The sequence below is a fragment of the Pituophis catenifer genome, unplaced genomic scaffold (genome assembly GCF_029215685.1).
Source record: "Pituophis catenifer annectens isolate HBS135680 unplaced genomic scaffold, rPitCat1.0.hap2 SCAF_2, whole genome shotgun sequence".
In the NCBI taxonomy this organism is placed as follows: Eukaryota; Metazoa; Chordata; class Lepidosauria; order Squamata; family Colubridae; genus Pituophis; species Pituophis catenifer.
Window position 1 is genome coordinate 165,387,644 of NW_027256882.1, and position 125,489 is coordinate 165,513,132.

A 125,489-nucleotide genomic window follows, 5' to 3' on the forward strand; every position below is an offset into this window, starting at 1 on the left:
CCAAAGGATATTTCTCATTTTCATTGCCTCATTTCATGCTTCTTGCTCAGAAGTGAGGACGCATTGTTAATCCCAAAGCACATTCCATGCTGCTGCTGAAGACGTATTGGAAGGAGATTTCTTGGAGAAACTAGTAGCTCAGAAAGGTTATTTGCAGAAGCCATGGAATGCTCTGGTCCTTTGAGATGCTTTCTTTAAATCCTTGCTTTCTCTAACAAGTGTCTTTTCTTCCAGACATTTCTCATGCCTACCCATTAGACCAGAGGAAATATTTTTGGGAAAGTCTGAGGTTAGCTTGCAAAGTCATTTTTGACTTGCATTTCTCAAAAAGACAGCAGGGGAGAGGAGACAGTTTTGCACTTGACGAAAAGTTTAATTGTCACCTGAACTCCTTGGTTGGTCCACCTTTCAATCAAATATTATTTGTAGAATTTTTTTCCCCTTGGGTGGGGAATAGGAGAAGGGCAAGACATTGTGGAGGCTTTAAATAAAGATCTGTGTGCTTGTGTGAAAAACAGGCAAAAGAGAATAGGTGCTCACATTCCTGACTCTCCAATGGAAGTCCAATATTTCCAATAAAGATAGTCCTCAATTTACAACCACAAATGGGACCAGATTTTCCATTGCCAAGCAAGATGGTTGTTAAGAGAGTCGCATTCGATTTTATAACCTATTTTTTTGCCATGGCTATTAAGTGAATAACTTCAGTTGTTTGGTGAATCATCCTGTTGTCCCATTCTGAATCCGGCTTCTCCATTGACTTTGCTTGTTGAAGGCTGACTGGGAAAGTCACAAATAGTTATCACATGATTTTTAGAATGGATGATGTTACCTAGTTTGGGTAATTAAATGTCTGCAAGAAAATAACCCAGCTCAGAAAGCACCAAGGACCCCCTGAGTTATCACATGATTCTGAGATACCACAACTGGCATAAATACATGCTGGTGTCAAGGACCCAAATTTTGATCATATGACTACGGAAATGCTGCAATCTATTGTAAGTGTCGGGGGGGGGTGGAGGAAGGAAGTGTAAGTCACTTTTTCAGTGCTGTTGTAACTTTGAACAGTTGCTAAATAAATTGTTGTAAGTCAAGGACTTACTTCTATACAGTCTACCTGTATAGAAGAAAGGGAGGATGAAAATGCTTTGCTGCTTCATTGGTGGCAGAAGAATTGTTGGTATAGAGCAGTGGTGAAATCTGAACCAGTTTGCTACCGGTTCACCAGCCATGCATGCGTGCTGCGCACTGCGTGCATGCGCATACACAGTGCATGTCAAACACGTGTTGTGTGTGCATGTGCAATGCGCACCAAACACACATTCACGCGAGCATGCACAGTACGCACTAAAAGGAGGGTTGGGAAGGTATGTAGAACAGCAAGGGGGGGATCAGCTGTGCCATGCAATTTAGATTCACTAGAAAGCAGGATTCCCTGCTTTCTAGCTATTTTAAATCGCGCGGCACAGCTGATCGTCAGAAATACCGGTGTGGAGGAACCGGTAGTTTTTATCACTACCGGTTCACCTGAACCGGTGCGAACCGGTAGCATTTCACCACTGGTACAAAGCTATATATTTCTTGGTACATCCGTGCTAAATTTTTCAGCTTTCATCCATAAAATGCTAAATATTTATCCCAGTCTTCTGCAAGCGTCAGTGTTGTGACACCGACTCCCGAGCCTGTCCTCATGGAGGAAGAGGACTCAGAAGGTGAGGGGGAGGAACTGACAAGGCCTCCCTCTCCAGGACCCTCCTCTCTGGCAATGCCTCAGGTTCCATCCAAAGGCCAGGAGGAACAGCCTGGGATGGGCCAGGAGGAAGGCATTTCAGAGCTCCCATTGATAGAGAGTGATAATGATGAATCCTGGCTTGATCCCAGGCAGTGTCGGAGGGAGAAGCGAGCTGAGTCACTGAGCCACGCCCCACAAGGGATAAAAGGGGCGTGATTGCTCGGCAGGCTTTGTGACAGACAAAAGTTTAAACTTTAAAGAGTCACATTGTGAATCCTGCACTTTGGCTCAGATATATTTTGGACTAAACTCTTGTGGATAATTTGTCACTCTGGAAACGGACTGCAGATAAGGCCTCTCCTGCTTTTTGGGAGTGCTAATTGGACTTGGCAGGCATTTTACAGTTAGCTGCCAGAACTCTCATCTGCCAGGAATTCTGGTCTGTTTATACAATAAATTATTGGCAGGTGTGTTTGATATTACATTTGTCTGTGTGAGGACAGGAGACAGAACAGTCAGTGGCTTCAGATAGCACAAGTGATCCAGCTACATAGGGAAGAAAGTAGAACAGGAGGTTTAGTATGGTGTATTATTTATATCTTTTAAATATTAATAGTCTGCACAAATTAAGATTTAAGGAAAATTAATTCAATATATGAGGAAAATGCTGTCCAGTTATGGGTAGACCAGAATGTTTTACTTTCTCACATTTTTGAAGTTTAGGACAGGGATTCCCAACTTGAGAGCTGTGGTCCACTACCGGTTCGTGGCCTATTCACAACTGGGCTGTGTGAGTGGCGAGCCAGCGCACACGTGCACAGCCCAGCTCACACAAGCAGCAGGCGCCAGTGCTCACAGTCCCATTTGCGCAAACGGTGGGTGCCAGCGCTCACAGCCTGTCACTCCCAGAAGTGGTGGGTGAGCGCAAATGAAGATGTGGGTACCTGCTCCTTGCACAAAACCATTAGCCTTCCCCCCCTCCCCCTGTGCTGGGCTGCCAACCCAGAAAGGTTGGGGAATGCTGGTTTAGGGAAACTAGAGTTAGGGCATAATCTTTACTGACAGTTCTTGGTGGCTAATTTCCCTTGCTATGGTGTTCTTCATGTAAGATAGAGTACCAATACCCAGCAATTAAAACACACTGCTGTAGGCAGGATCTATCTATTCAGCAAAATTAAGTAGCAGAACCTTGAACACGGGAGAAAAATTATAAGTAACTCCCACACCCAGCTACTGATAGGTTCTTTTACACCTCCATTCCAGGAGTAGAAATGGCCCATGAAAACTTATAATGGCTCATGGCTCTTCCTTTGAATCACTAAGACAGGGGTGTCAAATTCAAGGCCCAGGGGCCTGATCTGGCCTGAAGGGTGCTTAGATCTGGCTCACAGGGGCGCCCTGGAAAAGTGAAAGACTGGCCCACAGTGCCTCTGCCAGTGAAAATGGAGGTTGCGAGGGCCACAGGCAGCCTTCCTGAGCTCCGTTTTCACTGGCAGAGGGTTGCAGGAGGTAAAAACAGAGCTCAGGAGCCTGTTTTCGCTGGCAGAGCGCTTGGGTCACCGCAGGTGCCCCTGACATGAGTGATGTTGAGCTTGCCATGCCCACCTTGGCCACGCCCACCCGGGCCCCCGAGGTCAAACGCAACCCTGGTGCGGTCCTCAATGAAACCGAGTTTGACACCCCTGCACTAGGATAAGAACTCATCAGGCTAAGGGAGGATCATCTGCTATGATTGCATCTTAGACCCAGTATCTAATCATACTGATTATGGCCATCTCACAATACCTTGCTTTGAGACCTGTTTAAAAAGGTCCCTATGGATTGTATTCAGCAGAGGCAGTGTCTCTAGGTAGCTGCACACTTTAGTCACAATGAAACCGCTACTTGGAATTGGCAAAGAAACGGGAACGCAGAGGGAAGTGATTTGGTCCAATTTGCCAACTTGTCTTGGTCCACCATGTGAATAATTCTTTGCCTTTCTTAAAGCGCCAATTATAAGAGGCCAGCTGAAAAGTTGGCAACTTTATTCTTAAATAACACAAATATAGTAAACACTTCTTGTTCATTCCAAATATCTTCTTGATGTCCTCTTCCTTTGAATCACTAAGAATTCCAAATCTTATTTTATTGGGATCCAGCAAGCAATTTATCAGTATTTTTGAGAGTTTTCTCCTTGTTTGAGTTTTGAGCCTGCTTTACCCACTTCTCCAAAGTAACTTTATCATTCAGAAATAGTATACACAAATGGTGGCGCTTTGCCAGAACACTCAAAGCAGTCAGACAGCTAGACGTCTGCTTCCTGTTCCTTATATGAAGGTGAACTCAACAGAAGCCTACTATCTCTCTCAGGCCTGGACTGGATTGGGGATGAAAGGAAAGAGGGGTCAAATTTCATTCTGGAAAGGTTTCATTGATAGCTTTGAGCCCTGGGTTTCCATCTCTGGTCTCATGAATGGCACCCCCCCCCACACACACCTATATTTATCTGTCTATCTATCTTTGTGTATACACACATGGGATGTTCCACTCACTCACACACATGTAATGGTGATTTAGTGGGTTTATTAATATTCCCCAACAATTCCCTTCACCAAAAACCCAGAATTGTTCCAATTAAGTCCAGTCAAATGCAGGCCAATGCTAGTCCACAGAGCAATGACCAATGAATCCACAAGGCACTTGAAAGTTTCCCAAACAAGAAAAACCCACCAGGAAAAATTAAATCCACAACACAAAAGGATTCATGAGGCAAGAAAAGTCCAGAGTTCCCAAGGCACAATCCAAAATCAAGGCACAGTGTCAATCCAAAGCAAGGGAGGAATCACAACGACCAGGAAACATGCAGCTAGGAAATGAACACTAGAGGGCTCTGTTATATCTGAGGGATGTCCTCCTGCATCTACAGTATGAGGGGAAAAAATTAAGTCATAAATTATTAGATTTAATGAACTAAGCCTTAAGGCCCTTTGCTGCTGCTGCTATTAGTATTATGGCAAAAAACGGCTACTCCTTTGACAGAGATTGTACTTTAGATGTGACAATTTCACATCTATTTCAATTATCTGCAGGGCCTACACAATGCTTTGATGTCTAAGGCCGAGGAGGCATTTGATGATCTGAGAAGATTTCATATAATGCCATGAACTATTCGTTTTGGGAAGCAAGCCAGATTTTTTTTCCCACTACCTCCCCATTTTCAAATAAGCAAGGGAATGAATGAATGAACACAGACACACAAACAAAGAGAGACACACAGAAAGAAAGACAGAGAGAGAGACACAAATATAAACACACATACACATAGAGAGAGAATCGTTTTGGAATTTTCAAACTGTAAGATTCTGAAGAAAGTTTTGTCTCCCTCTGTCAAGCAACAGAGACCAATAGCATTAAATTTTAGAAGGAAACAAGACAGATCATTTAATGGGGAAAACTCTTTCAGAAAAAGAGTTCTGTTGTTATCTAAAATTATTCCTTTTCCCTTTTTATGTATAATGGAAAGACTTTTTAATTACTTAAAATTAATATTCCAACATAAGGGTAACTTACAGACACGTGTGCACACACACAATTTGTTTATATATTATAATATAGTCAAAAATGCACTTTATGAAGTCCAACAATCCATCTCCATCAATGTAAAGGCAATGCAGACTTTTTTCCTGCTGCAGATTGGCATTCAGAATCATATTGCCCTATTTAACCTACCAAGTTAACATTATTCATTCCATTTTATTCCCTTCTCTACCAAAAGCCACAATGAGGGAGTACTTTTTCTGGGAGCAGTCAAGCATTGTAAAATTGCTAGCAAACTATTTGGACAATGAACCACATTGTAATATTTGAACAAAGGACAGGATTGCTGTTCTCATTCAAATAAACCAGCCACTTAGAAACTATTAATATTATATATATGAAAATTTATGCATGTCTACTATTACCATGATATGTAAAGTATACATTGAGATATGTGTTCCATTAAAGGGATGGTTGAATATATGCATGTCCATACTTGAGTACACAGAAGATGTTACTGTATCTGGCTATTATCAATAGCATATCAATTATTTGAAATTAAAATTATCATGTCCACTTTCCTTAACCATTCTAAATAGCCTGATAACTGAATACAAGTAATTCAATAATTTTAAAGCAATAAATATATTTCTGAAAACCAAATCAGTACTTAAAAATATTTTGTACTGCAGAAACCAGTAAAATAATTTAACAATAGTAATCTAAATAATTGTAAAGGGCATATAGCTGTTTAGGCACTAACATTTTCTGCTTTTTTTCTCCCTGTAGTTCCCTAACCGATGGATGGTCATAAAATAAGTGGGAGATGTTCCACAGTGAAAAAGAAAAAGAAAACTCTATTTAAAGGTAAATGTAATTCCAATTTTCCCATGATGTTGTCTTCTTTATCTCAAAACTGGATAGCAAAGAGTTTGCTAATACAGGTAGTCCTCGATTTACAACCACAACGATTTATAACCAAAATTTCTGTTGTTAAGTGAAACATTTGTTAAGTGAGTTTTGCCGCATTTTACAACCTTTCTTACCACAGTTGTTAAGCCAATCACTGCAGTTGATAAATTAGTAATACGGTTGTTAAGTGAATCACTTTTTCCCATTGACTTTGCTTGTCAAAAAGTTGCAAAAGGTGATTCCATGACCCTGGGACAAAGAAATGGTCATAAGTATGAATCAGATGACAAGCATCTGAATTTTAATCACATGATCATGGGCTGCTACAAAGGTCAGAAATGTAAAAAATGGTCATAAGGCACTTGTTGTAACTTTGAACCTCACTAATAATAATAATTTTATTTCTATATCGCCCTTCTCCCGAAGGACTCAGGGCGGTGTACAGCCAATTTAAAAACACAAGACACAACAATAATTAAAAATTAAAATAATTAAATAGATTTGGCCGATTTAAAACCCTAAAAATTAAAATACCCCAATTTAAAATTAGTATATTGACAGCCCTGCCTGGCGGAACAACAGGGTCTTCAGTGCGCAGCGGAACACCCGGAGGTCGGAGATCTTACGTATTTCCGGGGGCAGTTCATTCCATAGGGCTGGGGCTCCCACAGAGAAGGCCCTCCCCCTGGGTGTCGCCAGCCGACATAACTTGGCTGATGGCACCCTGAGGAGACCCTCTCTGTGGGAACAGACTGGTCGGTGGGAGGCTATTGGTGGCAGAAGACGGTCTCGAAGGTACCCGGGTCCTATGCCATGGAGCGCTTTAAAGGTGGTAACCAACACCTTGAATCGCACCCGGAAGACCACTGGGAGCCAGTGCAGCTCGTGCAGGAGGGGCGTCACGCGGGCACGAGTTGCGCTAAATGAACTGTTGTAAGTTGAGAACTACCTGTACTGACATTCAGTCAATTGATCAGTTAAATGATAGAGGAGGCATCAACTAAAATGTATTTATTTGGTTGACAGTCATATCTTAAATCAAGCAGGTTGAATCTTGCAGTCTCCTGTCAGTGTGGGGGGGGGAGCAGGAGGCTCTGAAAAATCCAACAGGTGTGCACCTGGGCCTCTGTCAAATGTGATATTCTTCCACATCTTTTCCTGACTCTGGGCTTTTAATTATTAGTGATGAGCAGATATTTCTTCTGGCATAACTCAAGCTTGTGCACCTGGGCCAAAAATTCCTGTGTTGAAGCTATAATATGTTGGCCAGGGAGGTAGAAATTAAATTAACAGCCTGAGCTGACAAATGATAATAAGAGGGGAAATTGGCCTGGTTTGCTTTAGTACCTTTAGAGCAACATGAAGTCATCAAGTGGAAGCCCCATCGACAATAAATAGATCAGGGCTGTTAAACTTGCGGCCAGATGCGTCACATGCTGCCATGCCCATGCCCAGTTTAGCGCAGGGGGAAAAAGTCCTGATATGTCACATGATGCTGCCGTGATAACGTGAGTTTGACACCCCTGATATAGATAAAGTACAGGCAGTCCTCATGTTACGACCACAATTGAGCCCAACACTTTTGTTGCTAAGTGAATTTTGCCCCATTTTACAACCTTTCTTGCCATAGTTGTTAAATGAATCACTCCAGTGAGTCGTTAAGTGAATCTGGCTTCCCTATTGACTTTGCTTGTCAGAAGGTTGCAAAAGATGATCACATGACCTTGGGAAACAGCAATGGTCACAAATATAAGTCCGTTGCCAAGTGTCAGAATTTTGATCGCATGAACATGGGGATTCTGCAATGGTTGTTAAAGTGTGAAAAATGGTCATAACTCACATTTTTTGACTTTGAACAGTCACTACATGAACTGTTGTAAGTCAAGGACTACCTGTAGTTTGTTTAGCAATGAATCACAGGGTTTCCCAGCTTGGTCTGCCAATGTAAGCTCAAGCATTTATCTCCTTCAAGGTTCTTACCCCACAGGCTGTGAATCTAGAATCTAACTTTATAGATAAAATAAATGCTGAAGAATGCAAAACGATAAATCAAAGTTAAAGGCTCTTTAAATCTTTAAAGAGAGGTCTTGATCTATGACAATGAATGGATTTGTAAATTGGTTTGATATGTGCACCCTATTTGAATTCTTTCCAGTTTAGATTGTCAGTAATGTCTGGTTTAAATGTCCTAGCGTTCCACACAATCTATACAAAATTGCATATGTATTTCTTGTTTGATATTCATGCTGAAATCTGAAACACGTCATTTGAAAAGGAAACCATGTTCAATTCAATTAAACTTTGCTTACTAAAAAGCAGTATTCTGAAATCAAATCAGCTGAGCTAAAATCAAAGCAGAACATAGTAGCAAGCACTAAACATGAAGCAGAATCACTTGCGGTTCAGATATGAACTCTAAAATGCTCTCAGTACTGGCAGATTGTTGCTTATAAAAGATTACACAACCGATTTCAACCACTTATAGACTGCAAATGGGAAACTTCTGAATTTAGGCATTTTTAATATTTCACTCCACTTATTTCACTTGTATCACGATGACCACATGGGCACCAACAATCTGAATTGTGTCTCCTCAGAGCAAATTTGGACGGAATGAAGGAATTACAAAATAAAAGCCTTTCCTTTTGCTTTTGTTTATTTTCTGTGGCAATGTACTGGAACTAGTAAAAGACTATCAAGAGTGTAGAACGCTATCTTAATGTGCCTCCATGGCCTCAATTAATGAATTATAATAACTACCGTAACTGTCTCCAGCCAGTCTAAACAATACCAGGCTAAGAAAGGTTGGGCTAGGAGCACTATTGCTATCTGATAATGAAGAGTTAAGTTTTCCGACCTGACCTCTAATGGATATCTGTGTAATCCAAAACGGACAGTTCTACTTGTGCCTCTGTTTCATTCCATTATTGTTCAGATGATAAGAGAAGGTAGGAATCAGTAAAAACTGGAATGCTTTGCGTAACACCATCATGTAGGTTTCCTCACAATTAGTCTTACTTACATACTGATGTTTATATATATGTGACAGAACCTGGGGCAGAGTCAAGAGAAATCAGACTAGAGCCATGATGGCGAACCTGTGGCACGCGTGCCACGGAGCCATATCTGTGGGCACATGAGTGTTGTCCTAGCTGAGCTCCAGTGTGCATGTGCGCGCCGGCCACCTGATTTTCATACCTTTCGGGCCCACCAGACATCGGGAAACGGGCCATTTCTAGTCTCTGGAGGGGCTCTAGGGCGGGTGGGGAAGGCCGTTTTCACCCTCCCCAGGCTCCAAGAAAGCCTCTGGATCCTGGGGAGGACAAAAAATGGGCCTACCAGGCCCAACAGTGTTTGCTGTTACGTGCCAAAAGCGGGTCGCGTGGGGGGTGGGGCGCAGGGGGCCATTGAATTATGGGTGTGGGCACGCGGGTGCATGACCCCCCCCATGCTACCCCTGCTTGTGGCACACGACGGCAAAAAGGTTAGCCATCACTGGGCTAGTCTTTCTACATAGTCACAAATGAACGAAGACTAACCCCTCTTGAATACTACTCCATTCTAGGTTAGCACTATCTTGGCATTAAACAAGAGTTAATGCCAAGATAGTGCTAACCTAGAATGGAGTAGATTCTTGTGTGTAGGCATTCTTAGTAATAAATCAATTTAATTGGAACTTCATATGTGAGCGGCTACATAAATTTAAATAAACAAACAAATAATAAAAGTAATTAATTAATTAAAAAAAAAAGGAACTTCATATGTGATCCAGATCTTTCACATCTCATAATATAGCTAAGATAACCTTGGCATTGAGGTTGTTTTCTTCTGGATCTTTAAGCTGTAAAACATTTAGCTACAAGACACCAAGGACAGCCCAAAGGATACAGATCCCCCACTCAATATAAGCCTGAGGCAGAGGTCAGAATTGTTGACCTTTAACCTCTATTAAAGGCATTCTTCCCCACTTAGCATTCTAGATATTGTACCTGATTCTCACTTGGGTTATTTGAGAAGGTCTAAAAAGGTGAAGCAAAAATCAAGGGCATTTTGAGTAGTTACTGTACACCAGATTCTAGTGGTGTGTATGGTTGAACGCATGCAATGTTGTTGACACACCTGAACATAACTTTCTACTCTAATCAACAGCCGTTTCCCATTTGACTCTTCTTAGTCTTCTAGATTAGCCAAGATCAACTAGATCAGGGCCGTCAAAGTCACGGCTGGATGTGTCACACGCTGGTCATGCCCACGCCCAGTTTAGCGAAGGAGGAAAAAGTCACAATATGTCATGTGACGCCATGACAACGCGAGTTTGACACCGCTGAACTAGATGTTGCTGTCAAGCTGGGTAGGATTGTTGCAGACTATTCTATAAAACGTTTGCCTTCTGCTTTTAACATCCTGACTTGTCTCAGACCAAGAAATAGTGAGCACAATCATCTATTTTGCACTCTGGTGTTGCTGTTAAGTAAAACTATAGTATAATAGCTAAACTGAGTTTATTATAGATTTTTGTTTTTTTGTTAGTTTGGATGATTGCTGATTGTGTCTCAGAGATCTGAAGAGGCTACTAAAAATTGCTGCAAAATGCTGCTTCTTAGTTTACAAAGTACTGCCTTGAGGGCCGATAGAAACAACATAGCAGGGCATGAGCAAGTAGAGACAGTCTTTATAGGTTCCAGCAAGGCTACCCATGTTGGTTTGGGAATATTTTTAATCTTTTGTTCTTGTAACTGTCAGAAATTAGATCTTCAGAAATGAGTAGGTGAAGGTTTTCATAGAATGCAAAATAGGACTGCCACAGAGGAAACTACATAGGAACCTATGGGGGCAATAAAAAAAGTACAAAATTTCACCCCAGGTTAAGAAAAGTCTCATACCTAAGGGTTTTGGAATTTTTAATGGTTCTTCCAAGATTTCCCTTTGTAAATAAAAATTCTAAAGCAATTGACTCTGAACAAAATCAAATAAAATTGAAGTCAAGGTATCCTAACTGCATGAGGAATTTAAACTCAGAATCCAAGGTGTAAACGCATTCTATTTCAGCTCCTTTCTTGCAGCAAAGATCAGGCAGTGAGCAGGCAATTGATGGAAGAAGTTGCTAGTTGGTTGCAAAATGTGGATCTGTCACCTCACTGCAAGGAAACAGAGGGTATTTAAAGTGGGTTTGTCTTAATGACAGGTTAAAAAGAGATAAAAATAGGATTCACAAACCACACACACACACATGCATTATCAAAATCTACTGTTGCATTCAGTGAGCACTGAGTTATTTCCAAGCCTCAGTGGAATAGCTTCCCTGTTTAAATTCAGTGGGGTGAGCAGAATCCATCCAGTTCTGAGGTAAAAGATGAGGGTTCTCTGCCATTGGTTAATTGATGGGGCACATTTTTAGCATTCACGGCCAAACAAGGGCAAAGCTCACTGGCTCTTTTTACAACCGAGAGTGTGAGTTATTTTTGGGGAAGGCTCATACCACGCTGTGGCCATCTTTCCTACAAGGACACACTGTGGCTTTTCATGAGCATTGAAAAGTTAGGAGCCTTCTTCAAAGAAATCCCTGATGCATTAACGAGCATCAGAATTACAATAGTCTTTTTTGTCTTGTGGCAACAATCATAAGAGATGATTGAAAGTTTTTGGTATGGACATATTAGAGAAGGTGTCAAGTTACTGAAGTTTATATTTGTCTGGAGTCATCTTTTATATATGTTTATTTCTTTTAATTTTTAATATTTTTTTGTACTTCTCTTTTTCTCTATCTTTTTTTATACTTTTCTTAGTTTGTGTTTGTCTTTCATCTTTGTATTTGTAAACTCAAATTATTATGAAAAAGAATATTATTAATCAAATTTATATGGCTGCCCATTGCATGGAAAATGACACCATATATACAACATTCCAATAAAATGATAAATATAAGACAATTGTTACATAAAACCATTATATTCTTTTAAAAAATGTTTATTAATCAAATTTAAACTACTTTGTGTAAATGAAGAATTGGACATAACTTCTTTAAAAGTTTTGTCTGCTCCGATAGGTTTGCATTTGCAACTTATTTCTCAGTCTCTTTTTGTTGTCTCTAGGATCACTTTGTCCAGCTGAGTGACTTTAGGACAGTCGCGTGCTCTCTCAATTTATTCCATTATTAAGATATTCATAGGCTTAAGAATCTTTTTCTAAGAACGTTGTAATATGCTTTCCTATAACTTTAATCAATTATTCTGCACGAAAAAACTTATAAATGGCATCCTTTCAATTATTCTCTAGAACCAAAGATGTTTCCTTTTATGTTGATCTCTACTACAGGAGATTTAATTAAGGAGATAAATGTATCCTGATTTGTTTTCTCTTTCTCCTTTTCCTATTCATTCATCTGTCCACACACACACGCACAAACCCTGAATTGATGGGTGCCAATTTTGTAATTGCTTATGTTTGACTGGATCAACAGGTATAACTTAAAACATTTATTTATAAAACATTTATATAACTGTCCATCTTCTAAGCAACTCTGGGCGGCTCCCAATCAAATGTTAAAACAGATTAAACTAAACAGATTAAAATATTAAAAACAACAAAGACCTAGCGTCAAGTCAAATTTCTAATGTGGAACTATCCAATCTTATCCCAGTGCTTGGGGGGAAAGCTAGGTTTTAAAGTTTACAGAAGGGTGTAGGTCTGCCCAACTTAGATAGCAATGTCTAAAGGAAGGGTCTAGGAGCTTGCCCACCTTATCTGATCTGGTAGGGTAGGTAGATGCCCTTAGGGAAAGGTGGTCCTGTGCCATTTAGGGCTTTAAAGGTGATGACTAGCACCTTGTATTGCACCAAGAATGAAACTGGAAGCCAGTGCAGCTCCATAACAAAGGTGCTATATGGGCAAACCCATTACCATGCACACTGCTGCATTTTGGGCCAGTTGACGTTTGGAGGTGCCTGGATTTGACAATTACCTTCTTTGCAGGCTTTTTTACCCCTGAACCCTTCCATAGGCACAAAATATGGAGTAAAACTATCCTTCCAGGCTTATTGTATCATTTTTTTTTGGGGGGGGGAGGAAATGAACTATTTTAACTGGTAAAACACTAAGCATAACACCGCTGAGCAAAAAACTACATTGCAAGGTAGGTAGGTTATTTCATCGTTTTCAGAGTTGAGGCAGAAAGCTTGCATTTTGGACTTAGCATTAAGCCTACCGGATCTGGCCTACAATTTTGGAATGACTATTCATAACCTATAAATTGGAACAACCTATAATTATTTCGAAGAACCCCAAAGACACAAAATCTTGCTGGCATCTAGTTGGTTCGCCCTAGCTGGCAAAGTTGCACTAAGTTCTCCGTTGGTTTGTCTAGTCCTGTTCCCGATTTCCCTCCCTCTTCGGAAATTTCCTCCATTTGGGAACTCCCCCCCCCTCCGCCGCAATCATCTGCCTAGAAAAATCGCCGCACAAACTCCCTGCCACTTGACCTCTCTCTCTCTGGGCGCCAGGCTTCGAGCCACGTGCGCCGCAAAACCAGAGCCAGGCCAGCTAAGCTGCGCGCGCAGGTGGACGCATTCTGTCCCGTCGGAGCCGGTAGCTCCGCCCTCTGCCTGCCTGCGCTCTTTTTTGCTACTGTAGATCGCTTTGGGTTTTATTTTATGTCCGAAACCGGGAATGGGTTTCTTCGGCCGGGACACGTCTCCCGGGACGTTGGAGAAGCATTTAACGCTGGAGAAGGCGGCTCTCCATCAAAGGGCTTCTGAGCTGCCGCCTAAACTTAGTTCTTCAGATATAAGCCTTGCTACCTTTAGTGGGACTCACTTAACTGTGGAGTAAGGTTCAACGCCCGAACTTCGCAGCCAACTTTTCCTCCCAAGAGAGATCTTGGGCACTTACGGTGGCATTTACGTTTGATCGTCTTTTCTCTCCCTGGAAATGGCGATGCAGTAAATGGGAAGAGGGACCAAGTAGGGGCTGGGGCAGCGAGTATCGTCGTGTGCGGCGGGGACAGGGGGGAGGGGGTTTCTCATACCTCCCTCCGAAAGGGAAAAAGGGGTCAGGAAGGGAGAAATTGAATGAAATGAGAGGGGGGAGGGGGTTTTATTCTCCCCATTTGGTCGTTTGCACCCACTAGATCATCTCAGCCATCGGGGTGTGAGGTAGTCAAAAAGAGCCTTGGTAGTACAGTGGTCTAAGGCACCCTGTTATTAAGGTGGTTATTAAGACCAGCTGCCTGCAATTACTGCAGGTTCGAATCTCGCCAAGGCTCAAGGTTGACTCAGCCTTCCATCCTTTCTAAGGTAGGTAAATTGAGGACCCAGTTGTGGGGGCAATAAGCTGACTTTGTATAAATATACAAAAGGATAAAGGCTATTGCTTAGCGTATTGTAAGCCGCCCTGAGTCTCCGGAGAAGGGCGGCATATAAATCAAATTAAAAAAAAAAAAACTCAGGCCACCTTCCCAAGCCATTTTCCCCAGCGTTCATTCAGAGTTGAGCTGGGTCATTAATGCTCTGTTGCAACCGTCCCCTTTTCGTTCCCGTTAAGCGGCGGAGAGCGTGAAAAAAAACACAACGGGAAAATACATGGGAGATTTCTTGGGCCAAGCTGTGGAAAACGATTCGCGGGCTGAGGATTTAAATGGGACATCCGTCTTAAAAGTGGCGGGGTATAACTAGTGCGCCAGGGAAGCAGTGATGCTGAAGCATCTTGAGAGGGGGAAGAAAAGGGGATGCGAGCGGACGGGTTCTTGGGAAAAGAAGGCAACAGGTGGGGAGGGCAAAGTGCTCTCCGCCCGGATCTGACTGATGCTGCGCGTGTATTGTATAGGCAAGCTTGCTTTAAGAATCCGGATAAAGGAAAGTAGTCGGTCTTAATTCCCGATTTGTAGAAAAATCGGATGCGAGGAAAGTGGGAGACTGGAGAAATGGAAGTCACTTCCAAAGACCCCGGGAGTCTTTGCCTTCTACCTCCAATTGAGCAGCTGCGCTCCCAGCCAGATTCCCAGCTCGAGGGCTCCGCGCGCTCTTTCTCCCGAAGTTGCTCCTTGGAGAGCGAGAGATGGACGGGGCTGATGATGGAGATTCGTAGGAGGTCTGCCCAGCCGCCCGAAGCGGGAGGGGGAGATGGTACGAGTGTGCATGTATAGAGCTGGGGCTGGAGAGGGAAGAGGGCCACAGACCCCTCCCTCTCGTCTGGTTGCCACCCGTTTTGGCTGCAGGAGTTGGACTTGAGAAGATCGATCAGGAGGAGGGGTCTCTAACTTGGGGACAAGGCTGAAAGCTCAGGTTACAGCTCAGCTGGGGGCCAGGGGAGGACTGAGACCTGGGCATATACACGGGCTGCTAGAAGGCAGAGGGGAGCATCAGCCGCGGTGCTTCAGCCCAGAGCCCTCGGCATTAGCCGGGTTTCTCCTGGGCCTTTTGCTACTTTGGATTCTCTTGCTGTTTTTTTTTTTTTTTAAAGACCGCGGAGGATCAACTGCATGAAGGCTCGGTAGCCACTGGGGAAACTACCACCACTTACTATCATCATCACCTCCTCCTCCTCCTTCTTTCTCATCCACACAAAGGTCCTGCTGCATGTCTAACATTTAGACATGTTCAGCTTTCTGGATTCAAGGACTCTAGTGCTCCTGGCAGCTACTCAAGTAATTTTATTAACAGTTGTCAATTGTCAGAATGATATACGTAAGTTACACCTTTCTTTCTCTTTTTCTTGTCCAGAAAGCAGGGGGAAAGCAAAGTTGATGGGGAACAATAAATTAGGAGAGGGGGTGGGAAAAAAATCAGGAGAACAAGCAAACTTTTTTTAAAAAAAAAATCACTTGTGGGTTTGTACAATTCATCTTCCTCCTTTTTTTTTTTTTTTTTTTAATTTGATTTATATGCCGCCCTTCTCCGGAGACTCAGGGCGGCTTACAGTGCGTTAAGCAATAGCCTTCATACTTTTGTATATTTATACAAAGTCAGCTTATTGCCCCCACAAATTGGGTCCTCATTTAACCTACCTTAGAAAGGATGGAAGGCTGAGTCAACCTTGAGCCTTGGAGAGATTCGAACCAGCAGTAAATTGCAGGCAGCTGTGTTAATAACAGGGTGCTTTAAACCACTGTAGTACCAAGGCTCTTTGAGTTAATCTCCCTCCATCTCGTTCTTGCACTTGGTTTCTCTTCTTTCGGCTCCTCAAATTCTTTCCTGCTGCAGAGAGATGCTGTTCCACATCCTCATAATTAGTCTGAAATCCCAATCTGTTCTTTGTAATGCTTGGTTACTCAAAAACAAGAGCTGCACTTGGCACAATCTAATTCAACTGCTGTACCATTTCTTCTCTGGGCCTTCCAAACAGTGGGGTGAGCTGGGGATAAGGTATTATTATTATTATTATTATTATTATTATTATTATTATTATTATTATTATTATTATTAGTGTTTAAAGTGTTATATGCCTTTGTCTAAAGATCTCCAGAAAACAGTATGGTAAAAAGTCATATTCTCAACTCACAGAGGATAAATGACCCCTCCAACCTCTTGTTGGTGGAATGAAAGGGTTAACTGAATGATTTGTAAAGGGGCTCATTGAGGAGGGGGGGATCCAGACAAAAGAGAACATACCAGGAAGATTTGGGGAGTGGAGGTATCACAAAGATCTTTATCCATAAGATCTAGTATCTCTCCCCTAGTTCAGTTAGGGACGTGGAGTAAGGTGCAGATGGAGTTCCTGGGGAATTTGATAGCTAACAGATTTTTTTTTTTGGTAGCTGAAGGAGCAGAAGGAAAAATTTCCCCAACTCAAAAGAGGCCACCTGAGGGGTACAAAACATTCCAGAGGCACATCAGTCCATTTATTCTACTCTCACTCTTCACCCCCTCCCCCCACACACTTAGAGGCATGGGAATCCTTCCTGTGTATTAGGGAATTGTGTATAACCATCCCCATCCCCCTTCTTCTCCCCAAAGCTTTTATCAACTTTCCCTCCCAATCATTACAAAATTAGAGCCAAATTCTCCCTTTTCTGCTGCTGACTAAGAGAGCCTTTGTTGTTCGCAGTATTTTATTCAAGAGTGGGAAACTTGAATAGATAGAAACAATTCCTCCCTTCCTATATTTTGAGCAGGTTTTCTTTTGTTTGGATGCCATCCTTTCCTCTGTAATGCTCCAGATTGTAAATCAGTTGCAGGGATTATATCATGGAAGTGGGGTGGAATTTCCTTTTTTTTTTTGCTCCTGATCTCAGGCCTTGCTTTCTCCCAGTGCAAGATTCCAAAGAAAGAGTCTAATTCTTTTTACTATTAATATGCTATAATCTCTGCAGTTGGATCTTCTGAGTTGGTAAGAGAAAGAAAGAGCCTTGCACTGGTTTGCCTCAGGGTGGTTCAAGAAAGGGAACTGACATAGGTTCCTAGCCCTGCTGATCAAAAGGTATTGAGTTAGTTAGTCTATTCTTTGTTTCTAACAACCATAACAAGCTAGGAAAATACGGGAGGGCTACTACCAGTGGAAAAGAATAGCAGAACTGTGTTAGTTTATGGTGACCAAAACAAACAAACAAACACCAGGAGTCAGAGGTTGCACTTTTTCTGACTAACACACTTTTTTAAGAGGCACAAGCTTTCAGTGAACTAAGCAAGGGAAATTGCACACTGAAAGTAGCTTGGAAACACTCTGAATCTTGGGAGACGATTTGTAATTCCCAATCACAATCAGGTGTTCTTTCTCGTATTAGTCAGCTGGTCTGCAGTGTGGTAAGTGTAGTCTTTCTAAGTTTAGCATCTTTTCTCACATCTTTTGCCATGATTAAAGCACCATGGCTTGGAGATTGAGAAACATGCAGGAGAAGCGAAGTGTTCATCGGCAAATACCATTTAATTGTTTGTTTGTTTTTTTTAAAAAAAACATATTTTCATATTCTCATGAATGGGAAAGTTTTTAATCCAGGTGCTTATTTGGAGAGTATCATTTTTTCTCTTTCCTTGCTCTATGCAGGTTTATTTGCCTTGAGCAGCAATAGCTTCCAGATGCTGAAAGGCTGCCCATGTTTATTTAAAGTAGTCCCTATTGGAGCAATGTGAATTGCACTCTGTGTGCATTTGAGAAAAGGTCCATTCATGAGTGGAGGGTCCCTTGGGCTCCAACTGGCTCTGCTGACTTGTGCACAATAGCCCCCCTGTCATATCGTTGCTGCTGTCAGGCCTTTGCTAAGAAGTTAAAGAAAAGGGGAGGAGGGGAGGGGATGCAAGTGCAAATGAGGTGCATTTTTAATGTACTTTTTTCTGATCTCTTCCCTATGAAGTACAATTTCTGTTTCACTTAGCTAAGGGGGGCGGTATCAGAGAGAGAGAGAATGAGAGTTAATCTGATGTTTAAATTAGAGTACCAAAGTCTTCCTCTGCCTTCTGGTTTGAACTCTGCCACCACTCTCCATCTGCCATATCCTTCACCGATCTGACATTAGTTTGGTCTTCTGTTGCCTAATAAACGCCCTCCCCCCCCAAAAAAACTGGATTTTTAATTAGAAAAACACGTTTTACTCTTCCTTAGAGCTATCAAGAATTAACTCAGGTCACTACTGTTTTCTTAGATGTAGGTTCAAAGGGACTGAAGCAAATTGGGTGGCTCTAATATGCTCCCTTCCCCATTATAGCCAAGAATTAGTGTCAGGGGTTGCAAGGTGAATTAGTTATGTGGTCCAATATAACTGTTATAAATCCTAAACCTCTTCCGCAGAAATGCTATCAGTTCAGCCAAGTGACTCGTCAAACTACCATGAAATGAAGCTATGTTTGATTATAAGAGATAGTTTGCTAAACGACAAGGTCTGCTGAGTGAGGACTGAGGGAACTCTAGATCAGCAGTAGAGAGAGAGGGGAGCAACTACTATAACTGGGCTAAGACTTAGAATAAACATAATTTATACACCCGTGATTAGGTCTTAAACTTGCTGGGTATTTTTTATGAAGTTGGTATCAACTGTATCCAAGAGATAATATATAGCAAGCAAAATAAGTTTGATGTGGCAGGAAGTAATAAAGACAATGCAGGAACAATCTTGGGCAAGCAATCACTGCTTTAGCGGTTACCCTGGAAGTAACTCTAGCGGTTACCCTAGAATACCCTGGAAGTAACTCTAGCAATATCTTATAGGAATCTATTACTCTAATTACCCTATAACTATCACTGGGTAATACATACTGTTGCGTACAAGTAGGCATTATCCTGCAGCCGAGGTAACTAATGCCCTAGCCTTTATCTCGCAAATACCTACTACTGGTACCCTAGTTATTACTTTGCAAGTAATTATTATCTTGGCTCTTACCTTGCAGGTAGCTATAACCCAAGCCATTACTTCACAAGTAAGCATTGTCTTGCCTCATGGGTGGCTATAGCATCCTAGCACACCTCCCATAACTGATGGTGAGGATAAATGAAAAATGTGATGTGCTAAGTGTCTTGAGCCCACACACCTGGTAGGAAGGAACCCTAGAAGTTACTATATTTATTCAGCATCGCTAAGATCACAACTGGTGTCCTAGCTAGGATTTCGAGTAATACAATTCCAGAAGGGGTTTTCAGAGGAAGACAAAAATGATGATACAAGTATTTGTAAAACATTTCCTAAGAAGATATGCCGAAGGACCTTGGGATGTTCAGGCTGGAGAAACGAAAACTGAGGAGAGACACACTAACCATGTTCAGGTACATAAAGGGAAGCTAAGGGAAAGTGATCAAGACTGTTTTCCACAGCTATAGAAACTAGAACCACAAATAATAGCCTATAAATAAACAAAATGCTGCTACCTAGATTTGTCTTAAATATTTTCTGACAGTAAAATGTTTGTATCAGTGGAACAGTTTAACTGAGGGTTCTGGATTCTCCATCTCTGGATTTTTTTAAAAGGCTGGAGAGCTACCTATCATGGATGGTTTAAATTGTTTTTCCTGCACATTGCTGACAATTGGACAGATGATCCTCGTGATCCGTTCAGGTCTACACACTCTTATGATTCTTTAATAATCCCTCCACTGGAATGTGATTTTTGGAGTTTACATAGACTCCCAAGCCATGAGTGTTATCATCATTGTCGTGAGGAACCCTGAGATAAATTTATGGATACTGTTTATGTGGAGGTGGGGGGTGGGATTGGGAGCAACTAACCGAAGGCCTTTATCCTCTATTTGTGAAGAGCAAAATGCCCTCATAACCTGTGGGAAGTTGATGAGATGTTCTTGAAGGGGGCCGGTTGGGAATAATGGAGGCCAATGTTGGATCACTGGGACAAATGCTGCTATTTCTTTTGCTCTTGGTTTCTGCTGCATTTGTCTCTTAACCTGCTTTCTCCTTTCCCTTTCCTTCTGGCACAGAGGAGGCAGGCAGCTGTGTACAGGATGGGCAGAGATATAGTGATAAAGATGTGTGGAAACCCGAACCGTGCCAGATCTGTGTTTGTGACACTGGCACTGTCCTCTGCGACGATATTCTCTGCGAAGAAATGAGAGACTGTCCCAGGCCTGAGATACCCTTCGGAGAATGTTGCCCTATATGTCCAACTGATCAGCCCACCGCCAGTGGTTGTAATTTATTTATTTCTATTTCATATAAATAAATTACTTGAGAGATGATAGCACCAAAATAGAAAGATGAATAAGAGCCATGGATGTGACTCTCAGATGTTTTCGCATCCATGAAAGGCAATGGCTGCAAAAGGCTACTTCTCACAATTCCTCAAACTGTGTTTATGATGTAGAAGAGGTGAATTAATTGAACCATGAACGTATGACAGAAGAAAATGGGCAGCGTTGTTGATCAACTATTAACTTGTCTAAGGCAGCCGACACATTTATTAACAGTGCAGGCATTTTAGTGCTAGTCACATATCTAGAAATTTCAAAAGTTTTCCTCAGCAAGTAGAAGAAGAATGGTTTTAACAACCATTGCACCAACTTTTTCTTTTGCATTTACTGTTGCTTTAAAACATTGAGGAAGTGGGAAGAAGCTTCATAATGCTAAGTATGTCTTCCACTACACAATATTGAACTGTGATTTCTGTGTCAGAATTTATAGGGTGACCTAGACAATAGGAGGGTTTTTTTAAATAGTCCTATAGAAATGGAAAAGACTAATCAGGTATTGTTATCTGGTATTATCAGATGGCAAAATCTCTTCCATGGGATTTTTGAAGGACAGGGAATCTCATTCTCAATATCTAAATTTAATGATGTGCAGAAATCACATCTTGTGGCTACCATTAAAAAAAGTGATGCTGATGCTAAATGCATACCTATATAGTGTTTTATTAAAATACAATATTTTATTAATGTAATATTGTTCAATAAAAGCAGTATATGAGCAGCTAATCTGTACATCCTATTAATGCCAATGTGTATTTGGCACACATTTTCTAAACAGTACCCATTGCCTTATGCTTTAACAGCTTTCACTTAGTATGCCAATCAAATTTCTGTAAAAAAAATGATAAGGGCCAAGTATGGCCAAAATTATAAGAGCCAAGTGTCTTTCAGCTTTCCCTCTTTGATCAGCATTCCTACTGAAGGTTAGTGTTGTTTGGAAGGATGTAAAATGCTCGAGTAATTTTGGAGTTACTGAGCACATCAACAAAGAGATAGAAGTAGATAGCAGTTCTCCTTTTGGTAAAATGTGTTTATGATCACAGCAAAAAACATGTATGGTTCAACCTCAAGAAATCTATGAGGGTAAGCTAAAAAAAGTCAAGATACTAGTTTTGATTGGATGATCACAGCTGCCATTTTTTACATTTTGCACTCAACACACACACACACACCTGCCTAGCAGATAGCTCTGGCTCCTCCCATATGTTTTATCTCTTTGGAGCCTTAAAGTCCCTTAAGGAATTCCTGGTTCATTAATTGAGGGGTGGGGGAGAGTCCTCAAGCATCAAGAGGTCAACCTTTCCCCTTGTGTGAACTTTACAAGAATGACTTAACTTTCATACCTCAAGTTTAGGAGATGATTTATTAGGCTCCCTGCTTCACCTTGTGCTGCCTTGGGGCCCTGTTTTCCAGAGCAATGTCAGGAAAACACCCACCATTTTTCAGTTTCAAAAATAGCAGGTTTTTTTAAAAAAAGTCTTAACAGTAGATGAGGAATTGTAACTAGAAGTGGCCTTTTTTAACCCTTTCCCTTCTGGCTGTCTGAGGCTCCTTTAATTAAAAGGGAAGCATCAGAAGCAAAATAACAGGGAGACTGCCAGGAGGAGTAAAAGGGTTGAGATCTGCAAAAGTTAACCCTGTTTTTTTTTCTGTGCGTTGTTTTTTGCAATTAAGCTGATTGTGGCTTTAACCTCTGTGTTTTGCTCATGCATCTGTTTAAAACAAAAAAAAAAGCCTACACTTCTCCCTCAAAGCTATTGTTTGCTTATTTGATTGATTTAACCATGTTTAATGGCGGTGAATTTCACTGATTTTTAAAAAATATTTCATTGGGAAGTTGCTTGTAAACAAGTCACATTTTGGGAATCCAACTTCCTCCAATCAGTGGGATTCTCAGTTCTCTCCTTCCATCCTATGCAAATTTATTTGGAAGAAAATCCTATTGCTTTGATAAAACTGAACTGCAATTCCTGTGGGCAAAGTGGAATTAAAGTTAGCTAGCCTGCTTTAGCATGGCTTGCAATGAATTATTCAGAAGACTATTATTCTCTCTACACTCGCTTGTTTTGTTACTTTGCAACAGCCCTTACATTCCCAGTGTAAATCAAAATAAAATCCTATGCCCGTTGTATTCCTGGGACATCAGCATCTCCCACACAGCAGTGATTTGAAACAGGGCAGGCACCGAAATAAGAAAGCTCTCATGTCTGTTTCCTTGATCTAGGTACAGGTTACCCTATGTTTGTCTCCCGTGTTGTCACGTGCTTCATGAATGAACAGACTGAGGACATTTCTGAAAATTTTCATATATAGTTCTATTTTCAAAACAGTTCTATTTTCTGATGTTTTCTTCTTTTCTCTCTCTCCTTCATTCTTAACAGGGCAACCTGGTCCCAAGGTGAGACAACTGAACGCTATTAATAACCACCATTGCTTGTTAGCATGCCAAGGTTTGCCAACTATGTTAGAGGCGCAACAGGGACTTGCATCATTGGTTGCTGTTCAGTTGGCAGCTTTATTAATTTAAAACATGTCATTCATATAACTTTTGTCGATCTGCTTAAAAAAGAAGTGTAGAAGTATTACTTATCACTAGGTCCCCTAAAAGCTAATTTCTGCAGAATGAGATGCTATAAAAAGCACTGTTGTGGCTACACGTTCTTTGGGGTTTGACTTCAGCCTAAGGGAGAAGACAGCTCTTCAGAACCAAATGATGCAATAGATAGTTATCATGAATTATGACAGAATCTGGCTATGAACATGAATGGCAATCTGACAGCCTCCTACTGAAATTGATGAAATAATTGCTTTGTTCCAACCAAATGAATATTTTACTGACTTTACTAAGTCTGTTCATGTTTTAGGTAAAGTTATGCATACCGTAGTTGCAAAATTGGAGGTTAGATACTCTCTAACACTTTGAAACCTACACTTCCCACAGGCTATCTATGGCTGTAGCGTTAGAAAGTTAAGAATGTAGATGCAGAGTTCAAGATGTGGGAATTGACTGGCTTGGGATGTTTGGTTTGGTTCCGCCCCCCCCTAATTTTACATATTTTGTATCTGGCAGGGTCAAAAGGGTGAACCTGGTGATATCAAGGATGTAAGTTTCAAATTTAATGCATTCCTTCTAATTTTTCTTAAAACCTAGCTGTACAAAATATACCTTTGACTGAACTGATTTTCTGTGTGTTTTCTTCTTTCTCTTTTGGTCTAGGTTGTAGGACCGAGAGGCCCTCCTGGACCACAGGTAGTGACGTCTTCTGCTATCTTGTTTACATGTATTGAAAAAGAGGTTTTTTAAAAATGGGTTGTGAATGCTCTCGTTACCTTCTGCAGGGACCTTCAGGAGAACAAGGACCAAGGGGAGAACGTGGAGAAAAAGGAGAAAAGGTAAAACCAACTATACCTGTGCAGTGTTTAATGAACTAAACAGGCTGCAAGTCTATTTATATTTACCTCAGAGTCAATTCTAAGCAAAGTAGAGTTTGCATCCAATTCAGGGTGTCTAGTGCTGTAGTTGTAGAATACCATTGTCTATGTCAAATTAGTAATTTTTTGGAGATGTAACTCATCAAACCCTCAAGGCAGGTCCACCAACATTAGATCTTACAGTTTGTATTAAAATCATAATCATTCCAAGAAGTGTGGAAGAAGGTCACTTAAGACATGATTGGGTGTAAGATGCGGGATTAATAACCTGACTGAATGAATTTCTAGACACCTCCCTTACCTGCGAAATTGTTGAGTTTACTGAACCAGCCCAAGGCATTTGGCTGTGTGTAGCTGAGCCTTTCCCATACATACATCATTGCGTTCAGCATCCAAGTTGAACTGACAATTGAATTCTACTTCAGTGCTCACAGTGCAATAACATTCTTTAGTGCAAACAGACTAGTTTTGGGGGCACAGGATAAGCTACCTTAGGGTTTGCAGGGAGCCTGGTATTGGGATGTTCCTTGCTCTCCAAAACTTATCACTGGAGATAATTACCTATGACTATTCTGCAATAGAACAAGACATTCAAATTAGTAGACTTGTATGGATAGTACAGTATCTGGACAATGCCATTTTCCGCTTATATCCTTCCATTCCCAATGCTTTCTTTCTCCTCACAAAATCTATTGGTATATTTATGTGAGAGAGACATGACAATATAGCCATCAAATGTTTTGACTGGTAAGGTAAGGACCAAGTTTCTGGAAGTATTTTTCTTTTGTAGCCTTTGCTACATAATAATATACAGTTTCAATAAAAAGTATTGAATAGTGTAGGCTAGAATTCAATTGTAGAGTAATGAAATGGGAAAATCTGTGCTCATAATTTTATTCCTCTATGAAACTTAACTGACTGAATTTGAGCCAGTTGCTATCTGTATACAGTTTTTTTGTAAAGAGTATGAAAGGCATTTTAAATCTAAGATCAAAATGTTTCCCAATATTATTAAGAATTAAGAGGCACAATCTAATGGCATGGTATCCTATCCCATGCCAATTAAAATTAGTATACTGAGCAAAATTACTAATAATATAGGCATAGGATTGACACACTAAAATTTAATTTAGTTATAAACAATAAACAACTTTTAATGCAATGGAATTCCCTTTTGCGTAATTTTGAGTTATAAAATACTGTATAATAATAATGAGATAAACTGCATTAGAAGTAGTGGTTTTTGAAATTAAGTATAAGTGAAATGTTAACTGGACATAAGAGTGGACAGTTTGATATTCATGGAAGATCCTTCTTTCCTTCCTTCTTTCCTTCCTTCCTTCCTTCCATCCATCCATCCATCCATCCATCCATCCATCCATCCATCCATCCATAGGGTGCTGCAGGTCCACGTGGCAGAGATGGTGAACCTGGTACGCCTGGCAATCCAGGGCCCGCTGGACCTCCAGGCCCCCCAGGCCTTACTGGAGTGAGTATTCTTAACTTTAAGGAAAGTTTTAGTCTCATAGCTTCTGCATATGAATGTTACACAAGTCATGTAAATAGCTCTTTCACTGGGTCACCTCTTGAGAATTCCTAATGGAGAAGTCTTAATTCAGAATAACATGTGTAATGTGTTGCCTACATTTCAAATACCCAAAACAGCAAGTAACACTCGTGATTATTTTTTAATCAACTAACAAGGCCTTTGACCCACTCCCGTTGCTTTGCTCTGTGAGTCTCTCTGCATGAAAGAATAACGTTCCCTTGTGTTGAAAAGCTCCCTGCATTGCTTGAAGGGCGGGAAAAAGCATCATCATAATCTATAATAATACAAACAAAATTCCTCGCAGCATAGCTAGTTCATCATTACTAAGTTTATTTTTCTGTGGGCCGCCACAAAGAAGCATTGGTTTTTATGGAAGAACGCATTCTTAATTTTTGCCGGGTCAACAGAGGGGCACAACAGGGAGGGCCATTGTTCTTTGTAAATCCAGAGTGTGCCCCATGACCCAGAATCCTTTGTAACACTAGAGTGTTCGATGGGCTTCCTCAGCAGGCTGACTAAAATGGGAGGAATTCCCTTCAAGAAGAAAACTTTAGAGACCAAATGCCTTTGTCAGTATAGTTTGGACCAATAGCCCAGCAGTGAATTAGATATGCCCTAACTGATTGATTTCAGTAGGCATAATTGCCTCTGTTTTTCATTGTGTTACTAAGGTCCAACTGATAATACAAATGGCCTCTCGCAACTGTGGGATCTGCTGACTTTGCTTACATTAACAGAGAAATTACAAAACATCTCTACTTAATCTACTAATTATCCTCTAGCTCCTTTATAGAGAAATATTTAAAAGAGTAATGTCTAATCCTTGAATAAGAAAGCAGAGAAAGATCTAATTGTTTTTAATTTGGGGGGAGGTTTTAGAGTGATCAGGTGAGTAATGGCTAGGGACAAAAACATTTCCACCATGGGGGTTTCTATAAAATCGTTCATTAGAATCACTCACATACTTTAATCTCCTTCGCTGTGAGTCATGGATTTTTATTTGCAATGCAAAAACATGACCAGTAATAGAAATGTTAAATAGTATTTCTGGAGAATATGTACCAAGTTCTTATTCTGTATCTGCAGTAACTATTTCAACTTTGGATATACCATATTTTTTGGAGTATAAGACACCCCCCCCCAAAAGAGGGTGGAAATATTGGTGCATCTTATACACCGAATACAGCCATATTTGACCTCCTGAACCCCCACCCTGCATGTCCTGTTTTCGCCAAAAATGCCTGTTTTTGGCAAAAATGGGGTACACAGAGAGTTTGGGAGGCCTGCAGAGTGCTCCTGAGGCCTGGGGAGGGCAAAAACATTTTTTTCTTGTTTACCTCTTCGAAATCTTGGTGCGTCTTATACTCCAGTGCGTCTTATAGTCCGAAAAATACGGTACTTTATTATACCACTCATAGGGTACATTCACAAGGTCATATTCTTTTAGTCCAAATTAATATACTTTAACAACTAACTTCCACTTATCAGTAACACTGACAATTCAGCACAGAAGATGCATTGGAAAGAACAGAAAACACCCACTGTAATTGTTTCCAAGCTATTCTTTTGTATAGGATATGAATAGTTCTTAGGATAAGAACTACTCATCTTGATGTTACCTCTTAGAATGTGAAATTTAGGGTTGCTTTTCTGCTCACCCTTAAATGGTGACAAGATTTTTCCTTGAAAATATACTTAGCAAAATCCATATTTAAGTTACACTTAAATTATTCTAAGCACCTTTCTATAACTTGAGATTCATTGATTTACTTTACATTACAAACACCATGACTTCAAGAGTAGTTAAAAATCTCTTGTATTTTCTAAATAACTCTTGAAAAGTTGGGTAGTATTACTTTTATTTCTGCCACTATAGAGTTTCAATTCATATCCAATAAATGTTAAACGCTTTTGTAGTAGAATAATCAATTGCCAAATAAAATCCCCTTTTTTTCTATACCTGAAATTCTTTTCAGAAATACCTCCCGATAAAATATCTGCATGAGTTGCAGGGAGAGAGAAAAATGGTAAAAGAGAGCAAGCTTACCCAATTATTTCCCCCCTCTGTAACACGACAAAGATTGCCCATCAGATATAAAAGAAAGGCCTGTGCTTTTAAAAGACCTTCTTATATTTCATATGGTACAAGTGTTCTCCATTTAATCACGTCATATTCCGCATCTCACTGCAACTATGTTCCTTTTGTCTTTTGCAGAACTTTGCTGCTCAGATGGCTGGTGGATTTGATGAGAAAGCAGGTGGTGGGGGTGCTCAGATGGGAGTGATGCAAGGACCTATGGTAAGGATTAGGAGAGTGTGTACATTCCTTGAATATTTGCAGGACTCTACTGGTTTTATATCAACTTATGGGTCTTGGCCTAATATCCTCCAAAGAATCTAGTCACAGGGATGTCAAACTGGCGGCCCATGGGCTGGATGCATCACGTGCAGGCCACACCTACCCCAGCTCCACGAAGGGGAGAAACGTCACGGTATGTCATGTGACAGCACCGTGACGCAGCGAGTTTGACACCCATGATCTATTCTAGAGAGTTGATTTTAGTGAGACTGAGAAAGTTGAGTCATGATGATGGACAAGGCAGGTTTGGTAGGCTATAGCAACCTAATTTGACCTAGAGTTCACAACAGTTTTGCATATGCAAATGCATTTGATCCAAAACTCACATTTTATATAAAACAATTAAAAAATATTTTAATGGATATTTTGGTGTGAAATACGTTATTGGCTATCTTATATGCAAAAATGGAACAAACAAAAATAAACTTTCTAGGTGGGAAGTAATCACTTTAATAAGGTGATCTACATTGATTGCAAAATAGATTTTCAAAAATTTGATTCTCAAAATAATGACTTTTCTGCAGAAAACAGATCATGCGCTTCCTACTGGGCTTAGCCTTAGCGGTATCACTTGAGCCTGTGATTTCATTGGCCAATCATACTGAAAGGTGTGGGAGGTACTTTCTCATAAATTGGGCGTAACGTTACCCAAAGATTTTTTTTTTCAGTCTGAGGTTCTTTAAGAGCTAAATATTTCTTATTTGGGTGGGGGGAGAGCTGGGAATCTAATCAAGCTTCATCTACCTTAAAAATGTGGCTGCAGCTTTTGAATTTCATAGTTAATTTTAGACCTGATCACCTAAAGAACCATCTTAATGGCTGTTTTGGAGTTATGTGGATACAGGATTTTGAGGGTCCAAAAATAGACCCAGTCTGCTTTCTTTCTGAAAGAAATAGGTTCCTTGATGAGCCAGGAATGTTTTTCTATTATGCATTATGCATTTTGACAAACTTTAAAAAGATCAGGAAAATTGGTTGGCTATTACAGTATCAGCAATGGCTGTGTTGGTCATTTTATATTTCAAATTATTTAATTAATTATTTTAATTTTAATTTTTACAATGATACAGTGTATGCAGATTTACGAAGCAGATAGATATATTAATTTCCTTCTTTTAAGAAGACATCAAGAGTACTTTATGCTTGTTTTATTATTATTTAATCTTATTATTATCCTTTTGTTTTAAGCAAAACATTTCAGAAAAATTATAAATATAGGTAATTAATGGGGTTGTGCAATTTTTACTCAATTTGACAGTAAAGATTCCAAGCAAAGTACATTAAATTAATTTTATGCTATCAAAAAATCATATTGTGGTATGAGCTTTAACCTTAAAATTTTACAAGATATTCTTCAGATGGCCTTAATTTGAGGAATTAGGTTATTATTTATACATATATGATTCCTCCATCTTCTCAGTCAGTTTGCTTTATAACACTGCTTGTGTTTCTTTTGAAAATAAGAAACGGCACACAAATGTCTGTCACATACTTTATCTAGATTGTATCAGCCATTAAGAAATGGTTGATTAACTTTCATGGTGCAATCTAATAAATCAAGAATGGTTTTTAATCTCTTGATTGAAAATAAGATTATACCTTCTTCCATTTATTTTTTTAAATCAAAAGGATCCTACAAATTAGCAAACATTTTTAAAAAGTCTATAGACCATGTTACTCAAAAGAGTTACACTTCTAGTTTAATAACCAGTCAACTAGCACAGGATCAGGGCAAAATTTGAGGTTTTGAAGTGATTCCATGAAAGTCATAGTAATACCAATTTTCCTAATACCCCCAATCCCAGCAAAAATTGGTCCATTGTCAGGGTGATATTCTATATTGCTTGGGAAGAATTGTATGGACATAGGATCAATTGGACCTATGGTTTGAAGAGCAAAGACAGAAGGGTGATCTCAGAATCTCCCCACAGTTCCCGTGGAAACCACTTCAGGCCTTCCATTTTCTGCCTTGGGAGCCTTCAGACAAAAGTGCCCTGTTGATTTTAAAAAAGATTTTCTTAGTTTGCATTATCAGATTACTCAAGAACCTGAGCAGATTGTTGTAATGTGGAAGTGGTTTTAGAAAATAGCTGTAGGTCTTTGTTGTGTTTTTGTTTTTGTTTTTGCCAAAGTTTCTTGAGAGCAGGTGCCAAAATCTTTGAAACAGATGATTATAGATAGGGAAGTAATAGAGAGGGTTGTTTCAGGAATTCCCTCAGTATTTCCGTTGGACCAAGGGCTAAGGTTATTCAAAGACAGACAGCAGCTACTGTTCTTCAGGATCCACAAAACTTCCAGCAGGAAATTTCTGCTATCCAGCATTTCTTGGCAAGCTGTAAATGAAATTCAGTCTTTGTCAACATGGACTGTTTCCAAGAGAAGCCGTGTGTGTGTCCTTGTGTGAGTGTGTGTGTGTGTGTGTGTGTGTGTGTGTGTGTGTGTGTGTGCTTCTTTTTGCCTCAGCATGCAAAATAAATAAAATAAAAAAATAAATAAAAATAGTTCTGCGTGATACAGAGGGAGAAAGAGAGAACTAAAGGAACCAACATTATAGCAATAGCCATGAGATTAGACCTACTCTCAATCAGGCTCAACTCTTCTCTTGTGCTTCAATTATAAAACATAACAATATTGATATAATTGTTTTTTCTTTTTTTTATTATTATTTAGGGACCAATGGGACCACGGGGTCCTCCAGGACCATCAGGATCTCCTGTGAGTATAGAATTCGATACTTTCCTTAGATGACCTTGTATGTCCTGAAAATAATACAGTAGAAAAATAGAAAGATTGTTCTATCTTGAGATGATCACTGACAATGCTTCTACCACCATTTTTCAGGGCCCTCAAGGATTTCAAGGCAGCCCTGGAGAACCCGGAGAACCTGGTTCTGCGGTGAGTATCCAGGAAGCAGGGTTGTCTTAACCAAAAGACAAAATGTGCACGATATATTCGGCAGAAAAAACTGACATATTGCTATATTTTAACTGCCATGTCTGCCTGCAGAGATTTCTCTTGAACCTTCAGCCAATAGGAGAACTGATTGAAATACCCAATCTAAGAATTCTTAAAAAGTGTGATCATCAGGAAAGATAAAAGCACTGTGCCTTCTTCAGTGTTACATATAGCACACTGAGAAAGTTGGGGATCTTGTTTAGGAGGAAAAAATGGTATCCCTGGTTGAATATGATGGTTGTGTGGTACAGGTAATCCTTGACTTAAGATCACAATTGAGTTCAAAACTTCTGTTGCCAAGCGAAACAGTTGTTAAATGTTGCCGCATTTTACAACCTTCCTTGCCACAGTTGTTAAATGTATCACTGCAATTGTTAAGTTAATAACATGATTGTTAAATGAATCTGGCTTCTCCATCGGATTTTCTTGTCAGAAGGTCACAAGCGGTGATCACATGACCTGGGACGTTGCAACGTTAAATGATGCATCAATTTTCAAAACAGGCATAAATATGGATCCATCGAGCGAAGGGAAGATAAGAAGTCTGCCCTTTTTAAACACAGCTCAGTAAAACCCCTTATTACCTTAAGAGTAGCACAAGGAACAATGTACACTTTCAGGAAGAAATGGTCTGCGTTTAACAATTTTTCTCCTGTGTATATTTCCTCTCAGTCCTTTCCCTCAGAGCAATCTTGTCCGATGGCACTAATTTTAATCCTGGGTTCAAAAGAGAGAAATGGGAACAATAACGGAGCATAGGGTGGTCGCGTCTTGGGGAGAGAGAATTGGAGATAACCATCCCAACTTCCTAGTTTGTTACTTTGCCTCACTTTAGCAATATGAAACCAACAATTCCATTATAGAGGGTTTGGGGAGGTGGATATGCTATTTAAAGAGCAGAGGCTTATTACAGATTTATAGGACCTTAGCCCAATCAGCCAGATATTATGAGCCTTGGGATTTTTTAATCACCTTGTCTGCATTGATCTATTTGAATATTATAACCAGCATTCTTAGCCCAATTTACATTCCTTAACTTGCTCTTCCTCTATTTCCAAATCTCAACAAAAGTTTATACATTTTAGCAATCACGTGTTCATGATTTGTACAGAATTCATTTTCAGATTTATCCCATTCTGTTCCTAGTAACTTTATATTAAACCTCTCTGCATTGTGCGTATAGGAACCATTAAAACTAAAACTATATGACTCTCTTTATATGTTAACCATTTTGTCTTTGGTTAGAGAGAAAGAACCATGTTTCATGAGCTGAGGCCAACAAAAGTATTTTGGGTATAATCTGGGTTTGTACCTGTACTATATTTGTAGTATGGAATTCACAATATGATTTTTAAAAATCTACATGTACTTTCTTTGTCATGCCATAACTAATCATGCCACCCAAGCTTCAGACAATGATCTGCCACATTTAAAAATCTTTTATTTCTTAACAAAAGCCATTCCTGCATCTAAAACAAACATCAGGCAGCAAAATACAGTTTAAAATCAAGTAATCCCAGTCCTTCTCTTTTGTTTCTATCTTGGAGAATCTCTCATTTAATCCTTGTTTTTTTCCCCTGCCATATAAATCTGGATATGTCTTTTTGTCCCTGTTTAAATGATGCATCAATTTTCAAAACAGGCATTGTCTGAAACAAGAAGAACATTCTAGATAACACATTCATTTTTACCATAAAAATTCTTCCCAACAATGGTAATTGTCATTTCCCTCATCTTGTTAAATCTTTCTTAATTTAATTCCATACTTTAAAAGAAATTATTTTCAAATAACATACAAATCTTATTAGTTATAATGATACCCAAATATTTTATTTTTCTCAATCCGAAAACCTGTTTTCACAGACAATTATTTTTGGATTTCATATCATCTCCCAACATCTTTGTTTTTTCCTTATTAATTTTAAATCCAGTCAATGCACCAAATTCTCTTAATTTTCCCATTAATATGTCTATCTCTTCTAACGGGTTTTCCAAAATTAAAACCAAATCACTGGTGAATGCCCTTAGTTTATAAACTTTATAATCTTTTTAAACTTTAATTCCAGCAACACTCTCATCTTGTCTTATATCTGTATTCAAAGTGGGTATCTCTACCCTTTTGTATCTCACAAGACTTGGTCAATTCCTCATTCACAATTATTTGTTGCTTTGTGACTTATACAGCTACAATATTTCATGTACTGTAATAAAGTTCTCTCTGAAATCCGTATCTTCCAAAATTTTAAACAGAAAATTCCAGTTGAAATTATAAAAAACTTTCTCTGCATCAAGAAATATGAAGGCAGTTTATTTTTCATTGTATTGCTCCAAGTATCTAATACATTAAGAACATTTTTAATGTTATCTTCTAATTGCCACATTGATCTTCATAGATAACATAGAATATTTTTCAATCTTTCAGCTAAAATTATGAATATCTCATAATCATCATTCAGTAATGATGATATTGGCCTATAATTTTTTTTGGCAAAGTCAAATGCCATCCTTCTTTAGGAATCAGTGCTATATATGTTCCTGTCCATCATTTTTTTTTTTGCAAAGGTAATAAAAGGTCATCTTCAAAATAATTATAATAAGAAGCATATGATCCATTTGGACCATAGGTTCTATTTATATTTGGGTTTTTTTTATAGCATCACAAATTTCCCTTATTGTTATTGGTCCCTTCATTGTTCATCTTCGGGCATTTGTTGACTTGGTAGATCTTTAAGAATACTTCTTAAAGTATTCATTTGTCCTTGCAAATGAAATTTCTTCTCTCTAAAATAGCATTGTATAATACCGCACTGATGAGATTTTCTTTCAATGCATACACTATTGATCACCATAATTTTCTCTTTCTGTGATTTTAATTTTTTCCCCTTTTCTTTTCTCAGGAATTTTGCTGAGTCAAAATTCCGTTGTGTAACAACATTCCATTTTATTTCCCTCTCTCTCACACAATTAACATAGAAAGCTGACACTGTAGGAGTTTAATTTGCTATGGGATTTTTCTCTCTCTCTCCAGAGATCTCATTAGTTTATTCTCTTTTCTCTTTATATTTAGAATTATTGTATATTTTCTTGTCTCTTTTTTGTTCAGTTGATTACTCTGTTGTATAAATTGTCCTTCCATAAATGCTTTGCAGTTTTTTATTTTTCTGAATTTAAAGTTTTATTTCATATACAGTACTTTATTATATTTTTATACCTGGATATTATTTACTGGGCACCATATTTTAAGCAGATATACTTTTTTTATTGCCCCAGTAATTAAAATAGGCATCTACAACTTTATCAATTAAACTATTGAGCTATGGGGGAGGGTCATGGCAGTATGACATACAGGTTATCTGAAAGTTGTGGGCATTTCCACACAATATATTTGCAACCCTTCTAGATTAGCTTGACATCTAGGCAATTCCATGTCTTTGGCAGTTGAGTCAATTTGTGGTTGGTTTCAACTATACTGTACAAAAGGAACTATTCTAAGGCCAGTTTCCAGATGGAAATGCTTGGTATTGAGGACAGGCCATTCCCACGTTGCAGTGTACTCTTGCCACCACCTCCATTGAGCTCTTGACTTTCAGCTAGCCCAAAATATCCTGTGAAGAGAATGTTGGCTGAACAAGTTCCTTAATCTCATAGCTTGCCCAAAATGAATAGGGTGAAAATGATGAGACTTGAGCATTCCAACTGCCTACAAAGACCTTCAGTCTGTTAGGTTCTTCTTTCCTTCCTTTAAAGAGGGGATGAATGGATTTTTAATTTTTTAGAATTGTGGTTGTTAAACCTGTAGCTGTTCGGGTAGGAGCAACTATTTTCTTTCCATATTCCCAACATTTCTAAATTGGCAGAATTCAAATACAATTTTCAAGTCATGTACAGATCATTTAGAGGGATCGGGGATGGGAAGTCGCAGCAGTATGGAAATGTCTTTTAGTCATTACCTTATCTCATCTGGCTTTTTTAAAATCACTTCCCTAGTTTGTAATTGTGGGTGTACTATTTAAAGAATGCCTGAACAAATCCAACAGATGTCAGTTCTTGAGACCTACAGTTTGCTATCAATGGTCACGTATATTCAAAGAAGTAGCAGGAAGCTTATGTATAAAGATCAGTGGGCCTATATATCTAAAATAAATTTCCCGCACGGACTGATCCAGGCTCAGATTAATGGTAGGAAAGAAATTGTTGATCCAGGTGGAAGGGGTTAAGGAGTCTTTTTTCTTTGGATCAAGGTGAGGAAGATATCAATAGAGAAGAAGCTAGGAATAGAAGATGAGGATTTGTGGTTTAAGTCTGGTATAAATACATTGGCACACAATGAAACTACATTGTCGTTCTCAGTTGCCTCTGTGAATAAGATGATTTTGAAGGTTCATGCATGATGTTGATTGAATTCTACATTAATAGCTACTGAGATGGAATTGCTTGGAAAATTATAAATGTATTCTCATTTCTTTAGAAAGAATATAAAATCCTGCAAATTACTGAGGGCAATTTAAAGTTTCGTTTTGCATAGGAAAACAATTTCAGGATATAATGAAGCTTAATATGGATCTGCTTCTGGGAATGGAAGTCCAATGTAGCATTTTTGCTGCACGCTATCAATCAGAAAGAGCTCTGGGACTTCAAAAAAAGCTTCAGAGGCCCATACCTTTGCCTTATTGATTTTATAAACATAATTTCAACTTGTATTTGTTTGCTTAAAATAACTTTTTCAGGAACATATCTGATTTGTGAGTTCTTAATCTTTAATCTTTGTAGTTATTATTTCATTGCCGAGAAATTAGAGATGTTTTATGTGTGAACAATCTTCAATAGATTTTTATTGAAGTTTGGACTTGACTTGTAACTATATAAATATTACATATACTGTACATCATTTATACTTTATACCATGCCTATTTATACTAGTTGCCTTAATATGTGATTAAATTTGCTTATTAAAACACCCCCACCAATAACTAACTGAAGGAAATACCAATTCAAAGCAGAACTAAGAAAGGTTATGAAAAGCATGCAAGCTGTAATTCTATTCCTAAAATGATCCTTATTTATTATTATGATTGATTGCACAGTCAGCCAGATGTTTAAACTGGATTTGGCATTTTTATCTATGCTGAGTTTTTCCCAAGCATCTGGTATAGGCAGATGTTGGTATGTTGGAGAGTGTTGGTAGTGTAACTGAAGAACCATTCACTAGTGGGTTCAGGAATATGACTGATCATCCTTAATCTGTTGGTGTACCTCTACAACATCACATCTTTATATCTACCATGCATTAATTGAAAATGTTGCTTTGTCTTCCATGAATTTGGCTATTCCCCTTTTAAGTTTGTGGTCATTACAACTCCTGAGCTATGCATTGTCTACATATTAATCTTTATTTTTATCTGTCCTGAATCTCCCACTGTTTGCTTTTAATGAATAATTCCAGGTCCTGTATTACAGCAAATAATATTTTTTTCCTTTTCCACACAAAGACTGGTATCCCTCTTACTAAGCAGTTGTACTGTGATAAACTAAATTGCCGGAGATCATAGAAGATTCCTTGTTAATACACATGGTAGATATCTTTTCGCTTGGTATTGAAAAGCTGTTTTCAAGGAAATTGGTGCTTAAATCCCTGAGTCAGATGTAGGAAGAAATAACATGACTTGGGTAGTCCTCAGATGAGGCAGAATTTGAACCTAGTTTATGGTGAGTTTAATATTCAAGGAACCAGGCAATGTGTCCCACTTTCTCATTTGTTGCTCAATGCCATACCAAGTCTAGGGTGTATCATTACAACCCCTTATTTCATATTTCATTCTTCTCAGGGTGCAATGGGTCCCCGTGGGCCACCTGGATTACCCGGAAAACCAGGAGAGGATGTGAGTATTATTTTCTTAAACATCCCAATATTGAGATCAGCATAGGTTAATTAGCTTAGGTGAAGGAGGAGTTTGCTAGAAACGTTACATTCAAATGTTTATTTAAAGAATATACCTTGATGTTTATATCATTTACCCTACTCCAATATATCATTTGTTCTCAGAAGGGAGATGTGGATTCTAATATAATTATGCTGAAGAGGAAGGTATTTGTAGACTTTGACAAAAGCCAAGGTCTACAGAGGTATACCATTTAAAAGAAAGAATGAATTGTTGCATCACAACCCACTGAGAACACAAATGCAGAATGACAGAACTGGAAGGGACCTTGGAGGTCTTCTGGTCCAACCCCCTACTCAAACAGGAGACTTTATACTATTCTGGACAAATGGCTGTCCAATCTTAATAACCTCCACTGTTGGAGCATCCACAACTTCTGTAACCAAGCTGTTCCACTGATTAATTGTTCTCACTGTCCGGAAATTTCCCCTTCTTTCTAGGCAGGATCTCTTTCTATCCATTACTTTTTGACCTGCCTTCAGGTGCTTTGGAGAAGAAGGTCGGCCCCTTCTTCTCCGTGACAGCCTTTCAAATATTGGAAGACTGCTATCATGCCACCCCTTGACCTTGTCTTCGTTAGACTAAACATATCCAGTTCCCCTAACAGTTCATTAACTGAGAATGTTTACTGGCTGATCAGCTGTTGAGAAGAAAAACAACAACCCAGAAAGCTAAAAAGTAGGCAAGAATTAAGTAAAAAGGGACATGACTGTCCCCTACCCCCAGCCAGGAACACCCCACATAACACTATTTTTTCCCAGATTCTGTTTGTCAGTCATATGTGTACAGTACATACACAGGTACACTCATACATTGACATTTAGAATGTCCCAATTGCGTAACCCTGAAATAGACAATTCCATGGCATTAATCTGCTTCTGAGCATACAGTATGTATATTTATATATATATATTTAGAAATGAACTGTTAAGCATATACAAAATGAAAATATCCAGTGAAAACATTGAAGCGATGAGGGCCTAAGTTTAGTTCTTTTTCATTTAAAAATGATACCTTATCTAATTTTGGGGCTCTTGAGAAGGAGGAAGAACAGTCAAGGGTTGTCTGATTCTTCTGTATTTCTCTTTGTGCAAGGAAAAACACATCCCGTACTTTTAAAAATAAAGATGACTCTCTGTGTTTGCAATATTTTGACAATAGAATGCTGGACTTTATCATAGATCAGGCCCAGCCAAGCAGAGTCTTGATGAGTCTTATCCACTTTTTTGGTGATATATTTTGTGTAAATGGGATCCTTGCTAAATAAAATTGCATCCACTTTGGTTTTTTTTCAGGGTGAAGCAGGCAAACCTGGCAAATCAGGAGAGCGTGGATTACCTGGACCTCAGGTATGGCTGTGTCCTCCGTATCAGTATAGATAGTTAGATTCAGAAACCACAATCCTCCAATTTTATCTTACGGGTTATAAGAGGCACAGTATAAAATTATAGTCTTTGGAGCCAAAGTGTCTTTCTTTTCTCTTCCTGGTGACAGGCTGAAAATTGCAACCTTCATGATGCTAAGTGGGCAGTACTAACATCCTGATTTTTGAGTACCTTTACTGCAGCACTGTAATTCTGTATATCCTAAAGTGAAAGGACTGATGTTAAATCAGGATACTGAAAGGAGGAAGTAAATAACAGGGAGCAAGCAAAATATTCCTACCTTCCCTTTAATGATGAAGATAATCAGATTGAGAAGGAAATGAAGGGTTATAAAAGCCCTTTTTTGACAGACTTTGTTTTCTTCTATTATGATAAACGTCTGTGGGTCCGATTGATCTAGGTTCTATGTAAATGACTATCGCATTAGAAACCCAGTTTTTCCTTTAGCTTTTGCAGATATTGTACTTTTATGAAGTTAGTAGCAATGTAGGAATCGTTGCATGTGTGTTTTAGAAAACGTGTCTATTTTTTTTAACTAATTAATTTCTCATTTAAATTTAGGGTGCTCGAGGTTTCCCTGGGACCCCAGGTCTTCCTGGTGTCAAAGGTCACAGAGTAAGTTTGTATTTTGCAGATGAGATTTTTAAATTTTAATTTAATTCAGAATTGATCCCTATGCTTCTTTCTCTCTCTCTCTCTCTTCTAGGGATATCCTGGTTTAGATGGCTCTAAAGGAGAAGCTGGTGCTCCAGGTGCTAAGGTAGGACTGAGAATTCCCATCCTAAGATATGATTGGTGAAAACCCTGTTATTTTTAGCATATTGTTAAGCTTACATTTATTTATGCATTTAATTCATTTCCCCTCCCCCCTCCCATATATATAAAATTATAACTTATCATTTCCTACTTTTTAAAAGGAAAGCTTCAATTATGTTGAATCCAATGGTTGCAGGCAGGAAGAGCAATATTAACCATTCCTAGATTGAAATTCATTTGATAGAAAAACAATTTCCGCTGTCATTTTGCTAGCCTAGATTTTTTTTTTCCAAGGAAGTTCCATAAAAAGGAGCAGATAGGGTTATTGTAGAAGGGAGGAACACTCCCTGTTAAAAGGATGCTGATTTCTACTGATACAGAAATCAGTTCACCAGAGATGGCAAGTTTTACAAATCAGACACTATAAACAATGAGACTGGTAATCAACCTCTACTTCTATATAAACATTTTTAAAAGGAATTTTACATTTGTTTTCACTTTTTAAACTATCCAGAAAAAACTGTTATTGGAGAACAGTTAAATCATGATTATATTAATTATGCCATATTGATACAGTGCATACTTCTACTGTAGATGTATTATTTTATGGCCACCAATTGGTGTTCCTTTTGCTAACCTCTGTGATGTCACTTACCCATTGCATTATGATATCTCTAGCCATCCTATTCATCTTAAAAACAATTGGTAGTGTATATTAAGACACTTAAGAAATATGCATGAGGATTCCCAGGACACTTACGTCCTACTTTATGCTGTGATAGACAGACAATCAATCAATCAATCAATCAATCAATCAATCAGAATAGAGCTGGAAGGGACCTTGTAGGTCTTCCAGTCCAACCCTCTGCTCAAGCGGGAGACTCTATCATTTCAGACAAGTGACTTGTCCAGTTTCTTCTTAAACACCTCCAGTGATGAAGCACTCACAACTTCTGAAGGCAAGCTGTCCCACTGATTAATATTTTTAACAGTTGACACTTTTGAACGGTTGATAGTTGATGCTCATTTAATTGCTTATACAAAATAACGTCAAGCTCTAAAAACCAAGAAAAACATGCTAAGTTTCTTCTAAGCAGTTTCCTTTATAGTTCCTCACCTACAGAAATCTCACCAAACTAAAGGAAACTATTTGCATCATTAAAAATATATTCTGAGAACTTCAAGGGAGGAGGAACTGTCTTGACCTCTGCCTCCCAACCCAACTATCTAAATTTTGCTATCTAAATTTTGCTCCTCTGGAATATAGAATCTCCCTCCAGGGAATCCAGAGCACATTCCACCTCAGTAACTTCCAGTTCTAGAAAACTGGAGTTCTTTTGCAGCAAGAGAATTCACCTCAGGTAGCCCTTGTTTAGCAACTGCCTGATTTAATTAACTACCGTTCACAGTTCTGACTGTGATGAAAAAGTAACTTTGAAACCAATGTTCACATTTATGATCTTCGCAAGTCTGTAAAGCAAAGGAAAGCTGAAGTAAGATAAGCTTTCACTTATCTTGGTTGGTTTCACTTAGCAACTGCTTTGCTTAATGACTGAGTTGCAGATCCCAATTATGATCACTAAAGAGAACTCCCTGTACTCCCTGAAGAGTGATTAAGTGTCATAAAAACATGACTAACTTGGTACCAAGCTGGAACTGACTCATCTCTTACAGAATCTAATAGCTAGCTATAGGGCAGTGATGGCTAACCTTTTTGCCATCGCGTGCCAAAAGCGGGGGGGCACGCACCCACATCCATAATTCTATGTGCTCCGCACATGCATGTGCAAACCCCCCCCCCTGTGGTCCCCCCGCTTTTGGCACTTGATCCGGCCCTCCAGAGGCCGGAAATGGCCCATTTGCTGGCTTCTGGAAGTTGGCAAATGGGCCATTTCCAGCCTCTGGAGGGCCTTTCAGGGGAGTGGGGAAGGCTGTTTTCACTCTCCCCAGGCTCCGAAAGAGGCTCTGGAGCCTGGGGAGAGCAAAAAATGGGCCTTTTGGTCCTACTGGAAGTCGGCAAATGGACCATTTCCGGCCTCCAGAGGGCCTTTTGGGGGGTGGAGAAGGCCGTTTTCGCTCTCCCCAGGCTCCAGAGCCTCTCTAGGAGCCTGGGGAGAGTGAAAACAGGCCTTCTCCACCACCCCCCAGGCCCTCCGGAGGCAGGAAACCCCCTGTTTCCCTACTTCTGGGTGGCCCAGAAGGCCTGAAAATCAGTGCACCGGAGCTGAGCTCATGTGCCCACTGATATGGCTCCGCGTGCCAGCTGTGGCACACGTACCATAGGTTTGCCATCATGGCTATAGGGCATCCTCTAATGAAGATGTGTTGAAATGGCCAGCCATCAGTTAGCTATTGATGTGAATTTCCATGCTTGTGAATTGCCCTCTAGTGTTCCCTTGATGCGAAAGGTAGTAATGATTTTGCAGCTGAGGCCAACCACGATGTCCCAATCTGTTTTATATTTTCTTGGGCTGTTTGATGACACAGATTTCTAGTTTACCATTGTTTCTTTTTTCTCTAGGGTGAAGCTGGATCTTCTGGGGAGAATGGTTCTCCTGGTCCTATGGTGAGGATCTATTGCTCAGTTATTTTTAATCATTATCACAACACCAACATTGTAAGTTGGCCATTGTCCATATCTGATTATCCATATAGAGCAGGGGTGTCAAACTCACGGCCCGTGGACCAGATGTGTCACGTGATGGCCCCACCCCCACCCAGTTTAGCGAAGGGGAAAAAAGTCCTGATGTGTCATGTGACGACGCGAGTTTGACACCCCTGATATAGAGTGTCAGCGTTCCAGGAAAACCCCAATTCCAAGTAAAGACGCGGAAGCAAGCATTTTCCAAAGTTCTCTTTACTAGAATAGGTAAACTGGCACATCTGGGAAAACCTGAATCTGAAAAGCCCGGGTTTTCCTTCAGTAAGTCAAAGCTCCCAAAACCATCCCCTTTCTCCCTAGTCAATCACATGCTCCAATTAACGTCCATTCCATCTCGACCACTCCTTCTCCAGATGCTGGATCACCCTGACCTTGACCGACAGGAAGAATGCTATTATGTCTACTAACCCCCTCTCCTAAATCCCCCCTCCTACTTTCCCACACATGAGGAGGTGGCAGCATTGAAGCTTCCGGCCTAATATGGCTTCCAAGGCTGACATAGAGCATACTTTGTCTATCTACATATCCCTTCTTTGCATCCCCAATAGGTTAATGCAAACAAACTGCATTTACATTTTGAGTTCCATGGAATCTAGATGACACAGGTAGAATTCTCATGTAAAGTAGTTTCCTACCCATGCTTCCTTAGTCACAGCATGTGTGTACTCATGCACAGTATCAATCACGGAAAATGCATACACACAAATAGTAGAGTCCTATAGTATTCAGATCTCTCTCACTGCATCTCTTGCTTGTAGGCATTTCATTGGTGAATTATTATTATTATTTATCGCATGGCCCATTCACATCATATTTTGATGAAAACAAAGCGATAAACATACAAAATATGAAATATTTCTAGATTACAGATACAATTTTTTGCATCTGTCATAGCCAGGAAATCAGCAAAGTCTCCATTATAGACTCTTTTTTGGCATTCTGCCACTATATGTTGAATAGTTTGCCTTTTGGCCCCACAGTCGCAATTCAATGATGGTATAGAGGGTGTCTCCACATCTACCATGGTCAGTGTGAATTCGGTCCAGTGTTGGGGAACTAGAAGATAAAACACACAGGGTATTAGTTTTAGACGATAACTCTCTTGAAGGACAGTAGGGCTGTAATACCTTTTTAACTTTTGCTTCTACTATTCCTTAGGGTCCCCGTGGCATTCCAGGTGAAAGAGGACGTCCTGGCCCATCTGGTGCTGCTGTAAGTATCAGCATAGTTTGAACGCTACAAATCTTGCCCCATGGGTATGTTGCTTGAGTGCTTTTTACAGCTACAGAACATATACACGCATCCATGCCTTCAGCAGAAAACCCCTCCCCTCTTTACAATTGCCATCTCATTCACTGTGGCCAATTCAATCTCCCAGACTAACGCTATATCCTCCTAATGTAAAGGATGAAGGAAAATTAATGCAGTACTATGGTGGCTGCGCAGGCAAAGCACACATACTTTTTAATATACCCTTAGGATAAAGATGGTAGCATTTACTGTGTGCCATGAATAGTGAAGCTGTACAAAAGCAGTGTTAATTAAAGAGAAGCATTTGTGTAGAAAACAGTTTTAATTATCTTGTGGTCTGGACCTCAAATATAGGATTAAATTTTGTACTAAACCTGTCTTGGGCACCTTCTAGTTGTGTGGACCTAAATTCTCAGAAATGATTGGGCTGTTTAGAAAAGGCATTGGAAGTTGCCCAGACTGAGGAAGGCTGCAATAAAAGAAAAGCCAATGCATTGAGGTCTTCCTTCCTCTTCCTTCCTTTCTTCTTTTCACCTGCCTTTCCTTAAATACCATGTAGCACAAGATTATGGAAGTAACATGTAGTGAGGGTTACCTTTTGAAGTTCAGCTTCTAGGTTAATGGTTCTAGGAGCAACTTCTGGAAGGCAGGAGAAAAAAATAGCAATGTAGCTGTAAATTTGGATGTACCTGCAATGCTTAATCTCAGATCTTATAGGATTAGTAGAGACCCAGTTTGTATAGTGGTTAAGGCATCAGGATAGAAACTGGGAGACCATGAGTTCTAGTTCCACCTTAGGCACAAAACCAATTGAGTGACCTTGGGCCAGCCGCTTTCTTTCAGCCCTAGGAAGGAGACAAGGGCAAACCACTTCCCAAAAACCTTACCAAGAAAACTGCAGGGACTTGTCCAGGCAGTCAGCAGGCATCAATACTGACTCAAAGGAACAAAAATAATGTAGTCATAGGATTAATGCATTGATTGGACAATAGAAAGGACTTCTCTGTAAAAAGTTATTGGAACAGACCTATTCCATATATTTGCTTATTTTGTTCTTGTCCAGTCCTTTCTCCAAGGAGCATAAGATGACATACATGGTCCATTCTGTTTGATCTTCTCAAAAATTTTGCATAGCCAATTAGTCTGAGAAATGGTGATTTGTCTAATGTCAGTGGATAAATTCTGCAGCGTAGTGTAAGTACAATGCAAAACAAAGCTGAGTTTCAGGTGCAGATATTTTTACAGGGCTGTAAGTCAAATAAATGGACCCCTTGGTCCATTTCACATCTCAAAAATATGTGATTCCTCATTTGCCACTGTACTAAACATTGCCTGAAATCTCTTTGGCCTTTTTTTTTTACCACATGGTAAAATTTCTCTAATGGTCATTATAAAACACAGCAGGACTGTTTTTGGCCCAGGTTCCAGACTGTTTATTTGCACAGATTTGAAATGTTGAAGAAGTTAAGGATCTGAAGTAATCAAGTTACTCAATAGCAGTAAGTCCAGATTTCCAGTAGTAGGAAACAGTAGGATTTACTGTTTCCTATGACTAAATTTAAATCCACCATATTGAAGAGCTGTAAGAGATTGAGGGAAAGTGAGGGACAAGATACTCAGAATAGGTGAGTCCCAATTGAAGAGATGTGAGGGAAAAAATTAAGAGATTTTGTTTTTATTGACTGACTGCAATACATTTGAGGGTGGGTTGAAAACCTACCCTATTTTTACCCCAGGATAGCATTAGATATAGTTTCCTAAAATCTATGTCATTCTTGTTTTCTTGGTTTTGTCACTACATGAGTCTTGGCAACAGGAAGGTAATTTCATCACTGTAGTTTTTATAAATTTCTTACCGCTCACCAAATATAAAGACAGTTTATACTTGTGATGGAGAAAAAATAAGATTTTTAATTGTAATTGTTAAAGCAACAACAAACACATCTTAAAAATAGTTCCACTTCAAAATAGGGGAATATAAACTTTTCAAGGAGAAAGCAAATAATTTTATTCGAAGTATACAGTTAGGATGTTTAAAAGGGGTTTTAACTAGGCCTAAGCAAATAATTCAATAATTGTTTGCAATTGAGTGATCCTCTAGATTTTCTCTTTGAAACCACAAACCGTCTTATCAAAAGCTCTTCTGAGTTATCTGAGTGGTTTATCGTTTAAGGAGTTATGTTTGCACAAACTTAATTTTTTACTATAATTGAAGGGAGGCATGTGAAGGAGGCATGCTTTTTGTTTTGCTTTAAGTCCTTTGATGGCATCCCTGTGAGGGCTTTGGAGAGTCATGTGACCTTCAGCCTCACCTTTCCATTTGTTTTCCTGGCCCGTTGCCTGAGATAGGAGCCACGAGGCCAAGCAATTAGTCTTTAGTTACAGGAGGGCAGGAATGTCAATCCATTAGCTGCTGAGAAGGACTCCTCACAAGAGGCCCTGCTCAGGCTCTGGAATTGTGTGAGATTAGAACTATAGTCCTGTAGAAAAGTACAATTTTTTCTAAAACCCGTTGTTCGAGGAATAGCCGTAGATATGACTCAGATGTCCTAACACTGAAAGATGATGTTGTTTGCCGTGATTTTTTTCAAGGCTAGCATGATCTTCCTTTTTCTCTTGTGAACCAAAGACATAGATGATTAAAAACCAGAATTTTTCTATAGAACTGTAGCATATCTAACTTGAAATTTAAAGAAAGCTAATTTAGACCCTTTTTATTCCAGCTATTGCATGCCTCCAAAACTGGGAAGTTGTAAGAACGAGCCTCAAGTATCTTTTCATTGCTTGCATTCTCATGAGCGTGTACCTTCTCACATACTCTATTTTGCCTCAAGAGAGAGCAGTATGTGAGCAGATTTCTCCTCATGTAACATATTTCTTCTTCCTTTTTCTCCTCCTTGGCTTCCTGGCATGCCTCCAAATCTCCAGAGAAGATGTTAGTGTGCTGATGGAGAACAAGGGAGTAGGGCAGCTATTAGATAGCTAAAGATTTGCTCGGAATTCTAAATCCATTTGGCAGCAAAACTCCAAATATAAGAATACTGTTGTATGATGAAGTACACTTTTCTGAGTCAGTATTTTGTTCACACAGGGTGCTCGTGGTAATGATGGTCTCCCTGGTCCAGCTGGTCCACCGGTAAGTAATTAAGTATTTTAATTTTTCCCTTTCTGGAAAATGACCATGCTATTTACATTTATTGTTATTATAATAATATGATCTAACTTTTCTAAAAATAGAACTCTCTCCTCGGTTATACCAGTGATATCATGAAAGACAACAACATTATATTGTAAAACCTATCCTCTATACCAAAGACTGCAATCTGATAACAAATACTCATGCTTTGTTTCAGAATTAAGATCAAAGCTTTGCAAAAAAGGGGGAAAAAACAAACCAGGTGGTATTTAAAAGATGAAAAAAATTATGGTGTTTTCATAATAACAGCAATGATAGTAATAGGTGTCTTGGGTACAATCCCAAAACAAATGAAGCAGCACTTGAACCCCATCAAAATTACAAAATTACCGTCAGTCAATTGCAAAAGGCAGCGTTAGTCAGAACAGCTTGTATCTTGCAGCAATACCTTTAATGCCATCAAATATCAACATCTGCCTATCCCAGCTCCTTGGGAAGGACTCAATAGTTGGATAAAAATGCCAGATCTGATCTGAACATCTGGCTGACTGTGTGACAAACTATAATGATTATTAAAGGAGCAGGGAGACAAATTCTGAGGCATATATCTGTCATACAAATTGTGAAAGCAGAAGGAAACAGGTGCAAAAACTATGAGATGTTTCCATATGAATATTTTTATTTAACCTGAGAGAACAAGAGATTTTGGAAACACTGATGGGTGGTATAGTTAGAGAAGGAGAAGAGCCTGCAAAAATGGGAAACAATGTAGGAAGTCAGAGTAGGTAAGGTTGAACAAGAACAGATATCTATAAGGATATCCAAATCTGTAAAATGACAGATGTGGCATTGCAATTCAAGGCCTGCCCCTTTTATATATGCATGATGTAATACTGTGCCTATTATTGTGTTACACATTTACACACATGTACACCAGTGGTCACTGCAGCTGAGAAAAACTATAATTGGGATGTGAGGAGATGGGAAACTATTCAAGGAAGATGCCAGATGGTCAAAGCAACAACAATTTGGGCATTTTCCTTTTGAACAGACACAACAGGACTGAGGAATATTAAGGAATATTAAGGCAAGCTGCAAAGAACAAGATTGCTCTAGCAAAGATTAAAGATATCTAGAAAGATACCTTCAGAGTGGTAAATGAAGGGATAAAACAGAAATATATTTTTTGTTTGTTGTGCAATGAGGAGCAGCTTGACTTGATAGTAGAAAGGGCATAGAGAAGAAATAATGAATAATGAATTTTTTCCCCAAAGTGTAAAACATTGTGCTCACGTCTTCAGAATCAAGGATGCAACTGATTTTTGGAGCAAATGTTTGATTAAATACTATTTAACATTTCGAGCAGTTAAATGGATTTATGTTTTTTACTCTAGCTAGACCTGTGTAATAGAAGCTTTTTAACTTATAGTAGTTATTTTATTGGGAAGTAGAAAGCATTATTACAGAATAAAGAACAGTTATGAAATGTAATACTGCAGTAAATTAGTATTGAAGGAATATTATTTTACAAATTACTTGGTGACCACCTTTGACTGTTCATGAGTCAGTCAAATTTGGCAAGTTATTCATATCAATTTCATTCTTTCTTTTTTCCAAATAATTTTATTAAGAATTACAAATGAAAGAAATAAAAGTAAATACAAACACAAAAGTACAAAAAGAAAATAGTGTGAAAAAGAAAGAAAGAAAAAGAACCGAAAAAGAGTAACCTCCCCCTTCATTCCAGCAAGTAAAAAACAATTTTAATAGCTTATCACCATCTCTAAATATAACATAATTTCTCTTTTCTCCACCTAGTTAATCTCTTAAGTAGAAAACATAAATCCATAAGCTTCGTCAAATGTTCCTTGTCAACAAAATATCTGGGAAGGGAAGCAGATACGACTTTTTTCCCCTTTTAGCCCTGATCAAATAAACCAACTTGATTTCCCTGAATTTTTATTGAAATATCTAATGAATAACTCATGAGAAGAAAAGAAGAAAGACTCTTTGAAGGTAGCTTATTAAAAACAAGGAACAACAATAATCTTATACATTGAAACTAGACTGGATCTTACACAGATTCCAAATTCAAATTCCAATAATATCCAACCCTTTCAGTTAATTATGATAAATATATTACGCAACTCTGGATTTGTGCTTTTCCCCCCTCCAGACAGCATCTATTACATCCACTTTTTCCATGTTTGAACCTTTCTATATTATTATAAGCACCTTTTTTTCCTGACCAAACTTCTAAATAAAAAAAAAAAATTGGAACAGATGGAGAATTGGGACAGTGAAGGGTGTTGAGTGCTCTTTTTATTAAATCTAAGAGTAACTAAACACATCAGCAACTTTATTTCTTGTCTCAGTTTGACCAAAGACTTGTTTCAGCCACAAATACATTGGGAAGCTCAGTTCAGCTATAACTGTCTACCTCTACATTTAGATAATTCCGTTATTATATTTTAGGAGTGAAATGCACAACTGCTTAAATGAGCATCAAAATTCTAAATGTTTAAAAGAATTCAGTTCTGCTTTTTGGCAAGCTCACTAAAGCCACTTGTTTTGTTTTCTTTTTTCAGGGACCTGTTGGCCCTTCTGGTGGACCAGGGTTTCCAGGAGCTCCAGGTGCAAAGGCAAGTCATGCTTCAAAGCCAAAGTAATGTTTCTGCAATTGTGCAGCATAATTGCATCCACTTCCCAGCCTTCTATATGTCACTATGCTAACTCGACACTGTCCATCTTTCATTCTTTTTATTAATTTATCCATCTGAAGAATAAGGAAAAGAAAAAAGATTTAATCTCCCTGATTTTTTTTTAAAAAAGGAAGAAAGTACAGGTAGTCATCAACTTACCTCAGTTCATTTAGTGACTGCTCAAAGTGACAACAACACTAAAAAAAAAAGTGACATGACCGTTTTTCACAGTTACCACCTTTGTAGCATCCCGATGATCATGTGATCAAACTCCAGATGCTTGGCAATTGGTTCATATTTATAATTGTAACTGTGTCCCTACAAGTCATGTGAATCCCTTTTGCGACCTGACAAGCACAGTCGATGGGGAAGCTAGATTCACTTAACAACCGGGTTACTAATTTATCCACTGCATGGATTCACTTAACAACTGTAGCAAGAAAGGTCATAAAAAGGGGCTAAACTCACTTAACCAATGTCTCATTTAACAACAGAAATTGTAAGTCAAGATCTACCTGTATAGACTGGATTTATATTAATAGATCTTTCAGGACCCATTTTTGATTTTGAGGATTATTTTAGGGGCAGACAGCGTGATAATTTTAAGGAATATGAATTATACTGAAGAATTTTGTGATTCCATCTTGTCCAGTCTTGTTCTATTTCATCTGTTTCTGTGAGTGCATAATTTGCTGCAGTGAAATGGAAAAGCAATGAGTTTAGCTAAGAAAACAGTACAAGGAGAAAGCAGGCGTGGGAATTTTTCAAGACTTTTAGAAAATGTCTTGAAATAGTGGCTAATATAAGGCTTGTGAATATCCTGTATAGGATAATATGAAGACCTTTGAGTTGGTGACAGATGAACTAATTTAGACTTCTTTTTTTAGTAATGATGATTTTGTTTATAGGGGGAATAACCTTAATAGAATTAAGGCCCATTATTGAATATGTTTAAGATGCTGAGCCTGTCGATCAGAGAGGTCGGCAGTTCAGCAGTTCGAATCCCTAGCGCTACGTAACAGAATGAGCTCCTGTTACTTGCCCCAGCTTCTGCCAACCTACCAGTTCGAAAGCATGTAAAAATGCAAGTAGAAAAATAGGGACCACCTTGGTGGGAAGGTAACAGCATTCTGTGCGCCTTCGGCATCTAGTCATGCCGGCCACATGACCATGGAATTGTCATCAGACAGCGCTAACCCTTTGGCTTAGAAACGGAGATGAGCACTGCCCCCTAGAGTCGGGAACGACTAGCATGTATGTGCGAGGAGAACCTTTATCTTTACCTTAATAATGTGTTTTAAGACCACAAATCAAAATAATTTGTTTTAAATCAAGGGAAATTCTCCCATTCACTTCCTCATCTGGAAAGTTTGTTGAAATATTTATATTGCAACGATTATCAAATGGAATAATAGTTGAGACTTGAAAAATTCGCTGGTGAAAAAAAAAATCTCATATCCATTTCCTGCTAAATTTTGCTCCTGCCGCAGGTCTTCCCGCTCACACATTCATTCACCATCCGTTAGAGAACAGACATAGAAATTGCTGACTGTGAATTTAACATTAGCTCACATGCTTGGACATTTCTGTGTTCAGATGGAATCTTGTAAAAGAATACTCTGTTTTCTGTGTACTATTGGCTCTGTTATGTGTACTACAGTACTTTTTCAACAATATCTTCATTCCTCAGTGTGTTCATATTCCTTTCAAGTATTCCTGAGTATTTGGCCCAGGCCGTCTTTTGCTCCAGGCTTGAAATCAGAATTTTGCTAAAGGGGCAAGGCAATCACAGAATCAACCCCCCCTCCCCAGGAGACCTATCATAATGTTATGGGCCTTGGCTCAGCTTCACAGATTTCCTTATTGTAAGGCTCATTAGGGCAAGGGAAAACACAGAGACAGCCGGAGAGAATGGCCTTCCCTTGGGAACTCCGAAAACCACGTGGTTTCTGATTTTAATGTGCTAATCTGCTAGTGGACTAGTTTCTAGGGTTACTAGACAGTGAAGGGGCCATGTGTATATGTGTGAGGGGAGCTGGAGATGGTAGGAAATGAGGCCCCTTGTGCAGTATCCCACAAGAACTAACAATGGGTCTTCTTCATTAACAAAGTGCCCTTGTTACAAAAGATGAAGAAAAGAATCCTTCTGAAGGGAACATCAGAGATAATAAGATGGGGTGAGGAAGGGGAAAGGAATATTAGCATTTTGCATTTTAGGGATGGTGCTTTCTTTGGGAATGGGGGGAAGAGCAAGAACGGAAAAGCCTAAAAACTTGGTACGAAATAACACGAGAGTGTGTAAGCTTTCAGATTCTCCAGAACTCTTTATGAATTGATCTAATCTGAAAAGGAGAGTGAGAAAGAAGTGGACAAACCCAAAAAGCAAGTTTCGCAATTTGGGGTTTTGCAATTTAAAGAGTAAGATTTTAATTGTCCAAGTTACTCACACAAAAAAAATCAGGGTCTTTTTCACCCCATCTCAGCCTGCCTCTTATCCGAGGCTTGTTTTAGAATTCCTTTCCTTGGTCAAAATATCAGAGATCATTGTCCAGAAACCATGGTAGTCTATTATGATTGCTTAGTTTATTTAATTTATTTTAAATAAAGAAATATTTCACATTGGGAGCATCACAGCTTATTTATTTATTTAGCATATGGCATATCATACTAGCAATATAAATATTTCACTTAAATTAGTAAAGCACAATAAATATAAATGTTAAAAAGATCTGGGTTCAAATACCAATGTATTGGCCATTAAACCACTGAAGCACAGCATCATTAATATTAAAAAAAACCCAGATACTGGACTGGTATATGCACTCAGCTTACAGCTGGTCATGATGTGATCTACAGTTTGACATAGACCCCACAGTCACACTGAGGGGAGGATACCCCCTTTATACAGAGAGTCCCGGCAGACACCGCATGAGGTGCAAATCCTATTCAGGATTATCCATTGCTGACGTGATAGTTAAAAGCTTGGTACCTTTTTTGTGGGGTCATTTATTTCTCTACCTATGTCTGGGTGTTCAGTGACCCATTTGGCTTTCCTTTGGAAATCAATGTTAAAGTTTTTTTTTTTTATTTATTTATTTATTTATTTGTCAAGCATGTATAAGATAACAGATATAAGTATAAACATGATTATGAATATATGAAATGGATACGAATAAATGGGGACAGTAGGACAGGGACGGTAGGCACGTTGGTGCACTTATGCACCAACAAAATCAAGTTGTTGAGCAGATGTTGAGCAAGTGCCAGTGGGGGCTTCCAGGATTTGAGTTTTCCTGCTAATAAATGAGGAAGATCGGCATGTACCAGTAGGAGTGAGTTGTTCATAATTTTTCTTGATTTTCTCACTTAGTGCATCTTGTCTTCATAAAGCTGGCAGTGCTATATGGCTCACAACAGGAAGCCAGCAAAAAGTTTGTAGAGATTCTCAGACATCCAGGTCATGGTTGTCCCAAAGGTGCTTTTTCAGGAGGCAACTGGACTTTCTTATTTTTTTTCTTTTGAAGACCTTTCAAGCATTTCAAAGAAGCCAGCAAGTTGGGATGATTTTAATACATCTGCTTATAATCCTCATCGTGTCGTTGAGTCTGATGTCCAATTTATTAGTGTGACAGCTGTTAAGCCATACAGAGGCACAGTATTCTGTGGAGTAGACCAACCCTAATGCTGATGACCTGGCAACTGAAGCTCCCCATTTAGTTCCACATAATTTCTGGAGTGTGTTGTTCTTGTATTGATTTTTGCCACTATATCCACTAAATGTATCTTATAGGGGAGAGTCCAGTTCAATGTTACTCAAAAGTACTTGTGGATGGGATTATAGGGGAGTAAGTTGTTGTTTCAGTAGACCTTCAGGGCTTCATGTGCTAGCTTTTTGTTAAGGTGGAAGCATGTAGTTACCGTTTTGTTGGTGCTAGGAGTGAATAATTTCCCCAAGGTTTTAAGATCTTCAGAGAGGAGGCTGTCTGTCACTTCCATGAGTTTTTCTTGTATTGCTATGGTCAAATCATCAGCGTATCCAAATTTGCGTCCCAGCTTTAGACCACTTCATCACAGCTTTATACCACTTTACAGAGGAAATGTGAGATCTGAGTGTGGTCTCTTTTAAAGAACAATGCAGCCATGTAAGTTCTGAAAATAGGGGAAAATAGAAAGGAAAACTATTGGCCCAAAGTTGCAATCACCAAGCTCTTCTTATAAGATACAGCCTGATTATTCGTACAGGTCACAAAGAATCTAGTAGTTTTTTTCCCCTGATGATATTTAAATTCTTATTAGTAGTATGACCCAGGAAAGCCTTTGATTGTCCAGCTGCAGGAAGTGTGTAACCTCCATCAGTTCCAGGGCCTATCAGTTCTATTGGACTATGCAGGCCACATGGAGTATTATACTCTAATGGTGGGTGAGTCCATTGCCCATAGGAGGGAGTTTTTAGGCGCTTTAAGAAGTGCCTTAAACATTTGCAAGACTTAAGGCAGTCCCAAAGGTGCTTTTTTCAAAAGGCAACTGGACTTCCTATGCTTTTCCTTGAAGACGTTTCTCTTCTCATCCAAGAAGTTTCATCGGTTCTTGAATTGAGACAACCTGGATGACTAAGAATCTCCCTAGGACCCTTAAGGCAGTCATTCTGCCTCTTAAACTCCTCTCAACCACCCAGTGAAAAGAACCTCAAATATTTGCCTCTTCAACCACATTGAGAAGTTCTGAGTGGCAAAATAGGAATGGTGGTGGGACATATGAATTCCATGGTCTGCCCTTTTTGCATCCTTCTCTTTATGGATATCTTTGCTGTTTGGTTGGGTTTTTTGTTTTTTGTTAATAATTCATGTTCCTTTCTTTATATCTATTCAGGGTGAAGCTGGTCCCACTGGTGCTCGTGGCCCTGAGGGTGCCCAAGGATCTAGAGGTGAATCTGGATCCCCTGGTTCTCCAGGACCTGCAGGACCTCCAGTAAGTACTCTAGTTCTTAAAATACGTTGAAGATCCAGAATCTTTAGATGATGTGAAGATGGTTTACAGTAGTTCACACATAGGCAATCTACAACCAATGGGTTGCATACAATCCTTGGCCGTTTACTATGTAAGCAGGGAGGAGACCACAATGTACATTTTTTTATCTTGCTTTCTCCCTGATTAGACATCACCTGATGATTGGGAATAATGGCTGTTCTTGTTGCTGTTAGAATAGAATAGAATAGAATTTTTATTGGCCAAGTGTGATTGGACACACAAGGAATTTGTCTTTGGTGCATATGCTCTCAGTGTACATAAAGAAAAAATAAAATATATTCATCAAGAATCATAAGGTGTATGTGAATGAGCATGCATATTGACTCAGATATAGTTTATGGGAGAAATTACCCTGGTTTGTAATTGGCAAATGCTCCCACTTTTCATGGACCTTAGTTTAGTGGACTTTGGATACAACACGAAAAAAATCTGTCCATGCACTGTATAGCTTTAGGCATGTGTAAAGTCTCACCTGTCATTTTACATTTGTGCGAAATTTATAAAATGTGCAAAATACATATGCATAAAATCCTATTCCCATGTTAAGCTTACATAAAATGTATACAAGATACACATCTAAAATTTCTTTTGGATCTAACAAACATTTCATGTTTGGATTTAACAGACCTTTCTTTGTTTCTATTAGTCTGCTAAAACTCAGGTTTACTGTATGTATCTAGAAATTTGTCCTACCATTTAAATGGCTTACGATTCTGAATTCTAAATTCATAAGCCACCAGCAGTGTGTGCACAAGATTTTAATGCTGGAATGGTGCTTTGTTTTGTTTTGTTTTTTAATCTGGTCCTTCAAAGCCAAATGTAGTATGCAGAGACTCTGCGATGTATTCCATCCAGTTTCTGCTAACATTTACCTGCAAAGGTTTGTACAAAAGCCACAGTTATGTACACATTTGCACATTATCATCTTCACTTGCCCATGTTGATCTGATTATAATAAAATAAAACATGCCTACAAATGAGAAGATTTGTTTGTCCCTTAATGAGATACAAATCATAGTATTGGCAAGAATTTTGAAATTTGAAATTTTGAAGAATTCAAGATAAGAACTGACAAGTTCACTCTTTTCATATTAGAAACTCCTTGAATCTTTGCAGGGACTGAGGTTTTAGGAACTTTGGAAACAAATTCTAATTTGTTTTATAAAACCATAATGGCAAGTTAAGATGTAATTGCAAATTAAATATCTGTCTATTTGATATTGTTTACTCCAAATTACTTTCAAAATCAGAACTTTTCTATCCATTGCTGTTTTGGGTTTCTTCTCCTTTATCAGATTATTAGTTATGGTGAGGGGGGGAACTCTAATTTGATACAATGTCCTTCATTTAACAGCATGGTTGTAAATAACCTGGGAAGGAAAAAAAAATACAGTTGTGACCAATTTTGTGGTTTAAGCCACCTGTTTATAGTTCATTAGTGTAAGAGCCATTGCTCTCCTACAATATTAATCAAACATATTCTAATCAAAAGATACGTATAAGATAATTTTGTTGGTTTCAATTAAATTGCATATTAGGAATAATTAATGTGTTTAACACATTACAACGCTTTATATTTTATAATGACCTTTTATAACTTGACTTAAGAGAAATAATAGTTTACCAATAGCTTTGCAATTTAGTAAAATTAAGCAAATTGTTTTCTTAAAAATCTCTGAAGGTATTTTGCTCACAGATTTCTTCTTGTTTTTAGGGCAACCCTGGAAATGATGGAATCCCTGGTGCCAAAGGATCAGCAGTAAGTAACACCAGAGGTGGTATTCAGCAGGTTCTGACCAGATCTGGAGAACCAGTAGTGGAAATTTTGAGTAGTTCGGAGAACCGGTAATAAAAATTCTGACTGGCCCCGCCCCCATCTATTCTCTGCTTCCTGAGTCCCAGCTGATTGGGAGGAAATGGGGATTTTGCAGTAACCTTCCCCTGGATGGGGTGGGAATGGAGATTTTACAGTATCCTTCCCCTGCCACACACACCAAGCCATGCCCACCAAGCCACGCCCACAGAACTGGTAGTAAAAAAATTTGAATCCCACCACTGAGCAGTACATTAGATGGATATAAAGGCAGAGCTAATTGGAGACTTTGGAAGACTTGACGAACACTCACAGAATTTCTGGCCTAAGCTACCTATTGAAATTCTGAACATTAGCAGTGGTCTTTCTGAATAGCTTGCTGTGTCTCAATCCACCTGCATTTCTCATTCCTAACTCTGGGCTTCTTGATTCGATTAACAGGGTGGTCCTGGCATTGCTGGTGCTCCTGGTTTTCCTGGCCCACGTGGCCCCCCTGGGCCACAAGGTGCAACAGGACCTTTGGGTCCCAAAGGTCAGGCGGTAAGAAACACATATAGGGATACCGTGAAACTTGTGATGTGCCTGGTGGTCCAGATTGATTGCTCAAGATCCTGCCTCTTGCATCTGTTCTGAGATGCCTTCATTCTGGGTGATTCATATCACAGGTGCTTCATTCTGTGCCTGTTTCTGGATGGCTTCTTCTCATACTGATCTTAACCGGGATTTGGCCATGGATGGTTAAAGAACGATGTCCACCTTTTCATCAAGTTTGCCTGCCTACAGTCACTATTATAATTGTTGCCACTGGTCTATTATCTCCATAAAGCTCTATATGTGGACTTAAAAGAAGGGAGTGCAATTTTTCCTTATTTGATTGTTTCAGGGGCATTTGAAAGTGGTGAGAAATATGTTTGAGTTTCTCCAAAACCTGGAAGGCATTATGATTGATTTTTTTGCTATCCTTAGCAAAGGAGAGGGAGGAGAGAGAGAGAGAGAGAGAGAGATTTCCCTTAATCCTCTGGATCTCTGCAATTAATGGAGAATTTGGGGGAGCAGAGGGATTTTTCACTTGGGCTGGGCATGTGGCCATCAGATAGAGAACAGAAGATTGCTTTGCTTCAGTGATCTAGTATTGTAGTGCCAAAAAATGTGTGACAATATGAAGTATTTCTAAAAGAGCATAAGGAGACTGCAGAAAATGTAATTAATTCTCACTCTACGTGATTTACATTTTGGGAAGATGACAGCTGGAAAATTCAATCCTAAACAAACATAGTAAAGAGGAAATCTTCTTGCGCTCAAAGACCGGCTTACTTCCAAGTTAACTCGCTTGGGATGGCATTGCTAGTCAATTAAATGTGATAAGAAATACAAGTCTATGCTTTTATAAACTAATAAAAAACGATAAGCTTTGGGGACCTGAATGGAAACCCACATGTTACTGAAGAATTCTCCAATATGAAATTATTGATCTTCTAGACATGCACCTTATATCTAAAACAGCCTCTTTACTGAAGAATCATGAAGTTCATGCAAATATCCAACATCATGATGGACTTAAGAAGCTTTAAAACAGGGAGGTCAAACTTGCAGCCCGCGGGCCGGATGCGTCACGTGCTGGCCCGCCCAATTTAGCAAAGGGGGGAGGGGGAAATCCTGATATGTCATGTGACGACGCCGTGAAAGTTTGACACCCCTGCTGTAAAAGATTGCAGGCATACCCTGGAAAATTCATAAAAAGTACTATTAAAAATAATTACTGGTGTGTATTATATCCAAATAGGGAAATGAAGCCTATTTAAGTAACAGTGAGTTATAGGCTGAACTGAACAGGTGCTGTTACAAAACCATGGTTTGAAACTGATTCAGAAGACATGCAAGCACAGCAACCTTCTGCTCTTCCTCAAAGACTTTTCAGCCTTCCACATGAGCCCAAGAAAAAGAAAAATTGCCAAGAGATGTTAAGTTTCCATTCATGCAAGTTCTGAAGCACTTCTGATTTTTTTTTTTTTTAAAGTACTCACAGCCCTATTTCAGAGCAGTCGTCTGCCATGAGCAAGACTTTGTGGGTCACTTCGACCACTTGAGCTTTGCTGGATTCTTTAGCCATAGCAATATTTTTTTTTTAAAAAAAACTTTCCTATTTAAAAAATGTAGCAGACGATAAGGAAAGTCAAATTGGTTCAAAATAGGCTCTTACCCATCCTTGGAACAAATCATTTGAAAACTTCCTGTCAGCAGATAATGCCTGTGGAAAATTTGCAGGGTTTTTTTTGTGGACCTAAAGGGGGTATTTTCAGGGAAATTCACCCCATTGTTGCTGAAGGAAGATCCTGTTCCTCCCAGTTCTGTATAGGAATTACGATTCTCTGTCCAAAGTCTGCTTCTTCTATAGTAGAAAATTCTAGCTTTTCTTCCATACTCTAATGTTTTCCTTGCCTCTTTGCCTCCGATTCCTGCCTTTTCATCTAAGGACTGAGCACCTTCTTTATTGTTAAAGCGTCCCTTGCATCTGATTCTGCTTTAAAGGTTTTGCTGGTTTGATCAGTAGGTAGCCTAAAGTGATACAGATGTTGTTGTATTCTCTTAACATTTTTCTTTCTATCTCTATAGGGAGAGCCTGGAATTGCAGGCTTCAAAGGTGAACAAGGCCCCAAGGGTGAACCTGTAAGTAATTGATCATGTGCATGTCATTTTACGCTAGACTTGAATGTATGCTCTCTTTTTTTACATTCTTTGTTAAAGTTTTGTTTCTACAGGAGTCCTCTGATCTGGCTGAGGGTTGTAATCCCCCTCTCATGGTTGAAGGGCAACTATGGAGAGGGGGTTAATTTCATTGTTTAACATGCAGATATTACTACAATTCTTCTGATAATTACAATACTACTATGTTCAGAAAAGGCATATCATAAATCATTGGGAATTCAGGCTCCAAACAGTATTTGGGGAAAGTTTATTTTCTTCCCTGATGATGCACTTGCAACTGTAATTGCCTTATTATTATTATTTGCACTTGCACTTGCAAGTGCAAGTCATGCACAAGATCATGCACTTGCAACTGTAATTACATTATTATTATTTTTCAAATCCAAAAGTTTGAGAAGTGTTCAATACATTTCTTCACTATTTTTTCTGTTATAAGGGGCTTTCGTGAACAGGTAGCCTGATGTTCATAAAAATTAATGTCTATATTTTCTCTGAGCTTGCTAGATTTTTATATAAGGATGTGTTGTTTTCACAGTCCCTGTGTAGAGAAAATCAGAACAGAACAGAATAACAGAGTTGGAAGGGACTTTGGAGGTCTTCTAGTCCAACCCCCTGCTTAGGCAGGAAACCCTACACCACTATCAAATCAAATAAGCTCAATTAGGACCAAATGTACAATTGAAATCTTCTACAAAATCTGGAATTAATTGTGCAGTTTAGATTTATAGTTGTTAGATTTTTCATCTGGACAAAAGAAATGTTACATTCAGCATAGGTGACTGCAATCCCATTTTCTCCACTCAGCACCAATGTATTCCTAACAAGTAGATTGGAACCAATTTATGCCTTTTTATTACTAAAAATACTTTGGGCTGCTAGAACCGCGCTACAGAAATCTAAGCAGCCACTACATGGGAGCAAAGAGGTAGCGAGATGTTTGCTATCATCTACTGGTCATCCAGATTTTCACAGCCTGGGTCTGATAGCTATCGAATGAGTGCCTGAATGAAAAGAATAATTTGTTCCTTTAAAAGCTGGATGCCAATAGGAATCTAAAGCTTTGATAGGAGAGAGGTGCTGCACACAAAGTCCCAGGTTCAGTTGTTTTATATACTCAGTTTAATTTCCAATTAAAAAGGTCTGAGGCTGCTTATAAAGATCACCATTTGGAACCCTTGTAAAATTCCTTGCTTACAGCATATAAAAAGTTTGTTTAGTAGCAGAACTGAAAAAGAACCTTGTTCTAGGAAAGCACTAACAGTATTGGCCATGCATCTGACTCCTACAAGGATATTTCGTGTGCTTCCCCTTCTTCTTTTCCCATTTGCTCACTATCTGGTTTCAATATAGGTCCTTTCTGTGTATCTGAGGGTGGTGCGGTGGCTCAGTGGTTAAGACACTGGGCTTATCAACTGGAAAACCAGCAGCCCAGGTTCAAGACCTGAGCTCCATGTGGCGATGTGAGCTCCTGTCCTCACCCCCAGTTCCTGCCAACCTAGCAAATCGAAACCATACAAATGCAAGTAGATAAATAGGTACCACTTTGGTGGGAAGGTAACAGCGTTCCATGTCGTAATGCTGGTCACATGGCCACAGAAAAGTCTTTGGACAGCGCTGGCTCAATGGCCTTGAAACGGAGATCAACCCCCCCCCCCCCATAGCTGGCAATGACTAGCGGAGTAAAATCCTCAGGGACTCCTGTGTATCTGAATCTTTCCAGATGAATAGTCTTTCTGGTTTTCAATCTTCTTAATCAGGTAGTCCTCATTTACTACTATCTCTTTGCAGTTATGACAGTGATGAACTTTGCGACCAATCCTTGCATTTACAACTTTTATAGGTCTGTAAAGCAAAGCATAGTTGCGGTTTCACTTATCTCTTCACTTAATGACCAGGTTGCCAGACCCAATTGTGGTCATTAAACAAAGATGACCTGTATAGTTTAAACACAGGATGGATCCAGGATGTCTGGATATTTGAAAATATGTTGAGAATTAAGTTGCTTTAGGCCCAATCACAGGTACATCTTTGCAAGTCTAGAGTTCCCACACAAACAGCAGCAAAGTAGGAATCCTTTGACCAATAGCTGAGCTAAGAGAAGTAACAAACTGGCACTATGTACTTATTTCCATCTTTTCAACTGGCCCACAGATCTTATCCTGCCTCCTAAGGTGTCACCTAATCAGTTGCTTAAAAAAGCATCCCTTTCATCCCTCAGCAAACATACAAGAAAATTGCTAGCATTTTTCTCCAGTGCATCATGTTTTTCTATGCATGTGTCACCTCCTTTGTTTTTTAATAAAATCTCAGAGGTATTCTGAGGTGAAACTATGGATGAAGAAGTGTATTGTTTAAAAGATACAAATAAATGAATAGAAAACCCTCAAAATCTTCCCACCCCTTCCAAAAACAACAACAACAACAAAATACCCTCAGCTGTTTGGAAACCCCTAACCTCCTGCAAGTCTAGCATTTCTGCACTTTGTTTCTTAATCAGGTCACTATGTGGGAACTGGTAGATTAGGTGAACCCAAACTCCCTTCCTCTGAGAACACAGGTCTAATAGTTAAGGCAACAGGCTAGAAAACAGGAGACTGTGAATTCTAGTTCCGTCTTAGCTATGAAAGCTGGCTGGGTGACTTAGGGCCAGTCATTCACTCTCAGGCCCACTCACCCCTCAGAGTTGCTGTTGTGAGGAAAATAGAAGGAAGATGGAGTACTAGATATAGTGCTCGCCACCTTGAGTTGATTATAAAAATAATTAAAGGATACATAGGCACACACTCACATACACACACACTGTATGTGTGTGTATATGTTTGTGAGTGTATATGTGTGAAGTAACTTTTATTGCCTTGAGATAGCATTTCTCTATCTCATGTCACTGGCATGGGAATATACCAAAATAGCTTGAATTATAACATCATGGAGCTCTATTAATGGGACTGTACTTTGGCCTACAAGGCTTTCCCTTTCCTTTACCACTCTTTCTGTCATTTTTTAAAGACAGAAATAAAGCCTAGGTTTTTTTTTGTTGTTGTTACAAAATCTCTTTTGGGGTGCATGGGGAAAACCATGGTAATTTTATTGCATTGAACTCTGCTTTTTATTTTTGATGCTGAAGGTGTGCCATGGTAAACAATGATCCATTCACCAATTTATATACTATTTTCAGATGGGTATATAAATGACCCATTGCAGGGGTGGGCTTGCTCTGTGAAGTTCTTTAGTGCCATTTATATAAAATGTTTATTATGTAGCTTATCAGCCTTCATAGATAAAATGCAGTTTTGGTATTCCAGCGACTTAAGGAATTGTCTGGGTTTCCCAGATTATACTGAACCATATTTATATATCCTTTGTTCATTTTAGATAGCATTGCTTTTTCACCTAACTACTTCCAAAGGATGGAACTTAATTTCTGTCTAAATTAAAAATGTGTCTTCTAATTTAAAAGCATCAGTGTTAACACTGTGTTCCATGTGTATACTGCCATCTGAACAGTGAGAAATGGTAAAATTTGATGAGAACTTTCAAAAGTACCAGTTTCTAGGAAAGAAATCATTGGTATTTATGATAAAGTTATGATGCAAGTTTTATTTAGATGAATAGATAGGGTGAGGTAAGATGAAGGGCTCAGAGCATTTATGTTTCTATAAATATTTATCCCCATCAGATAACTAGAGAAATTCAGAGCCACAAATTTTGTGAGAATAAAGTAGCTCTTTCCATTTTCTCATTCTAATGTAGGCTGCCTTGCTACAATATGTACACACACACACACACACACACACACACACACACACACAACACACAAATCATTCATCCCTTAGCTTTGATATTTAGGGATCAGAAGGTTGAGTAATTTCTACCCACCTAATAACTCCTCTTTCAAACATAATATCAGAAGGTTGGTGATAGCTATCACCATTATTAGGGCTTTGAAAAAAAATTACAATTATTGCCAATCCTTTGTTTAATCTTATGCAGCATTGCTTTAGAATACCCTTTGGATGTCTTTACTAAAGTTTTTCACTCAAGCAAAGGTTTTAGCCCATGATTTAGAACAAGGAAGGAATCAACTCTTGTCCTGCCCATACATAATATTTTAAAATTTTAATCCACCTGGTACCAATTTAAATGGCATTTGAAATAGTGAAAATAATAATGAAAACTGCCAGATCACCTAAATTCTGGGTGATGTTCAAATGTTTTTCTAAAAATACAGTGACTGTTGATAGGTTTTTGACATTATTGGATAAAAGATAAAGGAATACGAAAGGTGTAACTAAGCCTCTTTACTGTTTCTTATCCTCAGGGCCCTGGGGGACCACAAGGAGCCCCTGGGCCAGCCGGCGAAGAAGGGAAGAGAGGAGGTCGTGGTGAGCCAGGAGCTGCAGGACCAACTGGACCACCCGGAGAGAGGGTAAGTGATATCATTTGCAGGGAGTAGTCCTCTATGTGGAATGTCTCTAAGCCAGGTGTGTCAAACTCAACGTGTGGCCCACGGGTCGCTTAGATCTGGCCCACAGGCCTGCCCTGGAAACAGCAAAGTTTCCACGGTGCCTATGCCCATGGTGCTTCTGCCAGTGAAAATGGAGCCCAGGTGGGTTGCACGCGGTCTCCCCAACCTCCATTTTTGCTGGCAGAGGGTTGCAGGAGGCCGTTACAGCCAAAAACGGAGCCCAGGTGGGCCACGCATAGCCTCCCCAAGCTCAGTTTTCACTGGCAGAGGGCTGCAGGACGCTATCACGGTCGAAAATGAGTCTGGGCGGGCCACACACAGCCTCCCCGAGCTCCATTTTCACTAGCAGAGAGCTGCAGGAGGCCATCGCAGCTGAAAATGGAGCCTTGATGAGTGACATCAAGCTGGCCACACCCACCCTGGCCACACCCCCTAGCCTACCCCCCCCCAGGTCAAATACAACCCTGATGTGGCCCACAATGAAATTGAGTTTGACACCCGTGCTCTAAGCCATGTGGTATCTCATGCGAACAATCAGACCCATATGTGTAGAATTTAAACTAGCTACTTTATTGTTCTATGTCTATTTCACAGGAATCATTTTCAGACTAGTAGCATGTGCCTGGGAAAGACCAAATAAGGCTCAAAGGCATTCAGGGGTTCAGATCTGGCCCTCTTGTGTTTATGTAGCAAATCTAAGTTTATTCCCTGCTTGAACCCTTCTCCCAACTGGGGCAATGGCTCTCCACCATGCCGTAAATTCCAAGCAAAGGATTAATTAAACTCATGTTGGAAGTTGCTTAAGGTAGTGTCTTAACAGTTGATGGCCATTTTGATTGAAACTGTTCGAATAAAAGGCATCCCACCCAGTAGATAATACAAGATAATGTCACGTTAGTGACATATAAATTTTTGAGGCCATTGAATTCTGGACCCCAAAATAGCAGCCTCTTGATCTTTTAAAGATTGTAACGCAATAGCCCCGGTAGAGCGAACTTGTGTTTAAGTGTAAAAAATGTTTGGATCATTATGGCACAGAAGATTTAAGAGAAAATCGTATTTGGTCAGAACTCTTGGCCAGAGTATACAACCTTTTGTTGCTGTTACTTGTTACATTCATAGAAATATAATTAATGTAACTTGCTCTAAGTGGCCATGTTGCAATAGAATACACACACATCACACACTTTATACTTCCATTTCTCTTCTAAAAATCTAGGGCCATGGTGGTGCGAGAGAAGAATTTTATTGTTTCCATCCTTGTTTGCTTTGCCTGGGCTATTGAAAGGGAGAAGTATGGTTGTCAATTCAATCTTTGCTTCATAACACCTGTAGGGATATGCAGGGATTGGAAAGAGGAAAATGCCCAACGTCTTTCCAGTGGGGAAATGGCCTGCCTCACATTCTGAAGAGTACTGAATTTTCCAATTTAAACCTTTTTTCTATTGGAAAATAAGTTGGCTCTTATGACAAGGGCAGATGCCAAACTGGCATTCCAAGAATGTACATCTGGGAATAGAAGAATAGAGATGCCTTACCGGGGTGAAATCTATTTACCTTCCCTACCGGTTCGGAAGTGTGTGTGCGTCACATGCTTGCACGGACCCTCTGCACATACGCAAACCCTTCTGCGCCTATGCAGAGGGTAAAAAACAGGTTTTAACCAGGAAGTACCGACAACCGGGAGGGTGGGCGGAGCCTCACGCTGCCATCACTACCGGTTCTCTGAACCACCCGCCGCCATCGCTAACGGTTCGCCCAAACCGGTCTGAACTGGTAGCGTTTCACCCCTGTGCCCTACTATTTAAAATGATCTTAGGAGCATCAAGGCTCTTCCCCTAGAACAGGTTATATTATTTAGATCTGGAACAAGATATTTCTTGTGTATAGTAGTTATATTATTAGTGCACTCCCCAGCGATGGTAGCAGTAGTGGGTTGCTCCCGGTTTGCACCGGTTCGCAAGAACGAGTAGTAAAAATTTCTAGTAGTTCAGAGAACCGGTAATAATATTGGCTGGCCATGCCCCCGAACTGGTCCCCAGCCCGGTCACCGCTCGCTTACCCCACCCACCTCTTTTTTTTTTTTTTTTTTTACTTTTAAAAGCATTTTTTCTACAACCTCTTCAGCCGAAAAAATGCTTTTAAAAGTAAAAAAAAAAGCCTCTGATGATCGCGCGGCTCAGCTGGGATTGTCAGAGGCTTTTAAAAGTATTTTTTCTACAACCTTTTTCAGCCGAAGAGGTTGTAGGAAAAAAATGCCTTTAAAAGCCTCTGGCGATCCCAGCTGAGTTGCCTGATCATCAGAGGCTTCTAAAAGCATTTTTTTCTGCAACCTCTTAAGGTTGTAGAAAAAATGCTTTTAAAAGTAAAAAAAAAAAAAAGTTGGCCATGCCCACCCAGTCACATTACCCCCCACCAAGCCACGCCCACAAAATAAACCACGCCCACAGAACCGGTAGTAAAAAAATTTAGGACCCACCCCTGGATGATAGCCTGCTGAGGGATCTTGCTTCTGCTGTGTCCTTGTTCTAAAAGAAGTGGTCCAGAGTTCCTGCTGAATCTTTGATAATGATGATTCTGTCCTTGACTTTGACATAATTATTTTTTGCTTTCAGGGTTCCCCTGGAAATCGTGGTTTCCCAGGTCAGGATGGATTAGCTGGCCCCAAAGTGAGTGAGTCCAAAGAACTTGCTGCCTTTTCATAACAATTTTTAAAAAATAGAAAAATGGTACTGTTTTTTTTTCTTTGTGTTCTTTGACTGTTTTTTTTTTCTTTCTATCCATATTGACAAATAGCAATCTGAATTATGAAAATGGCATTCTGTGTTTCCTTTAAAAGTCTCCTAGCTCGTGCATTCTTTCATAGAAAACATAGTATGCACATTTTGGACATGCCATAAGATATCTTTCGAATCAATTGATTAACATTTTTCTTTGGAAAAGTTCACCGCCTCATCCTTTTCATAGATGTATAGTGTTTAGGATAGGGGTGAGCAATCCTGTGGAGTTTTACTTCCAAAATCCATAATTTACCAATTGGATTCGGATGCAGAAGACACGCATTTAGAAAGAAGAAATCCCAAATTCAGTATAAACTAAAGAATTAACTTCTTTCATTGTCCTTTGTTGTTTCATAAAGTTCTTTCATAAAGTTCTAAGTTCTTTCATAATCATTGTGGGAGAACTAATGTGGTGTGGTAGCTTAGCTACTGAAGTAGGATTGAATAAGACACTTAGGACCAGGCTCAGCCTTAGAGTCAGTTCATTGAGTAAATTTGGTCTGGTCACTTCCATCCTATCTCACTATTTTGTTATCTTTGGGGTGGGGGTGGGGGAATTGGAGGAGATAGTGCTGGGTATACCAAGTCAAGCTCCTGGAAAAAAGGTAGGAGAGAAATCTAATGACTGAATAAAATCCATTTGTGGTTTCTACGGTCTTTTGTAATGTAGCTTGAGGAGGAATTGTTTCACTACAGATGTAGGTAAATCATTAAGGGTTAGGATGCAGATATATTGCAAACTTAGTTTATCTTCTGCTCACCCCTTCTATTTTTTTTTAGGATGTCAGAATAATTAAATGAGTTTTAAACCTCTTTAATATATACAGGTAGCCCTTGACTTACAACAGTTCATTTAGTGACCATTCAAAGTTACAACATCACTGAAAAAAGTGACTTATGAGTCTGACTGTTTTTCACACTTACAACTGCTGCAGCATCCCTTTGGCCACGTGGTCAAAATTCAGATGCTTGGCAACTGGTTCATATTTACAACGGTTGCCGTGTCCCGGGGCCAAGTGATCCCCTTTTGCAACCTTCTTGACTAGCAAAGTCAATGGGGGAAGCCAGATTCACTTAACAACCATGTTACCAACTTAACAAAATGCAATGATTCGTTTAACAACCATGGCAAGAAAAGTCGTAAGATGGGGCAAAGCTCACTTAAGAAAAGTTTCATTTAGCAACAAATATTTTGGGCTCAGTTGTGGCCATAACTCAAGGACTACCTGTATAATGTAGGCATGTCCAGAGTGATGGTAGATTATTGGGCCAAATACTATATTTTCCTGGTATCCTTCATAAAATCTTCGGCTAATGTATTTCTTGCTTAAATCTTCTTTAAATAGGGTGCTCCTGGAGAACGTGGCCCTCCTGGCCTTGGGGGACCCAAAGGTGGCCCTGGAGATCCTGGACGACCTGGAGAACCTGGCCTCCCTGGTGCCCGGGTAAGAATGTGGAATTGAATAAGCCATATAAAGGTGATGCCCTCCAAAGGGTGAAGAACAATTAACCTAGGGATTCCCACATCACTGTGGAAGAATATCACTGAGAAGGCCTGTCTTCTTAGTATTGGTACTATTTATATAAGTGAATCAAGCCTGCTTATAAAACATGTGCAGTAATACACCTGAAACACAGATGGTGTCAAGTAGTAGAAGACATTCTTTTTGTGTAGAGAAACAAAAAGCATTCACACTGCTGTGGCTCCAGGTTGGGTTTATACAGATGGATTAAAGCATCTCTAAAGAATTGGGTACTTTTTGCTTTGAGTTTTTTTGCTTTGTTTTTTAAAGGAAGGGGTTATGCAAACACTCCTTGTTTAGCACCTGCCTCGTTTAGCAACCAATCCTCACATTTATGACCTTCCGAAGCAGGTCTGTAAAGCAAAGAAAAGCTGAAGTAAGATCAATTATAAGCATAGTTACAGTTTCACTTAGTGACTGCTTCACTTAACAACTAAGTTGCCAGACTCAATAGTTATTGTTTAATGAGGGCTGTCTGTAAGAGGCAGTGTGGAGGTGTTTTGCATTTTGTATCTGATTAAAAATATACTAGGGTATATAATGCCTGGTGCAACTTCAGAATGAAATAACGTCATGTCAACCTGTATACCTCTTCTTTGCTTTATTTCATTGCATGCTACAGTTGATGGACACTGCAGTTATGTTCACTACCATCTGAAGTTATTATTATTATTATTAGAATTAGAGGAGAGGAGAAGCCTATACATACTTGTAGTGTAGTAGAGCAATTTAGATATGAGGTGTAAGTAACCACTAGATGGCATCAAGTGGATACAGAATTTTTTTTTAATTTTCCATTTTTTGCAGCTCAAATATGCTAAGGCAGTTTTGTGGCATCCATAATTCTCAGAGCTTCCAGATTAAGTTTTGTGTCCATAAAAGTCCCTGTTTGAACAATCTTGACTCAGAAAAGTTCTGCAGGAAGGACCAGGTTTAAATGTGTGGATCTGCCCCATTTTCAGTGCCAGGTGTGAGTTAGAATGAGTGACTGCTTGAAACAGACAGAAAAAAGTTATGAGCGGTTTGACTGTAGCAATTGCAGCTGTATCTGTATTTACAGTGGTAACACAGGATCATTTTTATTTGTGATTTCTTTTGATCTGTCACTTAAAATGCTATACTCTTTTGGCTAGACAAAGATGACAAGAGTTGCTTTGGAAAGTGAGATGGGTGGCATGATAGATAGATAGATAGATAGATAGATAGATAGATAGATAGATAGATAATGGATGGATGGATGGAAAGAGAAAGAACGAAAGAAAGAAAAGAAAGAAAGAAAGAAAGAAAGAAAGAAAGAAAGAAAGAAAGAGAAAGAAAAAAAACAGGTTCTACAATCTTTCAGCCAGTTATCTTGGGTATATTGCTTCAGCTATTATTCCTAAGGCTTGAGACGATGAAAGCACTGGGTAAATTAACATCAGAATTAATTTTCTTGGCAACACTTGAAGAAGTCCGAAACTATCTTAATTTCCTTTTTTCCTCTTCTTATTAGGGTCTCACTGGTCGCCCTGGGGATGCTGGTGCTCAAGGCAAAGTTGGCCCATCTGTAAGTGAAATTCTGTACTTTTCTTCTTGTGGCATGCAGAATATTTGAGAACATGGTTAAGATAGATGAATATGATGATAAAATAAGGCAGAACTGCAAACATTTCCTTTGTGTTAACTTGTGTGGAAAATTAAAATACTGAAGTTGGATTTAAAGCTGTGACCTGCATCACATACTACAGTAAGCCGTTGTTTGCTTACACATAGTTTATTGACTAAACCACACACAGCCATATTTCCACAACGTAATAAGTCATATGACATGATTTATAAACCATATTGGGGGCTTTAAGCCAATATAGTAAGCCAATAGCCTGTAGTACGTGAACCCTGGTTGTGATTGTGATGGATGAAGAAAGGGGTAGCAACAGAAATCTATATATATTTACATGAAAATACGTGTTTCAATGCTTGATGAATCAATTGTTGTTATTCTTAATATTCTGATTAGTAAGATGTGTATTCTGCCTTGCTGCCAGGTCAGCTTATAGGGGATCTATTATTTGTTTGATCCCCACAAAAGCAGATTTGTGCGTAGGTTGGGCTAAGAAAATGTATCTAGTATAATTCCTTAGATACTGATGGCTTAAAATTTGCGACTTCCTAGCCCGTAATCCAACAATTTTACCTCTAGACCAGAGTTCCCCAAAGTTTCCAGCTTTGTGGACTGGCGGGGTGGCAGGGGGAAGGGGTGGTTTGTAAAAGCGACCAGCAAGTGTGCATGTGTGTGCACAGCTCCATTTACGCGAGCGGTGTGTCTACCTCTCACACAAATGGAGCTCAAGTAAGTATGTGCATGCGCTCACCTGCTGTTTCCATGGCCCAGTTGCAAACCCCTCACGGCCCACTAGTGGGCAGTGGTCCATAGGTTGGGGACCTCTGCTCTAGACTACAATAACTCTTTGAATACTTTCATAGGGGAATTGATCCCATCACTGTACAACAATCAGCATGAAGAGTGAATGAATATCATTATATATAGGGACCAATTTTACACTGACCTATTAAAACCGGTTAATAAAATAAACAGCCTCTTTTCCAGGCCAAGTTAACATTTCTACGGAGCTAGGTCTGTAGTGCTTGACATTTACCAGTTTTAGCAGTGGATGCCTATACCTTTCTCCCTCTCTATAGGGTACTCCGGGTGAAGATGGACGGCCTGGCCCACCTGGTCCTCAAGGTGCTCGTGGTCAGCCTGGTGTCATGGGTTTCCCAGGCCCCAAAGGTGCTAATGTAAGTGAAGCTGTATTTGACTCTTAGAAGCAGGGCCCAGGCAGGCTTGAAGGGAAATAGGGAGCAAATGTTAGCTGACATTTGGGCAGCTAACAGAAAGGTCTCTTGAGTTCTCCAACTTAGTCAACATTTCCCCTTATTTCCCATACTTTTTCTGCTCTCCCCAATTTGGGTAGTTACCATAGTCCTTTTTTAAAAATACGATTTTGTTATATTTTGAAAGCACGAATAAAAAGTAAACAAGCAAGAAAAAAGAAAGAAAGTAGAAAGGAAAGAATCAACCAAATACAAGATAAAAGTGTGGAAAAAGGAAAGGGGAAAAAAAAGAATGGCTTCTGACTTTCTTTGATACAGCTATAGATAAGAAATACAACCAAATTTTACTCTAAAATTAACAATAGCCTACATTACTTCTATAATCCCATATAATTTAATTATCAAATCCCAAAATCAAAATTATGTTTCTTTTAATTTCTCGCAAAAATTAGCTCATTAACAACTCACCACTGTTGCTTAAACGACAACCAAATAACTCTTCATTACATACCTCACCCTGTTTTCTATAAACTCATGTTTAAACTTTCAGTTCTCCTTATTAATCAGCAGAGTTTTAATATAAATGAACAAAAATACCTAATAACATAAATGTATAGCCCTCTTTTCCATTTACTCTGGGTTTTCTTTCTCTCTCTCTCTTAACAATAAAAACATTACAAAAAAGAAATGAAGGATTTAACATTACCAGAAAATAATCACTCCTTAGTTAGATAACAAAGTTTATCCCATTAGACATTTCCAAAAAAAGTGCACTATTTGGTCCAGATATTTATTCAACATCACCAGAAATAGGAATTAATTATTTAACCATAATCAGATGGTTTACCTGATTTTATATTTTTCCCCTTTTTCTCCCAACTATGCTTAAGTCCTATAAATAAAAAAATTGTCTCCTGGTTTCTTCTTATTTCCTCTTCTCCCAGGTACAGTAGTTACTGTAATCACAAATGAAGGCAAATAGTTACTGTAGTCGTATAAAACACTATATCAGTGGAGAAAAGGTAGGATAGGAGGACACAGAGTTTGAGATGTAGAGGGTCTCCAGGTGGATCTTTTATCTTTCGTAAAATGTGCTTATAAGTTATTTTGTTCATCTTTCTATTTAGGGTGAAGCTGGTAAAGCTGGTGAGAAGGGACTACCTGGTGCTCCTGGACTACGAGTGAGTTTATTCTCTGTCCCTCTACCGTTAAAAATTGTTTAAATACTTTCTCTAAAAAGTTAAAGAACACAGCCACACCTTGTAGTAAAAAATAACTCATATCATCTCAAAGAAGAACCCATCCTCTTCTTGCCTTCTTACTCCACATCTGTATAAGGCAGATGTTAGCAGAGATCCTAAGTACTGAGATGCAGTGATGAGAGGCTTTGGGAAGTAATTCTCACGACCAACTATGCAAACAAATCAGTGCTGTGGCACAGAAGCACATTAAATCTAGTTATACAAACTCAGTGTTGCGTTTTTCTCCATGTAAGTAAAACTGTTCTTTGTTCTTTTAAGTTTCCCGCAAATGTATTCACAAGGATGCTCATCAACCCAATTTCTAACAATGAAACATTAGTTTGCTAGAATTATCTGGAAAGGCATGCAGAACCTTGAACTATTTTGAAAAATAATTTTGTTTGTTCAGAGTTGCACTATTGGAAGACTTATGCACATAATAATTATGCATATGCTTTAGAAGCCTCAAAATATAGATGCATGTCTCTTTCCTTTCACTTATGTACAGAGCAGCCAATGCACACATGTACAGTGTTGAAGTGCATCTGTGCTACGCTTCTATAATTGCTAGGTGCACACACTGGAGTGCCTGCTACCTTCAGCAAGGAGGGGCAAGAAGGAACAATCCTAGATTTTTCCAAAAGTTACACATTTTACTCCATTTTGACAAACCTTGACATATTTGTCTGGCCAAACATTTTTCTCTTTGAGAATTATTAAAAGTACAGCATGTAGAAATTCCAGAAATATGTATAAAAATGCCCAAAGGACGGTCTTCTTGTTCTTGTTCCTGTTCCTGTTCCTCCTCCTCCTCCTCCTCCTCCTCCTCCTCCTCCTCCTCCTCCTCCTCCTCCTCCTCCTCCTCCTCCTCCTCCTCCTCCTCCTCCTCCTCCTCCTCTTCTTCTTCTTCTTCTTCTTCTTCTTCTTCTTCTTCTTCTTCTTCTTCCTCCCTCTTCCTCCTCCTCCTCCTCCTCCTCTTCTCAGAGCAAGGAATGTTAACTGTTTTTATTCTGGGGTAATGGAAGGAGAATTGACAGTGATCAATGATGGCTTTTTGTCTGCCCCACTTTCTCTCAGGGTCTTCCTGGTAAAGATGGTGAGACAGGAGCAGCTGGACCACCAGGACCTGCTGTGAGTATTTGTTTTCTTTTTATTTTTGAGGGGAGTATGCCATCTACATATTACCTAGATACAAGTATTACAGAAAGGAGGCAAAATCCAAATCCTATCTTTTCTTACGTTTAGGGAGACTGAGCCTTTATGAGGATTGGCGGGATTTCCTATTGGCTTGTTATGATCAGAAAGTGTTTACTCAGCAGATTATTTAAGCAAAGGTCACTGTCCTTCATTGGAGTCAATTAGTTGGGTACAATATTAGTTTCTCATTCATTCTCTTTTATTTGCAGGGCGGGTATTCTGTATGATTTCTTTATTACATTTATAGCTATTTTTTTTCCTGTAAACATCTCAAAGGGTCACATCTTGTTTTCTTCATACTCCACTTTATCCTTGCAAAAGTCTTGTGGGATAGAATAGTCTGAGAGTGACCCATGTTCTTTCAATATGCAGATGAATTTTAATCCAGTCTCCATAATTCATCAAGTGTTGAGCCCTCCGCAGTAGAACGTCCATTTCTATTGCTCATGTTTGCAAATTCTGTGGTTTTGCTATGAAAAATATAAGAGCTCTAACTTATGGATAGAATGTGAATTTTGCAGCCAAGTGGGAAATGAAGCTATGGGAGAAGATGGTGATGATCAAGCAGAACCATAGAATTCATTAGTAATGAGTAATAGAACTTGGCGTTGTACTGCTGAGGGCTCAACACAATAGTTACACAAAGAACATGTAACTAGATTGAAATTCAGGGATTTCCAATAGCTTAGTAGATACATTGATGGTGGGTGGTCCATTATGGAAAAGATTATGAACCCATTTATTAAGACATAACTATAAGTAATCTTTAGGTCATCTCTGATTTTTGCTTACATGAGTTATATCTCTCCACTTCTTGTTAGACTCACAGTGTTGTTGTTGTTATTGATGATGATATTTGCAGGGGGCTGTTGGAGAGAGAGGTGAACAGGGTGCCCCTGGACCATCTGGATTCCAAGTAAGTACAGAAATTCTATTCCAAGCCTTTACTACCATGCTGGAGAACATCCCCCACCCCACCCCACTCCAGTCCTAGCAAGTAAATCTGCTTGTGCAGGGAAGTATAAATAGACACAGGCAGAAGGAAAAGACTACCCAATTCCTGCTGAAAGCACATGAAATCTGTCTATAATATTGAGTTTTATTTGTTCCTCATAGATGTATAGATATTTTCAGGGTTGCATTTGTTGACGATAACTTCCTGCTAACATAATTTTATCAGGTACTAGGGAGGCAACAAGGAAAGTACTATTTTTATTTAGTCTGTCTATCACCTCTTTTCCTGGATTCCTGGCATATCCCAAAGGCTATTTGTCTCACAGTTTGCACAGGGGAAAAAAAACTCTGGAAGAAAGAATGAATGAATGAATGAGGCTGAATTGGGGTTATATATTAATCAGAGATGCTCAGGTAGGCAGATGTAGTTTTGTTGCAGATGTTTGAGAGCCACAACAGGAATGTATCCATAGTTGTCCCATCATCTAGGTAAGGGGATACTATTGTCCAATCTAGTTCATGTTTGATGGTTAACAAATGATTATTCCTTTGGATCTAAAAATCCTCTTCCCTGCACTGGTTCCATTTAGCTGGGGTAGGATGTTACTTCTCGAAGAGGATGAAGTGAGACTTTCTAATACCAAAATAACCTCTTGATTTCAGGGACTTCCAGGCCCCGCAGGCCCTCCAGGTGAAGGTGGAAAACCAGGTGACCAAGTAAGTAATAAATATCAATCCCCATTTAGTACATACAACATAGATACTTACCAGTCCGACATGCATTCTTTCCTACATCTTTTCTATAGGTTCAAAATAGTAGATTGAATTTTCCATTGAGCTTGAGGATAATATATGTACTGTACATCTTTCAGAACGCACTAGTTAAATAGTCTCTAATCATTGAAAGGGTAGTGGTCAGGTGCAACAAAAGAATTCTTCTGAAAAAAGCAACTTTTTGATGGGTGGGGTGGTAACTTGGTCCCTCCTGATCCCAATGGATTATAAATTATTCATTAGCAGCTAAGCCAAACAATAGAATTGCAGAATTCTGCAGTGAAGCTGAGAGGAGTTTCTTATGATATCATTTTTCTGATGAAAAAAATATACTTCATGAAGTGTATTAGTTTGCACTGGGCATTCTGTGTTTGCATGCTGAATATCCCCAGGCTGATAAACTAGTGTCTGTAAGGGATAATATCATAGAGGTTGGAATGGACTGTAGAAAGCATTTCGTTCAATCAACTGCTCAATGCAGGGTCTACTAGAAAATCTCTGCTAGATAACCATCCAACTTATGCTTGAAGCTCTCTAGAAAAGTTAACTGAGTTTGAATGTAGACGCAGTGTGGGGTTTATCTGGCAGCAATCAGAAAAAGCTTGTGGATGTTATATCAGAAATTAAGATTTATGGGTAACATTACTGATATATAATGCTTCCAGTTTTGAATGTGGTGATGGAGGAAGAGTAATAATAATAGAATAATAAAGCTCATCCTCATAATGACATCACCAGCAGAAGAATTAAACAGAATGTTGACTAAAATGTCCCCTGAAAAGCTGCTTATATTCAACCAACAGATTTTCAGTATGAAAAGTAAATTAGATGTTTCAAGGTGCCAAGGAACTTTCTGCTACTCCTAAATAGAAATTACGAATCATTGCTGATATATTCAGTAGGTATTCAGTGCAGGAAGCAATATACATCACTCCAAAATGCTGATATTTGACTTTCGGGTATTCCTAGAACCACTTAACATATTTGTAATAATAGACAGAATCATCATATTGATCAAACTTTTCAACCATGGCCGTGTGTGATCAGAAAGACAAGCAATGTCTCCAGAATATAATTCTCATTATGACTTTGCCTTGTAGAGGTTTCTTTTCCCTCAATATGACCTTAAAAGCAGTGGTGGGATTCAGCCAGTTCGCACCTGTTTGGGAGAACCGGTTGTTAATTTTCTAAGCAGTTCAGAGAACCGGTTGTTGGAAGAAATCTTATTTTGTTTTTTTTCCACTTTACAGGGCTAATCCTGTAAGGAAGGCAGGAAGGAAACATTCTAGTGTTTCTAGCCTAATCTTTATTGCCCTGCTTACAGAAACTGCCTCTCTGGTTAATCCTTATTACATTGTAACAGCTAAGGTGTTACAATGTGAGTGATGTTGAGTTGGACACGCCCACACAGTCACATTACCACCGAGCCATGCCTACTTAGCTGGTCATTAGGGCAGAGAACCAGTTGTTAAATTATTTGAATCCCAACCCTGCTTAAAAGTAATGTTTAAAAGTGAAAAAGCTGAAAAGATGTTCATCCAAATTAAAAGTTAATGTGTGAGTTGAATTATTCTTCACCTGGATCTATGGATTTTGTTTTTTTAGCTTGCCATATTTCTTAATGGCTAATAGGGAGACGTGCAAGTTTTAGGAAGGTACGTTAGTAGCTTCTTCCCCTCTCCTTCTGTTTTTAACTCTTTTGTTTTGTTTTCAGGGTGTTCCTGGAGAAGCTGGTACTCCTGGTCTCGTTGGTCCCAGAGTAAGTCACCTACAGTTCAATTTGAGCCCCTGAACTTACTCATAAGTGGAGCTGCTGAAACAGCAGCTTGGCTCACTACTTATCTGTATAGAATCTCAATGGCACTAAGGAAAATCTCTCCCTTCTAGGGTGAACGTGGCTTCCCAGGAGAACGTGGACCTGCAGGTGCCCAAGGCTTGGCTGGTGGTCGAGGACTTCCTGGTACCCCTGGTACTGATGGACCCAAGGTAGGCTGCTTCTTTGCCTTATTTTCTTACTGTGTAATGAAGCTGATACGTTTTGCTGCCTAGTGACTGCCAACCCTCCCCCCCCACACACACAAAAGGCATTGGACTCTTCCCCAGCCTGGTGCCCACCAGAAGTGTTTAATCAAATCCCACAATGCTTTGGTGGATTGGATGTTGAAATCCAGCACATCTGGAAAGCACCAGGTTGGAGAAGACCACTTCAGTTCTCTGCAATTTTTTGCCAAGTTTGCCATTGCTTCCCTTCTAGGGCTGAGAGAGAGATAGCCTGGCCCAGGGTAACCTAGCTGGCTTTATGCCTAAGGCAGGACTACAACTCCCACGTCCTAGCTTGTTGCTTTAACCACTACATCAAGCTGGCTCTCCTCTGACTATTATCTAGTGCAGTTCCATGTTGTAACCTATATTGCTTTTCTTCCCTAGGGTGCAGCTGGTCCTGCTGGGCCACCTGGAGCCCAAGGCCCCCCAGGTCTGCAGGGAATGCCTGGTGAGAGAGGAGCTGGAGGTATTCCTGGACCAAAGGGAGACAGGGTAAGTAGTAGCAATTTTCCATAAAATTTCATAGCACCATATTTTCAAGAGTTGGAGTTGCTGTTTTTTTTTTTTTAAGTGTTGGGTTTTGTTTAGTTGCTTATAATGTTTTTTTTTAATTCTCCCCAGTTTCCTGTGTTTTTTCTTCTTTAGTTTTTTTAAATTCTTTCTATAGTTTAATAAAATGTTTTTAAAATATATCTTCATTTTAAAAAAAGGTTAGGTGTTTTAATTATGGATTTTTATTTACAGTGGCATTATAGTAGAATGGAATGGAATGGAATGGAATGGAATGGAATGGAATGGAATGGAATGGAATGGAATAGAGTAGAGTAGAGTAGAGTAGAATAGAATAGAATAGAATAGAATAGAATAGAATAGAATAGAATAGAATAGAATAGAATAGAATAGAATAGAATAGAACAGAACAACAGAACAGAACTCTTTATTGGCCAAGTGTGATTGGACACACAAGGAATAGTTATATTGCTGTTTAATTTGTATGTTTTTTTAAAATAATAACACTATGTTTTTTAAATAAATGTTGTCATTTTTCTTAAAGTTTCGTAAAATTAAACAATAGACAACAGCAGAAAATCGCAATCTAAGGGATCAGAGTTCCAAGTTGATATGGGCTACTTACAGTCATTATTTCTTTGGTATTTTCCCAACAGGGTGATGCTGGTGAGAAAGGCCCAGAAGGTGCTCCTGGCAAAGATGGCAGCCGAGTATGTCCACAGCAGAAATCAGTTTCTCTTCTCTTAAGGCAGCAACATTTTTAGTTAATGAAATAAGTGGATGGCTGGTGGGGAGGGGGAATATGTAACATATTGGTCTATAATCCTAGACTTTCGTTAGCGCCAAGCTCCAGAGAACCTTGACAATAACTATTAATCTAACAGAGAGCTTAATTAAAATAGATTAAACTGCAGGATATTCTAATACTGTTAAAGCTGGGGTGTGCTTGCATGTGTGTTTATGTCTATGTTGGTGTGTGTGATGAAGCTTCTCTTACTGAGTGAGATATTCTTACTGAGCAAGTCTTCTCGCCCTTTTCAGAGTCAGCCCTCCTTACCATCCAACCGCCCTTAGATAATTTACTCCGGTGTTGTCCTGTGTTTTCTTTAGGCAAGAGGATACAGTCTGTGATGGTAGCACCTTGTTTTCTCCAATGGAGAGAAGACCCAAATCCCTAATCAAGGATCAATTTTAAAAAAAGGCTTAGTTAAGGTTTAAAGCTTTAGAATTAAGTCATAAGTGCTTAGCTTGCTAAACTGTAACCCCAAGTGTATTATGGGACAAAGGCATAAGGGGTCCATTGCCCAGTGTGTTCAATGAAGGCACATCGGCAATGGACCCAAGTATTGAATTGGGACACTAGGAAGATACAGGCTGTGGTGGTAACATCTCATCTTCTCCTTTATGGAGGAATGGCAGCAGGAGGTGGGAGCTTTTATGGACAACATCCTGGACTCCCAATCAAAGCCTTTTATTTTCATGCTGTTCTGACCTAGGCTTCCCAAGATCATGAAGCAGGCTCCTCATCCCGATAAAACCTCTTTTATATAGATTAAATGGAATTCCCCTCCAGCAAAGTCCCGGCAAACAGTCTTTCATGAGATTTCACAACTACAGACCTTTATCAGGCTTGGAGAGTGGCCAGGCCGATATCTTCCAAACGCCTGTAGCAGCAATTACTTGGCAAGAAGTCAGGAACAGATCTTCACCCTAATGAATTGAACTAATTGTCTCCTGCAAACTCCACTCCCCTTTCGCTCCTTTTTATTCCCTATGGGAGGGGCCACTCACCGTCCACCTGTGCCTTTACTCCTGAGTCGGCCCTTGTTCCTTAGCTGTTCCCTTCTCCTGGCAACTCTGTGCATGCGCACATCGGGAACAGGCTCCAGCTGTTCTTCTGCCCCACTGATATCTGACTCCGAAGGCAGCTGATAACTGTCGGACAGCCCTGGCCTCATCTCTGCCTCCGACACAGAACACTCATCAGAACCTTCCCCAGATTCCAGGACTGGCCCATGTTCCTCCCCAACCTCCTCACTGTCTGAGTCAGCCATCAGCTCCGTTGGCGGGCCACAACACATGTTTTCCAATATGCTGAACTAGATGGAGGATCGAAGTTGGCCATGAACAGGATTTAGTTCCCAAATCTTGTTCAGTATTTTACTGCCATGGTGATGTTGCAGCTGAATGGCCTCTGTTCATTCCTTAACTGTATTAGATAACGCGATATGGAAGGAAACAGAGGCAGGAAGGAACCATGGTGGACTCAGCCCGAGATCCAAACCCACATACTGTGGTTGAAATGCTAACAGTATTAAATTAGAAAAAGGCTGGGAATAACTAGCTAAGAAAAATGTTTACCATTCTATTTTCTAGTGGGCCATTAGATCAGGCGGAGGAACACTGACGGCGCTATAGAAAAATCAATATAACTTGATCGAAGCATTGTGTTTTGTGCAATTTACGTGTGTGGAATGGCTTTGAATTGTAAAATAAATGGGCAGATTCAAGGAAAAAGGGTGAAATGGATGAAGGAAGTCACTAGTTTGATTTGGACCTATTTTAATTTAATAGGTGAGGATATGAACACAAGGTTGGGATACCTTTGATCTTGCTTTGTATCAGCATATCTAACTCTTTATTTTCTCCATTGTCAGGGCTTGAGTGGTCCCATTGGTCCTACCGGTCCTGCTGGCCCTAGTGGAGAGAAGGTAAGAGGTCCTGTCTCTTGTTAGGTCATGTGGCAGGTAGACAGCTAGAGGCCACATGTAAATTCTCTAAATAGTTCTGCTTCGACAGTAATGTTTCAGGGGTGGGTTCTACTTACTTTTACTACCGGTTCGCAATTGATCGCACGTGCGTGCTTTGCTCGCACATGCGCATATCGCCTATGATGACATCCGGGGCAGTGGGCGGAGCCTCCCGCTGGTTTTACTACTGGTTCTTGCGAACTGGTCCGAACCGGGGGCAACCCACCACTGTAATGTTTCCTATCACCCGGCATTGAGAATTTGGGGTGTGACTGTGGATTAGCAATAGCACTTAGACTGATATGTAGCTTCACAGTGCTTTACAGCCCTCTCTAAGCAGTTTACAGAGTCAGCCTATTGCCCCCAACAATCTGGGTCCTCATTTTACTGACCTTGGAAGGATGGAAGGCTGAGTCAACCCTGAGCCGGTGAGAATCGAACTGCTGGCAGTTGGCAGAATTAGCCTGCAGTACTGCATTCTATCCACTGCGCCACCACAAGTCTTTTTAAAGTGCCTTAATAGCTATTTCTATGCCTTTGAGGAGCCTTAGAAACTATTCTTTATGACAAAAAGTATAAATGGAACAGTAAACACAATAAGAAGTTACATTAGCTATGCTTTAGATCCAGATCTAGATCCAGAGAGATGAGGAAAACATGGGGGAGGAAGTATCAATTTGGTTTCATAAGTTTAGAATTGTACTGATAACCCTGTCATGTTTACATTGATGGACTTATTGATTTCTTGTGCATCTGAATTTCCTCGCTTCCTGGGGTTTAGGAAGAAACCAGAATCAGAAGTTCTAGCAATGAGGACTATTCAGTAGGAAGAACACGTTGCTAATGATCTATTTACTTTGGCTCTTTTGTTGTCCTGCTCAGTGGAATCCATTTATCTTCTATCCTTAGTTAGTTTGGCTGGTCTCCACAGTGTATGCAACTCTCAGCCAGTTTCCCCCTACTATACCGGCACGGTTTACAATACAATCGTGACATGAGCAAGAATTGTCTTCTTGTTCTTAATTCCTTGTGGTGCCCAATGGTTTAGTTGCTCTGTTAAATAAATTAACTAGCAAAATATTAAAAGTGTAATTATACAGTACAGGTCGTCCTCAACTTACAACCGCAATTCAGCCCAGAATTTATGTTGAAATTTGTTAAGTGAGATTTGCCCCATTTTACCACTTTCCTTGCCACATTTCTTAAGTGAATCACTGAAGTTATTAAATTAGTCACACGGTTGTTAAGTGCCTTCCCCATTGTCTTTGCTTGTCAGAAGGTCGCAAAAGGGGATCACGTGACCCCAGGACACTGCAACCGTCATAAATATGAACCAGCTGTCAAGCATCCAAATGTAAATTACGTGACCATGGGGATGCTGCAACGGTCATAAGTGTGAAAAACAGTCATAAGTCAGTTTTTCTCAGTGCCGTTGTAACTTTGAACAGTCACTAAACAAGCTGTTGTAAGTCGAGGACTACCTGTTAATGCGTCTTCTGATCATATTAAGAAAACTCAGCACCATTCATCCTACCAGCCATTTAATCTCATATTGTGTTCTGAGCTACCGCCTTTGGCAATGGCGGAAGAGATTCTCTTTCAGCAACAAACACTCCATGATCTTATTTTCATCTTCTTTCTGTCCCTGCAGGGTGAATCAGGTCCCCCTGGCCCAAGTGGAGCTGCTGGTACTCGGGGTGCCCCTGTAAGTTTGCTCTCGTTGTGAAACCTTCCAGTGAAGTTTGTTGGGGTGAACGGGGGAAAGAGATTCAGGTTGGCCCACATCATTATAGAAATCCTAATAGGAAACTATTGAAACGCCTATGGGTAGCATAGGGACAAATGTAGATGTACTTTTATGGAATTGTTTCCCATATGAAGAGAAAATTGGCTCCCTTTCCCCCCAATTGCACTATGTAGAGATCAACTCGGAAGGCTCTGGCTGTTCTGATTAGCATCTACCAGTAGAAAAGCCCATTAGAGACTAGCTGATAATTCATGAATTTCTCCAAGCTGTAGAAAGGAAAAGCTGCTCACTCTTGTTATTAATGCAGAATAGCAACAGTGTCTAAAAAAGAACACCACAGTGCTGCAGAGCTACCCTGTGGGCTGTTCTGAAAAGATAATTTGCAAGATCTCCGAGAATATCTTAGGAAACAATGTATTCCTAAAAAATTGCTTTATAATGTCTGAGCCGTAGGAAGCATATCTGTTGGGTCACAGCAGCCTTATTACAGATCCCATTGTCTGTGGAACAGCTGGAGAGATCCTATCCCCGGACTAGTCTCTAGAAAACAGAACTGCCCCTGCAGCTAAAGAAATTGGCCAGCTATGGTGTGGTTGAGCTCTGTGACTTCGGCTCCTTTCCATTCCCGACTGCTCTTTCTGTTTTAGGGTGAGCGTGGAGAAACTGGACCTCCTGGCCCCGCTGGGTTTGCTGGCCCCCCTGTGAGTATCGCATGACAGTTCCAATCTGTCACACTTCTGTATTATTAAATGGTCCACGAAGTCTAATCATTGTGGATTCTCCCTCCCCCCCGCCTCTCCCACTTTTCTCCCCAATGCAGGGTGCCGATGGTCAGCCTGGTGCTAAAGGCGAGCAAGGTGGATCTGGCCAGAAAGGAGATGCTGGATCCCCTGGTCCACAAGGGCCATCTGGTGCTCCCGGTCCACAGGTCAGTGAAACCACTTCCTGAATTGAAAGTGTGTGTGTGTGCGCGCACACACACAGAATTTGTAAAGCAGGGATTTTCCAGTTGCTAACCCAAAAGTGCACACAGGTTTAACACATTGTCCATGAAGTCATGAAGAGGGACACGGTGGCTCAATGGCTAAGATGCTGAGCTTGTCAATCAGAAAGGTTGGCAGTTCGGCAGTTCGAATCCCTAGTGCTGTGTAACGGGGTGAGCTCCCGTTACTTGTCCCAGCTTCTGCCAACCTAGCAGTTCGAAAGCACGTAAAAATGCAAGTAGAAAAATAGGGACCACCTTTGGTGGGAAGGTAACAGCGTTCCGTGCACCTTTGGCGTTTAGTCATGCTGGCCAAATGACCATGGAGACATCTTCGGACAGTGCTGGCTCCTCAGCTTTGAAACAGAGATGAGCACTGCCCCCTAGAGTCGGGAACGACTAGCACATATATGCGAGGGAACCTTTACCTTTACCATGAAGTTAGTACTATATCCAACAGCACCACAGGCATAGCTTCTGAATGCTGGGAGATCTCTCAGAGGGGGTGGAAGAACTGGGGTAGTTGCTGCTGAACAAAATGATGATACATAGACTAGTGATGAAAGGTGCATGAAAAACATCCCGATTTCCTGTTGTCATTTTGCTTTTTAACAGGGTCCAACTGGTGTGACAGGTCCAAAAGGAGCTCGTGGTGCACAAGGACCCCCAGTGAGTATTTGGGAATCAATTGCTTTTTTTTCCCCATGCAGCCCAAAAGCATAGCGTTAATGCTCATTGTTCACAGCTTTCCTTTATGGCATCCCTACTACTAGTGTGAATGAGATGTGCTGTGACACCGTTCTTTAAAATGATGTGGGTAACGATAAGGGGAATTATCCGCTATGTAGATGAACAGTGCATATTGGAGAATTCAAGTCAATGGTTATTCCGCTTGGCTTTGTAGCTGGTATCTGAAGAATAACCTCAGGGGACACCCTTTCCACTTTTATTCTAACCTATGTCAAAACAGATGTCCGGAGATGAATGAAAATGCAGCTTCAAGACAAAAAAGGATTCCACATCCTATTGTTGACTCTTTATCTTATTGTGTACAAAAATAATGGTAGCACAAAAAGATGCTTTACCGATGTCATGTCACAGTTGCCCGCTAGATGGCAATACTGCTCAATCTGAACTGATCTAAAAAAAAAAATCTAAGCAGTGTTAGACTTGATTAAATATTTAGGACAGGGGTCAGCAACCTGCGGCTCTGGAGCCACATGTGGCTCTTTCACCCCTCTGCTACCGCTCTGTCACTCAAAATATGCGTCACAACCGCCAATGTGCGGGACCTGACGGCAAACAATTTACTGAGCTTTTCAACCCCCGGTAGGCCAACCATGGATAAATCCAAAAAAAGAAAAGTTTCAAAAGAAAACAGAATGTTTAGTTCAGCTACATATGCTAGTTTTCTGGCCACTCAAGAAATAGTCAGGCACGGGAAGGGTTTTGTGGCTCCCGGTGCTTTCTTTTCTGTGGGAAATGGGTCCAAATGGCTCTTTGAGTGTTTAAGGTTGCAGACCCCTGATTTAGGAGGAGGCTGTGGGCCTGTTAAAAACCATCCCAAAAAAAGATAATCACAAACAACCTGGATTGTGATTTAAAAATAATACCCTACCTTAATATACCATCAAGTGAGAGGTTTATCTTTAATCCTGCCTTTGGATTTTAGGTTACTGCAAGTTAATGTAAATCAGCCACCCCACTCCCAATCTTTGTATTCCCAGCATGTTGACTCATAAATTCCATCATAGTTCTGATGGCTGGAATGGGAGTAATCTTTTTCCTTCCCCTGGAGAGAGTTGTATTGGGTGTCTTTTGGTGTCATTATGCTCAGCATTTCATAGTGCATGTCTTACAGGACATGTCTTCGTTATGTTTTTCTTAAGACAATAAAGTCACTGTCCTTGCTGGTCTCCAGGCTGACCTTAGAAGATGCAAATGAGTCAAATCAATAGGAGATGCTTTTATTAATCACTCTTTCTCGGGAAGCAGCAAATTATACCTTTACCTTGTAGAAAAGAGAAGATTGCAACTCAGTCTGTACCCATCTGTGAACTAATTGTCTTGCCAGATGCTTTTAGTGAACGTGGATGTTCTGATGGGCTGCAAATTAGAGCAAAAAAATATTTCAATTTAATACCCTTGTACAGTACAGTGCCCACAAAACCTTATATTGCCTAAGGTTCTCTGCCTCATCTGACTTTCTAATGTTCTTTTTTTTTTTAAATTAAACATGAAGTGAAATGGGAAGCAGTCATGCTGCAAAGCAAACTGTCAGCATAATATTTATTTCGAAGAGTATTTGGAAATATACATCCCCATTAGCATTTTTAGGAAATAAAAATGCCTGATAGCCAAAGGCTAGTGCTTCTTTGGAAGTATGCCCACCTCCCATTCCTTCAGGACAAAGAAGACCATGTACCATGTCCCTCCAGGAGAAACATAAAGGATAGATACGGATAGCTTCCCTTCTCCTTAAAACTTATTTTGTAACTAGTCCCACCTAGCAGGGCAATCTTTGTGTGAGACCACCTATGACCTACCCAGGGTGTCCAGCAAGTAAAAAAAAAAATCTACCTGCTTCTGAATTAAAAAAATATTGGTTGGGGATTTGGGATTAGTTTTCCTAAATCTACTAGGAAATGTGTTTAGTAGACTTAGTCTGTTAATGGAATTAACACAAACAAGCAATCTGCCATTTATATCTCCTGAAAGTGCTAGTCCCCTCCATCCAAATTTGGAAGGAAGCACATCCCTTCTTCCTTATTGTAAATGCCAGCAGGGCCATATAGGTCTTCCTTAGAATATCTGCCCCAGGGGTGAAATGCTCCCGGTTTGGACCAGACCGACTGATCTGGTAGCGATGGCACTGGGTGGTTTGAAGAACCGGTAGCAAAAATCCCTGTACCACCCAGGGCCCAGCTGAGCGGTGCGATCATCAGAGGCTGTTTTTTTTTTATTTTAAAAACATTTTTTCTACAACCTCTTCCGCTGAAAAAATGCTTTTAAAAGTAAAAAAAAAAGCCTCTGATGATTGTGTGGCTCAGCTGGGATCGTAAGAGGCTTTTAAAAGCATTTTTTCTGCAACCTCTTCAGCCGAAGAGGTTGTGGGGGGGGGGGAATGCTTTTAAAAGCCTCTGGCGATCCCAGCTGAGTAGCCTGATCGTCAGAGGCTTTTAAAAGCATTTATTTACAACCTCTTTGGCAGAAGAAGTTGTAGAAAAAATGTTTTTAAAAGTAAAAAAAAAAGAGTTGGCCATGCCCACCCAGTCACATTACCCCCCCATCAAGCCATGCCTACAGAACCGGTAGTAACAAATTTTACATTTCACCACTGATCTGCCCTCTGTCTGATCCTCAGAATCCAAAAGGATTTTTTTCCTTTTAAAAAGAAAAAAAAAAGAATGTATTGCATGTCCTTATATATGAATGTCTTGCATCCTGCAGTTCCTCCAAGGACTTAAGATAACCTTTTTTGGGATGACCCCTCATTTTGTCCTCATAACAGCAACCATGTGGGATTGGTTAGACTGAGGTAATATGATTGGCTCAGAGTCACCCAGTGAACTCCGTGACTGTATGGAGATCTTCCCATCTCTATCCCAACAGGATACGCTTTCCGCCAAATTTCTGAGGCATATTACTGAAATTAAACCTTATTTCTCGAGAAATAGGCAGAAAATCAAGAGGAAGGTTCTTCACCACTTGTTTGTCAGTGTGTTAAATGCTGCTTGTTGAGGTGTTCGGCTTATGATATCTTATTTCTTTTCTAGGGCGCCACCGGATTCCCTGGTGCAGCAGGACGGGTTGGACCACCTGGTCCCAATGTGAGTTCTTCGTTGTCTGCCATTGTTTTGTTGTTGTTGTTTTTTCATTTTAATATCAGCAGTGTAGGAAGAAGAATGATATGTATATATAGAAAAGCACAAGCTCTCTTTCCCAGCTTCAACCATTTTACGGTACTGAAATGATGGTTCAAAGTTTCGAAGGTTCCAACAGGAAACAAAATGAAACATAATTTAACTTGCTTTAACAGAGGAACGCAGTGGCTCAGTGGCTAAGACACTGAGCTTGTCGATCAAAAGGTCGGCAGTTCAGCGGTTCGAATCCCTAGTGCCGCGTAATGGGGTGAGCTCCCATTACTTGTCCCAGCTTCTGCCAACTTAACAGTTCGAAAGCATATAAAAAATGGTGGGAAGGCAACAGCATTCTGTGCGCCTTTGGCGTTTAGTCATGCCAGCCACATGACCACGGAGACGTCTTCAGACAGCGCTGGCTCTTCGGCTTTGAAATGGAGATGAGCACCGCCCTCTAGAGTCGGGAACGACTAGCACATATGTGCAAGGGGAACCTTTACCTTACCTTAACTTGCTTATGAGGATAAAATTAGAATCCCATTTTTTAAAAAAGCTTGCCATGTTGCGTAGGTTGGTTCAGATTAATACAATAAAACAAAATATTGAAGGAGGAGAAATTACATATTCATATATTTAAATGTATTGGTTGCAAAGTTCCAATTGACTTTGATGAGTTTCTTCTTCGCTGGCTTTTCTTCAGAGAAAAAAACCATTGTAGGCTTTATATCAGTAGAGGGAGCTGTAGCACTGAAAAAGAGTGCCAAATGCCATTGTCTGTCCTGATTCCTGTGACAAAAGATGTGTCTGCTAGTTGTGATCTCTCAGACTTTACAGTCATCTGAGTTCTGGTTGCACGGCAACAATGAAAGCTGTAGAAAACAATTCAGAAACAATTTCCACTGACTTTTAGATGAGCCAATCATAGAGAGGGAAAAATGAATCCCTCTTAATGACGGAAGTAACACTTGCTGAATTAGCAGGATGGAAGAAGTATGCAAGGTCATGTTATAAAAGAGAAATTGTAGGCTTGATAGCTTTTGTGATTCTGGCCATGCCTATGAGCTTCTGGCAAAAAAATGGCATTTCCAGGAATCCATCCTTATTTCTAGGTTCTGATGGGTTTTAGACAAATAGAGAAATACTATACAATTTTAAGAGAGTATTGTTCCTTCCTTCCTTTTGAAAAATCCCAACTCTCATTATAAGCCACCTCAAACTATAATGTCCCATAAATAAACAGCTGCTCATTCTTTTCTATGCAAGTTAGGCGTGTTTTCTCTGAAAGGCATTCGTTTTTATATAAGAGATCGGGGTGGTTGCTTGATTCCTCAAACTACTCCAACTCATGTACATTTCTTTTTATTAAGATGGTTTATGATTTAGAATTAGAATGAATGAGCTAGAAGGGATCTTGGAGGTCTTCTAATCCAGCCCCCTGCTCAAGCAGGAGAACCTATACTATTTCAGATAAGTGGCTGTCTAGATTCTTCTTAAAAAGTGATGGAGCGCCCACAATTTCTGGAGGCAAACTTGCCACTGGTTAATTGTCCTCAGTATTAAGCAGTTTCTCCTTAATTTCAGATTGCTTCTCTCTTTGATTAGTTTCCATCCATTGTTTCTTGCCTTGCCTTCTGGTGCTTAGGAAAATAAATTAACCTCTTCTTTGTGGCAGCCCCTCCAATAGCAGAATACTGCTTTCATGTTACCCATAGTCCTTCTTTTCTCTAGACTAGCCAAACCTAAATCCTGCAGCTGTTCTTCATATGTTATAGTCTCCAGGCCTTTGATCATCTTTGTTGCTCTTCTCTGAACTTTTTCCAAAGTCTCAACATTTTTTGTGTAGTATGGTGACCAAAATTGGTTGCAGTATTCCAGGTATGGTCTTACTAGGGCTTTATAAAGTGATACTAATACTTCAGGCGATCTTGATTCTATGCCTCTGTTTATACAACCTAGGATTGTATTTGCTTTTTATCTTTCTAGGGTAACCCTGGTTCCCCAGGCCCACCTGGTGCTTCTGGAAAAGATGGTCCCAAGGGTGCCCGTGGTGACGCAGGGCCAGTTGGACGTACTGGTGATCCAGGTTTGCAAGGCCCTCCTGGTCCTGGAGGCGAGAAGGGAGAATCTGGAGAAGATGGCCCTCCTGTATGTATTCAGCTGGTGGTCTTGTGTAAGTTACTGACTTGGCCTGCTGCTATTTCTAATGCAAATTCATCCCCTTCTGTCTTTCTTTCCTTTTGCCAGGGTGCAGATGGCCCACCTGGACCTCAGGGTTTGGCAGGACAGAGAGGAATAGTTGGTCTTCCCGGTCAGCGAGGTGAAAGAGGCTTTCCTGGTCTGCCTGGGCCTTCTGTAAGTACCTTGAGGGCTAACAACCTTGAAAAATATACATCGAGAAGTGTACAATGTATGCTCAGTTCAAGGACAGTCCATTTCCCAGCTTCTGAATTTGGGAGATATCCAAGGTTTTTGTCACTTTTTTTTTTATACAAAATCGATATTAGGTTAATAATAATTTTTAATGTTTTGAGCGTTAAGCTAAAGTGGCTGTGGTGATTCATGTGGTTGAATTCTGAGTCAGCCATTGAGAGATCAGCAGCTCAGCAGTTCGAAACCCGAGAGCAAGCCGCATGACGGAATAAGTTCCCGTTCCTTTGCCCATCCAACAGTTCAAAAGCATGCAATGCAAGTAGATAAACAGGTACCACTTCGGTGGGAACATATTGGGTACTCAAAAAGAGCCCGCTCAGCCATCCCCTGGGCAACAATGATGTCACTGGCTATAATCCTTTCAATCCAGAAGCGTCTTGGTAGCGCTTCCAACATGAATGTAGTGATAGTATTAAGCTGCTACTTATCAAGTATTCTGTTGATTTTCTGGCTTGTTATCCCTTCAACATGGCACACAGCATCTGTGAGAACTATATCAATTGCATTCTCTGCATTCGGCCTCTTACGAAGAAAGCATTTTAAAATGTTGAATAAGGAAAAAAAGAAATTCTATGAATGAGAAATTATACAAATTTAATAAATCTATCTTCTGACTTTCTTAGTTTACCGAATATGAAAACAAAACCCATGTTTTGTCATGTCTGGACATCAAAGATACCAGAATGCAAGGTTTAATTATCATCTGTGAGATGAGTCACCTCTCATCCTGTGTCTGAAAATTACTGTCCTAAAGGAGATTGGAATAAGATTTTTTCCCCCATTACTAGGTTTGATTCTGTCAGCAGAATCAGGAAGAGGCTTTATTTTTTCAGGTTTGCTTAACCGCACAAGTCGCTGCCTATTCAATCTATCTCTTCTCTTAGAGTGAACTCTTCTAACCCAAACACTGTGTAGAAAAGAAAAGAAAAAATACTGGCTATGTGAGGGAATGATTTGTTGCCTGAAATAAATGGTGAGGAAATAGTATTTTATTGGGATATTAGAGATAGCTCAATTAAAAAGCATTATCAGTTGCTCACACAATTCTGCCAGTATTTTTCTGGGAATTTTCAGTTCATCCAAGTTTTAAAATTCATAAACCGACCTTGCACTAAATAGGTTTCTCATCATCATGATTATGGAGTAAAACTGGGCAAACAATTTTTAGCTCAACTACTTAATTTTGAGGAAAAATAGGCATAGGATTTTCACTTTACCTTGTCCAGTTTACTGTCAAAAATAGTCTTCTGCTTGCTTAAATTGGTTTTCTTCCCCCAGGGTGAGCCTGGTAAACAAGGATCTCCTGGAGGTCCAGGAGATAGAGGCCCACCTGGCCCAGTTGGTCCACCCGGTTTGACTGGTCCCTCTGGTGAACCTGGCCGTGAGGTGAGTCTAATTAACCTAGGCATGTTTCTCATCTGGAATACAAAAAATGCATTTCTGGTTTGTCATACTGAATTTGTGATGGACGCTTCCTCTCAAGAGAATGTATATTTAAATAAATATCTATCCTGCCCCATTATGCTGAGTTATTTCATGACTAGGCATGATGGCAGCCCATAATGTGACCGCAGCACGACACTACATCCAATATTTCAGAATTCTGTTTCAAGGAGTATCTGATAGAGTCATCCCCAAGTTCATGATGAGTATATGTCCGGTTTCCAAACATATTTATTCCTTGAGTCTTGGCTTTTATTGAAAGTTCCTCTTAGTGAATGGGATTAATGCAGAATCAAACTTTAATCAAAAGCCTACGGCTCCCCTCTGAAAGAGGGCAGATGCCTTCCCCCCATATTAGCAACCATAGAGGACAAGGGAGCTCATGGCAAAATAGTGCGGAGGTTGATATGATCTGACAGCTGGATTTGGGGAGGGCTTGGCTCATACCTTCTCTTGTTCATATGGTCCACCCAGACACTAATTTAAAGCCATTGCTCTTATTGCCGCATATTTATTTTTTTTAAAAAAAAAAAAATACATCCACAATCTCCTCAATGGAAATATTTTTGTTTTCTGATCGAATAGTTTTAGAAATGGTATAAGGCATTGATGAAGCAGATGCTCAGACTAATAGACAGGACTTTTCAATGTATTCCTTCGTCCATCACCATAAAGTGGATAAATAAGATGACAAAGGTGATAGAAGCTGCAGTTACGAATAGAGCTCATACAAAAATTTAAAAAGGGTGAATTTGGAAAGTGGGTTGCAGAAAGCTAGAAGATGGTGAGGGTTTGGGTTCAGTAGCAAATGGGAAATAGTTCTGGTTGTGTGCCCTGTTTGCTATTGCTGGTTAGCTTAGGCTAAAGCTTGGTAACTACAGCATGCAGCCCCGAGGAGCCTTTTAATAGTATAACAACTGTATTTCAGATGAGAATTTACCAAACCAGAGTTTGCTCTAGTTTGACCTCCAAGAGATAGACCTTCTGTTAAGATGAGTAGGTGGTATGGGACAATTCAAGGATCAGGTCATCACACAACATACGTAGTTTTATATTAGTAGAAGCTGCTGCTACCAACTCCTAACTAATTGCCAGACCTCTGCTGCACAAGCACTTTCCTGGCTTTCTCAGAAATAACTACCCCCTTCTTGTTCTCAGGGTAATCCTGGTTCAGATGGTCCTCCAGGCAGAGATGGTTCCCCGGGACCGAAGGTAAGTGTATTGAAGGAATTGATAAGCTCTAGGCATCTATTTTAACTTGCCCCTTTTATTTGGTTAGTGTTTCATCATTGCTTTTGATTAGGAAGTTGTAAGAGAGAGTAATTTACTCATACAATCTCAGACAGGATGCCTGCCCCTTATATGGCTTTCTTTCTCCATTCATATTCTCAGCCGCTATCTTCTGACTCTTAAATGTCCCATTTTGTCCCCTAGGGCAGCATAGATTTCATGATAGAGTGCAGTATTAGACAACCTAAACTCTTTCCCCCTGTTAGAATGGAGTGTATAGTAGAAAAGCAGGCAGAACTGAGGGGTGGAGTTAAGCATGTCATCAGCTTAGAATCATTACATTCCCACAAACAATTCAAGTCCAACCCCTCTTAAATTTTGTTGACCCTTGCCTGGCGGCAATTTAATATTGAACTTTAGTTACGGTAACTAAATTCTTGTATATAGGCTTCAGCAATAAATTTTCTGAACTGCAAATTAATATATGGTCTTGATCCTTTGTGCCTGACAGGGAGGGCAGCATGGATAGAATAGGTGATGGTTTTAATGTGACATTTTTGCTTTTACGGTAATCCATATAAACTATCCAAAATCATTTATGAGTAGTTGGCCTTGGACAATCAAATAGTAAATGTGAATAAATAACATAAAGGGGGAACCTCTGCAAGGAATTTCTGGATAATTGTGTCCGTATCACACTGGGTTGGGTTCCAAACAACCATAGCTGGCTAGTCTTCCCAAATGTTTCCCAAATGGCTTCTTCTAGCATTGACTATGGTATGCTGTGTCTCCTAATAGCATAGTCCTGAATTGGGGCTAATGATGATGATGATGATGATGATGATGATGATGATGATGATGATACTTCATGTTTAATGAATAAAAGAATAATAATAATATGCGTTACAAATGAAAAGGCAGTTTCTGTCGGGTAGTTGTCTCTTACTCCATCCTTCATGTATGTGGCATTAAATATTTGAACTTGTGTCTTTCCTCTCTCTCTCTCCAAACAGGGTGAACGTGGTGAGACCGGAGCTGTTGGAAGTCATGGTGCTCCTGGCTCACCTGGTGCTCCAGGTCCTGTTGGTCCAACTGGCAAACAAGGAGACAGAGGTGAAACAGTTAAGTGTTTAGTAACAAGGAAGACGCTAGAATGAAACCAACTCTTCAAATCCATTCTGAGAACTACAGTCTTCGATCTTCTCATGGACAGAAGACTAGGTCAACATCTCACTGTTTTGTTTTGTTTTTCCAGGGTCCTCAAGGTCCCATTGGCCCTACTGGTCTTGCAGGAGCAAGGGGCTTACCTGTGAGTACTTTTTCCTTTTGTCCGGCTCCATCTTCTTCTCCTGACTTCCTGTAAACATTGTAGAATTCCCCCAGAGCCAAAAGCAATCAAGTCAAATTGCAGCCATATCATTGCTATAATCTATAGCCAGGAGAATTCATTTTCAATTTGTGCGATTAGCACAATGACTCAGTGCCACGGGGAGCACTTCATGTTTTGCAAAGTCAATGGGTAAAGTAGGTCTGGCTCTTAAAAATGTGAATCCTGTCATCTGAACAAAATAAAATAAAATAAAATTACAGGAACGGAGGCCAAGTGCAGCACAGATGTATACACATGTATGTTTATGTGATACTTGAATAGATGCCTCTTGGGTATAATAACCGCATGTTCCTTGCACATTTCTCTGAGATGGGGTGGTCTTTCCTTGCCTCTGCTTTCTGAATGGAATGACAGTAATCCTAACAATCATTTAAAGATGTCTCAGAGCCCTGAAGTGGATTCCTTCTTCTCCCAGAGAAAATTGAGAAGCAACACAAGATCTCCCAAAAACAGAGCTGTACCTCAAATGTTCATTTTCTTGAAATGATATGTCTTACAAATGAATAAGTTGTTTCTAAAATTGAAATAACGTTTTACCAGATAGCCGTAAAACACATTAAAGATCTACTAATTATTTCACCCAGAAGAGCAAGTCAATGGACATCTTTCTCATTTATCATTTGAAGTCATCATGATTGAATGCTGGACAGCATTCTAGCACTTTCAGCCTGTGGCTAGAATGCACTAAAAAAAAGTTGAGAGCATTGCCATATTTAGTCTAATCATAGAATTTTTGCCAGGGCGTATATGGCCAAATGGAACAGTAGTTCCTTGCCATCTTTTTTAGCTCCCGAGATACTTTCTACTTGTTCACTATCACCACCCCGGTTTTCCTTTATTTTTGTTTATTTGTTCCTCAGAAAGTGAGTACAATTTCAAACAAATAACTACAGCCATCATTTTCCGCTTAAGCATGCTCACAGGGTTCTCTTTTGGCCCCAGAGGCATTTTTTGTAGATAAAAATAATGCTGGAGGCTTTTTTTTTGTTTACATTGTGACCTAGTAGTTTCCGTTTTTATTTATTTATACACAGGAGCATTTAACTGCTTGCTTCTGCTATAAGCATTTACCGCTAAAGAAAGACCAGACCACGATAATCTTCTAGTTAAATTGTACATATCAAGGTAATCTGTCTGTTTCTGCCTAAAAGATCCAGATCTAATATTCATAGAAATTAATACTAGATTCAGTGGTATAAACATGTTTCAGTACCCTCAAATTAAGCTCAAAGTAACCAACTTTTTTCTGGTTTAATTACTATAGTTAGCATTGTATCAAGAGAGATGATTGGAATCTTAGGGCCAGGGTTGATGTCATAACATCCTTTGCAAGGAACACAGGAGCTTTGTGACATCAGAACGTAACAACCAGAACTATGAAATTCACTTGCCAACCTTGAGGTAGAGCTGCTGTCAAAATGAAAGTTAATTATTCTCCTTTTCTGCTGGGCGAATATATAAAGCATTGTGGAGTAACACCACCACCGTCTCATGTATTCTGTAGCAAGCAAGCTTACCTGTGATCCTATAGTCCTTCTGAAGGTAGCTTGTGTTTTATGCTTCTAGGGTACACAGGGTCCTCGTGGCGACAAAGGTGAAGCTGGAGAGGCAGGAGAACGAGGTCTGAAGGGTCACCGCGGATTCACCGGCCTGCAAGGTCTCCCTGGGCCTCCTGTAAGTTTTGATTTCAACACGTCCTAGATAGGATTCAGCTCTAGAGGCTCCGTTCTAGGCTTGCCACAGATTGGGAATGGTCATCTGGGTATGGTATGGCCAGTCTAGAGAAAAGAAGGACTAGGGGTGACATGATAGCAGTGATGATTCCAGTATTTGAGGGGCTGCCACAAAGAAGAGGGGGTCCTTATTTTCCAAAACACCAGAGGGCAGGACAAGAAATAATGGATGGAAACTGATCAAGGAGAGAAGCAACCTGGAATTAAGGAGAAACTTCCTAACAGTGAGAACAATTAACCAGAGGAACAGCTTGCCTTCAGAAGTTGTGGGTGCTTCATCCCTGGAGGTTTTTAAGAAAACACTGGACAGCCACCTTTCTGATATGGTAGAGGGTCTTCTGCTTGAGCAGGAAGTTGGGCTAGAAGACCTCCAAGGTTCCTTCCAGCTCTATTCTGATTGATGATCTGTTCCTCTGTTGTAACAAGGATAAGAATCAGGTCATACGAATCAATGCTGTATGCATTCCTCTCTACAAAGATTTCATAAATACAGTAACTCTTAGTAAGACTTATGAACTGAAATTCTGTATAGTAAATAACCCCTATTAAGGCTTGGGAATTTAAATTCTCTCCCAGAGGATCTTTGAAAACTGATCGAAGAATCTTCAGTCCAGGATATAGTTATTATTTGACAATTCTGTCCCCTACTAATGGCCTCTTCCAAAAGATACAGTTGCATACAGTATATACTATAGGATGAGTTTGTAATAAATTTCTCCTTCGACATGAAGGTGCACAGAGGATCACTGGCATGTTAGTCCATGCACAAAGGTCAACGAATCAAAGATCACAAGGAGGAAGGCTCCATGTTGTAGAGACCACTTGGGCTCCTCTGCGGAGAAACTATAATGCACAAAATTCAGATTTAACTGTGCAGCTTTTTTTCCTTTCTTCCTTAGGGTCCTTCTGGAGATCAAGGTACATCTGGTCCCGCTGGTCCCTCTGGTCCCAGGGTAAGTACAATGAACAGGGTACTTCAGAAAAGCTAATTTCCGTGAACGCTTAAGTCACCAGTCGTTTGATGGGTATTCAATCTGCCGCACGGACTCTTGATTCATCAGATGTGATGATGCTACGATTTGCAGAATTTCATATTTTTTCCCCTCCAAGATTTCCCACAAAATTCGATCGAAACGTAAAATCGCAGGTTCTGAATCCTTGATATTGTTTAGTTTAGGGAGAGGACAGAAGCGATTCCTACCGAGTCAAAGAGGAGCGGTAGAACATCTCTTGTTTCCAAATCCCCTTCTGGCTCACATTATAAGGGCTGGGAAGTTTCCACCTTATGTGGAGCAGGTCAGATTGGGGAAGGCTCTCATACTGCAATTTTTTTGTAGCAGAAACTTGGGAGCATCAGTGTGATTGATTGATTGATTGATTGATTGATTGATTGATTGATTGGACAAATTTATATTGCAGCCCCAAAGTTCTTTCCCTTATACATTTTTAAAAAGTTTTTTATTTTTATATTTAAACAATACATCATTAATTATTCAGTGTGTCATCTGAGTACATATTTTTGTGTCATCATATTCCTCCTTCACCATCATTTTCTTACTGCATTTCTATCTTACTTTTACATTTTAATTTAATTTATTGCAACATTTTTTCCAAATTTCTTGCATTTATATTAATTTTTATTATATCTCATTTCTATCCATTGATAAAATTGTCCCCATATCCTATAATACTCCAATTCTTCCTTTCCCTTAATTGCCAATGTTAGTCTATTCATTTCTGCACATTCCCATATTTTCCTTTGTACATTTCTTATATAGGCAGCATTTGTGAGCAGCTGATTCTCACCTGTATTTTTTTTTTTTTTTGGCTTTCTCCTAGGGTCCCCCAGGCCCCGTTGGTCCCTCTGGCAAAGATGGCTCTAATGGAATGCCTGGGCCTATTGGCCCTCCTGGCCCTCGTGGTCGTAGTGGAGAAACTGGTCCAGCTGTAAGTAACTCCCCCCCAAAAAGCTATAAATACAGGTAGTCCTTGACTTAACAACCATAATTGAGCCCAAAAGTTCTGTTGCTTAGCGAGACAGTTGTTAAGTGAATTTTGCCCCCATTTTACAACCTTTCTTGCCATAGTTGTTCAGTGAATCACTGCAGTCGTTAAGTTAGTAACAGTAAATCTGGATTCCCCAATGACTTTGATTGTCAGAAGGTCGCAAAAGGTGACCATGTGATCCCAGGACACTGCAACCATCATAAATATGAGTCAGTTGCCAAGTGTCTGAATTTTGATCACAATTTTTGATCATAGGGGTGGTTGTAAGTGTGAAAAACTGTCATAAGTCCATTAATGAGCCTTGGTGGTGCAGCGGACTAAAGTGCTGTTAAGTAGCATTTAGCTGCCAGCTGCCTGCAATTACTGCAAGTTCAAATCTCACCAGGCTCAAGGTTGACTCAGCCTTCCATCCTTTCTAAGGTAGGTTAAATGAGGACCCGGATTGTGGGGGCAATAAGCTGACTTTGTATAAAAAAGAACACCGCTTAGGAGGGCCCGAAAACCCTACTAAGCAGGTATATACAAAAGTATGAAGGCTATTGCTTAATGCATTGTAAGCCGCCCTGAGTCTCCGGAGAAGGACGGCATATAAATCAAACTATAAATAAATAAATAAATAAATAAATAAATAAATAAATAAATAAATAAATGCCGTTGTAACTTTGAACCATTGCTAAATGAACAGTTATAAGTCAAGGTCTACCTGTAATGGAAATAAAGAAGTACAAGATATTATAAAAAGGATATTGGCATTTGTTTCTTTGGGGAATTAATTGAAGGACAAGGTATTTTGTATCAATGTTATTATTCTATCAGTAAAAAATAACATGGAACTCCATAATAGGGTGAAATATTTATATTTATTTGCTTGTTACTTATTGAATTTATAAACTATCTTATTCCAAAAGGCATTTCTCATTAGAGGCTAGCAACTGTATGTCCTCTGCACATAGCACATAGTGATCTTTGTTTTAATCATGATTTGTTGACAAAAACTGGAAAAAAGTCTTGCAAACAAGCAGAATAACCGTGGCTTGTCTAGTCAATTTCTGGTTTATGTCTGCTTTTCCTTTTTAAGCTGTGTTTGTCTTTTACTTCTCTGACTTGATTCAAGACTTGGATGATGCACAGATTCAAATGAGCAGAAAATAACAAAGTCATATGTGCTGTACTCACTTGCACATCATACTAAGCCAGAGTTATAGCCAATCATCTAACAATCCCTCTTCCTTTAGTTTTAAATTGTGAGTTGACTCCCTGGTGGTTGCACGTGGTAAAACAAGCTAAAAAACAAAGCAAACATTATATGATGTTCCATGTGATATTTCAAAAAGCAGACTGATTCATTCTTCTGACTCAAGGCCACTAAAAGCTGTGCTACACCACCCTAGGTCAGCTTTACTCCCAGCAATGGGCCAAGAGTACTTAAACCTTGATTTAGACTTGTCTGCAACTGCATGTAGGCATCGATGCGTAGACCTACTCTGGGAAGGGGTTGACCGGGAAGTATAGGTTGCAGATGGTTGCAGATGGGTCAACATGCATACCTCCCAAATCTCAATTATGCGCTGTGTGGAGATGTGCATCCTGCATGCTGATTGGTTGATCCGACTGCCTGTTGGAAAGCGGGCAGAAGGCAAGGCACATTCAAATGATAACATGGAGTGACTAGAGGAGAGATTTGCCGACAAAGTGAGGCGATATAAACATATCCTGTTTCCCCCAAAATAAGACATCCCCTGATAATAAGCCCAATCGGGCTTTTGAGCGCATGGCAATAAGGCCAAGCGCTTATTTCAGGGTTCAAAAAAATATAAGACAGGGTCTTATTTTCGGGGAAACACGGAAGTATAAATGCAACAGTTATGCAACCGTCTCTGAATGACAGACGCATACGTTCCCTGATGTGCAGTGATGCAGAAGTCTTAACCCTAACTTAAGGAAGCTGTAAAGAGCTCTACCACTGTAGGATAGGGGTAAGGATAAGGTCTAGGGGTGATATGTTAGCAGTATTCCAGTGTTTAAGGGGCTGCCACAAAGAAGAGGGAATCAACCTATTTTCCAAAGCACCAGAAGAAAAGACAAGAAATAATGGATGGAAATTGATCAAGGAGAGAAGCAACCTGGAATTAAGGAGAAACTTCCTAACAGTGAGGACAATTAAACAGTGGAACAGCTTGCCACCAGAAGTTGTGGGTGCTTCATCATTGGAAGTTTTTAAGAAGAAACTGGAAAGCCACCTGACTGAAATAGTATAGGGTCTCCTGCTTGAACAGGTGGTTGGACTAGAAGACCTCCAAGGTCCCTTCCATCTCTATTCTGATTGATAGATAGATGAGATATAGATAGATAGATAGATAGATAGATAGATAGATAGATAGATAGATAGATAGATAGATAGATAGATAGATAAGATATAGATAGATAGATAGATAGATAGATAGATAGATAGATAGATAGATAGACAGACAGACAGACAGACAGACAGACAGACAGACAGACAGACAGATTTCTGTTCTAAGGCAAATCTGTTAGAATGGTCTCCTTTCCTCTTTGACAGGGTCCTCCTGGCAACCCCGGCCCTCCTGGCCCTCCTGGCCCACCTGGAGCTGGGATTGATATGTCAGCCTTTGCTGGTCTTGGCGGCCAGACTGAGAAAGGCCCTGATCCAATGCGCTACATGCGGTCCGATCAGGCTGTCAGCAACTTGCGGCAACATGATGTTGAGGTTGATGCCACACTGAAGAGTCTCAACAACCAGATTGAAAGCATCCGAAATCCTGAGGGCAGTAAGAAGAACCCAGCTCGAACCTGTCGTGACCTGAAACTATGCCATCCTGACTGGAAGAGCGGTGAGTCTCCAGCGGGGTGCTCTTGCCTGATTTGGGGTGGACCGGAGTTCTGTCAGCTCAGTTATGTAAAACTTACACCCAGAGAGAACCAAATGATTCCCACTCAAAGCATATATAAATATCCCTCACAGCAAGAGTGGTTTGGATATTTTTGATTCCTGCCACCCAAGTGGCTTCTTCTGCCATTTTTTATTCCTGCCACCCAAAAATGTGGGATTCTAACACTAGTTAGAATGCAATATTGCAGGCTAACTCTGCCCACAGCCTGTAGTTCAATCCTGACTGGCTCAAGGTTGACTCAACTTTCCATCCTTCCGAGGTTAGTAAAATGAGGACCCAGATTGTTGGGGGCATTAGGCTGACTCTGTAAACTGCTTAGAGAGGGCTGTAAAGCACTATGAAGTGGTATATAAGTGCTATTGCTATTTGATCCACTTCATTGAAGATATTAGAGATAGTGGCTTATAAATCTGGGCATATTCTTTTCCCAGAATGTCACTGTAAACCACACTGTACTAAATGATAAAATGTAATTCTTTTTCCCTAAGCTCAGATGCACATTCTGTTATCAGAGTAAATCAAGTAACGCAACCTGAAAATGATAGACTACAGTCCAAAATATTAAAGCGTACTATGGAATCTTTAATCATTGAATACTGTAGTATTCAACATTAGAGATATGTTTATAAGCTAAACCTTTCAAAAACCTTTTAAGATTTAGCTTTCTTCATAATTTATAGAGTAGCTGACGTTTCATCCTTTATTGTTTCACTTTTTACATTCATGTCCTGATTACCAATAAATGTCATTCTGTAGAAATTATAATTCCATTCTAATATGATGAATTAGACATCTGGTGCATTAGTTAGACATCCGAGGCTACCCCTTGGATAGGAAAATGGCCAGTGCAGGAAAAAAAATTATGGACAAGTGTGACAAAAAAAGAGAGGAATATATACAGAGGTGGGCTGCTGCCGGTTCAGACCAATTCAGGAGAACCGGTAGTTTCGACCAGCAGCTGGGCCTGCCCACCTGCCCCAGCGCTATCCCGTCCTATATAATCGCTGTGTGTGTGATGCTGCACGCGTGTGTGGAAGGCGCACACACTCACATTTTCAGTTCTGGGTGAACCGGTTGTTACATTATGTGATGCCCTCCTCTGAATATATATGTACAAGGACCCAGATTGTTGGGGACTCTGTAAACCGCTTAGAGAGGGCTGTAAAGCATTGTGAAACAGGGGTGAAATCCAGCAGGTTCTGACAGGTTCTGGAGAACCGGTAGTGGAAATTTTGAGTAGTTTGGAGAACTGGCAAATACCACCTCTGGCTGGCCCGAGTGGGGTGGGAATGGAGATTTTGCAATATCCTTTCCCTGCCACACCCACCAAGCCACGCCCACAGAACCAGTTGTAAAAAAAATCGGATTTCACCACTGCTATGAAGCGGTATATAAATCTAAGTGCTATTGCTATGCATGTAAAAATAGAGAGTGACATAACACACACTTGTAAGTGACTTTGTTTCCCTTTTACAGGTGATTATTGGATTGACCCCAACCAGGGCTGCACTTTGGATGCCATAAAGGTTTTCTGCAACATGGAGACTGGCGAGTCCTGTGTCTATCCAAAGCCAAAGAGCATTCCCAGGAAGAATTGGTGGACAAGCAAGAACAAGGAGAAAAAGCACATCTGGTTTGGAGAAAGCATCAATGGAGGATTTCACGTAAGTAGTCATCATCAGTAACTGCCTTTGCATTGATCAGACAGATTTGGAGAGAGGGCCAATGTTCTGTGAACATCCCAGGGTCCCTTTCTCAGCTTTTCTGAGTTAACAAATACAACCTTGTTTAGTAATTGCAGTTTTTCTGCAACACTGTCTGAAGGAAGAGTCCTGAATCACATAGCCTTGATTCCATGTGACAACCCTGAAGTGATCATGGCTGAGACCATCTTGGAGACTTCAGGGCTACCACATAACAGGCGGGGGGGGGGGAATAGTTAGATGGGGTTTGTAGCCAAATCAATAAAACTTTCCTGTGGGAACCCAAGGACATTCCCACAGGTGGCTGGCCAGAGGAGGGGTGAAGTAACCAAGCAACCAGCCAGCTCCTGGATTGGACAGCATGATCAGTGACTTGGGGGTGGGGGAGAGGAAACTTCTACTTTTAATTAGGTGAAAGCTGTGGGAACTTTTAGAGTTGGCTTTCACCAGTTGTGCCAATATGATCTACCCAATAAAACTGTCCTTTGAGGAATCTGCCTGCCTCAGAGTTCTAATTTCTATGGGTGAATTACTTGGAACGCTGACATCATGCTTTTGTCCTCTTGGCCATCATGTGTGCTTCCTGTTCCTTCTCCCTTGGCTCTTTTTAAGGTTTCCATGTCCTAATGGCTTTGCCTTGTCCTTTTCCAGTTTAGCTACGGAGATGACAACTTGGCTCCTAACACGGCCAACATCCAGATGACTTTCCTGCGACTCTTGTCTTCTGAAGGCTCACAAAATCTTACCTACCACTGCAAGAACAGTATTGCCTACATGGACGCAGCGTCCGGCAACCTTAAGAAAGCTCTCCTGATACAGGGATCCAATGATGTGGAGATGAGAGCCGAGGGCAATAGCAGGTTTACCTACACTGCCTTGCAGGATGGATGTACTGTAAGTAGAAAGAAAGCAATCATGATTTATTTGGGGATATTGATAGAAGTACTGTAAGTAGAAAGAAAGCAGCCATCTCTGAAATAGTACAGGGCTTCCTAGCAGAGCAGGGGTTTGGACTAGAACAGGGGTCGGCAACCTTAAATACCCAAAGAGCCGCAAAGGTCCTAACCGGAAGCCCCCATTCAATTCTGGGGCCAACCGGAAGTCCAGTTCCCACATCATAGTCTCCTCCTAGCACGGCGTCCTTCTTCCTCTGTTGACCAGAAGTCAGTTCCCCCACCATAGAGTTGCCTCCTAGCGCGGCATCCTTTTTCCTCTACCTGTCCTAACCGAAAGCCCTATCAATTGTGGAGCTGGCGCAGCAGAGGGATGAAAGAGCCACATGCGGCTCCAGAGCCGTGGGTTGCTGACTCCTGGACTAGAAGATCTCCAAGGTCCCCTCCTTATCCCTATTATTCTAAATTATTTATTGGGGATTAGGCTTCTGCCTAATTGGGTGACCCAGTACCCTCATTTTGGGGAGCATAAAGTGGGAAGAAATTGCAGCCTACATAGAGCAGATTTCTAATCATAATTTTACACATTTCTAAAATAATTTTTGAGCTGTGATCTTGATGATGGGTTGTTTTATTTACTTAGCATTGGGCTAATTACTACCAAGAAAGTAAATACAAATACCGCACAATTGTTTGATTTAAGGGCAAGAGATCATAGTGATAGTACCAGGCTTAGCTTGCTGATCAAAAAGAGTAGCAGAGATTTCCATTTCAGCCAAGTAGCCAGTTAATATTTTAAGTATGAGAGCATACCTGAGTAGGGATTTCTGTGTTTTTTTAGTGATGCAAGCTTTATAGCTAAAACAGAATGATGGTTTTAATCATCGTAGGAAATTCATCCTAGGGGTAGGGAAAGCCTCACATCTAGCACGCTCACCAGGAGAGTTGAAAGAACATGTGTGCTCTGTATATGTGTACAGGGGAAAAAGTCAGAAGGTGGTGATCTCAGATTAGACCGGGGTGAAATCCAGCAGATTCTGACAGGTTCTGGAAAACCAGTAGCGGAAATTTTGAGTAGTTCGAAAAACCGGCAAATACCAGGCAAATACCACCTCTGGCTGGCCCCAGAGTGGGGAGGGAATGGAGATTTTGCAGTATCCTTCCCCTGCCACGCCCACCAAGCCACATCCACAGAACCGGTAGAGAAAAAATTTAGATTTCACTCCTGGATTAGACGTTTCTTAGATAAAGAGTGACAGACATGGAAATGACACAGAGTAAATCTTAAATCTAGGTCTACGCTCTGTTGCCTGCTTGTGGTCAGGTAGGCTGAGGTATCAATGCCCCTGAGTTCACACTTCCAGCATAAAAAGTTGCATCTCAAAGAGACGAAACTTTTAACTGCATGCCTGGTCTGCTCTTATGGGTTATACTGCCGGGTTAATATTTGAAATAAAAACGGTAAGTAGCTAGTCATTAAGCAAGGGCTTTACCGTTTTTGACAGAAACCACCCCAAAAGTTACTTACATCCTGGTTCCAGAGTACCAACTGCTGCGTGCACCTTCCGCAGTCACATGATCACAGTTTGGTTGCTTGGCAACTGCCTTGCCTTTGCAGTCAGTTGCAACGTTCTGTGGTCACGTGACACAATTTATGTTGGCTTTTGACAGAAACTGGCCTTTTCAGCAGGTGTCTGACCAAAAAACACCCATAGGAAAGCACTGGCTTGTTTAATGACTGCAGTGTTATTCGCTTAACAACTGCCACAAAAACGTTGTAAAATTGAGTAAGTTTCATGGGTGCCTTGACTTATGACTGTCATGATTTACGATGGAAACCAGGCTCCCATTACGATTGTAAATTGAGGATTACCTGTATTGGGCAAGTTATATTAGACGATATTAGATTGAAAGGAAGAAGAGAGACAGTTCTGAATCCAGTTCTGTAGGAAGGTCTTCTGTTGACCATATTATATACTCTGTCTTGCCCAGGTTACCAAAAAGGAGTCAAAAGTATATAAAAGAGTCAAAAATATATAAAGCCAGAGAGATTTGTTCTAGTATTTGAAATCTGCCACATTATTTTATTCATCAGAACACATAGGGTATAGATGTTCCACAGTGGTGGGTTTCAAATTTTTTTACTACCAGTTTGGTGGGTGTGGCATAGTTTGGTGGGTGTGGCTTAGCTTGGTGGGTGTGGCTTGGTGGGTGTGGCAGGGGAAGGATACTGTAAAAACTCCATTCCCACCCCACTCCAAGGGAAGGTTACTGCAAAGTCCCCATTTCCTCCCGATCAGCTGGGACTCGGGAGGCAGAGAAGAGATGGGGGCGGGGCCAGTCAGAGGTGGTATTTACTGGTTCTCTGAACTACTCAAAATTTCCGCTACCGGTTCTCCAGAACTGGTCAGAACCTGCTGAAACCCACCTCTGGTGTTCCATCAACCCACCCTGTCTGAAAATATAAATATTCAAGAGAACATTAGATTCTGATCTTCTAGAATCCCATAATCTTCTAGAACCCTACACCAGATCCATGAGCAGGTGTTATGACGTCACCCTACATTGCAAGCAAAACAAGACATCATAATTCCCCACCTGCATTTTTGAAATATTGATGCTGCCATCAAATTCCACTGATTTGAAAGTAGACACGGCCAGTCTAAGCATGCCATGCCTATCCAGGTCTACTGTATTATTATCCAAGCACCTCATTGAAACTGGAGCACAAAGATCTTGAAGTAATGCGTCCTTATATGTGTGTGTGTCTGTTTTCACCATTCCAGAAACATACTGGCAAGTGGGGGAAGACAATCATCGAGTATCGATCTCAGAAGACTTCACGCCTGCCCATCATTGACATTGCGCCTATGGACATTGGTGGCGCCGATCAGGAATTTGGTGTTGACATTGGCCCCGTGTGCTTTTTGTAAAAGGAGAACAAACCCTAAAATCAATATTTTTTTACCGATCCAAGTACTTCCCAATCACTTTTAGGACTTCTGCACTGAATGGCTGAACCAAACTCCTCCTTTTCCCTCCCCCCCCCAAAAAAACCCTTTTTGCTTACATTTTTGGACTCTCTTATCATTTTCTGTGGCCAGCATTGCTTGAGTAGATCACGAAGCCAGCATAAGAAAGGAAGGAAGGAAGGAAGGAAGGAAGGAACAACTAATAATGGTATTATTTATTTATTGTCTTCCTAGAGGGCCTTTCTTGGGTCAGGTGGTGATAGGAAGCTCACAAGCATATATGAAGGGTCCTTCCCTCCAAGTTGCTGATGTTCCCAATCCTGGTTGTGGCCAAATCTTTTCCCCACTCCATTCTGAGTGCGTATTTCAAAGCAAGATTACTGTGTACGATACTAAAGATGGTGCTATTATTGTTAAAACAAGTCTGTATTTTTTAACATCAATTGATATAAAAACCTTCGTTGGAAAATAACACGTTGATCTGATTATTCTTGTTTTTGTCTACGAGTCTGAATTTTATCGACCGGTGCCTCAACTTTATATTTTCCTTTTGTAAAATCAAATCAGCCGTAAGGTTAGTGTTTAAATCTCTCCAGTACTCTTGCTAACTTGCACTAGAAAACAAAAATAACCCCTCGCCTCCCCCAATGATTAAGCCTTATATACCAGAGAGGAGATGTGGGTTTTGGAAGAAAGAATACTGCCTTTCCACTCCCACAGATAAGTAACAATGCTAAATTTTTCTCCTGTGGACAGCTCCCTTGTTTGGTAAGATTTAGTTGAGCAACAATGTTTTCTTAAAAGCATCGCTGATGTTAGTGATGTTACCAGTTCTAGCCGACTGTAAGCATAGACTAAACTTTTTTCCAATTATATAGTCTTTAATTGGCTTACCCCCACCACCACCCCCAAATCGTAAAGCTAAGGATCTTAATTCTCTGTTAAGAAAAACAAAATAAGATGAATCATATGCGCCATTCCTACATGAATAATATATGTGTACCAGGGGTGGGTTCTACTTACCTTTACTACCAGTTCGCAACGGGAGTGTGTGCGCGCTTCTGCGCATGCACAGATCGTCCATGATGACGTCCGGGTGGGTGGGCGGGCAGAGCCTCCCACTGTTTTTACTACTGGTTCGCAAGAACCAGACCGAACCAGGAGCAACCCAGCACTGATGTGTACCACGGATTGTGATGGCGGACAGAACACTGTTATATGACTAAAAGAAAATAGGTGATGGTCGAATTTTCTAGCACTGAAATGCATAGCAAAGGGCACCGTGAATATTTACCTACCTCCTAAAAGTCAATACAACACTCTCCAGCTTAGGGAAATGCACTCAAAAGGTTAGAGTCAAACTTTGTGTTGACCCATTGAAACAAACAGAATTTTAGTTCCATATGACCAACATCTCCATTTATTTCAATATCCAAAAATGGCTAATTTTAATTCCAACCTGTAATTAGTAACAGATACTGTACAACCCCCCCCCTCCCCCAGAGACTTATACAAAACAAAAGAATAATATATTCTTATCCACTATATCAGAAAGGGTTAAAAAGGAGTAGGACAATCTATCAACATCTCTTAAGTCCTGAGAAACTTTCACAGTTATTAAATATTAATGGTCTGGTCCACCATCTCAATTTATCAGGATGAATTCAAAACTCACAGCTTTGGCAATGTATGGTCATGGGATGGGGGTGGGAGTTTTATCAGTTGCCTGCTCTAACCAGACTTCATGAAGAGATTCAGATGCTGGGCATCTCTGAGTCTCCATATCTCCATATGGGTCTTTTCAGCACATTACAGGAAGGACTGATCAATGCTTTAGTCATCTCTGCCTTCCAGAAGGAAGTTGGATGAGAAGCAATAGTAGTTACATTTCCCAGAAGATTCTTTTTGGCTACATCCGTGTTTTGGATCTAGGTGGAAGTGTATGTACTTTCCATTCTTTTTGAACTTCTGAAAATATGTCCTCATTTTTCACAACACAGATCAATTTATCAAAAATAGAACTCCGAATATTATAGGTCAATGATCGCCACTGGGGATGCTTGGAAGCATCAGACGTTTCCCAGTTAGAAAACTGAAAAGCACTTGGTTATTTTTGCCAATTGAGCCCAGTATGGGGGATGAGTAATACTCTCACAAGACTGGGCATCTGCTGGTCCTCCTGTCTCCAGAACTATCTGTTATTAGCATAGACAGACTCAGTGTGAGATTAACTCTACTGCAGAAGCTTCACACGGACGGGGATTCATATAGAGAGTTAGGATAGAGTTACCCTTCAATAGCAGGCATGGGAGTACAGGCAATAAGGAGGCTGAAGACATAGCTAACTGTGGAATTGGCTGCTGCCTGCCTGCTAGTCAGCTGTTGGGTAGTCAGCGGTGATGTAGGAAACAAATTGTCAATTTCAAGTCAATTCTGATTCTTGACAAATGCCCCCTGCAGTCTTTTGGGCAGCATTTTCCAGAAGCGGCTTGCCAATTCCTTCTTCGCTTTGTCTCCATTATCTTCCTTTAAACAATCATCCTTGTCACTGCAGTACACCCTGGTTCATGAAGAAACTCGTCGGCGGAGTGTCTAATTATAGGCTGAATCCTTCAGTGGACTGAAACTGCTGATGTCACGTCCGTGTGACCTGGTAGACTTAATGCCCTATTTCTATCTTGTCTCTCAAGTGTCCAGACAGGATTCTTACTTGTCCCCAATAGCCAAACACTGGCTATTTATTGGATGAGACCTCTTTGCTCACGGTGCAGTCATATTTGGAGAGGGAAGACATGAAACGATCCCACTTTCCAAGACGTTCCTTCCATGCGTCTTCACAACCTTTCCTGTCACTCAAGGACAGGAAATTCCACCCCACTGCTTAAAAAGCACATTTTTTAAGGCCAAATCCTCAGCTTTTTAACTCAGCACACATCACATCATGTACAGGGTGATGGGACTGATTGGTTTGCATCGGAAACAAGGGCAAAGAAAGAATGGATAAAAACAGCATCATGTTTGGCCAAATTCTGCCTTCTTCTCATGCCCTTTCAGGAACAACAACAACAAGGCTTCTTTGATAACATCCTTCCTTTTGGCTAGTGGGCATATACAGAGATTTGGGGATGAGAAAATTACCTGAGCATATTTATTTCTCTCCTTTCCAGGAAGAAGGCACTTACTTTAAAAACACACTAAAAACCATACAGGCCAGCGGGATTGAGGCATCGACAAGCCTCACCATCTGTAGCCTGGATGAGTTTGCTCTGAACTTGCACTCAATTCTTACAACTTGCCCTGCTTAGTGTCGTTGCTGCTCCTCTTAGGGTTTTCCCCCAAGGGTGGGTGGGGCTGAAGGTGAGTGGCATTCTCAGGCAAAGGTGGCTGGTAGCGGTAGCGGTAACCATAGGCACGCAGATGGTGGGTGAGGTATTCCAGGGTGTACATCCACACTGAGTCCACATAGTGGAAAGAGACAGCCAGGTCAGAGCAGCACTGAGGTCCCTGAGGAAGGCAAAAATATAAAATAAAAAATGGTGGTTAATTGCTGAGGCTAGAGTACAGACCTACCTGTGGTCATTCTAAGCTGGGTGGAGGACTGTGTGAAGCTTCCAGTTGCCCTTTAAAAAAGGACCCAATACACTGGGGTTGTAGAAGTCACTCCATTATCCCAAATCTCTATTCCCTTGAATCTATGCCTTCTGCGGCATAGCTCCCAGCGATCGGTAAGATCCCACAGAGTTGGTCTCCTCCAGGTCCTGTCAGCTAAACAATGTCGGCTGGTGGGCCCGCAGGGGAGGGCCTTCTCTGTGGCTGCCCCAGCTCTCTGGAACCAGTTACCTCCTGAGGTCCGGACCATCCCCACCCTATTGGCCTTCCGAAAAGCGGTGAAGACCTGGCTCTTCCGGCAGGCCTGGGGCCGTTGATCTCGCTCTTGTGATCTGGCGAGATCCAGCCATGAATGGTGTGAATGAGTTTTTAATGTTTTTAATTTTTCAATGTCTTTTTATAATGATTTTTAAAATGTATTGTGAGCTGCCCTGAGTCTTCGGAGAGGGGCGGCATATAAATTAAATTAAATTAAATTAAATTAAATTAAATTAAATTAAATTAAATTAAATTAAATTAAATTAAATTAAATTAAATTAAATTAAATTAAATTAAATTAAATTAAATTAAATTAAATTAAATTAAATTAAATTAAATTAAATTAAATTAAATTAAATTAAATTAAATAATTAAATTAAATTAAATTAAATTAAATTAAATTAAATTAAATTAAATTAAATTAAATTAAATTAAATTAATTATTAAATTAAATTATTAAATTAAATTAAATTAAATTAAATTAAATTAAATTAAATTATTAAATTAAATTATTAAATTAAATTAAATTAAATTAAATTAAATTAAATTATTAAATTAAATTAAATTAAATTAAATTAAATTAAATTAAATTAAATTAAATTAAATTAAATTAAATTAAATTAAATTATTAGATCATCTGTTCATATGAACACGGTTGCTTCTCAAATGATCAGGCATAAATGGAAAAAAACCCAACAAAATACGGCTTCTGTATCAATGGAAGTGAGAAATTATGGGCCACTCCATTTCAGGACTACTTTAACATTCCTGCATGAATAATTTCAGCAATGTCCTACAAGTTTTTGAAAGTTCTCGGGAGAGGCAAGCTAAGGTCTGATGAGATTTCTGCAATCTGAAGTAGGATGGGGCCCTGCTGGGAGGCCTGGCAGGCTCTTGATTCTGCTTGTTAAAAAAAAAAAAGTCACAAGAAACTATTCTGTTAAGAAGAATACAAATAAAGAGTGAGGAACCTATGACTTCACTAGTTATTAGCCTTCATGAAAAGCCTTGCTGGTTTGGGCCTACTGGCCCTTGAGATATTGAAGAACCACAGGTCCCTTATTCTGACATTACAAAAGCATTTTTTTAAAAAAACTTTCCTTCATGCACACACACACATACATGCATACATACATACAGTTGTTGGAAATGAATTCACCCAACAAGCATGGGTCGATGAAAACAAAGAGACTTTATTAAAAGAAAATAATAAAAACAATTTTGCAAAATAGGGTGGTATCCCAGCAGATCTCAACAAGGAGTTTGAGCCAGGAAGCCGCACCTAAAGTTTCAAAAGCATTACATTTTATCGTTCTCTATCCCAATGCCCTTCCATGCCCCTCCTACATCAGGTCCAGTGACCGATCATGGCTAATCCGAAGCGCCTTTTAGAGAGAACATCACCTCTTTCTCCAATTACATGTCCATCAACACCTCCCTATAACTACCCATAAAATATTTTGAAAGCATAGCTCTTTCTTATCTCTATTGCCTTGGCATTCAAGAGTGGGCCTCTTTCTAATGGGTCTCAAACAAAAGAAGATCTATTCTAACACAACTTCGTTACATATGCTTTCATCATGTTCTCCAACTACTTTAAAACAGAATAATGTCTAACAAATTTAACAGAGTAGCAAAGATGGAAGGGACCCTGCAGGTCATCCAGTCCAGCCCCCTGCCTGAGCAAAATTGAATCTTCGCTTACTGTATATGCATTTCTAACCTATATACCTACATACTATTTTATTTTTGAATTTTCTCATATCCTACACAGTCAAAAGTAATCTGCTTTGAAAAGTTTCCTGAAAGAGCAATTACAGTTGGCTTCTTTCCATTTCAGCTCACAGCAAGCATTAGCTAATCTCCAATTAATCACTTAATCCTAGGGTCACTGAATCCAAATTCTCCTACTAAGATTAAACATATTTCTGGCATCTTTGCCCTCCAATTCCTCACTTCAGATTATTCTTTGGTCAGATATGGGTTACCCATCCATATTTCGCATTTGTCCACTTATACGAGTCCAATGGACCCTCTTGCTCATCCAGTGTAACAAACACACCCCAGCCATCCCCCTTCCCACGGCTCAGGATGGCATCAAGCAACCCTCCTAAGTCTACTGTAGGAATCCACAATCTGCATATGTGCAGGGATTTTCCTGTCTTGGATGGCAAACCTCAGATAAGGAAGGTTACTTGCACGTAAGCACCAGGAAATTACATTAGAAGATAAGACCCTAATTCTGTAAACAAGAGGAACAGGAGGAGAGGAAGTGGGATGTGTGTTAGATTTTAATTATAGCCAAATATTAGAAGTGCTTAAGCCAGCAGTAATGATTAACCTATGATTTAAGTTACCTGGAAGATTCTGTGAGCCAATGATATTCTGCCAAATATGCTGTAACTTGAAAGTAACAAACTATATAATATCACTATGTAAGACAATAAAATCACCACATACATCCTCAACCTTTGTGTGTGTGTGGTCTCTACATTCCAGAGGCAACATCATTGCCGAACCTCAGGCTTGAAAAATAGCAGTTGGGAATGAAGCAAATGCAAGAGAAAAAGAGCATTTACTCCTTCTCCTATCCCTTTGTGGGAGAAAAGGTTTGTAGTGTTAAGGCTACCTGCTGGAAAATTCTTTTTCTAGGCAAGCCTCGCCTTCTCTTTCATCTGACAACCCTACACAAAGACAGAAACGTGTCCCATCCACAACAGACCCACCAACAGCTGGAGAGGCATTTCGATCATTGCCAAGAAAACCTTATGATCATGCTGGAAGTATAGAAATGGTTGACTTAGAGGTAAGCAGTGAAGCTGCTGAAGAACCTGTGATCTTCAAATTGTGGCTGTATATTTAACCCCATTGGTCTCAGCAGCATAGTCTATAGTTAGAAAAATGGGGATTATAGCAGGTCCATGTCCATGGTTTCTAGTCTATATTGTACAACTACGCTCAGCAACTTACAGGGGTTCTAGGGAAGGCAAAAGGGTCTGAAATAGCCATTCACATCCAAGAGATCCCAGATTCAACCTCAGGCACCTCTGAGAGGATTTTACGACAACTTGCCACAGCTCACTCACCACAGTCAACTCGCCATGGACAACTCACCCACAGGACAATTCAACAATTCAATTTAATTATTTTAAATAAGGTAAAGGCAAAGGTTCCCCTCGCACATATGTGCTAGTTGTTCCCGACTCTAGGGGGCGGTGCTCATCTCCGTTTCAAAGCCAAAGAGCCAGCGCTGTCCGAAGACGTCCCCATGGTCATGTGGCCAGCATGACTAAACACCAAAGGCGCATGGAACTCTGTTACCTTCCCACCAAAGGTGGTCCCTATTTTTCTATTTGCATTTTTAATGTGCTTTCAAACTGCTAGGTTTAAATAGTTTAAATATTTAAATCTAGTTTAAATAGGTTTAAATAGTTAACAAAATATTTTAATTTTTGTCATTCACATTTCATTTTGTCCCTCCTTGGGTATCCTTTCTTTAGTGATTCTATTCCACTATTTTCTTCAATATTAGTGTGACTCTTGTCCCGTGGTGAGTTATCCCACAGCAAGTTAGCCACAGTGAGTTGGCCATGGCAAGTTGTCCCATTCCGCCTCTGAGCAGCACTGAAGAAAGTTCTTGATAGAAAACCCTAAAAGAAACTGCTTCACCCTTGCAGGAGAAAGCTTAGTGTGTCACCTACCTCCACAATAGGATAATAGCAATAAGCCCAGTACCAGGAGCTTTTTGAGACCTTGCCTGTCAAGTGGTGCTCGGGCACGAAAGGATGGAAGGTCTCCCTCTTTCTCGTGTCCCGAGAGTCGCCAGCTTCCACGCCCATCTTCTCCATGCACTGACCCAGAGCCAGGTCCTCCACTGACGTGGTGTGGCTGCAGACTTTGGTGGCAAAGCCGGCAACGAAACGACGCAGGGCCTCCTTGCTCAGGACGTAGCCCGCGCCCCCACTCATATAGCCTTGCTTGGCAAAGGGCCGGAAGCGCTTCCCAAAATAGATGGGCCTGTCGGAGGAGTAGTTGGAGAGCAGCCATCGGAGGTTTTCGAGCACCACAAAAGTATCGTCGTCTGCTTTGAGGAACCAGTCGGCCTGCTCAAAGTGATGTGTGTGCACATATTGGAAAGCCTTGATGGTTTTCCAGTAGAGCTGGTCCCTGCCTTCCTTGGTACCCAGTCCTACGGTGGGAAAGTCTTTGTCTTCCATTGAACTCATGAAAACGACCACGTTGCAATGACGGGTCCAAGAGGCCTTGACGTGGCGGGTTTTCTGCTCCAAGTTTTGGGGCCCTGTCATCACCCAGCACAGAATCCGTACCTTGTCGTACAGTTCATCTGCCACACTGTTATACACACCTGAGGAAGAGGGAACCAAAGAGTTACCATTTTTTTCAATGATCGGTCATCTTAGGAACCTAAGGTGCAGATAGTCCTCAATTTACAACAGCTCATTTAGTGACCGTTCAAAGATACAACGGCAGTGGAAAAAGTGACTCATGACCGGTTTTTTTCCCACACTTGTTGCAGCATCCCCATGGTCACATGATCAAAATTAAGATGCTTGACAGCTGGTTCATACCAGGGGTGAAATGTTCCCGGTTCGGACTGGATCGCCCGATCCGGTAGTGATGGAGGCGGGTGGTTCAGAGAACTGGTACCAAAAATCCCTGCCTCCCCCCCACCCCCTATGCCCAGCTGAGCCGCGCAATCATCAGAGGTTTTTTTTTTAATTTTTAAAAGCATTTTTTCTACAACCTCTTTGGCCGAAAAAATGCTTTTAAAAGTAAAAAAAAAGCCTCTGATGATCGCGTGGCTCAGCTGGGATCGTCAAAGGCTTTTAAAAGCATTTTTTCTACAACCTCTTCAGAAGTTGTAGAAAAAATACTTTTAAAAGCCTCTGATGATCCCAGCTGAGTTTCCTGATCGTCAGAGGCTTTTTTTCTTTTAAAAGCCTCTGGCGATCCCAGCTGAGTTGCCTGATCGTCAGAGGCTTTTAAAAGAAAAAAAGGCTCTGCCGATCAGGCAACTCAGCTGGGATCGTCAGAGCCTTTTGAAAGCATTTTTTTTACAACCTCTTTGCTGAAGAGGTTGTAGAAAAAATGGTTTAAAAAGTAAAAAAAAAAAAAATTGGCCACACCCATCCAGTCACATTACCCACCACCACCAAGCCACGCCCACAGAACCGGCAGTAACAAATTTTAGATTTCACCACTGGTTCATACTTATGATGGTTGCGTGAGCTCCGAGGTCATGGGATCACCTTTTGTGACCTTCTGACAAAGAAAAACAATGGGGAAGCCAGATTTACTTAACAACCATGTCCCTAACTTAACAACTGCAGTGATTTACTTAACAACTGTGGCAAGAAAGGTCGTAAAAACGGGGCAAAACTCCCTTAACAAATGTCTCACTTAGCAACCAAAATTTTTGACTCAATTGTGGTCATAAGTCGAGGACTGCCTGTATTGATTACAAGTTTGACTTATTCTTAGACTGCAGATGTTCAACAGTTACATCAGCAGATGTTCCTAAAGCCCGGGCCTCAAAATCCCACTTCAGAATTCTCAGATTCCGTGGCCACAAATGTCACAACGACAATACTGCACGCACAATTATATCGTTTACTGCAGATATCTCGTTCATAGGCTGCAAGGTGAAGCTGTTACTTGCAGCAAAGACTAGCCGGCCGAGAAACACACTATACATCTCAGCAGCACTGCAGAATATAATTCATTGCATGAATGTTGCAATGATGTTCCCAGTCAATGAATCATTAGCATGGTTCAGATCCTCAGCCAAGACAATCTGCTCGACTGTAAACCCTTTTGACTGGACCATATGGAGCATTTAAAGTCAGACAAAAGATTAAATTGGGGGCTCACACTCCCTATTTAGTTTGGTAAGTGTGATAAGACAAAAAAGTTTCCCCCAACTAACTAATCTGAAGTGAAACTTTCCAGCAATCAACACACAAGACATCACACTACAATATGTCAAGCCTACAAAAACACATTGGACGTTTTACAAGTATTTTCAACTGTTTGTGTTATGTCCGTGCAGGCGTGAGCAGAGACTTTTCTTCTGCCATGCAGGTGCGGGTCATATTTTAATGTTAATGGTTAAAGGCTGATAGTTTTCCTTTAAAAGGGGCTAGCAGCCGGAAATTGCATGTTGGTTTTACTGAATCATTATCTGCAATAAACAGATAATTGCTGTTGGAAGTTTGGCTTCTCGTCTGTGTTCCTACTCCCACACATTCCAGTTTGTTTAGGCAAAAGCTTAATATCGGTCTAAATGAAAAGCCAATTATCCAGAGGTGGGTTTCACATAATTTTACCACCGGTGAAATTGCCACGCACCGAAAATGTGAGCACGTGTGCGCACGCTCACTTCGCTCGTGCGTGCACCTTCTGCACATGTGCTTTGCTCACGTGTGTGGTTTGCACGCATGCAGTGTCTTAGAAAACGTGGCTAAATAGGATGGCATAGTGCCGGGGAGGGGGGGGGCAGGGGCGGGCCCACCTGCAGGTCACCATTACCGGTTCGCTTGAACCAGCTAAATGCCACCACTGGACATATCCATACTTATTCCTTTCTAATGCACTTTCCTTTCCCAATTTGAAATACAACAGGGGTGAAATCCAAAATTTTTCCCTACCGGTTCTCTGGACGTGGCTTGGTGGGTATGGCAGGGGAAGGATATTGCAAAATCTCCATTCCCACCCCACTCCAGGGGAAGGATACTGCAAAATCCCCATTCCCTCCCCACTCCTGGGGGAAGGATACTGCAAAATCTCCATTCCCACCCCACTCCAGGGAAAGGATATTGCAAAATCCCCATTCCCTCCCCACTCCTGGGGGAAGGATATTGCAAAATCTCCATTCCCACCCTATTTCTGGGGGAAGGATACTTCAAAATCCCCATTCCATCCCCACTCCTGAGGGAAGGATACTTCAAAATCCCCATTCCCTCCCCACTCCTGGGGGAAGGATATTTCGAAATCCCCATTCCCTCCCCACTCCTGGGGGAAGGATATTGCAAAATCTTCATTCCCACCCCATTCTGGGGCCAGCCAGAGGTGGTATTTACCGGTTCTCTGAACTACTCAAAATTTCTGCCGCCAGTTCTCCAGAACCTGTTAGAACCTGCTGGATTTCACCCCTAAAATACAACCTCTATTCCTTATGACTGCTATGGCAAACTTGAGGACACCAGGATGAGGGAAAGGATTTGGCTTGACCTGTTCTCTTCTGTTCTTACCTGCTTTGGGTAAGTGTACAGAACTGACAAGATCTGATTTAGCCAACATGCTTTCTAGATCCTCGGAGTCATGTGGCATCTGGAGGCCAAGATGCATGGATCTTTCCCATGTCAGGTTTTGCACAAGGTAGAAGATGCTTAAAAAGCCAGAAATGAGGCCTAGGAGGAAAGCCGAAAACGAAGTCTTGGAGCTTAATACACCCATGCCAGGGATGAAAACCTCAAGTGAGGATGCGTCACATAGCCTGTAATGGGGGAAAAGCAGAATTAAGTGGAAGAAGCCTCTGCTGATTGCCAACATTATTGTTACATCCCAAGGTCAGCTGTGGAGTCCTATCTTCATTTTATTCCAATTACCACTGGCATCAAGCAAATTGGGTGGGAAGTGCACACACATCTAATGTGGAGATGTATGGACTGTTATATGGTGTTCCAAAATCTATAACCTAAAGTTAACAGAATAACAGATTTGGAAGGGACCTTGTAGGTCATCTAGTACAACCCCCCACCCAAGCAGGAGACCCTATACCATTTCTGACAGACAGCAGTCCAGTCTCTTCTTGAAAGCTTCCAGAAAGCTTCAAGTTATGATTAAGTCACCACATTTGCTCAGTTTTAACACCTCTACAGGCTGTGGATATATCCCAGGCTCTTCCTGGACCCTAGTAGCAAACTCTTAGAAAGAAACAATTGCCAACAAAAAATATCTATCTTGGACCAGAGACTATAGTTCTACAGACTGTGGAAGACTGCAGTCCTAATTCCCCAACTTTCCTCAACCTGGTGTGCTTCGGATGTGTTGAGATTGCAACTTCAGCTAGCTAACCATAAATAATACGTCTGAGGATGCAATTTCCTCATCTAAGAAGACACTGATCAATGTGTCTTCTCCTTCAAAGAAGAGGTATTTTACCTGGTTTGGTCTGCTAGATAAAAAGTCGACAGCAATCACTACCACACCACTGCCTGCAACCTTTTGTTTCCAAAAGCTTTCATTTCCTTTAAATTGCCTTTAGCATAACTGATTTTTTTTTTTTAAAAAAATCTATATAGAAATATCTCACAGTGAAGGGACTGTGACTGCTATTTCTATCTCTGTTTCTATCTCTCATATCTATATCGTCTATTTCTGCATTGATATCGACCACCAAATATACTATACACACCTGTGTTGCTCTACCAGCCAAGCCTGCAATCAGGAGAATAGGTTGGGTGAGAGATCTCATGGCATCAAACTATTTTGTAGATAGCAAGGCGGAAGGCAGATATAGTAATTAAAATCCAATTCCATTTCTTCCTAATCGGATTAAAATATTTGCTCTTTAATCCCTCTGGTGCTGAAGATTTACAGAGTTAACTGCCTAATTCTTAATGCGTCGACCCAAGTAGGACTGTGGGGGCAAATTAAAGGGAAGTTAATACTAACTAGTGCTATCCATCATACTAGAAACTGGCTGGAAACTGGGAAATCATGAGTTTAGTCTCACCTTGGATGCTAAACCAGGTGGTAACCTTGAACCAGTCACTCTCAGTCCTAGCAAACGACAAGGGCAAACACCAGAGGAGATGAGGGCTTCGCTTCCTTTTGGCTCAGCACCCTTCCTGCTTTTACAAGAAAGGAACTGCTGGGACTGCCCCTGCTTTGGAAAGCGACAGCCTTGAACTGATCTCTGTTCCAAGACAGTCAGAAATGCCCAGCCCACTGTTTGCTCAGACAAGCTAGATCTGATATTTGGGCTACTCTGGAGCACCCATGAACTGCATCTGAAATATCAAAGGAAGGCACTTATGTGGGCTGGAAGTGGGATCAAAGGCTGATTCCCAAAATATTATCCAGGGGATGGACAAATAGTTGGCCCTAACATTTCCTCCTGGGCCCCAAAAACTCACCTGCTCATTGCCATGATTGAGGTCTCTCTCAATCAGTGGTGGGATTCAAAAAGTTTTACTACGGGTTCTGTGGGTGTGGCTTGGTGGGCGTGGCATGGCATGGCTAGGTGGGCGTGGCAGGGAAAGGATACTGTAAAATCCCCATTTCCTCCCAATCAGCTGGGACTCGAGAGGTAGAGAATAGATGGGGGCGGGGCCAGCCAGAGATGGTATTTACCGGTTCTCCGAACTACTCAAAATTTCCGCTACCGGTTCTCCAGAATTGGTCAGAACCTGCTGAATACCACCTCTGCTCTCAACCCCCTGTTGATGCCCATTCTTAGCCTAGAGAATAAGCTGGTTTTCATTGCCAGAAAGCTGATGGCCCTGGAGGCAGAGAGCTATACCCTCATCAGTTGGGTCTGTTTTACCAAAACAACCCTCTTTAAAGGGAGGCACTAACCCTTCTACTTATTCTGGTGCTAGGGAATCTTTCTCAAAGTCCTTACGCCATTGGAACCCTTATTTGCAGGGGGATGGAGGGAGTCTCCAAGAAAATAGTCCTTTGTGTTAGTTAGAACAAGGGACCAGTCTTCAGCGAGTCCTATGAAGAAAACCCACCCCGGCTAAACTCTGGCCTTTCAAAAGTCTCTGAAAACATGTTTTTGGCCAATAGGCAAGGAGACCAGGAAATAGGGCAGAGTCAGCACAGAGGCAGAATGTTACTCTTAAATACGATTATGTCAACTATGAATCTTATTAATCTTTATGATGGTTTTAATATATTTATATGTTGTTGTATCTTATGATTCTTGACAAATATATTTTATTTTTTCTTTATGTACACTGAGAGCGTATGCACCAAAGACAAATTCCTTGTGTGTCCAATCACACTTGGCCAATAAAGAATTCTATTCTATTCTATTTCCACATTGTTTCCTTCCTTTTGTTTTTCTTGTTCTTTAAATTGTTCCTTTGGTATTGTTTGTCACTGTTGTTTTTATGTTGGCTTTAATTATTTGTAAACCCCGCCTCCCCCCCCCCCCCGGTCATACATATGACTTCGGCAACTATATGCCTGCGAATAATAAAGAAAGAAAGAACAAAGTATACATAAATAAAGAACAAAGGGCATCATCTGAAGCTAGGCTGGAAGATCAGGATAAAATCATAATTGGGAATAGGCAGCGGATTAACTGTATGATCTAATGGTTGAGAAGTTGGCTAGGAAATCCCAGTGCAAACTTTGGACCAGCTGTATTCTCTCTCTGCCAAGTGACTTCACAGGGTTGTTATAGTGGGGGAAAATAGGAAGAGGGAGCAGTATATACACTGTTTTCAATTCTCCATGATAGGCAAGGTATTCAATAAATAAATATCACACAGCCTCCTCAAGAAAGAGAAGACGACGAATAACTGACTAGGTAACTGGAAAAAGCAGAGCAGAGAGAGTAGTAAAGCAAGCCCCAATGAAATCCACTCCAGTCATGGAGGTCTTGGCTCACGATTAGGATATCGAAGCCATGGGATGTGACTGTCCCGAGTAGAAGACACTGGGAAATAGATATGGTAGCCACCGCCACCACTGCTCTGCTTTTCCTCAGAATCACTCCTCCAGCAATATCCCTTATATGTGCTTATACTAACTGTTTTGTGCCCCCTAAACTACTTTGGCACAGTGGTTCAAGGCACTAGGCTTTAACCAAAGGTAGGTTAAATAGTGACACGTATGTTTACTTTGCAAAGTTTGCACAATTGTATTTTACTTGGCAAAATTTGAACTTATTTGTGCACGTTTTCTCCTCCCTTTTTAAAGGCCATATAAACTAAGCTGCATGTACAATCTGTTCAGGAACTTGTTCTAAGTATTTTTCTATCTGTATTATCACGATTTCCCCTATGCAGGATAAGCAAATTAGCACCATTTTGGAATGTACACAAGTCCATTTGTACCTCCGTAAACTGATAGCCAATATTAAATTCTTAATATTAAGAATTAAAATTGATTAATTGATTAATATTAAGAATTTAATATTCTTAATATTAAGTTCTTATTAAAATTATTTAAAATTTTAAAATTAAATTTTCTAATCAATATTCTTAATATTGATTAATATTAAGATATTGAAGGCTGAGTTAGGCCCGGTACTCTTCAATATCTTCATAAATAACTTAGATCAGAGAATAGAAGGTAAACTTATCAAATTTGCAGATGACATTAAACTGGAAGGAATAGCCAACACTCCAGATGACAGGCTCAGGATCCAAATGGATTTTGAGACTTGAACACTGGCCCTATCTAACAAAATGAAATTTATTGTAGAGAAAAGTAAGGTTTTACATCTAGGCAGGAAAAACCAAATGTACAAGTACTGAATGAAAGTAGTAACTGTGAGAAGGATCTTGAAGTCCTAATGGATAATCATTTAAATATGAGCAAGCAGTGTGCAGCCACTGGGAAAAAAAAAACTAATACAATCCTTGGTTGCATAAACAGAGGGATAGAGTCAAGATATGTGAAGTATTAGTACCTCTTTATAAAACCTTAGTATGACCCCATCTGGAATCCTGCATCCAGTTATGGTCATCACATTATGAAAAACACGTTGAGATTTTGGAAAAGGTGCAGAGAAGAGCAACGAAGATGATTAAGGGCCTGGAGACTAAAACATATGAAGAACAGTTGCAGGAACTGAATATGGCTACTCTAGAGACAAGAAGGACTAGGGGTGACATGATAGCAATGTTGCAATATTTGAGGGACTGCCACAAAGAAGAGAGGGTCAACCTATTTTTCAGAGCACCAGAAGGCAAGACAAGAAGCAATGGATGGAAATTAATCAAGGAGAGAAGCAACCTAAAACTAAAGAAACTTCCTAACGGTTAGGACAATTAACTAGTGGAACAGCTTGTCTTCAGAAGTTGTGGGTGTTTCATCACTGTTTAAGAAGAGATTGGACAGCCACTTGTCTGAACTGATATCGGGTTTCCTGCTTGAGCAGGGGATTGGATCAGAAGACTTCCAAGATCCCTTCCAATTCCATTATTTCCGTCTTCTGTGTTCTGTAAATCCACCCAGATGGATCTTCAGGTCACAAGAGACATTTCCTACAAGATCACCAAGAATAGTGAAAAGTCTCCTGAGTTCCCCATGGGAAAATTGTGATGTAAACATGCACAGCTGGGCACTGGCCCCTGTCCACAACAGTGGCTTAGCTGAACACAGTCCAGGATCCGAAACACTAAGAGAACCCGATTAGAAACCTTTTGGAGATGCTACAAGATGAAAAGTGACGGTGGAAGAAGAGAAAGAACAGCAGCACAGCCTGAAGAGGATGATGGATTCTCCTTCCTTGGAAGATTGAATAGAGAAATGTTTGTCTAGAACACGGGTGTCAAACTTGATTGCGTCACATGAACATATTGCGATGTATCGCACCATTTTTTGCCTTTGCGGAGCTGGGATGGGTGTGGCCTATACGTGATGCATCCAGTCCGTGGGCTGCCGATTTGACACCCCTGGTCTAGAAGAGTAAAGTTCAATTCCCAGAATTCCCAGAAGTCTGGAAGTTGAAATCCACCCAGCCGCCAAGGTAAAGAAACAGTGCTATAGGGCAAATAATCCAGATCCAAACAGAAAAGCTTATTTCTAGAATGTAAAGATTGAGCCCCAAACTTCTACATTAACCCGCAACATCTGATTATGGAAGTTATATTCCGTCGGGCCCTTATAGAGGGCCCCAGGTTGGGTAAGTCAATTCTTAAATATTCTCCATCTTTTGTACTATCTCTGTCTTTTACAACCAGAATTAAAAAATAAAAGAATTGGAAGGGAAAGAGGGAGAAAACAGAGGAAGAAAATGCAGTGGGGGGGGGGAACAGAGCTGGAGCCAAAAGACAGAAACAGATACCACAGAGAGGAGGGGGGTCAAGCTCTTTTCCAAAGCACCTGAAGGCCAGACAAGGAATAATGGATGGAAACTGAACAAGGAGAGCTATTCAACCTGGAAATAAGGAGGAATTTTCTGACAGTGAGAGCAATCAATCAATGCAACAGAAGTTGCCTTCGGAAGTTGTGGGAGCTTCATCACTGGAAGCTTTCAAGAAGAGACTGGGCTGCCGTCTGTCAGAAATGGTGTAGGGTCTCCTGCTTGGCCGGGGGGGGGGGTTGGACTAGATGACCTTAAAAGATCCCTTCCAACGCTCTTAAATCTGTTGTCTCCGCTGCTTCGGGACATCGCCGCCCTACGCAAGACCCAGCCCCGCCCGGACCCGCCGGACTCACCTGCGAAGTCGACCGCCGCTTAGGCGGCCGCCAAGCTTGGATGCCAAATTCAAGCGGCTCCAAGGCACACAGCCTGCCCCCCCCGGGTGCGCCCATTGGCTGGAATCCCGCAAGACCTGTCACGATTGGCTCCCTGACCAGTCGAGGGCGGGGCTTTAAGGCGGAGAAGGCATGTGGAGGAAGAGGATGCTGAAGCCGGAGACGGGATGTTTGTTTTCTGCCCGCTTTCTGTACTGGACGGTGGGAGGCAGTGGAAGGGCCGAGGGAGCGATAGGGATCCCTGATCCACGTTTTCGGCTTCCCCAAAGCAGATCCTACTGCAGGTTAAGGCTGTTTACAGCTTTGGGGGATAGTCCCTGAACGTGAAGAGCTGCCAAGGTCTTTAGGTGTATTAGGTAAAGAGCAACGCATGATCCAAGGGACTCACTGTTATGACAATCCTGGGTGGAAGGAAGGAAATAAGGAGGGTGAAAAGGCATAGAGATTTGATTTGTGGGGCAACGCCAATGGTAAAACCGATGAAGAATATTGGGTTAGTCGCTGGTTCATAAAATCACCGGCTTCCCAAGCGAGGCACAAAGAGGACTCCATTCCACTTCATCTCCACTGGGTCGCGAATTTGAGAACTCTTTTTAAGAGTTTATGGAGATTCTCAGGCATCCAGGTCATGGTTGTCCCCGAAGGTGCTTTTTTTTCAAGAGGCAACTGGACTTTCTGGGTTTTTCTTTGAAGATGTTTGAAGAGCTGAAGAAGCTTCTTGGATGAGAAGCGAAACCTCTTCAAAGAAAAACCCAGGAAGTCCAGTTGCCTCTTGAAAAAAAAAAAGCATCTTCGGGACACTGAGAGTTGGAGTATGTGGAGAGCTTCCTCCCCTCCAAATGGTTATGGTTGTTTTATGAACCAGTGACTAACCCACTTTAATTCATCAGTTTTACCATTTGCATCGCCCCACAAATCAAATCTCTGCGCCTTTTTGCCTTCATTATTCCCTTTCTTCGATCCAGGGCTGTCATAACAGCGAGCCCTTGGATCGTGCTTTGCAGCTCTTCATGTTCAGGGAATATCCCCCACGCTTTAAACAGTCTTTACCTGCAGTAGGATCTGCTGTTTTCTAGACCAGTCTAGACCAATCTTCATCCAGATTGGTAATTTCCTCTCGGAGATTCTTGTATTTTAGGACAGTAAATGAGAAATATCTGTCATTGGCTGTTCACCAGCTATTTGGTGCCATCAAAATATTTGCCCTGTGACCAATCTCTTAGCCAGACATGACAACCAGGGTTAGGATAGCTTATTGCTATCCTGGCAGACTGACTTACATTAAGGTCCTGTGAGAGTATGTGTGTGTGTGTGTGTGCGCACAGGCACACACAGTGTGTTTAAGGAAAAATGCTCCATAAACTGGCTTTCTTTCAGGCCAAAGTTGAGAGAGAGTTGCAGAGAGTGGTTCCTTATTGAACTAATGCATCACATGATGCTCTTCATACAAGGAAAAAAATATAACTAATATATAACTAATTATTAGTTCATTGTTTTAAGGTTCCAGTTTACCAAGTCAGAGATTTCAAAGGTTAGTGATAGTCCTTTTGGTTGATTATGGGGTATGGATTTTAATTGGGACATCCTCAGCCAAATTCAGAAAAGACAGTGACTTAATGGGCCCATATGTAAGACTTTGTCTTCTGAACATTTCCCCCAAAATTTGGCTAAGGGGTTAAATTTTAGCAATCTTGCCACCCAAACTTCCTATTGATTTTTTTTTAATTTTCTATAAATCTTTGCTTCATAGCTGATGAAATGGTAGATTACTCATACTTTACTCATGCTGTAAACCAAATAAAAAAATTAAATGAGCACTTCCTTGTAAGAGACGTGGAGCAGAACAGACTTGGAGCAGAACACCTGGACTTGGGAAAAGGAAAGTCAACAGAAGGAGAAGTAATAACAGGGCATATAAAACAATTCCCAATCAAAACATCCACCACTCTTCTATGTAAATAAGCATTAAGAGTGGTTTTATAGATGTACTTATTTACATAAAGCCAGAAGGGTGAGACCCAGAAAACATGCTTCCATCCTCTGGAACAGCTTTCCTAAAGAAGCTAAGCTGGCCCTTCAGTAATGCTTTCTAGGAGACAATAGAATCAGTGAGTTGGAAGGGATCTATCTATAAGGTCATCAAGTCCAACTCCCTGCACATTAGGGGATTTACTATGTCACCCCCAATAGATGAATATCTAGACTCTGTTTAAAAACCACCAGAGAAGGGGAAGAAATCACCCCATACACTAATCTATTCCACCAATTGACAGCTCTTATTTTCAAGGAAGCTTCTTCAGAATGTCTCATCTGCATCTACACCTCCTTGTAGTTTCATCCCATTAATTCTAGCCTTACCTACTGTGGAGCAAGTGAGAATAGGTCTGAACCTATTCAATAATTGTTTCGTTATGGTATTCAGAAATTAGGCTTGGACTGCAGCACTGTAGCAAATTCAGGTGGCAGTTGCATCTGATTGAAGCTATCTTCTGTAGCAACATGCTTGCTCTGGATGATAAAATCCAGATTATATTGCAGCACTAACACATTTGTCTTTCCTTCTGAGAGGCTCAAAATATGAATCCCACTCCGTACCCATGAGTCTAAATCATTCATCTGCCCAACAATGGAGAACAAATTGAAGAGCTCTCTTCATCCCTGTGAGATCAGTGGCAGAGAGATAATGTCTGATTCAAAATCATCCAGTGACTTTAATTTAACCCTTTAATGCAACTATCCATACTCCATCTCCTTTATTTCCAAGGAAAGAGACATCACAGTCTGCTCCCCTCTCCTCTTCCATTACCCAGCAATGGAACATTCCTTCCCACCTTCACTCCATCTAAGCCATCCACTGCACCTTGGCCAGTTCCTGCCCGGCAATAGGGCGGCACAAGCAGTTCTACGGCCTGATAAGCTAAAAGGAAATGGAGCCTTCAGGGAGTGTCTCTTGCACATTCTGTCCTGTATCCTCTTCCTCTTCACAACACAAAAGGGGAAGGAAGAAAAGAATAGACTTTCCTCCATGAAGAAGTTTGGCACAGGGGTGAAATCCAGCAGGTTCTAACAGGTTCTGGAGAACTGGTAGCAGAAATTTTGAGTAGTTCGGAGAACCGGCAAATACCACCTCTGGCTGACCCCAGAGTGAGGTGGGAATGGGGATTTTGCAGTATCCTTCTCCTTCCACACCCACCAAGCTACGCCCACAGAACCGGTAGGGAAAAATTTTGGATTTCACCCCTGATCTGGCAGCAGCAATGTCCACTCAGGCATCCAGGATTGATGAATCAAGCCTTGCCTTTCTTGCCCGGCCCCAAAATTGCTCATGCTCTTTCAAAAGTCCAAAGAGGAAT

At 40.4% G+C, this 125,489-nt stretch overlaps 2 protein-coding genes across 2 annotated transcripts; one reads left to right on the top strand and one right to left on the bottom strand.

Moving 5' to 3' along the window:
* The first annotated feature begins 15,749 nt into the window (after positions 1–15,749).
* Positions 15,750–104,766, top strand: COL2A1 (collagen type II alpha 1 chain). The gene is made up of 54 exons (XM_070934977.1): positions 15,750–15,840; positions 20,513–20,719; positions 23,161–23,177; positions 23,850–23,882; positions 23,997–24,029; positions 24,119–24,172; positions 25,608–25,700; positions 27,976–28,059; positions 30,790–30,834; positions 30,961–31,014; positions 36,900–36,953; positions 38,309–38,362; positions 38,960–39,013; positions 39,105–39,158; positions 41,676–41,720; positions 42,975–43,028; positions 46,159–46,203; positions 48,792–48,845; positions 53,775–53,873; positions 55,648–55,692; positions 56,188–56,286; positions 58,360–58,413; positions 62,771–62,878; positions 65,533–65,586; positions 67,044–67,142; positions 68,713–68,766; positions 69,900–69,998; positions 71,162–71,215; positions 72,353–72,406; positions 73,335–73,388; positions 74,090–74,143; positions 75,915–75,959; positions 76,088–76,186; positions 76,628–76,735; positions 77,410–77,463; positions 79,411–79,464; positions 81,155–81,208; positions 81,898–81,951; positions 82,071–82,178; positions 82,848–82,901; positions 86,009–86,062; positions 88,076–88,237; positions 88,337–88,444; positions 89,801–89,908; positions 91,124–91,177; positions 92,209–92,316; positions 92,451–92,504; positions 94,152–94,259; positions 95,218–95,271; positions 96,158–96,265; positions 98,886–99,177; positions 100,714–100,901; positions 101,592–101,834; positions 104,620–104,766. The coding sequence occupies exons 1-54, from the start codon at positions 15,750–15,752 to the stop codon at positions 104,764–104,766; spliced, it is 4,470 nt and encodes a 1,489-aa protein (XP_070791078.1).
* A 3,324-nt stretch (positions 104,767–108,090) lies between these two features.
* C1GALT1 (core 1 synthase, glycoprotein-N-acetylgalactosamine 3-beta-galactosyltransferase 1) lies at positions 108,091–116,148 on the bottom strand. Its single transcript, XM_070934978.1, has 3 exons — positions 115,944–116,148; positions 112,374–113,038; positions 108,091–108,309 (listed from the first exon to the last, which is right to left on the bottom strand). Exons 1-3 carry the CDS (start codon positions 116,146–116,148, stop codon positions 108,091–108,093), a joined length of 1,089 nt encoding a protein of 362 aa, XP_070791079.1.
* Positions 116,149–125,489: the final 9,341 nt, after the last annotated feature.

Coding starts and splice junctions, on each gene's coding strand:
- C1GALT1 (XM_070934978.1), bottom strand. CDS start 116,148: ATGGGTGTATTAAGCTCCAAGACTTCGTTTTCGGCTTTCCTCCTAGGC. Junction 113,039..115,943: donor TGTACACTTACCCAAAGCAG/GTAAGAACAGAA, acceptor CCTCTTCCTCAG/GTGTGTATAACAGTGTGGCA. Junction 108,310..112,373: donor GCTATTATCCTATTGTGGAG/GTAGGTGACACA, acceptor TGCCTTCCTCAG/GGACCTCAGTGCTGCTCTGA.
- COL2A1 (XM_070934977.1), top strand. CDS start 15,750: ATGTTCAGCTTTCTGGATTCAAGGACTCTAGTGCTCCTGGCAGCTACT. Junction 55,693..56,187: donor CTGGTGCCAAAGGATCAGCA/GTAAGTAACACC, acceptor TTCGATTAACAG/GGTGGTCCTGGCATTGCTGG. Junction 71,216..72,352: donor CTGGTGCTCCTGGACTACGA/GTGAGTTTATTC, acceptor ACTTTCTCTCAG/GGTCTTCCTGGTAAAGATGG.